This window comes from Phyllobates terribilis, unplaced genomic scaffold (assembly GCF_046119375.1).
Source record: "Phyllobates terribilis strain yellow unplaced genomic scaffold, ASM4611937v1 Scaffold_1__5_contigs__length_1240528914, whole genome shotgun sequence".
NCBI lineage: Eukaryota > Metazoa > Chordata > Amphibia > Anura > Dendrobatidae > Phyllobates > Phyllobates terribilis.
This window is the reverse complement of record NW_027362761.1, coordinates 261904622-262026517: the sequence shown is the minus strand read 5'-3', so window position 1 is coordinate 262026517 and position 121896 is coordinate 261904622. Positions and strand designations below refer to the sequence as shown.

General features: G+C 41.6%; 1 protein-coding gene across 2 annotated transcripts; it reads right to left on the bottom strand.

The window, feature by feature from the left end:
- Positions 1–6550: 6550 nt before the first annotated feature.
- On the bottom strand, positions 6551–100113 carry LOC141257227 (acyl-CoA dehydrogenase family member 11-like). Of its 2 annotated transcripts, none has more exons than XM_073671514.1 (15): positions 99987–100113; positions 48688–48964; positions 47723–47955; positions 36365–36464; positions 34549–34666; positions 34330–34472; positions 33046–33195; positions 28383–28477; positions 28207–28306; positions 18545–18685; positions 16299–16391; positions 16106–16213; positions 15778–15949; positions 13666–13732; positions 6551–9364 (listed from the first exon to the last, which is right to left on the bottom strand). In XM_073671514.1, exons 1-15 carry the CDS (start codon positions 100004–100006, stop codon positions 9250–9252), a joined length of 1932 nt encoding a protein of 643 aa, XP_073527615.1. In that variant the 5' UTR covers positions 100007–100113; the 3' UTR covers positions 6551–9249. The 2 variants fall into 2 exon arrangements, with proteins under 2 accessions (XP_073527615.1, XP_073527624.1); XM_073671523.1 differs by lacking the exon at positions 99987–100113 and adding an exon at positions 96601–96626.
- Between the last annotated feature and the right edge of the window lie 21783 nt (positions 100114–121896).

Below are 121896 nucleotides of genomic sequence, written 5' to 3'. Positions count from 1 at the left end.
CCTGCTTGTGGAGAATTCTGACAGTGTTCAATGTGCGTGCTGTGAGGATTCACAAGTCTGCAGTCACTTAAGAGTGACTACAGACTTTAACCCCAAGCCTGGGCAACCCCTTTTAAAATGACGGGATTTCTACTTTACTGGAGGATGTTATTTATTGAATCTAACAAGCAAAATTGTGTATTGATATAATCTTCAAGCTGTCATATGTAAATATCTTATATCTTGATCATAAATCAGCTTGAGTTGGAGAAAATCCCGCTCATGAATCTGAATTTGAGAGGAGCCTTAGACAAGAGAACTAGACTATTAAAGGCTAAAATATTGCTACTAGTATCACTGTGACTTTTTCTTCTGGCTTTCCTCTGTACTCCTAGAATCGTTCACAGTGATGTATAAGCGTAAGCCAGAGTCAAGTCCCATTTTTGGATAAGGTATCTCCTGCCAGAGGACAGTCTGCCCAGCTTAGAAAGATCTTTTTTGTTAACTTGCCGATTTTGTTAGAAAAAGCTTTGGCATAGGACTTTGTATAAACTCATTATCAACTGAGAAATCTGAAGACAAAACACTTTTCCTCAAAGCAGATTGTGCCTGGTTACATAGTCTTCTCGAAAATTGGCCTTTCACATCAGCCACAACCAGGGATAAAATAAGGCTTCACAAGAGAAAAAATTCTGCAACCTTTCATTTATCAGGGATGGACTTCTTGTACTCTGGTCTACTCAACTTTGCCACTGTTCCTATCTGAAACAAAATCTTACATCATAGTCTTGACTGGACTAAATTTGATGTCTTTTGCTTGAGCCAATTTGGGCGTGGTTTCTGAAAATACAGAAGCATGCTTAGGAAGATCTCTAGTTGAGAAGTGTAAGGGATGATCTAAATGTCATAAACATTTTTATACTTATAGAATTTTTATTTATTGTAGGCATTGCAGTGTTGCTGATCGGTAGGTGTCAGAGTCTGCTTCTTTCTCCTGGTTTGAGATTTCAATTCATGTGTAAAATCGGTGTTCAGTAAAGACAGATTTTGAAACTGAAAATCCAAGAAAGCGAAATGGTCTAGTAATACCAGCAATTCCAAAACAAATAAAAAAAATGGAAGCATATGCAGCTGTAGAAATAAATGATAATCTTTATTAGAAATATACTCACGTAAAAACAGTCTAAAAAAGGGGAGATGCGTGACAAAAACACCTCACCAATCCAGGAAGCAAAAAGTAGAAAAAATAAATACATAATCCCAATGGAATATGACAGACTGAAAGCTTCTTTTTTATATTGAAGCCATAGTGTGACATAGAGCAGTCACAACAAAATCCATAGTAAAAGCCCTTAGTGGGTGATAAACAGTAAATGCCAAGAATTAATATGTAGCATAGTCCACAGTAATAACAAAGAGTACATAATAGATGATATCTGTCAGATGATAAGTAAACACATATACAAAAAAACTCATCTGTTCAACCTGAAAAGGAAGTAGGAGGTACCCCAACGCGCATTTCACATTTTGGGGCCATATGTTAGGGGCGCATTGGGTTCTTTATATATACAGAGAAAATGACTCCCTAATCTCAGGTGATAGCAGCAGGATCGGCGCTCCAGATGGAAGGGCCATGTGCTGAAAACCACGGGTTTCCCTTTAAAGTGCTCAAAACCTCATTCAAGAAGTTTATTAACCCTTAAAGTGCTTCAGAGAAATTAAGAAGAAAAAAATGAAAATTTTACCTTTTCCTTCAAAAATGTTGCTTTAGCCCCAAATTTTGCATTTTCATAAGGGTAACCGGAGAAAATGGATAGTACAATTTGTTGTGCAATTCGACCTGAGTACACAGATACCCCATATGTGGTGGAAAACTACTGTTTGGGCGCACAGCAGGGCTTGAAGTGAAGCAGCACCATTTGACGTTTGGAATGCAAAATTGGCTGGGATAGCAGAAACCATGTCTTGTTTGGAGAGCCCCTGATGTGCCTAAACAATCGAAACCCCCCATAAGTGACACCATTTTGGAAACTACACCCATCAAGTAATTAATTTAGATGTGTGGAAAGCACCTTGAACCCACAGGTGCTTCACAGAATTTTATAACGCTGAGCAGTGAAAATTAAAAAATACATTTATCCCACAAAAATGTTGCATTTGCCCCAAAGTTTTCATTTTCACAAGGGTAACAGAAAAAATGGACCATACAATTTGTTGTGTAATTCCTCCTGAGTATTCCAATACCTCATATGTGGTGGAAAACTACTGTTTGGGCACATGGCAGGGCTCGGAAGGGAAGGAGCGCCATTTGAATTCCAGAGTACAATTTTGGCTGGAATAGATTGCGGATGCCATGTCACATTTGAAGAGCTCCTGACATGCCAAACCAGCACCAAGTTTTTAATGTTTAAAAGGGATAATACGAAAAAATTAATGGTACAATTTATTACGCAATTTCTCCTAAGTATGCCAATACCCCATATGTGGTCGAAAACTACTTTTGAGTCACAGTGCAAAGCGCAGAAGGGAAGAAGTGCCATATTGGAGTTCAATTTTTGCTAGAATGGTTTGAGGGTGCCATGTCAGAGCCCCTGAGGTGCCAGAACAGTAGAAACCCCCTTCATAAGTGAAGTCATTTTACAAACTACACCTCTCAATGAATTCATCTAGGGTTGCAGTCAGGGCCGCCATCAGGGCATTACTGCCCTTACTGGCGTATGGGGCCCCCCTTCCTCTGCTCACCGAGCCCCAGTGAACTGAACAGCATGAGGAGACATGGGGGCAGCATGATGAGGGGACATGGGGGTAGCATGATGAGGAGACATGGGGCAGAATGATGAGGTGACATGGGTACAGCATGATGAGGAGACATGGGGGCAGCATGATGAGGAGACATAGGGGCAGCATGATGAGGAGACGTGGGCGCAGCATGATGAGGAGACGTGGGCGCAGCATGATGAGGAGACGTGTGGCAGAATGATGAGGAGACGTGTGGCTGCATGATGAGGAGACATGGGGGCTGCATGATGAGGAGACATGGGGGCAGAATGATGAGGAGACATGGGGGCTGGATGGTGATGATGAGACACATGGGGGCAGGATGGTGATGAGACACATGGGGCAGGCTGGTGATGAGACACATGGGGCAGGCTGGTACACATGGGGCAGGCTGGTGATGATGAGACACATGGGGGTAGGATGGTGATGCGACACATGGGGGCAGGATGGTGATGATGAGACACATGGGGGCAGGATGGTGATGATGAGATACATGGGGGCAGGCTGGTGATCATGAGATACATGGGGGCAGGCTGGTGATCATGAGACATGTGGCAGGCTGGTGATCATGAGACACATGGGGGCAGGATGGTGATGAGACACATGGGGGCAGGCTGATGATAATGAGATACATGGGGGCAGGCTGTTGATCATGAGACACATGTGGCAGGCTGGTGATGATGAGACACATTGGGGCAGGATGGTGATGAGACACATGGGGGCAGGCTGATGATAATGAGATACATGGGACAGGCTGGTGATCATGAGACACATGGGGCAGGATGGTGATGATGAGACACATGGGGGCAGGATGGTGATGATTGAGACACATGGGGGCAGGATGAAAAAAAAATGAAACATTTCCGATTTTGATACGAGCGTCGGATAAAAATTGGCAATGCGAGTCTATGGGTAAGTGAAAAACATTGTATAGCACTCGGATATCCGAATGCGGTATGATTTTCACGGGCTGACAGAATGGAGAGGGTGGAGAAACTTTTTTTATTTTTTTCTCCAAGATTTAACGCTGATCAGAATAACTGGACCGCTTTTCTCAGATAGAGAGAAAATGGTCATGTGCACCTACCCTTACAATAAACCATATCACAATACATACAGTGGGTACGGAAAGTATTCAGATCCCTTTACATTTTTCACTCTTTGTTTAATTGCAGCCATTTGGTAAATTCTAAAAAGTTCACTTCTTTTTCATTCAAGTACACTCTGCACCCCATCTTGACTGAAAAAAAACAGAAATGTAGAATATTTTGCAAATTTATTAAAAAAAGAAAAAAAAAGAAAAACTGAAATATCACATGGTCATAAGTATTCAGACCCTTTGCTCAGACACTCATATTTAAGTCACATGCTGTCCATTTCCTTGTGATCCTCCTTGAGATGGTTCTACTCCTTCATTGGAGTCCAGCTGTGTTTAATTAAACTGATAGGACTTGATTTGGAAAGGCACACACCTGTCTATATAAGACCTCACAGCTCACAGTGCATGTCAGACCAAATGAGAATCATGAGCTCAAAGGAACTGCCCAAGGAGCTCAGAGACAGAATTGTGGCAAGGCACAGATCAGGCCAAGGTTACAAAAGAATTTCTGCATTACTCAAGGTTCTTAAGAGTACAGTGGCCTCCATAATCCTTAAATGGAAGAAGTTTAGGACAGAGTGGCCCGACGGAAGCCTCTCCTCAGTGCAAGACATATGAAAGCCCGCATAGAGTTTGCTCAAAAACACATGAAGCACTCCCAGACTATGAGAAATAAGATTCTCTGGTCTGATGAGACGAAGATAGAACTTTTTGGTGATAATTCTAAGCGGTATGTGTGCAGAAAACCAGGCACTGCTCATCACCTGCCCAATGCAATCCCAACAGTGAAACATGGTGGTGGCAGCATCATGTTATGGGGGTGTTTTTCAGCTGCAGGGATAGGACGACTGGTTGCAATTGAAGGAAACATGAATGAGATATCCTGGATGAAAACCTCTTCCAGAGTGCTCTGGACCTCAGACTTGGCCAAAGGTTCACCTCCCAACAAGACAATGACCCTAAGCACACAGCTAAAATAACAAAGAGTGGCTTCAGAACAACTCTGTGACCATTCTTGACTGGCCCAGCCAGAGCCCTGACCTAAACCCAATTGAGCATCTCTGGAGAGACCTGAAAATGGCTGTCCACCAACGTTCACCATCCAACCTGACGGAACTGGAGAGGATCTGCAAGGAAGAATGACAGAGAATCCCCAAATCCAGGTGTGAAAAACTTGTTGCATAATTCCCTAGAAGACTCATGGCTTCACTAGCTCAAAAGGGTGCTTCTACTCAATACTGAGCAAAGGGTCTGAATACTTATGACCATGTGATATTTCAGTTTTTCTTTTTTAATAAATTTGCAAAAATTTCTACATTTCTTTTTTTTTCAGTCAACATGGGGTGCAGAGTGTACTTTAATAAGAAAAAAAATGAACTTTTTAGAATTTACCAAATAGTTGCAATGAAACAAAGAGTGAAAAATTTAAAAGGAGTCTGAATACTTTCAGTACCCAATGCATGAGAAGTAGCTGCTAGTCAACATACTTAAAGGGAATCTGTCACCCCCTGGGAGATATCAGACCTCTACTATGGGCATACAGGGTATAGAAAAGTAAATCTATACATACCTGTATGGCCCATAGTAGAGGTTTGATTGCAGAGAAAAGTGTTTTTATAAACTCCATTTTGCACGGGCTTGGCGTCCCCCGGACGCCAAGAAATCCCCGCCTGTTTATTATTTGCCGAAATCCCAGGCTATACGCTTAGTTACCATATCCCCCCCTCCCCTACACGTCACAGGACCCTGTGACGTGCACTGTGCTCCCTGACCTCCTGGGCATGCGCAGAGCGTCGCTCACATAGAGCGTGCTTTGCTTCATCCCGGCCCAGTCTCTGTGCTCTGTGCTCTATGTGAGTGGCGCTCTGCGTATGCCCAGGAGGGTCAGGGAGCACAGTGCACGTCACAGGGTCCTGTGACGTGCAGAGGAGAAGGGAATAAGATAACTAAGCATATAGGCGGGGATTTCGGGGAATAATAAACAGATATGCGGGGATTTCTTGGCGTCCGCGGGACGCCAAGCCTGTGCAAAGTGGAGTTTATAAAAACACTTTTCTCTGCAATCAGACCTCTGCTATGGGCCATACAGGTATGTATAGATTTACTTTTCTATCACCTGTATGCCCGTAGTAGAGGTCTGATATCTCCAAGGGGGTGACAGATTCCCTTTAATTCTGTTCGATATTAAGCAGTACAAATTAATATAGAATAATAATGAGCAAGATTACGTTTAGCATGTTGGTTTGCTCCTCCGCATCATTCATGATCTCCCATGTGGCACTGTGGGAAAATTGCTGAGTCCTGGTTTAGATAAAAGGTTTAGTATAATTATAGATGACAATTCTTTCCAGTATGAGCAATGAGACTGGAATTTTCTGCCACAAGGTGTTGAAGTGGTTGATTCACTTCACAAGTTCTAGAAATGCCTGGATGTCTTTCTCGATAAATATAACAGGTTCTGGATATGGGTCATTGATCCAGAGAAATGATCTGATTACCATACTTAGAGCGGGGAAGAAATGTTTCACTTACTATAGGGCAATTAGCATCGGCCTCATGAGGTTTTTTGCCTTTTCTGGATCAATATGTTAGTTATAGGTTGATCTCAATGGACCTTTTTGTTCTTTCAACCTTAAATCTATTAAATTAAACCAGGATATAGTCGAGATAAAGAATAAAAATTCTCTGCCTCTCTAGTTTAGGAACTGCCACTTTTATTGATTGAAAAGGAATGAGAAGAACAAAGGAACGACTTATGCTTCTCCTATTTATTAATATTATTATTATTATTATTTATTATTATAGCGCCATTTATTCCATGGCGCTTTACATGTGATAGGGATATACATAACAAAAGCATTTACATAATCTTAACAAAATGAGTCAGCGACTGGTACAGGAGGAGCGAGGACCCTGCCCGCGAGGGCTCACATTCTAGAAGGGATGAGTGAGGATACAGTAGGTGAGGGTAGAGCTGGTCGTGCAGCGGTGGTTACTGCAGGTTGTAGGCTTGTCGGAAGAGGTCCTATCTGCAATTGGTGCTCATACATCGAGTTCTTTTGAAAATTTTGATTACATTTTTTTCAACATTTGCAGAATATTAACATTGTTTTTTATCCTGTGATTTCCATGATTGCGTGACTTTTCCTTTTTGGTGTTGCAATTTCAAAATGGAAGAGTGTAACCTACTAAGGGCTTTTCACAGGCATTAATCAGGATCAGGAGATTAAGTGGTTTCCCCTCATACATGACTTTTTGATGAAATATTTCTTATTTGGTCAACAAGTTATATCTGCTGGACTGCCCAACTGAACACAATAATGGAAAACAATAGAAATCTATGTTGGACTGTATAAGGGCTGGTTACTGCAGCCATAACATGGATTTTAAAATGTGTCCTCATTATTCCCATGTGAAATTAGCCTGATAATTGGAATAAACAAGGTAGAAATATATAAACACACATGTAGTAATAAAAGTAGACATTTCGATATTTATTGTTCTATGCTTACAGCAAAGATTCTGTAAAAATATTTCACCGTACAGAAATTTACCAAAGCAAAATCCATTATTCAGTAACTGTTACAATTGCACCAATTAAAAGAAATATATGTAGATTAATAACAATGTTAGAATTCTAATATTGTAAAGTCTGCATTAGATCACCTAATTGCTCACTCGAGCTCAGTCCTTATGTGGCGGAAGACTTCTTTTATTTTAATATTGTTGAATTTCTCAGCAGGAGGCCTCGTTCTCTAGAAGATGTTGATTGTCTATTATAAAGCCACAGTATTTTAACTATGTGCTTGATCATATGCATCAGATGCTTGGCAGCTGAAATGAGTAGTGTATTCGCTGTGGTTATTCAGTCGATTTAGCTTATTTAATAGTCTGATCAGAAACTCTGCATCCGGGATTAATTCTAATTTCAGAGCTAGAGTTATGTGTTGTGACAGCGCTCCAATGGCATTCTTCTTTCTTTCCGTGCAGTGATGAAATGTTGCTTCTACTACAAGCCATAATACTACAATGTCCACTGAAGTGTTTAAAAAAGACCTGTCCCTGAGTCTAAAATAACTAATTTTTGCTCTTATTTTATTTCTGCTGTGCCCCTGATTATTTCCATTTTTTATTTATTTTTTTTAAACCGCCATAAAAAATCAGAGATATGGGTCTTATTATTTAGTGCATCTAATATGATAGTTTTATTATCTTTTTTGAGGGGGTGTGCCTTACAGGATTCTATGAAACTATATGTTAAGGCTGTTCTGCATAATTGCCCGATGAACAATGTCCCCCACCCTCCCAGATAAAGACAGAGAAAAACCATAGATTAGCATATCAAGTACTCATAGTTAGAAAGCCACTGTCTTTAGAACAACACATGTGGATTTAAAAAGAAATGGCATACTCATGGGAGAAGAGCGAATAAAATAAGTAGACACAGGCCACTTTGGTGACAGATCTTCCTTGACTACTAAAAATTCTTCACTGAGGTAGAGAATTATTGATCAAAAATCAGAAATGTAAACCCAATAACTGTGTTAAGGCAACCAGAATATAGGTGTTTTTCACGGTTTGGTAAGTACATTAGCTAGAATTGTAACAGAACTTGCACCTAACAGTGGAGTACATAGTTTATGCCAAATTTATTGTGTTGTGTACACTTTTTGCACAGAGGCAGATGAAAAGTTTTGCACACATTGGAGCATATTTATCAAAGCTGTCTAATTTGTTGGAAATGCAAACCAGAGTCTTAAAATGTACCAGATTTAGCAAAGTTTTTCATGCTGCCTAATTTTACATCACATATTAAGTGGCTTACCTTGTGCCACAAATGTGCACCACAATTCTGGCACATTTTTTGGCGAGACTCCTTAGCAGTGAGACCAAGCATCCTTGTTGTGCAAGTTGTAAAAAGTGTCTAAAACACATAAGTATGGTGCAGGTCATGAAAGAGAAGTGTCTTGGTGCAAAAGACTCCAGAATTCTGGCGCATTTAGCTGGATAAATATGCTCCATTGTGCCTGACAGGTCTAGTTCTATCCTAACTTTAGGGTAGAAGTAATAAATCATTCTGCAGTATATTGCATAATCATGTAGGAATAATAAGATTTTCTTGTCATACATACAAAATATTTGACCAGAGAGCATAGATCAAACCCATACAGATCTTTCGAACAGCTGAACTTGACGGCCACATCGCCATTTCAACTAATGTGTGTACGTAAATGACAAAACATGTTATTTATGTTTAACTATATTGTCAGGTTCGATTCTCATCAAAGATGGTCACCTATTTTTATTGCTGAAAAGATTAGGTAGGAAGCACTAAATGGGTCCTTAAAAAGATAAAGGCAAATCAGGGAAAATTAATAGCTTATAGCTTTCACCTAAAATAAAGGGCTTTTTTCATACACCAGCTGTCTTTCCATGGATGCTGTATCTGAATTATAGCATCCAGAAGCTTCGGCAGTGCTGACTGGACACAAATCTTGCTCACTCCATCTAAGAAGGAACAAAAAGACAATGTGTTTTAAAATTTGTTGCAAACATTCATTCTTGTTTTCATTTCCCTAGGCCAAGGGTGGGCAATTAATTTTCTCGAGGGGTATCATGAGAGACCGTGACTGTTGTGGAGGCTGAACCAATAGGCTGAAATTAATTCTGCTCCATATTAATATATACATATTAATTAAAATTATTGTTTTATATTAATATTAATTGTATCATTTAACCCCTTTACCCCTGAGGGTGGTTTGCATGTTAATGACCAGGCCAATTTTTACAATTCTGACCACTGTCACTTTATGAGGTAATTACTCTGGAACGCTTCAACGGATCCCCCTGATTCTGAGATTGTTTTTTCGTGACATATTGTACTTCATGATACTGGTAAAATTTCTTCAATATGACTTGAGTTTATTTGTGAAAAAATGGAAATTTGGCGAAAATTTCGCAATTTTCAAACTTTGAATTTTCATGCCCTTAAATCAGAGAGATATGTCACACAAAATAGTTAATAAATAACATTTCCCATATGTCTACTTTACATCAGCACAATTTTGGAATCAAAATTTTTTTTTTTTATTATTAGGGAGCTATAAGGGTTAAAAGTTGACCAACGATTTCTCATTTTTCCAACAAAATTTACAAAATCATTTTTTAAGGGACCACATCACATTTGAAGTGACTTTGAGGGGCCTTTATGACAGAAAATACCCAAAAGTGACACCATTGTAAACACTGCACCCCTTAAGGTGCTCAAAACTACATTCAAGAAGTTTATCAACCCTTCAGGTGCTTCACAGGAATTTTTGGAATGTGGAAGAAAAAAATGAACATTTAACTTTTTTCACAAAAATGTTACTTTAGACCCCAATTTTTTGGGTAACAGGAAAAAAATGGACCAAAAAATTTGTTGTGCAATTTCTCCTGAGCACGTCGATACCCAATATTTGGGGGAAAACCACTGTTTGGGCGCACAGCAGGGTTCGGAAGGGAAGGAGCGCCATTTGACTTTTTGAATGTAAAATTTGCTTGAATTAGCGGACGCCATGTTGCGTTTGGAGAGCCCCTGATGTGCCTAAACAGTGGAAACCCACCACAAGTGACACCATTTTGGAAACTAGACCCCTCAAGAAACTTATCTAGATGTGTGGTGAGCACCTTGAACTTCCAGGTGCTTCACAGAAGTTTATAACATTGAGCCGTAAAAATTAAATTTTCACATTTTTCCCACAAAAATGTTTGTCAGCCCCCAATTTTGCATTTTCATAAGGTAACAGGAGAAATTGTACCATACCATTTGTTGTGCAATTTCTCCTGAGTAAGCCGATACCCCATATGTGGGAGAAAACCACTGTCTGGGTGCACGGCAGGTTTGGAAGGGAAGGAGCGCCATTTGACTTTTTGAATGTAAAATTTGCCTGAATAATTAGCGGACGCCATGTTGCATTTGGAGAGCCCCTGATGTGCCTAAACAGTGGAAACCCCCCACAAGTGACACCATTTTGGAAACTAGACCCCTCAGGAAACTTATCTAGATGTGTGGTGAGCACCCTGAACCCCCAGGTGCTTCACAGAAGTTTATAACATGGAGCCGTGAAAATAAAAAAGATCAAACTTTTTCCACAAAAATGATGTTTTAGCCACAAATTTTTTATTTTCAGAACGGTAAGAGGAGAAAATGGACCCCAAAAACTATTGTGCAATTTCTCCTGAGTACGCCGATACCCCATATGTGGGGAAAATACACTGTTTGGGCGCATGGCAGGGTTCAGAAGGGCAAAATTGGCTGGAATTGAGAGCGGATGCCATGTCGAGTTTGGAGAGCCCCTAATGTGTCTAAACAGTGGAAACCCCCTACAAGTGACCCCATTTTGGAAACTAGACCCCTCAAGGAATTTATCAAGGGGTATAGTGAACATTTTGAACCCAGAGGTACGACAAAGAATTTGAGAAGATTAAGTCATCATATTGAATAAGTTGTCATTAGTCTTGAGCTTGCATCGGGTACTCGGGTATGCACCATGTATCACGGGTGCTCGAGTGACATGTTTCATGGTTGTTAGACACCCAAAAAATGTTTTTTTGGCCACAAAGCATATGGGGCGGAGACTTGAGAATGTCACTCGAGCACTCGCGATACTCGGTGCATACCCGAACACCCGATGCAAACTCAAGTAGCAAGCACATGCGTTCAACACTGGTCGCCATATCGTCATTTTTTATTTTTTTTTTTTACTTTTGAAAAAATCCCAACCCTAGCACAACCCTAACACCACCCTAACCCTAGAGTTTATTTTTTACGCCTTTCCTCGTGCAGTATAAGTGATTAGACAACTTTATTCTTCGGGTCGGTGCAATTACAGCAATGCCAGATTCATATCGGGTTTTTATGACTGACAGCTGTCATACACTAAAAGACTCTTTTTTTTTGCAAAGACTAGTTTTTGCATTGCCATATTTTCGGCCGACAGAGTCATGTAAAGGCTTGTTTTTTGAGGGACAAGTTGATGTTTTTATTGGTACCATTTTTGGGCACGTGACATTTTTTGATCGCTTTCTATTCTGATTTTTGGGAGGCAGAAAAAACAAAGACCAACAATTCAGGAATTGTTTTTTGTTTTTTTTTATGCCTTTCCGCGTGTGGTAAAATTGATAAGGTAGTGTTATTCTTTGGGTCAGTATGTTTACAGTGATACTACATTTATATAGTTTTTTTTTATGTTTTGGCGCTTTTACGCAATAAAAACTATTTTATCGAAAAAATAATTTTTTTGTATCGCTTTATTCTGAGAGCTATAACTTTTTTATTTTTTGGCTGATGGAGCTGTATTGCAGCTTGGTTTTTGCGGGACAAGATGAAATTTTAGGCAGTACCATTTTTATTTACATTCGTCTTTTTGATTGCGTTTTATTCCATTTTTTGATGGGCGGTATGATGATAAAGCATTGTTTTCTACTTTTTTTTTTTTTACCGTGTTCACTAAAGGGACAGTTTTATAGGTCAGGTCATTCCGGCCGCGGCGATGCTAAATATGTGTACTTTTATTATTTTTTTTTTTTAATAATAATAATAATATTTATTTATGGGTACAGTATATTTTTTATTTTTTGGGGATTCTTTTTTTAATTTTTTTAAATTATTTTTACATTTTTTTTTTTCACTTTTTGACACTTTTTTTTACTTGTACACTATGTCCCACTATGGGACGTTCACTTTTTGCAGCTTGATCGCTTATATAGCATAGAGATTTAGAGATTTAGCAGCATCTTTATGCTATACACAGCCTGTCAGAGCTGAATGCAGACGTTACCTTGGTTGCGCACTGCGCATGACCAAAGTAACTTCTTGCCTCCTGGTGACCCGGATGTCGTCGGGTCACCATGACAACATCCAGGTCCGGGCACAGACAGCGCGGGACACCGGAGAGGAGGTAAGTATCGGCGCTTACATCCCCTTGCTCATGGAATGCTGCGATTGACTTCGATCACAGCATTTCAGGGGTTAATGTGACCTCTCCTGGCACATTGTCACAGCTGACACCCGGTGCTATCAGCTGACACCTGGGGGCGATCGCCCCGCTTGTGGGGGGGCGCGATTGTAGCATGCGTAATAATACGTAGCTGGTCCATAAGGCCCAGGGCCCAGCTACATACTATTACTGACCTCGTCATAAAGGGGTTATTATTAAGAAGACTTAAGTATGCCGGCATCCTCTTATATATGGTATGACCTCAGAAACAGCCCTCTATATACCATATGAGCCCACATACAGCTCACCATATATAATGTATGACCCCCACACAGTCCCCCCATATACATTATGAGCCCCCACATAGCCTCCTATATAGAGTTTGAGCCCGTACAGACTTTCTATATACACAATATGAGTTTGCACATAGCTCCTTATATACAGGAACACATCCCATACACACCTCACTCCCGCTCCTTCGGTGCATTGACTCTCCATACGGTAGTTGCGATGTAGTGACATCATTGCATCTGTCGTCTCAGTTGCACCCGCTAATTGGTGTAAGAAGTAGCCGGAGGCTCTGTCCCCCACCAATGTATTCACTGGTGCACCCTGAAGATGCAGATAGCAGCGTTATCGGAGCGTGGGTGGCGGCAGACAAGGGTGTGGTTTGGTGGTGTGTCCTGTGGGCCACTGTTCTAAGCCCTTCGGCTGTCTCTGTCCACGGGCCAGACTGGAACAGCCAGTGGGCCAGATAAGGCATGCAATTTGTCCATGCCTGCTCTAGACTAACACCAATAGAATTGTTCGGAACTTTATGAAGATTACCTTTGAGCACAATATACATCTGATTCTGTTGCTCCAGCCCAAGCTGCATGGTCCACGAACAGACAACCTACAATGGGATTATACCATAATTGTGAGACATGCAAAAGTTTAACTGTAAATACATAACTGCATCACATTAGCCTAGAATATTGAACCCTCCACAATTTCTAGACCTAATAATAAGTGTCTTGGTTTGGCGAGATTCTAAAATGCTTCTGCAGTTTAATTCTATTCTCTGGCCTTCCCGTTTGGCACAATCTAGCCGTTCCAACCATATTAACAGTTCCAGAACCTCACTTATGGATTCCCGGGGAGTTAGGAGTCTGGGCGATGTGTACAATAATGTACTTTGTTCATTTGCACAGTTGCAGGAGACCTTTGGTATCTCTTGCTCGTACATGTTTAGGTACTTTCAGCTACGACATGTCTTGAACTATCCACAGTTCAATAGACCCACCATCTGTATCTCATTGTACCCCCTTATTGGTATCTGTAGAGCTCAGGGCCCTAAAGGGCTGATCTGTGCTCTCTATACACATCTCTTGTCAACAAAAGTTAGTTCTTCCCTGATACCAGAGGAGGCGAGATGGAGAGACCTAATTCCCTCATTGTCGGCGAAGGACTGGCAGGATGTGATTGGTTCACATCTGTGGCCTAGCCAGCAATTAACAATAAGCTGATCCAGTTTTATATTATCTACCAAACCTATCAGACTCCTGCTCGTCTACACAAGATGGGCAGTACGCCTTCTGCAGAATGCTCTCCATGCCAATAATAATAATATTTTTTTATTTATATAGCGCCAACATATTCCAAAGCACTTTACAATTAAATCATATGCCAACTTTTGGCATATGATATGGTCTTGCCCGCCAATATCCATTTTTTGGATTAATGTTTTTAGGTTGCTGTGTTCTCTATTATCAATCCCTATATTGTGTAAACCTAAAGTGGTGCTATTTGGGTTGTTCGATAAATAACATTGGCAACATCACACTTTCTCAGGGAATCCTTATTCTTGGCTAGGAAAACAATTGCTCTCCAATGGATGTCTGACAAGCGCCCCACAACTGGCAGATGGAATGCACTGGTTAACACTACTATTACATATGAGAAAGTTATCTTTCAGAATAGGGGATGCCCAGCTAAATTTCAAAAGGTCTTGTGTCTTTGGTCTCCTAACTCTTGACCCTCAAGTAACACAGTAGTTACATTTTGTTCTTGTTATGTTCCTTTTCTGGTAGTTATGTGTTCTGTTTTTTCCTTCCCTCATCTCAGCCTGAAGTATTGGGAACCTGATACCAGCACTCCTCCTTTGCTCATGGCTCAGGTGTCCGATATCAGTCCTGATGTCTTATCTAGCCGGAGAGCCCTTCATATTTCTCTGCTCCATGTAGATGTTCTCCCAGGCTGTAATAATAGGACTTCCGATTTGTATATGTAACCACCTAATTGATCACATATCTTGTTCTACCTCATTGAGTTCTTTGTTTTGCGAAATGTTACATAAAATGAATTTAAAAAAAAATGTCTTATGGAAGTATTGATTAAAGGGGTGGTCCACTAATTTGATATTGATGAGGGTCCAATGCCTGGCAATTCTAACTGAATAGGAGCTAAGCTGTAATACCCAGGAGCGGCTATTACACAGTGAGCACAGCTACGCTGTTCTAGCTCTGGACAAGGTTTACATCTTGTCGCTGCCATAGCTGCTGGCAGCTGATCAGTGGGGATATCGGGTGTTGTAACCCCACTAATTGTTATTAATGATCTCTAGATTAGTCAATGAATATCAGAAGCAGTGTACCACCCCTTTAATCAATATTTAAGAGGCATTATGGAAATACTGAAATAAAAGTGAAAGGTGTCCTGTACATGGCAGAGCTGTTTCAGCAATAAAAACAGTTTAAGAAATGCTTATTATGATGCATACTATGAATGGTAAATTAATGGTCATTACACTTCTGAAAGTAAAGAGAAAAAAATAAATAAATAAAAAATCAATGGTCGAATTTATTAATACAAAAGGTCATTTCAAAACCCATTTCGCTGCAGGTGATTCAATATTCTAAAATGTAAAGTAAACCATACCACGCAAACAGTGAACATTACCTATGTAGATTTTAGCTAGACTGTAAGCAAAATCCCGTGCTGCTAATTCCATAAAGTTGCTTCCTCTCACTCCCGCCTTCTGTGTGAAGACTTTTAGGTTCTGCAGAGCTTGCAGCAGACGTGAGACAGGTTGAGACAGACCAGGAACATTACACGAGGCTTCTAGCATTTCCTGCAGTAAGAAATACATATAACACAAGTTCTCTGTGAAAATTAGTTGAGAGCCTGAAACTAGGATGCTCTTAGCAATATGGGGAAACACAGTAATAACAAGGCTTATGTACCATGATAATGCTGATCATAAGAAACAGAATGTGATGGGCTTTACCTGAGTAGAAGAGAAATAAGCACTTAAAACCTGTCCTTGACTCTTTATGACTGACCGTAGGACATCCAGAGATAAAATGTTGGTTGTTCCTTCCCAAATTGTTAGCACCTACCACAGATATATGACAGAGGGAGCATTAGAAATACAAGGTGATTGTGGTTCACTATTGAAAATTGAGTTACATAGTTCTTACTTGGGCATCTCTTAGCATAGTTGGTAGTCCTGTATCTTCCATATAGCCCTGTCCTCCAAAGCACTCCAGTCCTTCCGATATAACAGCAACAGCCTAGCACATACAAAGATTAATACATCTTAAAAAAGAGGAAAGGACGTACAGAAGATCAGTTGCACTTCCTAAATTTAAACAATGTAAATATTTAGTATGTAACAAACACAAAAACCTAAGCGATGCAAATAAAAACATTTAGAATTGTGCATATTGCGCCAGAACCTGTTTCCTAGGCCAAAATTTGACACAGGGATACAACCTATATGACCAGCATGATAACTGATAGAGCCATGTAAATATGTATATGTGGAAAATACCGATAAAGTGATGACAAGTAGTATTCAGTAAAGAAGAAAGGTGCAATGCAAATGTACAGACAGTAAATAATGCAGTATCAAAAGAACATATAAAAGAGTCACCCAGCTACATTGGCTAATAGAAAAAGGATCATATGGGAAAAAGGACCCCACACACATTGCCACAAGAGGTGTCTTCCTCAGGGGTCATTATCTCGGATATCCATCACATTTACATGCCTCTATTGGTTATCACGTCGATCATAGGGGTTGTTTCCCACTGCCAATTTTTGGCCTAGGAAATAAGTTCTTGGGCAATATGCACAATTTTAAATGTTTTTATTTGTCTTGTAAATATTTATATAGTGTTTAAATTTAGGAAGGGCAACCAATCTGTTGTGTGTGGGGCGTGGGGAGCACTGAATATTCATGCTCCTTAATAGCGGCACACAGAGTAGCCGCACTGCGGCTGCTGCTGCTGCCGGCTATCTCCTGTGCCCGCTGTTAAAGGGCATGAATATTCAACCTCTCTCCACGCCCATGGGAGTGGGGAGGGAGTGAATATTCATGCCCTTTAATGAGCGGGCACAGGAGATAGCCGGCAGCAACAGCAGCCGCAGCGTGGCGGCTATGAAGGAGAGTGAAGTCACTGCTCCCCGCGCACACAGTCCCGGTGTGAGGAGCAGTGACTTCCGGCAGCTGATCTCTCTCATTGTGAGCTGCGCATGGCAGTGACGTCATGCGCGGCTCACATGGAGAGATCAGTGCAGGCAGACCGGACGCAGCGCTGGAGGAGAGAAGAAAGGCGAGTAGGAGTGTTTATTTTTTTGTTAATGTGCAGCCTGATGGGGATTACGGGGACCATGCATACCAGGACAGGGATTAGGGGTGCCATGCATACCAGGACAGGGATTAGGGGTGCCAAGCATACCAGGACAGGGATGAGGGGTGCCATGCATACCAGGACAGTGATCAGGGCTGCCATGCATACCAGGACAGGGATTAGGGGTGCCATGCATACCAGGACAGGGATTAGGGGTGTCATGCATACCAGGATTGGGGATGAGGGGTGCCATGCATACCAGGACAGGGATGAGGGGTGCCATGCATACCAGGATTGGGGATGAGGGGTGCCATGCATACCAGGATAGGGATGAGGGGTGCCATGCATACCAGGACAGGGATTAGGGGTGCTAAGCATACCAGGACAGGGATGAGGGGTGCCATGCATACCAGGACAGGGATGAGGGGTGCCATGCATACCAGGACAGGGATGAGGGGTGCCATGCATACCAGGACAGGGATGATGGGTGCCATGCATATCAGGATAGGGATGATGGGTGCCATGCATATCAGGATAGGTACGAGGGGTGCCATGCATACCAGGATGGAGGGATGCCAGGCATACCAGGATGGAGGGATGCCAGGCATACCAGGATGGGAATGGGGACCACATATAAAAGGAAGGGGGGCGGCATATATACCAGGATGGGGGATATTGTCAGAATTGGAGGACATTACCCCTATATCAGTGTCAGCAGAAGACCCCCCCCCCCATTAAAAGTGCATCATGACCACATTTTTTGCTTAAATTTTTATTTTCTTCCTCTAAAACCTAGCTGCGTCTTATGGTCCGGTGCGTCTTATAGTCCGAAAAATACGGTAATGTAAAAGGTGCCAATACCAGTGTCACAGCAAGCTTTAGGTTTTTCTATTTTTCCCTCCCATTGTTTTTAGTTTTAAATTATTGTTCATCATTTACTCTTTGGTATTTAATACGAGGTCCCTATACAAAAAACCTGTTTCACTTGATTCATGTTTTTCAGGAGATATTCCACATTATGTACTTAAACTTCATGGGTGCCAATGACAATGAGCAGGACTGTACGTCACCAAAGAGTGCGACTAGTGTACCTGTTTCCCTGTGTAGAGCTTAGCGATGGGAGTTAGAAGCCGGAGAACATGTTGGTCCTGTTCAGTTGCCATGTTTGTTTCTTCTAGCCCCAGCAATCGAGCTACCTCCATTAGTAGAAGAAAAGCTCCACGGGCTTGCACCTAAGAAAATCCAACACATGCAAATTAATGAGCTCGGATCAACTACAAAGATGAAAATGTTGTCATCACTCTGATGGAGGTATAAACATTAAATCGAAGCTTTTACCACTGGGAATTCTTTCATTACAGATAAGTATAACATTAGTGCAATACAGCATTATATAGCGCTACATAAAAGCAGTATTTTTGAGCCACATCCTTTAACCCCTTAGGACCTATTCATTTTTGGTCTTAAACCAGTTTTAGCATATTAAATTGGGCATATGGAATGGTGGTGGCAGAGCTGAGTAAAACATAGTTTTAATTTCTCCTCTCTGGAGATATTAGCTTGTAACGCTTTGGTTATAACTCATGTTATAGTTCAATTGGGCGTTACCAGAGATTTATATCTGGGGTGAATACTTCTTCCCATGTAGGAGGCTGAAAAATCATGAGCATGAAGCAACATAAAAGGGGAGAAAAGAAAACATGCACCTCTCCTAACTGATGTCTGCAGCAACTGTGCATTAGGGCTGATTTATGCATCATTACAATTCCTAACAGATCTCATCTCATGACAGTCAGTGTGGGAGCAGTGTCAGAGCTGACAGCACTGTGAGATGAGAGCTGACAGCACTGTGAGATGAGAGCTGAAGGGTTTGTAATGATATACCGTACTTTTCGGACCATAAGACACATTATTTGTCCCCCAGATTTGGGAGGAAAATGGGGGGTGCTTCTTATGGTCCAAACATAACTTACCAGTGGTGCAGTGGTGGTGGAGCGGGATCACAGGGCCCTCCGTTCCCTCCCTCCATCAGGAAGGCGGCGGCAGAAGAAGAGGTGAGGCGGGCGGGTACCTGGCCGGGTATTGGGGCAGGTGTCTGGCTGTGAGGCAGAGCTGCGTGAGAGGCTTTCCGATGCCCGTGGCTATCTTCCTGAAGCTGTGATCTACAGGAAAATGGTACCGGAGCATGCGCTCTGCCACGCAAGCAGCCATTTTCCTGTAGATCACAGCTTCAGGAAGATGGCCACGGGCACCGGAAGCCGCTCACGCCGCTCTGCCACGCCGTTCACAGCAAGAGACCGGCCCCCAGCACCAGGCCCCCAGCACCAGGCCCCCAGCATCAGGACCCCAGGCATCAGGCCCCCAGCCAACAGCCAGACACTGACCCCCGGCCAGCCACCGGCCCCGCAGCATCACACCTCTTCTGCGGCAGCCGCCGGGTTCCTGAGGGAGGGAATGGAGGGCCCTGCGATCCTGCTTCACCGTCACTGCAACTCCCCGCTGCTGGAGCACCGGCTTCTCGCATCCAGGATCCGCAGCATTCCTCCACTTCCACCGGCTTCCTGAAGGACTCTGCCTCCTGTGACCCCCACTCCACCGCCCCCCCCAGGTAAGATACCTATTCAGACTATAAGACAGACCCCCATTTTATAAAAAATATTTTTTTTCCTATTTTCCACCCCAAAATTTGTGGTGCGTCTTATAGTCCGAAAAATATGGTATTACTCATCTCTGCTGTCTCTATACAGCAGCTGCAGAGATTAGTGAGGAGAGGAGGGCGTGTTCTTTTTTTCCCCTGTGTATTGCTGCCTGCTGCTTATGATTTGTGAACCTGAAAAAGGGGAAAAAGCACACGTCCCCAGAGACAAGTTTCTGATAATGCCAAATTGAACTTTACATAAATTATAACCTAAACTTTACAAGCTAAGAGCTCTGCAATGGAGAGGAGAAATTAAAAGCGAGACAAGACTTTCAGTGACATAGAATAAAAAGAGTAAAAAAAAAATAAAAACTATGTTTTGTGTCAGTTTGGTGAAAAAGCTACATTATTTTATTTCTTACGGTCTTCACTGTACGAGACGGGCAGCACGGTGGCTCAGTGGTTAGCACTGCAGCCTTGCAGCTCGGGTGTCCTGGGTTCAAATCCCATCAAAGACAACATCTGCAAGGAGTTTGTATGTTCTCCCCGTGTTTGTGTGGGTCTCCTCCGGGTTCTCCTGTTTCCTCCCACACTCCAAAGACCTACTGATAGGGAATCTAGATTGTGAGCCCTAATGGGGACAGTGAAGATGATGTCTGTAAAGAGCTGTGGAATTAATGGCGCTATATAAGTGAGTAAAATAAATAAATAACAGTTTTATACGTTTGGTAGTTCCAGACTTGGCCATGTGTGTACTTTATTTTTTTGTTTTTTACATACAACCTGCATTTGTAGTGGCAAAACTTTTTTCCTCAATTATTTTTACATTATTACAAATGTTATTATTAACTTTTTTATTTACAGGCTAGCATAGCTGGCGACCCCAAGGTCATTACTTGGCCTTGGATTGCCCTCCATTCTATTAACCATTGAGATGCCACTATTAAAAATGGCATCTAAGGAGTTAATCTCAGTAGCAGGGCGTCAGGGTGTTTGCCCTGTAGCACTCACTGCTTGACAGCAAGCTCTGTGACATGACTGAGAAGGTCAAGACCAATCATAACGATCGCCAGGCAGAAGCAAACCTGATTGGAGACGAGCAGCTAGCTGGCGGGGGATCAGCACTTTTTATTAAACGGTCACTGTGATTTTGTGTGATGCCAGTTTAAATCAATCATGTACATTTATGGCGGAATGAGTGAAAGCACCGCATTCTCCAATTCTCCTGTACGTGATTTTGTGTTTAGGGGTTAATAATGATGATGAATGTGATTGATTTTAGAGTAATAGAAAAAAGTGACTTTAAAAAAAAGTATGTCACCCCCAAAATACCGAGTGCTTTCTCATATGGGGGACTTAGCCCTTATAAAAATCTTATCTCTATTTTATAAATCTTTCCCTTCATTGTGCAAAATATGCTTTTTATTCCCATATGCTAATTATGGTGCACTGTCTTAGAAGAAAGCTGGTGCCTGATCTCACTCACTGTCAAAGTTCCTACATTGCAGGGTGTATGTGCACAGCTCTCTCCTCCATGCTGCAGCTGCTCCACTACATTGTGTAACAGAGGAGAGAGCGGTGTGTGTGTGCACGCTCAGATTTAGGAACTCCAATAGAGAGCGAGCACATGAACAAGCCTTCTCCTGAGACGGCACTGCCTCTGGGCGAGATGGCATTGTATGTCATCAGTGAAGCAGGCGTTGATTACCCAAATTCAGGGGACGAACAGTGCACCAAAGCTGCTTTGCCATAACAAGCCTACATGGAGCACCCTAATTAGCACATGAGAAAAAAACGCTTTTTTTTCATATCAGATGGATAGATTTTTTAACAGTAAAGGTATGATTTACGCATGACTTAAGTCCATATGACTATGTGCTTAGGGCTTAAAGATAGATGATATTTATGAAGGGCATTATGGAAATTGAACCACCCCTTTCAGTTGCGTTTTGAGTTTACAGGCTTCATGCTGAAAAAGAAACTTCTTTCCATTTGTCATTTCTTACATTGAAGTTCATAGGTCAAGTTTATATTAAGGTTATGTATACGGTATATGTCACATTTATTGCCACATTTTTTCCCGCGTGTTTTTGCTGCGAGAAACGCAGCATTTGACTGTCCCAGCAAAGTGAATGAGGTTTCTGAAATCTCACGCACAAGTATATTATTTTCTCCTCGCAGATTTGAAGCAGTTTCAAATCTACAGAATGTCAAGTCTTTCAACCATTCTAATGACTGGGAAAAATGCATAAAAAAGTGCGTTTTTTTATGCAGCATTTTTCCTACCAAGAGACATTTTTGATTTAGAAAGGTATGCAACAAATACTTAATGTGCACAAATATGTTAATTGTTTGGTATTCCTAAATAGTGATGAGTGCAAGTGCTCGTTACTCCAGTTTGCCGAGGGTGCTCGAGTGAGATGTTCGCATCCCCGCAGACTTATGTTTCGCGGCTGTTAGATAGTCACAAAACATGCGGGGATTGCCCGTGTTTGTCAGGCAATCTCCGCATGTTTTTTGGCTATCTAACAGCAGCGGGGATGCGAACATTGCACTCGAGCACCCGTGCTACTCTGCATACCCAAGCACCCTAGGCAAACTTGATTAGCGAGCACTTGCAATCATCACTATTCCTAAATCAAAAAGCAAAGAACAGATCAGCCATGACTAGAGCTTTACAAATACTTTGATTACGAGAAAGAGAAACACCCAGGGATGGCCTTTTTGCTTCCAAAAGATAAATAGTGGTGTGGAAAGGGGTCTCTGGAAAGAGGTTTGGGGGCTGATGGAAATCTAATACTGTGACTTTTAAATTGATAATGTTTCTTTTAAAAGTTTATGTCAACTGTAAACCCACTTAATGTCTTCTATTGAAACATTAAAGTTGAAAATAAAGTCTATGAACTACATCTGTCTGTATGCTATTATAATTCTAAAAACCCTATCCTCACTTCTGACTATACGAACACCAGCATAATGAAGTGAGTAGTCTGTCGTTCCACGCACTTCTCTAAACCTGCCTTTAATCAGCAGATGGTAATAATGATTAAAGCCCAGAAGTGACCCGGCCATGGTCTGTGGAGTAACATGCCACTACACTTGAGTGCATGCATGTACTAGAACATCTGTAATTAAAATGTTAATTTTATGGTGCACAGCAGATTTCATTGCTGTAAAAGAAAGACTTTGTTTTACTCATGTTGGCAACAAAACTGAAACGTATTCACTATGCGGGTATTCTATACTATAAACCATAAACGTAACAAGGGATAGATATGAACAATACATGTTTCATATTCATAGTAGCTAGACCCTTAGATCCGCTCCACCATGTGAGGTCATTCCCCTGGGAGTGAAACTATCCACACTGCTACGTGCAGGACATATGTTCGAACAATTAAACTTGCATTTTTAATGGATACCATAGATAACTTTGATGATGTGGGATGACTAACTGTCTAGCCATTGAAATTTGCAGACATGTATTTACAAACGGAATAATACAATTATACAATAATGTACTTGAAGTATGAGCTCTCTCCTTATCTGTCCTTCTCTCATCCTCTTTCATTACAGGAATAGTATGAAGTGGCTGTAGAAAGCGCACGCAGTAGAATACTAAAAGGTCCCGCTAAGATTAGTCCTCCTCCAAACACTCTATCAGTTCAGCTTGTAAAAAAATAACCGTAAATTAGGTGTTTTTCAATCTTGAAGTGGTAAAGGTTTCTACACCACGGGATCCAATAAGACCTGTTTATCTACGCAATTGTATCATACATTTGCTTTCATTGATGTCATAAGGTTTCCAGCTTTATCAATCAGAACTGCACAATTCGTAGCTGTTTTAGTGCCTATTATTTACTGCTGTATGTATGCTCGTCCCAATGTCCACCATTTACTGCTGTATGTATGCTCGTCCCAATGGCCACCATTTACTGCTGTATGTATGCTTGTCCCAATGTCCACCATTTACTGCTGTATGTATGCTCGTCCCAATGTCCACCATTTACTGCTGTATGTATGCTCGTCCCAATGTCCACCATTTACTGCTGTATGTATGCTCGTCCCAATGTCCACCATTTACTGCTGTATGTATGCTCGTCCCAATGGCCACCATTTACTGCTGTATGTATGCTCGTCCCAATGTCCACCATTTACTGCTGTATGTATGCTCGTCCCAATGTCCACCATTTACTGCTGTATGTATCCTTGTCCCAATGTCCACCATTTACTGCTGTATGTATGCTTGTCCCAATGTCCACCATTTACTGCTGTATGTATGCTTGTCCCAATGTCCACCATTTACTGCTGTATGTATGCTTGTCCCAATGTCCACCATTTACTGCTGTATGTATGCTTGTCCCAATGTCCACCATTTACTGCTGTATGTATGCTTGTCCCAATGTCCACCATTTACTGCTGTATGTATGCTTGTCCCAATGTCCACCATTTACTGCTGTATGTATGCTTGTCCCAATGTCCACCATTTACTGCTGTATGTATGCTTGTCCCAATGTCCACCATTTACTGCTGTATGTATGCTTGTCCCAATATCCACCATTTACTGCTGTATGTATGCTTGTCCCAATGTCCACCATTTACTGCTGTACGTATGCTTGTCCCAATGTCCACCATTTACTGCTGTATGTATGCTTGTCCCAATGTCCACCATTTGCTGCTGTATGTATGCTTGTCCCAATGTCCACCATTTACTGCTGTATGTATGCTTGTCCCAATATCCACCATTTACTGCTGTATGTATGCTTGTCCCAATGTCCACCATTTACTGCTGTACGTATGCTTGTCCCAATGTCCACCATTTACTGCTGTATGTATGCTTGTCCAAAAGTCCACCATTTACTGCTATATATCTCACATGCTTTATGTTATGTTATGGAATGGAATATGCAAGATTAAATTCAAAACTTACAATATCCTATAGGCTATGTGCATACAAAGTATTTCAAGGAGCTTTTGGAGAAGAAACTCTTCACATCCTTCTCAAAAATGCAAAACGCCTCAAACTTGGAGGTTCTGCCCAGTTTCTACTCCAGAAACTCTGGACTCCATGTGCACATAGCCACATAAAAGAGTTCTTTATATACAGGGTGGTCCAAAAGTAGGTGGACAGAAAGTGTAATAAGGTTATGAAGGGGGAGATTTATCAAACATGGTGTAAAGTGAAACTGGCTCAGTTGCCCTTAGCAACCAATCAGATTCCACTTTTCATTCATCCCAGACTCTTTGGAAAATGAAATATTACATAAGAGATGCATACATAAGTATTACATAAGAGATGCATTTCAAGAAATTAATACCCAAAGAGACTTGGGCAAAAAAGTTTGTCAAAGCGTAAGAGGCGACTTCAAAGCTGTGCAAATTGTAATGGAAAACAGTTTGAGCACCTGCATTGATAAAATTTAAGGGCTTTTGTATTATTGTTCAGAATAAAATTTAATTGTCAATGTTATGCTTGTGTTAGTCAATATAATTTTATATATAAATCAAAATAAATATTATTTTCTGTCCATCTACTTTTGGACCACCCTGTATGTTATAAAGTAGAGCAAAGAAGGAAATCAGAAAAATGAGCAGAGTTTCCAGCTTCACCAGCAATTGTCTGACTCCATTGTAGTTTTTATTGTGCTCCAAGGATGTAATTAAAAGATTTCATTATTCTGAATTTTGGACTTCATCTAGTAAAAACCTGTTGGAGCACCTTTGTTTTCTGTGTTGGGGTTTTCACATAGGATATGTCAATCAGCCAAGAGGCAAGTGCTGATAATTACAGCCCACACTACTGTCAACAGGTCATACTTGCAAGGATTCAAAAAGCAGAGATATAGACTGCCGTATGCGGGCAGTATTGATATGAAGGGAGACAAGTAGTCATCAGTGAACGTTCACTGACTAAGTGAATATTGACTCACACCAAGTCTCTGCATCTGTATGATATCCAATTTAGTTTTACTCTATCCTTATCTTTTAAAATATTAGATGTAAATGTGGGTAAATTCTGCAACAGTAGGTAAAGCCATGTATACATGTTCTGGATTCTGCACCTGCTAACATTCCCCCGGAATGGGGCATTTCATTCCCCAATTACATATTCCAAAAAACAAATCTGTTTACAATAAAGAACATGGTGTGGATTTCAAAATTATTTCCATCAACGCCACACAGAAAAGCCATCGATTAGACCCAGTTGAATTAAAATTTTCTGTGGCCAGACCATGCATTGTAACCATGCCTTAGACCAGGAGTGGGAAATTAATTTTCTTAAGGGTCCACATGGGAGACCCTGACTGTTGGGGAAAGCCGACCAAACTGGCTGAATTTAAAGGGCTATTCCAGTCTCCAAGATCCTATCCCAATATGTAGTAAGTGTAAAAATAATATTAGCAAATACCTCTAATTAGAAATGTAGTATAGTTCTTCGTTATGTCACTTACCCCATGTGCAGGGCACTGCAGTAGCTTAGGTATCCATGATTATGACCATTCATAGAGTGACAGTTAGTTGTTAGTGGTCATAACCATGGATACCTAAGCCACTGCATTGCCCTGCACATGGGGTAAGTAACAGTGAATCAGAAGAATTATACTACATTCTAATTGTAGGTATTTGTTATTAAATCTTGTTATTCAGCTTCAAGTATACTTAATAAGTAGATGTACCTTTATCAACAGCATATCCACACCCAATTTGATGTCCCCAGTGTCTTCACATAGTGTGACGCCCCCACAGACACCACACACACAGTATGATGGCCCTGCATTCCTCACATACAGTATGATGGACAAACCTGACAGTCCCCCATATAGTATGATGGCCCCCAAAGTCACCCACACAGTATGATGGCCCTCACACAAGAAATTCTGTTCCCAAAACCCCTCAAAGTAATAGGAGTCCCCACACAAGCATGATGTCCCTACCACCCTTCACACAGTGTCACTGCCCCCCACAATTATGATGACCCCCAAAGTCACTCACACAGTATTATGACCCTCCATACAAGTATGATGTCCTTACAGCACCTCACACAAGTATTATATCCTAACAGTCCCACACACAAATATCTAATGTACCCACAACCTCAGCACCTCACACATTATGCCCCCCCCCACACAAGTATGATGACTCCACAGCCCCTCACACAGTATAATGACACCCATAATTTCCCACACACAAGTACTGACTGATAATTAAAATAAATAAAACTACTCACCCCTATCCCGTCTGCTCCAATGCATTGCTCAGCTCAGTACAACGTGTGTACTGAATCTCTGCACAGCAGACGCAATCTGGTGACATCATGCCCGCTGAGCAGAGACTTTGTTGCACAGGCTGAATGATGAAACAAGGAGCTGGTATCTTCAGATTTCATCAATTTTTTCAGCATTACTAGCACCCTGAAGACGCAGTGTAGTGCGGGATGCCAATGTATCCAACTTTTTGGCTGTTCCGGGATGCAGGCCAGATAGGAACAGCTAAAGGGTTGGATGTGGCCCACGGTGCGTACTTTGCTAAAGTCTGACTTGGACAATGTTTACAGGCATTTGTATTAAAAAAAGATAATTTTTAAACTGAAACAGTTATTGCTACACAAGCTAAAAGCTATTAACACCTTTGCACTATTTTTTCTTTATTTTTCATCCACTTCCTAAATTCAAAGTAAATCAACTTTCCAAATCGTTTTCATTCAAACATTGCTATCCTTTAGTTGCTGTAGAGTCTGTGCAACTTCTTCACATAACTGGCTGTGTTGTTCTTTCTGACACAGATACAGAAGAGCTTCAGGCTGCTGTTGGCTTGGAGCTGATGACATCCATCAGCTTTACTTAGAGAATGGAGGGGAAAATAAAGAGAGAGCAGGCTCTAAGTTTAACACTAGGAGCAGATTGCAAACTGAATATCAGAAAATCTAAAAATTAAGAAAGGAATGAAGACTGCAGCCTAAAACTTCAGCGCAACTTTTTAAGTTGTTAGAGTGTTCATAGCTGTTAAACAAGTTGTCTCAATTAATTTTTTTCAATGGTATAGGACTAAAATGTTGCTAAATCTCCAGAGTTGTTACATTTCAGCAAGAAACAATATCAAAGACAAAGCACTTACCTCCATGCGAGCAATAGTCTGCATATGCAAAGGATGGTTCTTTATCAGATTGCCAAATACAAATCTCTTTGCTGCATACTCTCTGGCCAGACTAATTACCCTAGATTTAAAAAAAAAGAAAAAGCACTGTTATCTGCCTGAATACATAATACAAATATATTATAGCGAGATATTACCTTCTCATGCCAGCAGCTGCAGCAATGGTGTTGTGAATGCGAGTTATTGTCAACATATTGGAGATTGAAGCAACACCGCGACCTTCAGGTGAGATCTTAAGTTTACCAAAATAAAGAAAAATACATATCAGCCCTTACATATGATTGACAATCTGATATATTTGATATAAAACGGATCCGAAAAACGTTAGTCCTCTAGTCATAAGGTATGCAAATAGTCTCTTCAGAGAAGAGAACCTCAACTCAACTCTAGTGCCACCTCTTTAAAGTATTAATGAGAAACAACTTAGGGGAAACCTATCAGAGTACACGGAATAAGGCCACGTTCACACGTTCAGTATTTGGGTCAGTATTTTACATCAGTATTTGTAAGCCAAAACCAGGAGTGGAACAATCAGAGGAAAAGCATAATAGGAACACATCACCATGTCTGCATTTATCACCCACTCCTGGTTTTGGCTTATAAATACGGACGTGAAATACTGACCAAATACTGAACGTGTCAACGTGGCCTAAAGAAAGAAAAAGCTTTTGACACACAAAGCAAAAAGGGTTTAGAAGTATTACGGTACTACATCCCTTTTAGATGTTTTTACATTGGCCATCTGAAAGATAATGGGGAATAGCAACTTAGTAGGAAAGGATAACCAGCTCGCCCTTCCATGCTGCACAATTTGCAGGGCGTCAGTCAATACAAGAAACAGAGAAAGTTTGATCCAGCTTCAAATCCATTTCAATGACGTGTTAAAAATATATAATCTTTATTTCTAATGTTAAAAAACATAGAAAAATTACAAGGAAAAGTTGCAAGCGGGAAAAACCTCACCGTGATAGAGGTAATGGGGGGGTGGGGACATAGGCAAAATAAGATAGGCACAACCAGATGCGTTTTGAACACCGTGCGTTCTTAGACTTTGGTATGACTCCTATCTCTATCACGGTGAGCTTTTTCCCGTTTGCAACTTTTCCTTATCATTTTTCTATGTTTTTTAACGTTGGAAATAAAAAGACTATATATTTTTAACACGTCATTGAAATGGATTTGAAGCTGGATCAAACTCTCTTTTCCAAAACGCAACTTAGCCTGATTTAAGCGTCCGCTGTAAACCTGAAAAGCCTGCGATTTGTCATCAAGTCTTCAGCTAGCCACTAAACAGGTGTCAACCACTGAGAACTGGCAATTGTTATCTTTTCTAAGTTGGTTTGACCATTTTTCTAAATGTGCCCCTAATGTACTGCAGACATGGCTGAACTTAGTAACAGTCTCTATATAGTATTAAAGTACTACCACATGACTATACCCCTTAAAGAGTTAAACTCCAGCTCACAAATATCCCCTCCAGAAAGTAAATCTTTTTTTTATGATATCAGTCAAAAAAAATATCTGTAAACTATTACAGTCTGAAATAGCCACATGATCAAGCTGAAACTAAACACTGCCAGCGGCATTTATGTTTCTGATTAATACACACTACTGTTGTGCGGAAGATCTTCACACTGAGAGGAGCGCATGCTGTTGTTCTCAGGACAAGCTACAGAAAATGAGCACAATCTTACATGATTATCACTTAATGACTACATGTTTTGTCAGTGCTCAGCGGTATCACTGGGTCCTTGGGATTAGATTCTAATTAAGGTACTCTATCTCTCAGTGTTTGCCTTGTGCTTCTGTGGGAGTCTTCTTGGTTATCATTTTCTCACAGGGCGTAAATAGGAACTTCTGTAAACAGACAAAAGCTTTTAGAGTTGCGTTTTCAAAATTCCTTAAAGGGAACCGGCCAGCCATTTCATGCCGCCCGAACCGCACACGCAGCAGTGTTCCCGAACTCCAGTCCTCGAGGTCCACCAACAGATCATGTTGTCAGGATTTTCTTAGCATTGCACAGGTAATAATGCCAACACCTGGACAATACTGAGGAGATCCTGAAAACATGATCCGTTGATCGGACTCAAGGACTGGAGTTGAAGAAGGCTGACATACAGCATGAAAGACAAATATGTTCCCTCATTACAGGACACTACCTCTTACTATGAATTGATACAGTGCTTCAGAGAAAACCTAGCTTACAAACAAGCCAGGCATGGAAAAAGGAGCCTGTGCCTGGCTTGACTGACATTTATTTTCCCAATGTACAAAAAATTTGTTTGTTTTTTTTTACACTAGTGGAGACCATCATTCAATCTGAGCTAGGTGATCAGAAGAGGCAGGAAGTCGCTCAGTCAATGCTTCTCCCTGCCTCCTTCTAAAGATAGGGTCTCTCTGTGCAGTGTTTCAGCGTAAAACCTGATATTTTGTAATGAGTGAGCTTGTGTAGATTCCATGCTCCCTGTGCTTTCAGGCAGCATGAAATGGCCGCCAATTTCTGTCACGCCAGGTGTAAGTGTAACACAGAGGGAAAAGGGAGAGTGAGCCCAGACACTAGGGAAAGGGGGAAGTGGAGACCTCCTAGTCTGGTCTAGCGTCACCCTGTCTCAACTAACGTCCCTATATAGCCTCCTCAGCTATCGCCGATCGTGCGCCTCGCCCTACTTTCCCTGGCGTAAGGCTTCGGCTAGGGATGAAAGGAGATGAGCACTAGTCAACCTCCACTAACACTCTAAAGACAACAATGGTAGACAAAACAGGGGAAAATGGCTTAGCTTTAGATGAACTCCAAATGTGCACACGGCCTCAAGCTCCAGAGAGGACGAGCTCCTGCTAAGCTTCACAAGTAGAAATGAATATAGCCAGCACCTCACTCCCAGACACACCAGGTACATATACACCCAGGCAGAGAGCTAATTAGCAAGAAAGAGGCAGCCGCTCGGTCATAAAGACAGCCTCTTATCTAAGCAGCTGTCTGCAATGCCAAACGTGGAGATCTCCTGCAACCCACTGCAGGGCGACTGTCTGTCACCTCTGACACACCCGTAACAATTTCCCTTTAACTGTAATTGTACTTTGGAAAGTACATGTTCGTCAGCTGCCTACAGTCAACTTTTCAATTTAATTATGTAGTAAGTAAAAAAGGGATGAGCTGTTTTGATCACCATGGTTTAAACATCGCATACAAAAAATTAATGGAGAAATTCCACTGAAATTCAGCTTGTATTATTTCGCAAACACCGGCTCTTTTTCACAGCGTGATGTGATTTGTAATCTGATCCAGAGCATCTAGATTTTTTTCTGTAGTGATTGTAGTTCAAAAGAATATCATATGAGGGTTTTTCTGTGTGTGTCACATATACTGTAGGGAAAGCACACTTGCCAAACCTATCGGTTAGTCCAGGAGATATCTTGGTGTGTCAGCAGAGGAGAGGGGGGGGGGGGGGGTTGTCTATCAGTTACAACTTCTTTTATCAAATAAAACAATTTCATGGCGCTGACTAACACCAGGAGAGGAAGTAAAATAGAAGCTGTAGCTCAATGGCCAAACACATCAGTTTTATGGGATATAGATAATTTACTGACAAAGAATGTATAATTGGTGGAGATGGGTTGAACTTGATGGACCCGAGTCTTTTTTCAATCTATGTAACTATATTTATGGCTTTTTAGTAAAGGGAACCAAACCGTGGGCAGCATGTATCAGCCACTAGCTGTACGATCACAGCCATGTATATATATCTGAAACGCTGCGGCATTTCAGAGAATGATATTTTTAATAGCCGCCAGGTCCGGCTGTGTGGTGTTGTTTACTTAGACTGAAGGATTAATTATCTGGTGATTAACATTGCTGTTACTATCAGGCATGCAATCAATTGTCAGACTCCTCCCTCTTCTGTGATAAGCAGCTCACTGTCTATAGACAATATACATACAGAGCCTGGTGTGGGCGGGGTTAGCTTTCTCTGCTCTGCTGCATTGCGAAATCTAAAAACTCTGATTGTGTCAGAACAGCGGCAGCCACTAAAGTAAGTGATACCTCTTTGGATTCAGGATCTCTTTGCCTACATCATGCTGCTCTCAGATGGGGTAGCAAAAACCTGCTGACAGATTCCCTTTAATGAATTTGTAAAAATAAAAAAGCTGAAGGTACACTTTTATACTATTGAATGCTACAGTATGTGTTAAATGTGCATTGTTGGAAACGGTTTGCATGGCTGTATTTGTGCCTGTTATTAACAAATGATTAACAGAATTGTTACACCCTCTGTCCTATTGCTCGGTCTGTTTAGTTTCTTGGCAAAACATGTAATTTTCATCATTATGGAAAGCTGAAACTGCTTATAGCCAGACGTCTTCTGGAAAAGATCCTTAAAAAGGATCTGCCTGAAAGAAAAGCATGTGTGCATCTATAAGAAAAGACACAAATTCATTTGTTCCTGATCTGTTCCAGACCCTCGTGTATCAATCTGTTGTAAGTGGATACTGAAAAGTGACATAAAATAGGCACACATTTACATTTTACCTTTAAAAATGGCCATAGCTTTAGGTATGACATATATTTCAACACACACCCTTGATAGACTTTTGGCTTCCATTAGATTTAGCAGTAATCTACCATTTGCTGAAAATGGCTTGGCAAAACTGTACATTTTGAAGTAAAACTACCATTAGGTGTCTAGACACGCATTTTCATCTTCTAATTTATGGACTAAGTAATCATCTTTGGGTAGAATGTGTTTCTTACATAGTTAAGGATTTCCCATATTACAAAACAATGATCAGAAACATACTTACCCGCAGGGCCTTTACCCCATCTAGGAGCAATTCAGCGGTTGGCACCTGCCTAGTACCCAACTTTTCTTTAAGCCTCTGAACCTCAATTCCATTTAGCTCTCCTTCTGCATCTCTGACCTCTAAGTAAAAAAGTGATAGTCCTTTTGTGCCCTGCAAAATGTAAACAGCTAGTTAAGTTTATTATAACATTTAATTTATTTTGTGTATATCAACTTGAGCCTTTTTTCGTCATTTTGTTGCATTTTTCATAATTACAGCAATATACTTAACATGGACAAAACAGAATTCATCATCTTCCCACCATCTCATTCACCCCCCCCAACTGACCTATCTATCAACGTCAATGGCTGCCCACTCTCCCCAGTCCCTCAAGCTCGCTGCCTTGGGGTAACCCTTGACTCAACTCACCTTCAAACCACATATCCAAGCCCTTTCCACTTCCTGCCGACTCCAACTTAAAAATATCTCCCGGATCCGCACATTCCTCAACCATGAATCTGCAAAAACACTAGTGCAAGCCCTCATCATCTCCCGCCTTGACTACTGCAACCTCCTGCTCCGTGGCCTCCCTTCCAACACTCCCGCACCCCTCCAATCTATCCTAAACTCCGCTGCCCGACTAATCCACCTGTCCCCCCCGCTATTCCCCAGCTCTTCCTCTCTGTCAATCTCTTCACTGGCTCCCCATTGCTCAGAGACTCCAGTTCAAAACCCTAACCATGGCATACAAAGCCATTCACAACCTGTCTCCTCCATATATCTCTGACCTAGTCTCCCGGTACATACCTGCACGCAACCTCCGATCCTCACAAGATCTCCTTCTCTACTCCCCTCCTGCCACAATCGCATACAAGATTTCTCCCGTGCATCCCCACTACTCCGGAACTCTCTACCCCAACACATCAGACTCTCGCCGACCATGCAAACCTTTCAAAAGGAACCTGAAGACCCACCTCTTCTGACAATCCTACAACCTGCAGTAACCATCGCTCCACCATACCGCTCCACGACCAGCCCTACCCTCACCTACTGTATCCTCACCCATTTCTTGTAGACTGTGAGCCCGCGCGGGCAGGGTCCTCCTGTACCAGTCGCCGTCACGTTTTGTTCAAGATAATTTTAATTGTTTTTGCTATGTATACCCCTTTTCACATGTAAAGCACCATGGAATAAATGGCGCTATAATAATAAATAATAATAATATATGGTTCTGTTAAGATTATAAAAATTGCAGATAAAAAAGGAATCTTCTTCACCCCAAATAATGACTAAAATGGGAATTACCGACATAATGTGTCCTTGTGCATCTATCACTCTGCCTAGAGTCAAAGACATGTCAGAGTCCGTGGCTGATGTAAACCATTTGTACCCGTAAAGTTTGTAAGTGCCATCCCCCTGAGCATGAGCCACTGTTTCTGTGCCATGTGCTGAAAAAAGAAAATAGAAAACATAATAGTTTATTCTGGCGGTACATGTTTCACACGGATGGATTTAATCACCCACCAACATCTGATCCTCCTTTGCGTTCCGTCATCCACTGGCCAGATGTCCAAAATATTTTAGGATCTCTGGAGGTAAGGTGCCTGAAAGCATCCTGCAGTGCCTCAGGCATACCCAGTGACTGTCAATGGAAAGTTCAAGAGTTTAAAGGATATTTTATTAACAATAGCAGATATAATTTAGAAATGTGCATAATGAAGTTTATCATTGTTTATATTTCTGGTTGTAGTTTTACAGAAACTCTCACTATTGTTAATACCTAAAAAGTCAATGTTTTTTTTTTTTTTTATTTCCTTTGCTCTACTTCTTGGCCATTTCTGATTTTCTAGTGGTCATGCCTCGTCAAGTTTAAAGGGAATCTGTCACCACATTTGATCTATCTAAACTATTAATTTGGTCATACAGATTATAGATTGCTGAAAAGTCCTACCTGTATGTCTTATATCAGATGCCTGGTTGTTGAGAAATCATCTTTTATCACTATATGTAAATTACCTCTTCCAGGCTCTTGGGAGGATGTTGTCTGGAAGATAACTCTGCCTCCAGAGGTTCTTTACATAAAGGGGGAGTTACCAGTGTGAGACAAGTAACTAACACAGAACAGGAGAATTGAAATTTCTCTTCTTACAACACAGTTTGTGCTTCTTTCTCAGCTCTGCTGTATTGCAACAATATTGCAGCCCTGTCTGCCTGTGAGATGGAGGCTGAAGATGGGAGGAGCCTGCAGATGTGTCAGGTATAATCACACACAGCTCTGCAGTGAGATCAGGAGAGCAAAGAACGACCATTACATACCACACTGGTAACCCCCCCCTTCATGTAAAATAAGCTCAGGAGGCAGAGTTATCATCCAGGCAACATCCTCCCCAGAGCCTGGAAGAGGTCATTTATATAAAGTGATAAAAGATGATTTATCCACAACAAGGCATCTGATATGAGGCACATACATAGGACTTTTTTCAGTACTCTATATGCCCATATTAATAGTTCAGATAGGTCAAATGTGATGACAGATACCCTTTAATAATGTCCCTGGTCATCTACCTGTTCAAAAATGACATCCTGAGTGGTCTACTGGTTTAGTAAATGAGAACTTGAATGGCCTAATGGAGATTACTAAGGTTTTTCTTTTCCTGTACTTTGACTTCTAGTAAGATGGAAAGTAACATAGTAACATAGTTTGTAAAGCCGAATAAAGACTTGCGTCCATCAAGTTCGACCTGTTAGTTCTGTAATTGCTAAAGTTGATCCAGAGGAGGGCAAAAACCCCAAATGATTTGGCCAATCTTCACCTGAGGAAAAATTCCCTCCTGACTCTGAAACCAGCAGTCAGAATAAATCCCTGTATCAACCTACTATTTTATTTTTAAGTATATGCTGAAATCTGCCTGGTAAAAAAATGTTTCAGACCTTGAGGATAAAATCATCCAGTTTATTACAATAAAAATATTGCACTGTTTGGCACTTGCAGGGTCTTTGTTTTCCTGCACATACAGCTTTGATGTGGTCTCTGCTCATAAATAAGCCGAGAGGAGCTCAGAAAAATACAGATATAAGAGTTAAAAACTATGAGTCAGACCATCATAGCAGATTCTAAGTTAACTCATTCTGCAGGCAGCAATAGACAGTACAATACAGAGGCTATATAAGGCCAAAAGTGCAAAATTTCTAACAAAACCCAAATGCAAAATTTATTTTTAGCCGAAAATACATACATTTAAGTAAAAAAAAAAAAAAAAGTGCCGCATTGATGAGCAACCCCTTTTATGCTCCCAGAATACAGTGTACTCTCCACTACTACAGACAAACATCATCTTACCTCTATGACCTTTGCTGCACCATCGGTCATAGCAAGAGGACAGGAGAACAATCCAGAGGATGGTGAATAGAGATAGAGCTTTACAACCTGGATCAGGCGGCTGCAGAAATCACAACAGAAGTAATGGTATTACATTCATATACCCAATAAATTAAGAGTCTGGAGCATAGTAATGCCCTTTTAATAAAATGATGACTTACCCCCTTGACGATATCTACCTTACATATGCTGCACAAGTCGGAAGCGGGTGTACGAACAGGGCTCATGGGGTAAGGCCACCCCATACTCGGCAGATGATGGCTGTGTATTACAGCCAGTACCTGCCGCTAACAATGTTTGGTATTGCCATAATCGTATTGATTAGCAGAATCATACTGCAATTTCATTTTTACCACAAAATGTACATTAAATTTTCTCCCGTTTTCCAGTACACTATGCGGTAAAATGAATGGTGTCATTCAAGAGTACTAGTACATCATAAAAACCTTAAAATACAATTGTATTAGATATGCATTAAAAAAAAAAATTCCCTAAAAAGGTAGAGAAAAGTCGTAATAACACCAGGCGACACCAGGAGTTCTAAAGTACCCTACAGTGTTACCCAAATGCGATGTAGCTGCCTAGCCGAGGAGGTTGGCACCCTAAGGATCAACGGAAAATTGCGCCACTTAACGGTGGCAATCCCTAAATGCCCCTGTATTTCCCTATGCTAGTCAAGACCTTTGACCTTCATTCAAAAGTACAACTTGTCCCGCAAAAAACAAGCCCTCATATGTCTATGTGGATAGAAAAATAAGAGTTTTGTCTCTAGGAAGAAGAAGGGGAGGAAAAAAAGTGCAAAAATGGAAATTGGCCCTGTCTCGATGGGGTTAAAGAAAAACTAACATAGCAATTTTGTATCAGTTGTCACGTTAGTCTATGTGAATATCATATGTCATACTCATCTAGGGTATGTGTACGGTACTTGGCCAGTCACACAGTAATTGGTAGCAATTTTGCAATAAATGTTGTGTTTTTAATTTTTCTCCATTTTTTGTAGGTGTCTGCCTGTTGTAAGTAAATCATTCTTGTTTCATCCAAGGGCTGAAAACCAAATGTAATTCTATCCAACTAACAGAGGCTCACAACTAATCAATTGTATTAATCAATACTGACTCCAAGCCTCTGAATGCATTGTAAGTAATAATGTAACCCTATTAGGAACATTAATAATAATAATAATAATAATAATAATAATAATAATAAAAGCCACAATTCCTCTCCACATTATTGAACTGGATCAGTATCCTAGTGATATCATATGGCCACAAAACTCCTTGGTTATGTTTAATAATCATATAATTTTCTTACATTATCCCACATTTAATTAAATCTTCAAATTTCAAAGAAACAAATAAAAAACCTTGCAAAGATTTATTGTTATCATATAATAGGTTAGGAAAAGCCAACCTTCGGAACCCCCCAGATTCAGGGGCAAAAAAGCACTAAGATGGCTTCTATTTTTTTACCGGCCATCAGGAATATTTTTGACAATCAATTTTCCAATATGCAGGGTAGTATCAACCCCTTAATGACCAAGCCAAATTTTTCAAATCTGACACGTGTCACTTTATGTGACAATAACTCTGGAATGTTTCAACATATTCCGAGTGATTTTCTGAATGTTTTTTGTGACACATTATATATTTTATGACAGTGGTAAATTTAGGTCGATATTTTTACAAATAACTGTAAAACATATCAGATATATGAAAAACATGCAAAAAAAATTAGCAATTTTCAAACTTTGAATGATTATCCCTTTAATCCAGAGAGTCGTACCATATTCAAAACTGCTGTCAGGTAGTTTCTTAACCCTTCAGGTGCTTTTCAGGAATTAACGCAAAGTGGAATGACAGAAATGAAACATCTGAACAGGCCACTATAGCTGTCAGACCTAAGGCCATTATTTGCAGGGTGTCAGCTATTTGGTACATCTGACAGATGCTGCATTTTCACCATTCGGGGAATGCTATTCTCTTACATATCAGGTCAGTAAAAATATGTATTGGTGTCATTAAGCAGTTATCCATGAGACACTGGAGGTCTTGTGCCTAGTGCAGCGTCAGCTGAAGCCCATAGTAAATATTAATTATTTTTTTCTTAACAAGTCCTGGATTCTGAACAATGTGTAAGAGGAGGGTTTATAAATATACCTTCTAATGTATAATACCACCAGTACTTATAGGGACTTACTGCACCAGGGGGAGGAGGGGAGTGTTTGCTATATTGTGGTGGGGGGTGGTTGAGAGGTCTTGGACCAGCCAGCTGAGCTTCACAGTTTTGTTGCCCCATACGTGATGAGGAAAGGAGCCTATGAAACTGATCTGTACTGCAGAGTGGGCTTTTCCTGCTCTCCCTCCTCCTGTGCACATTAACTTCAGTGTCCTGCTTGCTAACAGGAAGCAGAGAAAGAGTTACTGCAGCTGCTACTTGACCTAAGTTATGCACTCTAGCTGATTCTGACATACAGCTCTTGTCAAAGATTACTTCTGAAGCACAATTGTAGTGCTTGGTCTCTTGCTCTCCTTCCTACTTACCTTGATTGTGCTGACACATTTTAGTTTACAGAATTGTACCTTTGCCCTAGCTAGGAACTTCTATAACCCCCTTTAGTAGGTATAGAAGAGTATGTCAATGGTGAAGGCAGTTATGAAGTTCGTAATGTACATGATCACATTGGAATACTTGGCAAAGTATATGAAGTGTTACAATACTGGCGTAGTACTGCTGGAAACCAGTGGCCGAAGGAGCACATGCAGAACAGCAAGCGGTAGAATTTCTTGTAGTTAGCAAAAAGGAGTTGTAGGAAACAATCCGTAGATAGGTGAGAACAATCTAGGTAAGAATGTTCAGGAGCTTGGAGACTGGAAACTAGGCTAACAGCTAGACACAATACTCAAGCAATGAGTCAGCGATTCATGTGGCTTTAAGTAGGCCCAAACAGGAAACAAGATGGATCCCACAGGTTCAGAATCTGCCATCTTAGTAAAGGGCAATTGCAGAACACAACAGCAGCCTCCAGTTGTAAGGAGTGGGATTACAGCACAATTATTAAGGTGAACAATAGCAGCCACTAGTGGTCAAACTGTATAAGGACAAGTGGCATTTGACATGAAATTAGAGGGGTTTTCTCTCTTCTTTAAAAGTTAGCAGTGGGGAGGGATGCTCTTAAAACAAAAGAAGAAGGCAGCATACATACCCCAAGAATCTGACCTCTAATCCAGCTCTGCAGCCAGACCAGAAGTGATGACATCACCTGACAGCTGAGGCCTCAACAGTATTTCTTCCGATCTACCAGAGATAATTAGATAGTCAGCTCTGAAGTGAAGCATCCTTTCTCACCGCTAACTTTTAAAGAAGTATTCTAGCGTTGCTTGCTCCCACATCAGAGATGAATGGTGTCGATGAAGTTGTGACCGCACATGAATTCAGGGACGTATGTACAATACATGCTAATAGTACATATAACCGCTTTATGGAGCTATGTTTAGTGCATATGAGGTCTACAGGTGCATCTCACTAAATTAGAATATCATCAAAAAGTTAATTTATTTCAGTTCTTCAATACAAAAAGTGAAACTCCTATATTATATAGAGTCATTACAAACAGAGTGATCTATTTCAAGTGTTTATTTCTGTTAATGTTGATGATTATGGCTTACAGCCAATGAAAACACAAAAGTCATTATCTCAGTAAATTAGAATACTTTATAACAACAGGTTGAAAAATGTTTTTAAAATCCGAAATGTTGGCCTACTGAAATGTATGTTCAGTAAATACACTCAATACTTGGCCAGGGCTCCTTTTGCATCTATTACTGCATCAATGCAGCGTGGCATGGAGGCGATCAGCCTGTGGCACTGCTGAGGTGTTTTTTTGAAGCCCAGGTTGCTTTGATGGCAGCCTTCAGCTCATCTGCATTGTTGTGTCTGGAATCTCTCATCTTCCTCTTGACAATAACCCCAAAGGTTATGGGGTAAGGTCAGGCGAGTTTGCTGGCCAATCAAGCACAGTGATACTGTTGTTTTTAAACCAGGTATTGGTACTTTTGGCAGTGTGGACAGGTGCCAAGTCCGGCTGGAGAATGAAATTTCCATCTCCAAAAAGCTTGTCGGCAGAGGGAAGCATGAAGTGCTCTAAAACTTCCTGGAAGACGGCTGCACTGACTTTTGTCTTGATAAAACACAGTGGACCTACACCAGCAAATGACATGGCTCCCCAAACCATCACTGATTGTGGAAACTTCACACTAGACCTCAAGCAGCTTGGATTGTGGCCTCTCCACTCTTCCTCCAGACTCTGGGACATCGATTTCCAAATGAAAATTGGAACTCTGGGACCTTGTGGAGTGTGTCAATGACTTCCTTCCGGACATCTGTCAAGTCAGCAGTCTTCCCCATGATTGTGGAGCCTACTTAAACAGTCCAAGGGACCTTTCTAAATGCTTAGGAATCCTTTGCAGGTGTTTTTTGTTAATTATTTTAATTTACTGAGATAATGACTTTTGTGTTTTCATTGGCTGTAAGCCGTAATCATCATCATTAACAGAAATAAACACTTGAAATAGATCACTCTGTTTGTAATTACTCTATATAATATGAGTTTCACTTTTTGTATTGAAGAACTGAGATAAATTAACTTTTTGATGATATTCTAATTTAGTGAGATGCACCTGTATGTTCTTGTGCCCCATTTATGTTTTTATAATGAATGGCACCGTCAGGAGTATGTCTGGATCAGGGATTCAGATGGAAGTCAGCAAAGCACTTTTGAATGCAGTGTGTCCCTAGCCTATGTGTGACTTTTTTTTCAGTGATGTGCTGAGTGCATGTATGTCAAGTGTAATTGTACGCCTATATTTTTGGAGAATGGGCCTGTGTGAGGTACGTGTGCAGATGTCTTCATGCCTGCATTTCGTAAAGGTACATGGAGTTGTGCATACGTGTAGTTAGTGTATGTCCGTCCGTGTCTCTCTAATACAATGTGCTTATAAATGTGTGCTTTTATTTTTATAGTTTTATACCAAGTTTAAAAAAAGCGATTGGAAGGGAAATTCCTTTTTTACAACACAATTGAAAAATATAGTTTCAATGGAAAATGTGAAATACGACTAACAAGCGGATAATTCAGCCTCAGTGCCTAGGGCCCTACCAATATGGCACAAAGTTGGAAAAGTAATACAACACATAAAACTTAGGTTTGGATCAATGCTTTTTCTTAAAAGCATTATATAAGACTGATACAGGACAATCCTAATTGAACATATCGCACAATTATGGGATATGAAGAAGATAAGGACTGATAAAGTGCCAGGGTGTCGTGGTCTGCGGAGCAGTCATTATTCCACATGTACATTCTCTTGTGCTGTATGCGAGTATGATACACTATACTCATTCACTTGCTCTAGATGTGGAATGTCATTGGATTTAATGAGGTGCTAGGTGCAGAATCCTTGCTCACATCCTCTTTGCAGTGTTTGTTTGGAGCCACTCCATCATCAGGAGGTGAGCGGCGCCAATGACGATCAGCACTTATCGTGCACCTATCCTATTCATCAGATTGTGCATACCTCCCAATGCAGAAGTGTGGCAAATCCTCATTCATATCTATGAGCACATTTGCTCTGGGGGATTTCAACTACCAGAAATAAATTGGGGAGCAGAAACCTGCAGCTCCAGCAAATGAAACCATTTTTTACAATGACAAAAGTAACCTTTAACAACAGGTGCTCAACCCAAAAATAGGGGAGGTACTTCTATACCTAATTTTAACCAATAGGCCAGACAAACAATCAAATGTTTGAGTTGGAAGTCGCGTAGCTAATAATCATCACAGAATAATGTTTTCACGTTTCTTTTAATGATGTTCAGTAGAAGAACAGTAGAAACACTACACTTCAAGAAGGCCAATTTCCATTGGATGAGATATGATCTTAATGCCAAATATCTTTAAAGGGGATGTCTGGCCTTGGGGTACAAGTCTGCAGTCACTGTACGTGCGCACTGTGCGGATTCTTTGGTGCGTGGTCATGTGACTGCAAGTATGCAATCTGCAGACTTCAGGGCACATTCCGACTAGACATGCCTGGCATCGCGCAATACACTGGCATTGAGTGAGGCAGCACACATCTAGTCGGCAAGTGACCGCATTTATGCAAATCGCACCCACTGTTCCCAGTACCAGAAATTCCTCACACTGCACAATGCACGCGCTGTGAGCAGTCACAAGTTTGCAGTCACTCTAAGGCCGGACAACCTCTATACAGTAAACCTGACAAAGTCAAAGATACCTGGCTGAATTAATGTAGCCAGTGCCTGATAGTGCATGGATTGGGCAGCATGTATAACTTGTCAGGTTTTTGACCAGACAAATTAACTTTTTTGCACTTTAATTTCCTCCTCCCTTCCTCCCAAGAGTTATAACTTTTTAATTTTTCTGGTGGCATAGCTGTATGATGACTTTTTTTGGGTGGGACGAGTTGTACTTTTGAGTGCGGTGAACTTGCGGAAAAAAAAAATGCAATTCTGCAATTGTATTTTGTTTCTGCGGTATTTATTGATTGGTAAACATGACTTATGACAATCATTCTCCATGTCAGTACAATTACAATGATACCAAACTTATATAGATTTTTTTTTTTTAAGTGGTAAAAAAAATAATCAGAAATTCAGAAAAAAAAAAAAAAAATGTTTTCGTTTGTGTCACCATTTTCCAAGACATATAATATTATTTTTAGGCAGCTGAAGCTATTTAAGTGCTGTTTTTTTTTTTTACTTGATCCTGCAAATCGCCCAATCACTTACACTATATGTTGCAATATCACAGGCTGGTCTTTGTAGATGCACCACCATGACAGGCACAGGAGTATTCAGCAAACCCCCGGCTGTCGTGGCAACTTATTGGCACCCCACAATCACGTCAATGGGAGGCCTCTTTGTGAGTGGAACTGTGCATCCCTGTTCCAAGCACTTCAAATGCCGCGATCAGAGATTGACAGCGACATTTAAGTTGTTAGCAGCAGCGAGCGGAGCTTAGCTCCACCCGATGCTGTTATATGCAGATCCTGGTTGTCTCTCACAGCTATTATCTGCAAGCAATGATGCCACCTAAGTTTCTGAGCTTGTATACAAGACTGGGCCTCAACATATGTTGCAACATTACAACATGTGTTGGAAAGGGTTAAAAAAAAAAAGTACACAAAGGAAATGGGAGACTTTTATAAGCATCCTGAATAGGTACTGCACACAATATATTGCTAAATAGAGCTATAACAGGCTCAATAAATGATAAAAGAAAGCAGTTGGAGAACTAATGGAAAAGAGTGGTGATTAAAAAAATTATAGTAACATAGTAACATAGTCTTCCTTCAACCTTAAAAACTAAGTCCATCTAGTTCAACCCATAGCCTAACATGTTGATTCAGAGGAAGGCAAAAAAAAACCATGTGGCAACACTAAGCTCCACATTGGGGAAAAAAATTCCTTCCTGACTCCATACGACAATCAGACTAGTTCCCTGGATCAATGCCCTATCAAGGAAACTAGTATATACAACCTGCGACAGAATAATACATTGTGTAATCAAACAAACAAATCAAGGCAGCAATGATTGAGACAGAGAGGCTCATTGCCAAAGAAAGTAAGAATAATCCAAAAATATTCTTCTACTGCATAAACAATAAGCGAATCAAAAATGATAGTGTTGGCCCCCTCTTAAATAACCTTGGTGAAATGGTAGTAGAGGATGTCGAAAAGGCCAGTCTATAATATTCCTTCTTCTCAACAGTATTTACACAAGAAAACTCCATGACAGATGTCATGATCATAAATGCTCTATTAAAATTCACCTACTTAACCAAGCAGGAAATATGTTGTTGCCTCAAAAACAATAAAATAGATAAGTCACTGGGCCTGGATTCATATGCCTCAAGTGGTAGACAGACTATTATTTTGAATACTCAAAGATTACATAATAACAGGGCTTGTTCCACAGCACTGGTACAATTAACAGTGGAGTACCACAGGGGTCAGTATTGGGCCCTCCTTCCCCTTCTTAATATATTTATTATTAATGTCCTGGTAGAGAACATACAGAGTAGCATTTCAATATATGTACTTTATATATGTAATTTCATGGTCACAGGTTCCCTTTAACACTATGAAATGATTTGTGACAGATGTCCAAGTGTCAAATCTTTGAAAAATACAAGTTGGATTGAATGTGTGGACATTTCATTATATAAATTCAACATATTATGTACCACACTCCAATTATTTAAATATATTATTTATTAGAAATATTAAAACATATTACATCATATAAAATATATGTATACCAGGGAAATATAAAACACATAAGCGGACATACAGGTGTAGGGGCATAGTAAGGTATTACATGATATACCGTATTTTTTGGACTATAAGACGCACCGGACCATAAGACGCACCCCAAATTTTGGGGTGGGAAATAGGAAAAAAAATTTATAAGATGGGGGTCAGTCTTATAGTCTGAATAGGTACGGTATCTTACCTGGGGGGAGGTGGAGCGGGGGTCACAAGAGGCAGGGTCCTTCAGGAAGCCAGTGGAAGTGGAGGAATGCTGTGGACCCTGGGTGCGGAAAGGCGGTGCTTCGGCAGCGGGGAGTTGCGGTGGTGGTGGAGCAGGATCGCAGGGCCCTCCGTTCCCTCCCTCCCTCAGAAACCCAGCAGTGGAAGAGGTGAGATGCTGTGAGGCAGAGCGGCATGCGCTGCTTTCCGGTGGCCGCGGCCATCCTCCTGAAGCCGTCATCTACAGCAAAATGGCCGCCGAGATCCCAGTCTGCGCATGCGCCGGCTCAAACAGCCATTTTCCTGTAGATCATGGCTTCAGGAGGATGGCAGCAGCCACCAGAAAGCAACGCCCGGCACTCTGCCTCACCGACGACAGCCAGACATCGGCCCCGCAGCATCTCACCTCTTCTGCTGCCGCCGGGTTCCTGAGGGAGGGAATGGAGGGCCCTGCGATCCCGCTCCACCACTGCTACATCTATCTGGTAAGCTTACGTTCGGACCATAAGACGCATCCCTCATTTTTCACCCAATTTTTTTTTTTTGGGGGGGGGGGGGAGTGCGTCTTATGGTCCGAAAAATACGGTAAAGGATATATAACAAGTCATGCAAAATATGTTACCACATTTCATGCAGTTATCTAGAGTGGGGTTCAGGTACTTATCATTGATAATGGGGGTAATGCTTTTATGTGGAATGTGCGTAATTGCATCATTTTTATTCATTCTGACTAGTCAGATTCACCACTGTGATTGTGAATTACGCTGTAGCATATTTTACATATCTTGTTATATATCTATTATTTGATTAAATACTTTACTAGGGCCATACTCCTATATGTCCGCTTATGTGTTTTGTATTTCCCTGGTATACTTATATTTTATATGATGTAATATGTTTTTAATATTTCTAATAAATAATATATTTAGTTAATTGGAGTGTGGTACATAATTTATAGGATTTATAGTTTATTTTTTACCTTCCTGCATTTTTGCATTGAGAATTGGTTCTCTAGTTTAAATTTACATCAAGTTGCAACATTTAAAGGGAATCTGTCAGCAGATTTTTGCTATGTACTCTGAGGACAGCATGAAGTAGGGGTTAACACAAAGAATTTAGTGATGTGTCACTTATCAAGCTGTGTGCAGTTGTTTACTTACAGTGAAGGTTTTATCATTGCTGTGGCTATCTGGCACGCAGGCATCCCTCCGACTACGCCCCCTCCTGTGATAAGCAGCTCACTGACTATAGACAAGGTACATACAGAGCCTGGTGTGGGCGGAGGCAACTTTCTCGGCTCTCCTTGATTCTAAATCTAAGAATTCTGATTGTATCACAACTGCTTTACCAAGTAACCTAAGTAATACATAGTTGAATTCGGGGTCTCTTTTCCTACATCATGCTGTTTTCAGATGAGGTTAGCAAAAACCTGCTGACAGATTCCCTTTAAATGTAAAATTGTAAAATATTGTCACTAGATAACTATAGCACTGATAGTACAATTAATTGCATCAACCAGATCAATGGAAAATGCTTACAGGAAAATGGCAAAGCATCGTATAAGCATTTTATTTGAGGTCAGTATATTTAGATGTTATTTTAGAACATTTACGTCCTTGTGTTATTTTTTTCCCTAAGCGGTGTTTTTTTTATCTACAGAAATTGATGTAATCAAAAATCTGTACTTTTGGTCTCTGCACAAAAAAAGCTAAAGATACAAAGATTCAATCAAACTCTTTACAGCGGTATTTCCAGGAAACTTATCTTGCCAGGTGGTTTTGTCAGAAAATTCAGAAACTTACATTAACTTCTACACATAGCAATATAGGGGCAAAAAATGTTTAATTTGCATGGTTAGTAGAAAGTTAGACCCCCATTGCTAACTAATAAAATGAGGCATCTAGCAATTTGCAAAGCTCCAAGTATGAATATTCAGCATGTTATTAATACATTGTTGAAAAAAACAGTTGTGCCTGAAAATATGTTAATGACAGCACTGCATTGCTCTGTCATTTAAAAGTTACACCTCTGCTATTCTGTGAATTCCTTCAATAGACATCTTATTTCAGAGTATGATTCGTTATCAATTTGCCAATATTGAAACATACATTGACAAAAGGCACTAATAATTTTATATTTGTCAATTTTTGTTAATGTAATATTTGTTTAAAGCAAATGAATGGGTGGGCTATAGGGTGGCGCTGGCTTGTGTGTATGGGCTAAGTGTTGGGTATAACAGTGTGTGGGAGCTAGAACTATTAGGGTATGTGTACACATTCAGTATTTGCAGTTGAATAATCTGCTGAAAATACTGATGTGTTGGAAAAACACAGAATAAAATACATGTTTTTTTTACTCGGTTTTTCCAAGTGTTTTTCCCATTCATTAGTATGGGTGAAATCTTCCAGGGAAAAAATAAGCAACATGTACATGAGACTTCGGGAATCTCATTCACTTTGCTGGTACTAGTTAATCCTTCATGTTTTGTGATTAAAAAGAAACACGACAAAACTGATAAAATACCGCAACGTGTGCATAGGCCTATAGGCAGTAGTTTTACATGTCACTACGCCAGGATCATCCCCTACATTTATAAATAGTCTTCAAGCATTTAACCAGCTATGTGAATTAAAAGTTATGTATATTCTGACATAAGGATGTTGGTGCTGAGACTTGTAAGGAGGGGAATGTAACAATATATAATGATGATATGTAACAATTTTTCCATGTATTGTAAATGTTTTAGTTTTTAAAAATGTATAGATTTACCTCCAACTAGTGTATTTTCTGTGATATCCTTCTGCCACCAAGCCTTCCTCTGCAGACACCACCTTCATCCTTTGCCAAGCTGGACAAGTGATGATACGATCAACTCTTCGGCCCCAGGCATCATAATGCTGCAAGTGTGGTTGATTGAGCTCACATTCACGTCCAAGAGAGTCAATCTCATCTACTAAACGTTGTCCGAAATGTTCCAGATCCTGGCTAGCTTCTTTCAACACCTACACAAAAAAAAATCAGCATAAAAATAAAAATAGATAAATATATTTAAGCAGCCTAGGTTTTCATTCCACCAATAGAGCCATCTTATAGAAACAAAAGGTTAGTTAACTTTCCATTGGGTGAAATTAGTGTAAGATAAAAAAAAAAGCTAGACTGTCATCATAGTCATCATGAGTATGAATAGCATTGCACACTATATCTTTGTTTTTCTTTAATGTTATGCACTCATCCATGAGCGTAACCTACAGATTTTCTGGCATCTTCGCTGCTGCAGTGGATGTAGGCTGCAGGGTAACTTTCTTAGGACAGTTTCCTCCTTGCTTTTGCTTGTCCTACATACAATACCAGGGCAATGAAGCTAGACTATACAGTCTCACAATATCACATCAACAAGTTATACATTTTGGATCTTAGCTGCTCCACCCACGGCTGTTAGAGGCAGGTCCTGGCTGTGTCAGAAACATTATTTACTGGGTATAGGGCAGGCTCACCCCGTGAGCCGGCTCCATATACCCGCTACTGACTTGTACCGTACATGTAAAGGGAATCTGTCAGATGGATTTCACCCCCAAACTATTTATATGTGCATGTAGCTCATTCAAAGTCAAGTCCTGCAATACCTTTACATGGCCGTTCAATTCCGATACTGACAAATCAGCATTTGAATCGATAGGTAAATGAGGATGACAGACTGAATAACCACAGAAGAACAGAAACAGTAGTCTGCGTACCACAGGAGGAAGATGTCTCTTGAGGTAACCCTGAAGAAGAGAATCCTCTAGAAACTGGTTCCCCAACCGAGGCTGATCTTGGAAAAAGTTTCCAATCAATGCACGAGAAAAAGGCATCTTCAATTCTTCCAAGACGGATTGAGGCTGGACGTCTTCATGACTCACAGCAGGCGATGCAATGCTTTTACTACTCAAGTAGCAAACAGGTTGGTACTGTGTGTGGCGGCAGAAGATCTTACCGGACTGTTGTGCCAACAGGAGGTTGAATAATTTCATCCTGCAATGCAAAGTAAATTAGTGAAGCAAGCAAACAGAATCTAAATCTATTAGGGTTAGGCTAGGTTCACGTCTATACAGTTCTCTCCCTCAAGCACTACATTGGTGTGTCAGCATCATCGAAAACTGATCTCCAATGGAAGCCCTAGCACAGACATTCACTTGAATGACACAGTCACTGTGGCCTCTGTCTGGACTCGTCCTGGTAGTATTCATCTTTTTCAGACATGCACAAAAACTTTGTTTTCCACATTTTTGTGCATGTGTGAAAATATGAATACTGCCAGAACAGAGGCTAAGGAGTGTCCAGTGACTCCATCAGCTTCATTCAAGTGAATGGCTCCGTCAGGGTTCCTGTCAGAATACCGCTTTTCGGGGACTCCAATAGAAACCCTGACAGGGCTCGATGGAGAGAATATTAGATTATCTATTTATTGCCAACACATATACATGTTGTATAACTACGGCAAAACCACTATAGTGAGAAACACACTGCTACTATTCTAGGAAAAAAATCTGCCAACACTAAACCTGCCATAAACATGAATTCATTATTAAATATGAAGTTATATAAAAATGTCAAAAAGATAATGAAATATCCCACAAACAAAAGGGAATGGCAGCAGGATCTTCCAAAGACAAGTATGAACACTTTCTTAATGTCTGCTTGGAAGAGTGAACTTTTTACCTTATGACACCTCCATTGAAGGCACACTCCTGATCTCCATGCAGGCACCACATTAGTACCAGTGCAACTGGATATTAGCAGCATCACACATCTCTGTGGCCTCAGGCACCATAATTTGCCCAGACGAGCCCCTTCGGTTTCCTTCACAGGCTGACCAGATTTAAGTGCTATTCTTCCCAAGTGACTTGCACAGTCTGTCCCACACCCATCTGCTTCTGTTTTTCATATTAGATGCTGAGGTCCCTTTACCCCTTAGTCAAGTCGAATGATGAGTAGATCTTCTCATAACATATTTTTACTTGTCCTACTACTGCATCAGTGGAGCATATGCTGTAGATGCCCGGTGTCAGAAATTTAGGATTACTGGATGATTAAACTCATTTGAAGGGACAGAGAACTCATAGGAGGACAGTACCAAATAAAATGTTAATGTCAATTATGTTATTATGATTTAAAGGGAATCTGACAGCGGATACATGCAGCTCAATCCGTGGGCAGCGTTTATCAGGCATTGGCTGTATGATGTCAGGCAGGTATGTGACTCTGAAACACTGCAGCGTATCAGAGAAAAACATACTTTAGAAGCCACCAAGGACTCCCCTGTCCGACTAGCTGTGTGCCCCCTCCTATCCTCCATTTGGCTTTATCTATTTACCATGTCTCAAGGCATTTATTGTATTTAATGATTGCACCTCAATCTATCCTTATATATATCTCCCAATGTGGATTGATATTATTATGGACTAGAGAGTTTGTCTTGGTGGCTTTAATTTCTCTATGACTTCATTATGACTGCATTTGCATTATGCATATCAGGCTATATTATTTACACTTTATTTTAATAACATCATAATGAATATTATTGTTTAATTTCAGGCCCTTTATTTCTTCATATCTACGTTCCATATAACTACCATTGCCAATTAGGAGTACAATTTGTATATGCCTCTCTTTATAGAAACTTATTGATCCTCACTGTGGACTTATTTCCATTTTTCTCCCTATATACAGTATGTTTTTACTTGTTCCTTTCCCTACTACATATTGTATGCATTGGTGTATTGCGATATTCATTAATAAACTTTTTCAGCTTTCCCATTGAAAGCTGTTCTTTCCATTTTTTCTCTAACGATTTATTGTCTGCACTGCAGTTATATTTTTTTTTTAATAGGGAAAAATCATTTTTGCTTTAGATATTTATAGGGGGATATTTCTACTAATTAATGGATCATTTTGTAGGTTAGTATAGTCTCCATCATAGCTGTGTTCCCGATGGCTTCTAAAGAATGTGTTTCAGAGTCAAACATACCTGGCTGAGATCATATAGCCAGTGTCTGATACATGTAGCATCTGTCAGGTTTACTTTAATTCAGAGAAATTTGTTGTTTGGTCTGCTGTTTCTGTGTTGGAAAGAAGAGTCGGATTATATAAGACTTTCATGATTATCAGGGGTCATATTAAAGGCATTTCACTGCAATATAATTACAGCTCTGCCCACCTAATCCGCTTGTCTGTATAACATTATCGGGGTCCTGTCTTTTCTCTGCAGCAGAGATGTGTCATAACCAAAACAAAGAACTTTTTCTTGTTGCCCGGAAGTCTTGCATCATCTGAATGGCAGTCAGGTTATTGCCAACTTCCCACCTCCTGATTATACAAGTATCTGGAATGTGGAAAGATATAGAAAGCATAACACGTAGTCAGCAGACACTGTCATGACTTGCTTTTATGTTTTATGGAAAAAAGTAGGATGAGCCTGGGAAAGGCTCTAGTATTAATCATCATATAGACACAGCAAACTTGAGACAAGTCATAGGATCAAGAAATAGGGAAATAATGACCTAATCTAGGCTGCAATATCAGGACATAATTGGAAAATCCCACATATTTAGAAGCCCAATAACAAGATAATATGTTCTATATTTAAAGCAGATCAGTGATGAAAATGTACTACAATATCAAAGGGGAAGCTTATTATCATGTCAGGTCAGATTGACTAGCTCTTCTTCTAAACAGCTCAAAAAATTGTGCTATTTTTATAATAGACTATTTACAAATTGTTCTATTGGATAAATAATACCTGGCGTCCAGCGACTGATGAATGCATAAAATGTAACTTTTATTATATAGTGTTGTAGAGAAAAATTGTAAAATCCATAAAAAACATTTCCGGAGAGGGGACATAATACTCTCGCATTGAACAAATGGGATTAGTAATAACTGGTGAAATGAGAAAGAGCTGACACTTCAACCTCCATTGAAGTAGGACCTCTTTCAGTGAACAGGTTATTACAACGGGGGATCTGCTGAGAACCAACCACCAAGTCTAGGATTCGTATACTCAGGGGTGGAGAAGTATAGGGGCTTCAAAGGAATTATCTCAGGTACTCTGGAGCCAGTGGTCAGTGATGAATATTGGGGTTTGCATCGGATTTATGGGAGATATATAGCAAAGGGACGAACATAATGCATTGGAGGCAGCAGAGTTATGTCCCCTGGCATATAGATTAAAACTTATGTCTCTCTATACAATTTAAAATTAGTCAAAGTGATAGAAAGTATATTGCCAAAGAGAGCCAGTATACAACCCCTGGCAAAAATTATGGAATCACCGGGTTCGGAGGATGTTCATTCAGTTGTTTAATGTTGTTGAAAAAAAGCAGATCACAGACATGGCACAAAACTAAAGTCATTTCAAATGGCAACTTTAGGGCTTTAAGAAACACTAAAAGAAATCAAGATTAAAAATGTGGTACTCAGTAAGGGTAATTTTTTTCAGACCAAGCAGAGGGAAAAAAATTATGAAATCAGTCAATTCTGAGGAAAAAATTATGGAATCATGAAAAACAAACACACAAAAGAACACTCCAATACATCACTAGTATTTTGTTGCACCACCTCTGGCTTTAATAACAGCTTGCAGTATCTGAGGCATGGACTTAATGAGTGACAAACAGTACTCTTCATCAATCTGGCTCCAACTTTCTCTGATTGCTGTTGCCAGATCAGCTATGCAGGTTGGAGCCTTGTTATGGACCATTTTCTTCAACTTCCACCAAAGATTTTCAATTGGATTGAGATCCGGACTATTTGCAGGCCATGACATTGACCTTATGTGTCTTCTTTCAAGGAATGTTTTCACAGTTTTTGCTCTATGGCAGGATGCATTATCATCTTGAAAAATGATGTCATAATCCCCAAACATCCTTTCAATTGATGGGATAAGAAAACTGTCCAAAATATCAATGTAAACTTGGGCATTTATTGAAGATGTAATGACAGCCATCTCCCCAGTGCCTTTACCTGACATGCAGCCCCATATCATCAATGACTGTGGAAATTTGCATGTTCTCTTTATGCAGTCATCTTTATAAATCTCATTGGAACGGCACCAAACAAAAGTTCCAGCATCATCACCTTGCCCAATGCAGATTCGCGATTCATCACTGAATATGACTTTCATCCAGTCATCCACAGTCCAAGATTGCTTTTCCGTAGCCCATTGTAAACTTGTTTTTTTCTGTTTAGTTGTTAATGATGGCTTATGTTTAGCTTTTCTGTATGTAACTCCCATTTCCTTTAGGTGGTTTCTTACAGTTCGGTCACAGACAGACTCCAGTTTCCTCCCATTCATTCCTCATTTCTTTTGTTGTGCATTTCCTGTTTTGGAGACATATTGCTTTAAGTTTCCGGTCTTGGCGCTTTGATATCTTCCTTGGTCTACCAGTATGTTTGCCTTTAACAACCTTCCCATGTTGTTTGTATTTGATCCAGATTTTAGACACAGCTGACTGTGAACAATCAACATCTTTTGCAACATTGCATGATGATTTACCTTCTTTTAAGAGTTTGATAATCCTCTCCTTTGTTTCAATTGACATCTCTCGTGTTGGAGCCATGATTCCTGTCAGTCCACTTGGTGCAACAGCTCTCCAAAGTGTGATCACTCCTTTTTAGACGCAGACTAACGAGCAGATCTAATTTGATGCAGGTGTTAGTTTTGGAAATGAAAATTTACAGGGTGATTCCATAATTTTTTCCCTCTGCTTGGTCTGAAAAAAATTACCCTTACTGAGTACCACATTTTTAACCTTGATTTCTTTTAGTGTTTATTAAAGCCCTAAAGTTGCCATTTGAAATTACTTTTGTTTTGTGCCATGTCTGTGATCTGCTTTTTTTCAACAACATTAAACAACTGAATGAACATCCTCCGAACCCGGTGATTCCATAATTTTTGCCAGGGGTTGTATATGCCCCTCTAAAGTGGTTATAATCATTATTAGCCTACCGGCTAATGTATAGATAAAATGTGATCTCTAAAGTAATCAGTATTAGCAGGGCCGGCTACAGGTTTTCATGGGCGCCGGGCGAAAGTGTCTCAGTGGGCCCCTTGGGCCCAGGACGATTATGAACGGGGTTACTACCTTTTGTTCGCAGACAACGGGTGAAACCTTTTCTTTTAAGGCCAAGTGCCCACGATGCAGAAATGCTGCAGATTTTTTCCGCATCTCCCTGGCAGGAAAAACGCATGCGCATTTTACATGCGTTTGTCCTGCCAGGTAGAAACGTTTGTCAAGAGTTTCTGTATGCATTTCTGCATGCGGGTTATTAAGCGCTTTTCCAAGCGATTTTAGCATCACTTGGAAAAGTGCTTGACAACTTGGTCACACTACATAAATCCATGCAACCGGCATGGATTTATATAGTGTGACCAAGTTAACAGTTAAAAAAAAGAATAAAAATGGTTAAAAATAAAAAATAAACATTATACTTACCTTCCGATGGCCCCCGGTCTCCTGTACGGCTCACGGTGGTGTAAAAGGTCCTTTCATGACGTCATTTAGTCGCGTGACCGGTCACATGACTAAATTACGTCATGGAAGGTCCTTTTAGACCATCGCGAGCCGCCAGGGAGCCAGGACGCATCGTACAGGAGACAGGGGGCCATCAGAAGGTAAGTATAATGTATATTTTTTATTTAAAATTCTTTTTTTTTTACAGGTACTATGGTACTCAAGTCTGGAGGAAAGTCTCCTCTTCTCCAGACTCGGGAACCATCCGCACATTGAATCGCTTAGTATCCGCATGTGCACATGTAGTCATGCGGATATTAAGCGATTCAATGCAAGTCAATGGCGGCAATTACGCTGCGTGTCCGCAAAAATAATGGACATGCTGCGTATTTTTCCGCAATGATAATCCGCAGCGGAAATTTCTGCAGCATGTGCGCAGCATTGGGGACCATGGGGCACGTATTACCGTTTTTTAAGCGTTTTCGCTGTGGAAATTTCATGGCAAAAACACTTGAAAAACGCATAGTGGGCACGCAGCATAACTTTCAGGTGAGTTGCCAATCCACCTATGTTGTATATCTACTACACTCCCTGACAGAAATGTCGCTTATCCATGTTACGTAAATAAAAGCTTATAACCTGACGTTAAATTCATCCATTGGTTTTAAAAATTACTCTTTTGAAAGCTGAAGCCCTCCCAAATTTGGTTTAGGTAAAGAAAATAATTTGGCATCAATGCTGAAATATTGATCATTTAACGAACACAGAATGGTCAGATTTTGGCAAGACAACAGTTTTGTTGCCCACAGAAAGTAATGTGATATTCAAACAAATAATTATCTTAAAATACAAATATATGTTGCATAACATTGGTGAATGAAGTTCTGGTGCTTTTCGAGTCATATTTAATATTTTGTGTGACTTCCATGAGCTTGAAGGACTGCATCCATGCGGTTCAACAATGATTCATACAATTTATTAATGAAGTCATCAGGAATAGCAAAGAATGCCGTCTTACATGCCTCCCGGAGTTCATCTAGATTCTTTGGTTTTGTTTTCCAAGCTTCCTCTTTCATCCTATCCCAAACATGCTCAATGATGTTCATGTCTGGTGACTGGGCTGGCCAGTCCTTGAGCACCTTGATCTTTTTTGCCTGGAGGAACTTTGTTGCAGAGATGGATGTATGAGATGGAGCACCATCCTGCTGCAGAATTTGACCCCTTTTATGATTTGGAATGTAAGAGGTAGCTAATACTTCTTGATATTTTAGGCTATTGATATCGCCTTCCGCCTTGCAAATGTTTCGCACACCCCCATACTGAATGTAACCCCAGACCATCATCTTTCCACCACCAAATTTAACTGTTTTCTGGGTGTATTTTGGATCCATAAGGGCTCCAGTAGGTCTCCAGCAGTATTTGCAGCGGCTGTGGTGTAATTCTACTGAAGATTCATCAGAGAAATCCACCTTCTGCCACTTTTCCAACGTCCATCTGTTTAGCAGGCTGTGGGACTTTGCAAATGCCACACAGGTTTTTTATTTGCCTTTTGTTTAGTGCTGGCTTCTGGACACTGATTCAACCATGGAGGCCATTTCGAGACAGACTCCTACAAACTGTTCCAGTTGACACAGGGACTTGAGGTGACCAGGCCTGTTGAAGCTCTGCTGCAGTGGAAGAGGGGTTTGCTTTGGATTTTCTAACCAACAAATGTTCCTCCTGAACAGTTGTCTTGCGGGGTCTGCCGGACCTGGGCTTGTCAAACACATCTCCAGTCTCTTCAAATCTTTTTTTCATTCTTTGTACTTGACGCTGAGACACATTAAAGGTGCCAGCCACCTCTGCAGTGGATCTGGTCTTCAGCCTCTTGACAATCAAGGCTTTGGTCGCAGGGTGGATTTTTGCCATGTTGTCAGAGTTCAAGTTGCAGTTCAAATGAAAGTCTGGGGTGCTGGGTTTCTTTTTATACACACCCACTAATTAACCGATCATTTACTGAGCACTGGTGAGGATGTAAACTAGGATTGGGTGCATTATATGACCAGGCGACAAAACTTTTGTCTTGCCAAAATCTGACCATTCTGTGTTCATTTAATGATCAATATTTCAGCATTGATGCCAATTTATTTTCTTTACCTAAACCAAATTTGGGAGGGTTTCAGCTTTCAAAACAGTAATTTATAAAACCAATGGATGACGTTAACGTCAGGTTATAAGCTTTTATTTACATAACATGGATAAGCGACATAACTTCTGTCAGGCAGTGTACAATGTACGCGCGGTCTTCAATATGTAGGCCGCACAATACAAATGATGCATACTCGGCTCAATAAGCATCGTCACAACATACATATTGGTTATCAATTGCATAGTAGCTCAAAACATTTTAGTGCTTTCCATCAGAAGGATCCACGTTTTTTGAGACTTACCATAATAGATCAGGTAGTTGACACTGTCCCGGACCGATATAGTAGCCTCATTAATAAGGAAATTTTTTGGATCTTCAAGCTTGGCACACTAACTCCTGAGGGATTAAATCTTACTATAGATAATGTGGTTAATTAGGGCATTTTTTATGGTTTTTAGTTTTTTCATTTTACAGTTTTCATAATTTTCATGTTTGATTATATATATATATATATATATATATATATATTTTTTTTTTTTTTTCTATTTATCAGAAGTTATTGTTATTTCATCTTTATTATTATACTATATATATTGTTTTTTTATGTATAGATTTTATGGTTTTATTTCACATGTTTTTTTACTATATTAATTTTATATCTTGTTTATTTTTCTGATGGCTCCCTGCCAGCATACAAGGGGTGCTGTGACCTCATTCAGTGACTTTTTTTTGGTGATTTCTATATAATATGTCATTTCCCCCTCCTATTGTTATACTGCCTGAGGAAGGTAGCAATTAGCTACCGAAACGTGTTGCAATAAAAAGGTTTGTTTTTTTACTGCCCTTGCCCCTGTGGATTCTGTGCCCTAGCGCTCTAACCAGACCGCTTTTCCATTTCTGCATCAGTGGGCCGCTTCAACATATACCATGATTCATGATGCACAGATTCGGCAGAGAAATATATATATATATAGTACAATGCCAAAGATTTGACTTACTTCTTACATTACATGAGTGATATCTATTGTAAATTCTACAATACCACACAGCAGAGGGGATTTTTGCATGTCAGTCCCTTATGTGCCAATTCTTGTCACCTACCCCCCTCCCTCAGTCCTAGTGAGCATTTTATTCTTAGCTGTACTCCTTGCACATAACATATTTTTATACACACACACACACCGTGGCATTTAAAAGTTTGTGCATCGCCTGGTAAAAATTACTGTTAGGCTGTGTGCCCACGATGCGGATTTAATGCGTTTCCGAGGCACCATTTTCGCCGCGAAAACGCATTAAATACGCATGTTAAGTTGTCTGCCATGTTTCCCAATGATACTCCGCATGTGCTGAGCACATGCTGCGGAAATTTCCGCTGCAGATTATCATTGCGGAAAAATCCACAGCACAATTTCTTGTGCGAAAACGCCGCCATTGACTTGCACTGAACCGCATAACATCCGCATGCATGTTATGCGGTTCATTGCACGTATGGTACCCAGGTCTGGAGAAGAGGAGACTCTCTTCCAGACCCGAGTACCATTAGTAAAAAAAGAATTATAACGTAAAAAAAACAAAAAACAACATTATACTTACCTCTCCGGTGGCCCCGGCCTCCTATTCGGTGGCTTCCTAGGTCATCGGCGTCCCATCGGTGTTCTGAAAGGACCTGTGGTGACGCCATTTAGTCATGTGATGGTCATGTGACTGCTGACATCGGCGATCGCGTGACCTGTCAGCTCACTAAATGACGTCAGCGCAGGTCCTTTCTGAACACCGCGGGACGCCGAGGACAGAGTACGCCACCGGAGAGGTTAGTATAATGTTATTTTTTTTAATTACGTTTTAATTCTTTTTTTTTTTTTTTTTACTATTGATGCTGCATTTAAAGCAGCATAAGTTGGTCACGCACTATAAATCCATGCCAGTTGCATGGATTTATATTGTGTGACCAACTTGTCAAGCACTTTTCCAAGTGATGCTCAAAATCGCTTGGAAAAGCACTTGAAAAAACGCATGCAAAAACGCTTATCCCTGGCAGAAAAAAATGCATGTAAACTCTGCATGCGTTTTTTCTGTCAGGGAGATGCAGAAATGCTCAGGAAATTTCTGCTTCATTTCTGATCTCTAAAAGGTGACAAATTTCCTTTGTATTTTAACCCCTTTACCCCCGAGGGTGGTTTGCACGTTAATGACCAGGCCAATTTTTACAATTCTGACCACTGTCACTTTATGAGGTAATTACTCTGGAATGTTTCAACGGATCCCCCTGATTCTGAGACTGTTTTTTCGTGACATATTGTACTTCATGATAGTGGTAACATTTATTCGATATCACTTGCATTTATTTGTGAAAAAAACGGAAATTTGGCGAAAATTTTGAAAATTTTGCAATTTTCAAAATTTGAATTTATATGCCCTTAAATCAGAGAGATATGTCACACAAAAGAGTTAATAAATAACATTTCCCACATGTCTACTTTACATCAGCACAATTTTGGAACCAAAATTTTTTTTGTTAGGGAGCTATAAGGGTTAAAAGTTGACCAGTGATTTCTCATTTTTCCAACAAAATTTACAAAACCATTTTTTTAGGGACCACATCACATTTGAAGTCACTTTGAGAGGTCTTTATGACAGAAAATACACAAAAGTGACACCATTCTAAAAACTGCACCCCTCAAGGTGCTCAAAACCACATTCAAGAACTTTATTAACCCTTCAGGTGCTTCACAGGAATTTTTGGAATGTGGAAGAAAAAAAAAATGAACATTTAACTTTTTTCACAAAAATGTTACTTTAGACCCAATTTTTTTTATTTTCGCAGGGGTAACAAGAAAAAATGGACCCCAAAATTTGTTGTGCAATTTCCCCTGAGCACGCAGATACCCCATATGTGGGGAAAAAACACTGTTTGGGCGCATGGCAGGGCTCAGAAGGGAAGGAGCGCCATTTGACTTTTTGATTGTAAAATTTGCTTTGATAATTAGCGGACGCCATGTTGCGTTTGGAGAGCCCCTGATGTGCCTAAACAGTGGAAACCCCCCACAAGTGACCCCATTTTGGAAACTAGTCCCCCCAAGGCACCTATCTAGATGCATAGTGAGAACTTGGATCCCCTAGGTGCTTCACAAATTGATTCGTAAAAATGAAAAAGTATTTTTTTTTCCACTTTTTCATTTCATTTCAATCAATTTGTGAAGCACCTGAGGGTTCCAAGTGCTCACTATGCATCTAGATAGGTGCCTTGGGGGGTCTAGTTTCCAAAATGGGGTCACTTGTGGGGGAGCTCCAATGTTTAGGCACACAGGGGCTCTCCAAACGCAACATGGTGTCCGCTAACAATTTGAGCCGATTTTCCATTCAATTTGTTAGTGGACACCATGTCGCGTTTGGAGAGCCCCTGATGTGCCTAAACAGTGGAGCTCCCCCACAAGTGACCCCATTTTGGAAACTATACCCCTCAAGGATTTTATTAAGGGGTATAGTGCACATTTTGAACCCAGAGGTACGACATAGAATTTGATAACATTAGGTCATCATATTGAATAAGTTGTCATTAGTCTGGAGCGCAAATGCTCGCCCCTTGAGTTTGCATCGGGTACTCAGGTATGCACCATGTACTGCGTGTGCTCGAGTGACATGCTCGAGTCCCTGCCCCGCATGTTTCACGGTTATTAGACACCCAAAAAAAAACATGCGGGGATCGCTCGTGCATGGCAGGCAATCCCCGCAAAGTTTTTTTGGCCGCGAAGCATATGGGAAGGAGACTCGAGCATGTCACTCAAATACCCACGATACTCATTGCATACCAGAGCACCCGATGCAAACTCAAGTAGCGAGCACTTGCGTTCAACACTAGTTGCAATATAGTCATCTATTTTTTTATTTATTTTTTTTTACTTTTGAAAAAAAAACAAAAAAACAACCCTAACATTAGCACAACCCCAACCCCAGCCCTAGCGTTTACTTTTTTACGCCGTTCCTCATGCGGTATAAGTGATGAGATTACAGCGATACCAGTATCATACCGGGTTTTTATGATTGACAGCTGTCACACACTAAAAGACACATATTTTTGTAAAATCTAGTTTTTGCATCGCCATATTTTGTCCGACAGTCATGTGACAGCTTGTTTTTTGCGGGATGAGTTGACGTTTTTATTGGTGCCATTTTCAGGCATGTGACATTTTTTGATCGCTTTCTATTCCAGCTTTTGGGAGGCAGAATAAACAAAAACCAACAATTCAGGAATTGTGTTTTTTTACATTTTTTTATTCTGCTCCGGGTGTGGTAAAATTGATAAGGTAGCTTTATTCTTCGGGTCAGTACGTTTACAGAGATACCACATTTATATCGTTTTTCTATGTTTTGGCGCTTTTACACAATAAAAGCTATTTTATAGAAAAAATTATTTTTTTGCATCGCTTTATTCTGAGAGCTGTAACTTTTTGATTTTTCGGATGATGGAGCTGTATGGCGGCTTGTTTTTTGTGGGACGAGATGACGTTTTGAGAGATACCATTTTTATTTATATTCGTCTTTTTGACCGCGTGTTATTCCATTTTTTGTTTGGCGGTATGATGATAAAGCATTGTTTTTTGCTTTGTTTTTTATTTTATTTTTTTACAGTGTTCACTGAAGGGGTTAACTAGTGGAACAGTTTTATAGGCCAGGTCGTTACGGACGCGGCGATACCAAATATTTGTACTTTTATTGTTTGTTTGTTTTTTTTTTCATAATAATATTTATTGATGGGTACATTATATTTTTATTTTTAGTGGATTATTATTATTATTTTTTTTTTTATATTTTAAAAAAAAAATAATAATTTTTTTTTCCACTTTCTGGGAGTTTTTTTACTTTTTTACTTTGTCCCACTGTGGGACTTTCACTTTTTTTATTCTGATCGCCTGCATGGCACAGGAATGCAGCACCATCCCTGTGCCATGCAGGCAGTCAGCGCTGGACAGGGAGAAGATAGTTTGGAGATGCACTGCACATGTCCAAACAATCTTACTGCTGTCTGGTGACCCGGATGTTGTCATGATGACATCGGGTCGTCATGGCAACACCCGGGAAGCCGCAGCAGACAGCGCTGGAGGCCGGAAGAGGAGGTGAGTATACCGATCACCTCCCCTTGCCACCGCAATGCTGCGATCGACTTCGATCGCAGCATTGCGGGGGTTAATGTGCTGGGAGTGGTGCGGGACCGCTCCCTGCACATAGTACCGGGTGTCAGCTGTGACAATCAGCTGATACCCGGCGGCGATCGCGTCCGCACAGCCTGTGTGCGCGCGCGATCGCGATGACGTACTAATATGGGTCAGGCTCTTAAAGCCCAGGGCACAGACGCGTATTAGTACGTCATGGGCTTTAAAGGGGTTAAGCAAAAAAATATATATATTTTCATGGGCCAATGCAAAAGTTTGGGTACCCTGCATGGTTAGTACCTAGTAGCAAGACCTTTTGAAAGTATCACAGCTTGTAAAAGTTTTTTGTAGTCAGCCAAGAGTCTTACAATTCTTGTTTGAGGGATTTTCATCCATTGTTCCTTGGAGAATTCTTCTAGCTCTTTGAGATTCCTTGGTCGTCTTGCATGCACTGCTATTTTGAGGTCTAGCCACAGATTTTCAATGATGTTCAGATCAGGGGACTGTGAGGGTCATTGTAAAACCTTCAGCTTGCGCTTTTTGATGTAGTCTATTGTGGATTTTGACGTGTGTTTAGGATCATTATCCATTTGTAGAAGCCATCCCCTTTTCAACTTCAGCTTTTTCACAGATGGTGTTATGTTTGCATCAAGAATTTGTTGAAATTTCATTGAATCCATTCTTCCCTCTACCCGTGGAATGTTCCCCGTGCTATTGGCTACAACACAACCCCGAACCATGATTGATCCATCCTCATGCTTAATGGTTGGCAAGATGTTCTTTTCCTGAAATTTTGTGCCCTTATTTCTCCACACATACCTTTGATCATTGTGGCCAAAGAGTCCTATTTTAACCTCATCGGACCACATGACTTGTTTCCAAAATGCATTAGGCTTATTTAGATGTTCTTTTGTATAATTCTGAATTTTATAGTGATGACGCAGGAGTGGTTTTCTTCTGATAGCTCTTCCATGAAGGATATATTTGTGCAGGTGTCTCTGAACAGTAGAACAATGTACCACAACTCCAGAGTCTGCTAAATCTTTCTGAAGTTCTTTTGCAGTCAAGCGGGGGTTCTGATTTGCCTCTCTAGAAATCGTACGAGCAGCTCTCACTGAAATTTTGCTTGGTCTTCCAGACATTATCTTGCCCTCCACTGTTCCTGTTAACTGCCATTTCTTAATTACACTTCAAATTGAGGAAAGGACAATTTGAAAACTATTTGCTATCTTCTTATAGCCTTATCCTGCTTTGTGGGCCTCCATTATTTTTAATTTCAGAGTGCTAGGCAGCTGCTTAGAAGAAGCCATGACTGCTGTTTTTTTGCCACAATGATAGAGGAGGTTGGGTTTAAATAAAACTGGGAAATTTGTATCACCTGGCCTTTACTAAAGATGATAGTGAACAAGCCACAACTAATAGACTAATAAAGTTCTGAAACCTTGGTCAAAGTTAAAACAAGTCAAAATGAGGCTCCGTATTGTGTGTGGCCTCCACGTGCCTGTATGACCTCCCTACAATGCCTGGGCATGCTCCTGATGAGGTTGCGGATGGTCTCCTTTGGGATCTCCTCCCAGACCTGGACTAAAGCATCCGCCAACTCCTGGACAGTCTGTGGTGCAACGTGACGTTGGTGGATGCAGCGAGACATGATGTTTCAGATGTGCTCAATCGGATTCAGGTCTGGGGAATGGACGGGCCAGGCCATAGCTTCAATGCCTTCATCTTGCAGGAACTGCTGACACACTCCAGCCACATGAGGTCTGGCATTGTCCTGCATTAGGAGGAACCCATGGCCAACCGCACCAGCATATGGTCTCACAAGGGGTCTGAGGAACTCATCTCGGTACTTAATGGCAGTGAGGCCACCTCTGGCGAGCACATGGAGTGCTGTGAGGCCCTCCAAAGAAATGCCACCCCATACCATTACTGACCCACTGCCAAACCGGTCATGCTGAAGGATGTTGCAGGCAGCAGATCGCCCTCCACAGAGTCTCTAGACTCTGTCACGTCTGTCACATGTGCTCAGTGTGAACCCGCTTTCATCTGTGAAGAGCACAGGGCGCCAGTGGCAACTTTGCCAATCCTGGTGTTCTGTGGCAAATGCCAAGTGTCCTGCACGGTGTTGGGCTGTGAGCACAACCCCCATCTGTGGACGTCAGGCTCTCATACCACCCTCATGGAGTCAGTTTCTAACCGTTTGTGCAGACACATGCACATTTGTGGCCTGCTGGAGGTCATTTTGCAGGGCTCTGGCAGTGCTCCTCCTGTTCCTCCTTGCACAAAAGGCGGAGGTAGCGGTTCTGCTGCTGGGTTTTTGCCCTCCTACGGCCCCCTCCATGTCTCCTGGTGTACTGGCCTGTCTCCTGGCAGCGCCTCCAGCCTCTGGACACTACGCTGACAGACACAGCAAACCTTCTTGCCACAGCTCGCATTGATGTGCCATCCTGGATGAGCTGCGCTACCTGAGCAACTTCTGTGGGTTGTAGAGTCCGTCTCATGCTACCACGAGTGTGAAAGCACAACCAACATTCAAAAGTGACCAAAACATCAGCCAGAAAGCATTGGTACTGAGGAGATGTGGTCTGTGGTCCCCACCTGCAGAACCACTCCTTTATTGAACGTGTCTTGATAATTGCCAATAATTTCCATCTATTGTCTATTCCATTTGCACAACAGCATGTGAAATTGATTGTCAATCAGTGTTGCTTCCTAAGTGGACAGTCTGATTTCACAGAAGTTTGATTTACTTGGAGTTATATTCTGTTTAAGTGTTCCCTTTACTATTTTCAGCAGTGATATATATATATATATATATATATATATATATATATATATATATATATATATATATATATATATATATATAGAGAGAGATAGATAGATAGATATAGAGAGATAGATAGATATATATATATAGATATATATATACATATACATACATACACACACACACGCACACACACGGGAGAACCACTGGTACCAGTCCAGCACACATACCTTGCAGGAGCTGGATCCATCTCTTTATACATAAATAAATACGAGGAGCCATACTGGCCATAACATATCTCCCCAACCTGCTCCTTCATCCTTCACATATATCACCCAAGCCCCCAGCCTGCCTCCTGAACCTTCACATAAATCACCCCGCACAGGGCACAGCCTGCCCCCTCTTCCTTCACATATATTACACGCCCACCGGGCCCAGCTTGCCCCCTCATCCTAGTTCACATATATCACCCCCCCGCTTCATCCTTTTACTTACAGCTAGAAAAGGTGAGAGCACTGGGAGAGGAATTTATAGCCACTATGAGCCCAGGATGCCACAGAGCTACTGGCTTAGGTGAGGCGTGAGGGTGTCCGCTCTGCTACTGCCTTGTTGGAATCGCATGGCACGGCCGCACATCCTTAAGGAGGAAGTGAAGGGCAGCAGCAGGATGGGTTTGCCTACAAGAGCAGAACCAGACTCAGCACAAAATGGATGGCGCCATGCAGCGACCGTAAAGTGGAGCGGACGCTGAGTGGGCCCCCCGTTTGTCCAGGGCCCCAGCACTTGCACACCCTGAGTATTAGATAGTGAGTGGTAGATAGTCAGCGTGTCTGAGGTGAAGCTGACATATAATGTCCATTTGGCTGGAAATAAAACCAAAAATCAATCCCGGCCCAATATGTTTCACCCAAACAGCAGCATTATCAATGGCCTATAGAGAAATGGCGTGGCCCGCCAGTTAGCAGAGACTTTTTGAATCTATGAAGGTCCTTACATATTGATGAGTATCAATAGCACCAGCTGTAGGTGTTGATCCAACTCCCAGGAGAAATTGGCACATAACACAGCCAATCATCATTTAGCTACAGCAGAGGCTTGTTTAATGACTTCACAGGTCCGCCCACCACATCATGAGATGCCTCCTCTAATTACATCACAATTACATTACTGACAAGGAGCATGTCTATGGACACAGCAATTTGTACTTGGCATGTCTTTAGACTTAGTGCCAGTGAGGTGAACATAACATTTAGATGATGTTGACAATAAAGTCTTCTATTGTGTGTATGTAATTGGACTTAGTCTCTATTCTGTTTATTCATACTGCACGTCTTTAGACTTACCTTATTGATACTAAGTATAACACTTAGTGGGTTTACTATCGAGAATCCTACAATTGGAAAATATTTTCGTCTGTACACACTAAACTAACTTTCCCTTTCTAGACTCATAATAAACAGTATAAATGGACACTTGCTGGACGGCAAATAACTTTTGTTTACACGTTGAATCAGAGGAATTACTCTTGGTCTTATTTGCATATAGGGAAATGTCAATATGGTATACAGAAGATATTCGTTTAATCTCCCTATATAAAAACAGTTCCAGGTCATGTGTTTCAGAAGGGTTATTATCTTTTCTGTTTTTGAATGTGATTTATTCGGGGAGATGTTCCCCGTGGTTGTAATTATTGAAAAATGTTTAATAAAAAAAAAGTATAACACTTAGATGATGTTGACAAAGTCTGCTATTATGTGCATGTCTTTGAAAGTAATTTTCATCCCAGTTATTTATAAAGTCCAAGTATGAATTTATAAAATCTAAAGTCCAAAGTCTTTAGACTCAGTGTTAGTAAAGTGAGTATACCACATACCGTATTTTTTTTATTATAAGACACACTTTTTTCCTCCTAATTTGGGAGGAAAATGGGGGTCCGTCTTTTAATCCAAAGCAAGCTTACCAGGGGGAGACGGCGGTGGAGCAGGGTCACAGGAGGTAGAGTCGCTGCTTCAGTCGGCGCCGGAGAGTAGCTCCCGAGATCTCAGTCTGCGAATGAGCCGTCTCCAGCGGCCATTTTCCTGAATCCCACCTTAGGGTTATCATTGGGAAAATGGACTCCGCTCACCAGCGCTGACACCTTCTGAGATCCCAGGCAACGCAGCATCACCCCGCTCCTGCCGCCGTCGGCCTCCTGAAGCAGCGACCCTGCCTCCTGTGACCCAGTTCCACCGCATCCGCCCCCCAGTTAAGCTACCGTTACAACGGAATATAAGACGCACCACCATTTTATTTTACTTTTTTTCCCCCTATTTTCCACCCCTAAATTTGGGGTGCATCTTATGCACCGGTGTGTCTTCTAATCCGTAAAATATGGTAGATGGCATTGGCAATAAATTCTGCAGCTGTGTGTATGTATTTTGTTTCCATCATATTAATTAATACTGCACATGTATTCTAGACTTAACCCCTTTACCCCCGAGGGTGGTTTGCATGTTAATGACAGGCCAATTTTTACAATTCTGACCACTGTCACTTTATGAAGTAATTACTCTGGAACACTTCAACGGATCCCACTGATTCTGAGATTTTTTTTTGTGACGTATTGTACTTCATGATGATGGTAAAATTTATTTGATATGACTTGCGTTTATGTGTGAAAAAATTGGAAATTTGGTGACAATTTTTAAAATTTCGCAATTTTCAAACTCTCACACAAAATAGTTAATAAATAACAATTACCACATGTCTACTTTACATCAGCACAATATGGGAACCAAAATATTTTTTTTGTTAGGAAGTTATAAGGGTTAAAAGTTGACCAGCGATTTCTCATTTTTACAACAAAATTTACAAAACCATTTTTTTTGAGGACCACATCACATTTGAAGTGCCTTTGAGGGGCCTATATGGCAGAAAATACCCAAAAGTGACACCATTCTAAAAACTGCACCCCTCAAGGTGCTCAAAACTGCATTCAAGAAATGTATTAACACTTCATGACGTGCTTCACATGAATTTTTGGAATGTGGAAGAAAACAATGAAAAAATTAGAAGTAGGACTACTAACCATAGGCAAGTATCTAGCACGGTAGAGGGTATGATAAAATGTAACTTTTATTAGGTATATTTAAAATAAACCCATAAGGATCAAAAAAGGATACCACAGGAGAACAAGAAAACAAAAACGACACACATCAATAATAGTCACGTACACAACGGGGGAGGGGATGCATGCCCTAATACTGTAGCCCCCTTTCAGTGTAATAATGACATAGCAAAAGCATATAAATGAGAAAGGAATAGTCTCACCATTCGTTTGAGTAAAGGCTTACTCATAACAGATAGGATCCCTTCTCAGCTGGTATTCCATCCAGAAGGGCACAGTTCTCAGAGGAGATAATAACAATGGGGGGGGGGGGGAACAAACACACAATACCCAGAAAGAATATCTCATGTATAAAAAGGACCTGGGATCTATTGCACATGTCCCAAGAATATTCCCCCCATTCCCTACGCGTTTCATTGATTAACTCATCAGGGGGGGGGGGGGGGTGGGCAGCCGTATTGGCTCTTAACAGATAAGGGTTCCCAAAAGAATTTATAGTAAGGAACTACATGTGCTGCGTTTAACCATGAGCGAGTGGCGTTTAAATATACTAGCTTCTGGCACCACTTTGCAACAAAAACATCACTTCCGATGCCTGATATATCGCACAAGCACCCATGCTAGACAGCAAAGGGCGCAGGGATTAGTGTGCTGTGCGCTCCAAGCTGGAACGCCCCAAGTGGAACGCTCGCGTCATACAAAAAAACGGAAGGGGCAGGTAAATGCGTCACTACCGGTCCGATGTGCTCCAGCCTGGAACGCATCAGCGATTCTTGCGTAGCAGAGCCGCATAGCTAAAAGTAAGAGGAGACACATATTGCACACCTTGCGCTCCAACCCGGGACACAAGAAGGGTTATCAAGCGCCACAAATAGAGCACCAACTAGCACAAATAGGGGTGTATATGGGAAATGGAAGCATAGTATACATACAGGAAAAAGTATGATTCATGTCCACATGTATAACAACATAACAATATCCCAAATGAGCCATAACACTTAGGCCAAAAGGAGAAGACAAATGTGTTAAGCGCAAATACTGGGTATAAAATAGATAAATGGGAGCATCATGACAAACCCAATAAATAAATCCCAGTTTTAATGATACCAAGTTAAGGGGCTAAGGACAGCAATCTAACAAAGTAGTTGCATAGCCCCCAAAAAACTTTAAGAATAAAAGATCCTACAACCTGGTGTATGAAAACCTGAGGGAGGATAAGAGTTTTAACGTAGTAGTTTTGGCAGGGTAAGCGGCCAAGTCATGAGCAGAGGAGTTTAAATGTCAGAGACACTTGCAGACTGGCAGGCATACAGATGGATGGACCAACAAGAGGGAAGAAGGGAAGAGATAGAGGAAGGGGGAGCCCTAGTATGCCCTAGTTTAGCTGTTCTTGGCACCCTACCTACCATCGGAGGTTGGCACCCTAGGGGGAAACGAGATGGCGCCCCCGCTCCATGGCGGCTCTCCCTAAATAGCCCTAATAGGTCCTAAAATTAAAGGAAACAGCCAAAAGTTAGAATTTCGTTGAGGCCAAGTGGAGACTGAGCGTTAAGACAAAAAATCCACCTGGTTTCACATTGTAGAATTTGTTTGTCCCAGTTCCCTCCCCGTAAAGGGACGTCAACTTTGTCAATACCCATGAAAGAAAATGAGTAAGCATCTCCCCCGTGTGCTATATTCATATGCCTTGCCAGGGGGGGGGGGTCTCTTTTATTGGCGATGTCCCTCAAATGTTCCCCGATTCTTCTTCGGCGCTCCCGGGTGGTCTTGCCTATATACTCTAATCCACATCCGCATGTAGTTTGTAAATGACCCCCTTCGTGTGGCAACTAATAAAAGAACGAATGGTATATTCTTTTCTTGTTACATTACTGGAGAATTTTTTCCCCTGTTGTCAGAAACCGCAGGCAATACAGCCGCTGCATTTGTAACAGCGCTTGATGTTACATGTAAGCCAGGTAGTATTACGGGGGGGTGAACAAAATGGCGTGCACCAGCCTGTCACCGATTGAACAGCTTCTATTAAAGGTGATGAGAGGACAGGAGCCAATTAATTCACCGATGTCAGTATCCATCTCCAATACCTGCCAATGTTTCCGCAAGATAGAGCGGACCTCTTGCGAACGGTTATCATAGGTAGTGATGTAACGAATAGACGTCTGCTCTGTTTCTCTAGGTTTGGGAACCAATAGTGATGATCTATCCCCGGACTTGGAGTCATTCTATGCTTTCTAAAGTATACCATCAGGGTACCCCCTATCACGAAAGCGCCGTCTAAGATCCCTTGCCTGTCTTTCAAAGGACTCAGACAAGGAACAGTTCCGCCGGGCTAGTAAGTACTGTCCCTTGGGGATACCCTTTTTCAGGGAAGTGGGATGGTTGCTATCCCATCGCAATAAAGCATTGGAAGAGGTGGGTTTCCTATATGTTTCTGTTGATAGGTGCCCTTCTGGTGTTTTTTTGATGAGTATGTCCAAAAATGCTAGTTCCCTCTCATGACATTCATGTGTAAAGAATAGTCCCAGAGAGTTGTTATTCAGGAGAGCCAAAAAATGAGAGAAACTATCCTGGTCCCCTTTCCAGATGACAAGGATGTCATCGATATATCTTGTCCATAGGACAATGTGATGGGTCCCCTCCATTTCCGTTTCACCAAAAGATCTCAGTCTGCGAATGAGCCGCTTCCAGCGGCCATTTTCCTGAATCCCATCGCAGGGTTATCATTGGGAAAATGTACTCCGCTCACCAGCGCTAACACCTTCTGAGATCCCAGGCACCGCAGCATCACCCCGATCCTGCCGCCGTTGGCCTCCTGAAGCAGCAACCCTGCCTCCTGTGACCCCGTTCTACAGCATCCGCCCCCCCAGTTAAGCTACCATTACAAGGGAATATAAGAGCGCCACCATTTTATTTTACTTTACTTTTTTTCCCCTATTTTCCACCCCTAAATTTGGGGTGCGTCTTATGCACCGGTGTGTCTTCTAATCCGCAAAATACGATAGATGGCATTGGCAATAAATTCTGCAGCTGTGTGCACGTATTTTTTTTCCAACATATTAATTAATACTGCACATGTCTTCTAGACTTAACCCCTTTACCCCCGAAGGTTGTTTGCAGCTTAATGACCAGGCCAATTTAAACAATTCTGACCACTGTCACTTTATGAGGTAATAACGCTGGAACGCTTCAACGGATCCCACTGATTGAGATTTTTTTTGTGACGTATTGTACTTCATGATGATGGTAAAATTTATTTGATATGACTTGCGTTTATGTGTGAAAAAATTAGAAATTTGGTGACAATTTTAAAAATTTCGCAATTTTCAAACGGTCACACAAAATACGAGGGTCAGTCAATAAGTAATGCCTCCTAATTTTTTTTCTCCTTAAATAAGGTAGTTATGTTAAATATTCGAATTTGGCACAATTCCTCAAACCTTCTTCTCCAATCCACAGCAATTGCAACTTCCTGCACCAACAGGTGGCAGGACTGTATCTGTTTGCAAAATGGCTGACATCGATGTTCGTATTAGACAACGTTCTGTGATTGAATTCTTGCATGCAGAAGGTGAAACGCCCATTCGAATTCATGAGAGACTAAAAAACGTGTACGGTGATGCAACAGTGGATGTCAGTACTGTTAGACGATGGGTTCGTCGCTGTAACACAGCTGAAGGGCCATCACCGTTGGCTGACAAAATGCGGAGTGGCAGGCCAGTAACCGCAGTGACTCCAAGCAACATTCAGCGAGTCGATGACATCATTCGTGGTGACCGCCGGGTGACTGCAGATGAATTGTGTGGCATTATCTGCCTCAGTAAAGGCAGTGTGATGAAAATTATTGGACAACTGGGATACAGAAAAGTTTGTGCACGGTGGGTCCCAAGAATGCTTTTTACCATGCTGGAATACATGCCCTTGTTAAACGGTGGACCAAGACTGTGGAAATGGATGGAGATTATATTGAAAAGTGAAAAATTAATCGTTAATGTTGTGGTTTTCAACCTGTGTAATTGCATTTGAATTTCTTGCCAATTAAAAGGAGAAAAAAAAATAGGAGGCATTACTTATTGACTGACCCTCGTAGTTAATAAATAACAATTCCCACATGTCTACTTTACATCAGCACAATATTGGAACCAAAATATTTTTTTTGTTAGGAAGTTATAAGGGTTAAAAGTTGACCAGCGATTTCTCATTTTTACAACAAAATTTACAAAACCATTTCTTTGCGGACCACATCACATTTGAAGTGACTTTGAGGGGCCTTTATGACAGAAAATATCCAAAAGTGACACCATTCTAAAAACTGCACCCCTCAAGGTGGTCAAAACCAGATTCAAGAAGTTTATTAACACTTCAGGTGCTTCACAGGAATTTTTGGAATGTGGAAGAAAACAATGAACATTTAACTTTTTTCACAAAAATTTTACTTTAGACCCAAAGTTTTTTACTTTTGCAATGGTAACAGGAAAAATGGACCCCAAAATTTGTTGTGCAATTTCTCCAGAGTACGCCAATACCCCATATATGTGGGAAAACTACTGTTTGGGCGCACGGCAGGGCTCGGAAGGGAAGGAGAGCCATTTGACTTTTTGACTGTAAAATTTGTTTGAATAATTAGCGGACGCCATGTCACATTTGCGGAGCCCCTGATGTGCCTAAACAGTGGAAACCCCCCACAAGTGACACCATTTTGGAAACTAAAGGCCTCAAGGATTTTATAAAGCGGTATAGTGAACATATTTAACCCAGAATTTGATAACATTAGGTCATCATATTGAATATGTTTTTCATTAGTATTGAGCACAAGTGCTCACTACTTGAGTTTGCATCGGTTACTCGGGTATGCATCCAGTATCGCGGTTGCTCGAGTGACATGCTCGAGTCCCCGTCTTTCATGTTTCACGTTTGTTAGACACCCCCAAAAAAAATGCAGGGATTGCTCGTGTATGGCAGGCAATCCCAGTGTGTTTTTTTCGCCTGTATAACAGCCATGAAACATGGAGCGGGGGCTCGAGCATGTCACTCGAGGACCCGCGATACTCGGTGCATAGCCAAGCACCCGATGCAAACTCAAGTAGCGTGCACTTGCGCTCCACACTAGTCGCCATATCGTCATCATTTTTTTCTTTACTATTGAAAAAATCCCAACCCCAGCCCTAACACAACCCTAATCCTAACCCTAACACAACCCCAACCCTAACCATAGTCCTAACCCTAACAGAACCCTAATCCTAACACAACCCTAACCCTAATACAACCCTAAGGCTGAGTGCCCACGATGCGTTAAGCATTTCCGCAGCGGCAAAAACGTTGCAGAAACGCTTAAAAAACGCATGGTAGAAGGCCTGCCATGTTCCCCAATGATAATCCGCATGTGCTGTGCACATGCTGCGGAAATTTCCGCTGTGGGTTATCATTGCGGAAAAAAAAGCAGCACTACCAATTATTTTGTGGAAGTGCTGCGTTTTCGTCGCCATTGACTTGCATTGAAACGCATGGATTACGCATCACTGCATCTGTAGATGCGGAATCCAAGCGTTTCAATGTGCGGGAGGTACCAGGGTGTGGAGGAAAGGAGACTCTCCTCTGGACCCGGGTACCATAAAACCTGTAAAAAAAAAAGAATAAAATAAAAAATAAATATATTATACTTTCCTTCTGATGGCCTCCGCTGCGCTTGTTTTCCCTTGCCGGCAGCTCTCGGTGGACTGAAGGACCTGCGCTGACGTCATATTCATGTGACGGCAGGTCCTTCAGTGTAGAGTACCGCGAGCTGCCGGCAAGCCAGGACGGAGCGAAGCATGACTGCGGGGGCCATCGGAAGGTAAGTATATATTTATTTTTTACCATTCTTTACGGTCACACTATATAAATCCATGCCATTTGCATGGATTTATATAGTGTGACCAAGTTGAAAAGCACTTTCCAAGTGATGCTAAAATCGCTTGGAAAGCACTTGTCAACCCGCATGCGGTAATGCAAGTGAAGAACACTTCACATAAGCATATCCCTGGCAGGAAAAACGCATGTACAATCCGTATGCGTTTTTTCTGCCAGGTTGATGCAGAAACGCTCAGGAAAAAATCCGGAGCCTTTCTGCATTGTGGGCACATAGCCTAAGGGTATGTGCCCATGAGGCAGAAATGAAGCAGAAAATTTCTGCAGCGTTTCTGCATGTTCTTGGCAGGAAAAACGCTTGCGGATTTTACACACGTTTTTGCAGCGTTTTTACATACGGATTTCACTTGCGTTTTTCAAATGCATTGGGACCTCAAATCCGAATGCAGAAATGCACAAATAATGGACATGCTGCGGATTTTTCCGCAAGGAAAATCCGCTGCGGAAAATTCCGCAGCATGGACACAGCACGTGCAGATTTTCATTGGGGATCATGGGGCATGGATTACCAAGCGTTTTGCAAGCATTTACGCTGCGGAAATTCCGCATCAAAAACGCATAGTGGGCACACAGCCTAAGCCTATCCTGAGGGATCCATTCACTATAATGAGGCAGCAGATTTACTCTAGACGCCATCTGGCCTCTGTTCAGCAATGTTCTTTTTTTCAGAGGTTCACAAAACTGTGGCTGAAGGCACTTTTATGCATGCCTAATAAAGACGGACACTGTGGGATTCACAGACCAGACGGCGGCCACGATGCCTCCATCTGCCTCATTACAGGGAATCTTCCGCCGGGGGTTGCGTCTGAATCACGTATTTCAGAGATCTACACTGAACCCCCAGTGTAAGCGCTCAATGCAGAATAGATGTGAACCGAGCCATACTGTGATCATTGGGAGGCAGAATGAACAAATCAGCAGCAGGTGAAGAATTGGTTTTATTTATTTTTATCGCTGTTCTAAGTGATTAGACGACTTTATTCTTCGGGTCGGTGCGATTACAGCGATACCAGATTTATAATCGGGTTTTTATGTTTGGCAGCTGTCACACACCAAAATCCTTTTTTTTTTGTTGCTAAGACTAGTTTTTGCATTGCCATATTTTGAGAGCTATAATTTTTCCATATTTCGGGCGACAGTCATGTTAGGGCTTGTTTTTTGCGGGACAAGTTGATGTTTTTTATTGGTACCATTTTTGGCCATGTGACCTATTTTGATCGCTTTCTGTTCCGGGTTTTTTGGAGCCAAAATAAACAAAAACTAACAATTCAGAAACTGTTTTTTTGTTTGTTTTTTTATGCCGTTCCGCATGTGGTAAAATTGATAAGGCAGTTTTATTCTTCAGGTCAGTACATTTACAGCGATACTACATTTATGTTTTTTTTATGTTTTGGCGCTTTTACAAAATAAAAACTATTTTACAGAAAAAATACTTTTTTTGCATCGCTTTATTATGAGAGCTATAACTTTTTTATTTTCGGCTGATGGAGGTGTTTGATCGCGTTTTATTCCAATTTTTGTTGATAAAGCATTGATTTTGCTTCATTTTTTTTTTTTTTTACCGTGTTCACTAAAGGGGTTAACTAGTGGGACAGTTTTATAGGTCAGGTCGTTCCAGACAAGGCGATACCAAATATGGTATATTTTATTGTTTATTTTTTTCATAATAATATTTATTTATGGGTACAATATATATACGGTATATATTTTTTATTATTAATTTTTAAAAAAATATTTTTACAACTTTTTTTTTTTTTTCACTTTTTTACTATGGGACTTTCACTTTCTGCAGTCTGATCGCAGTTATAATGTATAGAAGTGCAGGATCACTGATATGCATGAAGGAAAAACTGGTTCCAGCTCCAGTTTAAAATGTAGAAAAAAAATCTTTATTTGGTCACTTTCAAAAAAAATATATAACATGATGATACATCCAAATGTATGTTCCAGTGTTCGAAACACGTTTATTTTTCTATGTCTTGGTTTTCCTCTTGTCCAACAATTTCCATTTGGATGCATCATCACGTTATATATATATATATATATATATATTATATTTTTTTTTTTTTAAAGTGACCAAATAAAGATTTTTCCTACATTTTAAACTGGATCCACTTTTTCCTTTGTGCAAGTTCACTCCACGTTCAACAGGAATGGGACTTTGTGCCCCATCACTGGAATATTATCAGAGTTTCTCATAAGGGTGAGCTGAAAAAATATTTTTTGTCTACTACAGGATCACTGCTATACATTATAACCTGTCAGTGCTGTAGACACAAGATTACTTTGATCATGCACTGCGCATGATCAAAGTAACTTGCTGGTGCCTGGTGACCCGGATGTCATCATGACGTCATCGGGCCACCATGGCAACAATCAGGACCCTGTGGCTCAGAATCAGCTGACACCCGGCAGCGATTGCACCCGCACAGCCTGTGTGCGGGCGCGATCGCTTGTGTGTAATAATACATACCTGGTCCACAAGGCCCAGGTCAGAGGGACGTATTATTACGCACAATGTCAGAAAGGGGTTAAAGAGTAACAGTCATTTTAATTTTTATTTCATAAATCAATAATACACATGAAAATAAGGAACTTTGCAATATATCTTATCGGAGAAGTCTGCTTTTCTCCTCCTCCTGGACTGATCATTCATTTTCAAAATTATCAATTTACTGGTAAAATCTGTATTCGGTGAAGACAGATTTCTACATTACTTAAATAGGAGATGACAGCTGCTACTGAAAAGTTTCTATGTAGATGAAAGGAGAAGAAGGGAGGAATTAGACGCAGAGCTCCTCTTTCCTCCTACACCTCCGTTAAGATATAATCTTAGGAGGTAGCAATTGGTACCTCCTATCTGAACAATTTAAAAATCTGTCAGATTTTACCCATGAATTAAGAATTTTGAGAATGAATGATGAGTCCTGGAGAAAAAAAAAGCATTTTTCTCTGATAAAATATATTACAAAGTTTCTTATTTTCACGTGTATTATTGATTTATTAAATAAAAATTATAACAATAGTTAAGCTTTAGCACCAATGGGGTGAACATAACACTCATAGGATATTAAAAATAGCATCTGTTGCTGAGTGTCAATCATCATTACACAATTTAAGGGACTTGGTCACGGTCATAATAATTTAAATTACGCATCCCTTTGGATTTGGTGTCAATAAAAGTAACAATCAAATAATATTGGCAGTAAAATCTATTACCTGGTGACAAGTAATAAACACACAATTCATAAACCTTAATCGCCATCATATTTTAGATTGCGCATTCCTTTGGACTTGGTTTCAATAAAGTTAAGTATAAAAATGTAATAATGGCGCTAGTATTCGCCACTAAATGGTATCTGCTAATAAATAGTGAAATATAAGTTCGGCATATGTTTATACATTTGATCCCCATTTATTGAAGATATATGTAAATGATCACTATATAGAGCTGTTAGCTTATATTGGCACCTCAATGAATTAAAGGTGGAGATATTTTGATTCTATAGAGGATATAAGCAGGTATTAACTGCATACAACGAATGTTCACCATTATATAAGAAGGCAAAAAGGGAAAGGGAAGGTGGAGACAAAAAAATTTAGATATTGTTTCTATATGTATAGATGTTAATATTAGTAACTCCAAAATTATCTATTGAAGAAAATGTACCTTCTACCAATTAAAACTAATGATGTCAATGCATGGAATAATTGAAAAAATATTAAAGAAAACAATGTTTTACCAGGTAATCTACTATATTCCTTCAAGAGAGTATACTTTCTTGAGAAATAATGTATTGTGATGTATTAATAATGTGAGTATTATATTGTCTGGACATTTATAAAAATGCCATGAATGAGAAGCCCTCATTCAAACCATTTAGATCTAGCGTATTTAATTGGTAAATCCACTTGGCTTCAGACCGGAGTAATATTTTATCCAAATCACCACCTCGAGGTTCAAGAATGGCCTGTCAAATACCCCAAAATTTAATAACCTTGAAGTTGTCACCCCTATGTAAATCAATCAAATATGACATGACAAAGGTGTATCTTCACACAGGGGCACTTTTATAGATGTCTCTTTTACGTCGGCAATTTATGGAGCACTTTTTTTCCACTTGAATATGAACTAACAGTACCAGGTAATAACCACATTAATTTAGATTTTATTTCTTTACTGAGATACGGTAACTGTGTACAAGGTAATCACGTACATTTTTTCCCATGTCAAAACGAGATAGTTGGGTAAGGTTTCAAAGCTTTTCTCAGATCTTGAGCAAAACCTCCTAAATATTTTATTAAACATATACTGCATAGGCATCAAAGGCGCATATGCATCTGATTGTATCAGAGAAATTATTGTTACTTTGGTTATTTAAAAATATCAATCTATAACTCCTTTTTGCTCTTGTGTATGCCCATCTTAATAAACGTTTGGGATAGTCTCAGGCTAAAAAGTTTCTTGCTTTCAATTTTCGAAGGAAAATTTGTCCAAACAATTCTTTTGTGTTCTCAAATATTGGCTTACAGAAATATACGTTTTTAAAGTTGGTGGATGCCAACTCTGCCAGTATAATAGACTATTTGTTGAAAAAGGTTTTTGTTAGATAACGACATGGACACAGTCATCAAGATCCAATTAATTAGTTAAATCCACTTTCAGTAGGGTGGTTTTAATGAGTAAATTTCATACCTAGTGAGTTGTGATTGAGAAGGTACATAAAATCCTGAAATAGTTTACTATCACCTTCCCAGAAAAAAATATATCATCAATGAATCATCCCCAAAAGAAAATGTGGCTAGTGTAAAAACATATTGGTCTTCCCACTACCCTAAAAATACATTTTCAAAATTTGGTGTTCAAACTGTGCCCATAGTGGTCCTTTTTATTTAATGATGAAAGGTACCCTCAAAAAGAAAATAATTATCAATAAAAAAAATGTAGTGTAGTAATATGACAAAATTATTATGTGATCTTTAGTGAGTATGTTTAGTGTTAAAAAAAAAGAAAAAAAACAGCTTTAAGACCCAAATCGTGCTTGATATATACTGATTCTAGGTTAATACTAGTCAAAAGGGTGTGCTCAGTGACAGTAATGTCATGGATCTTGACGACAGTATATTTTGTAGCTCTTAAGTAACATGGTAGACTTACAACAAAGAGAGCCGGAATTCCTTCCACATAGTTGCCAATGCCATAGGATAAATTGGCATTACCAGATACTATTGGACAACCTGGAACTGGCTGGATTTTTTGTGCAGTTTTGGTAAGGATTAAAAAGTAGCAATTGTCGGATTTGCATTAAAGATAAATTTGAATTCATCCTCAGAAATAGGGCGATTCTCTTTATCTTCCATAAGAAGAATTTTAAGAACTAACTTAAAGGGGTTTTCCCACAAACAAAAGTTAATTTTAATCAATAGATCTTGGAATAATAAGAATTTCCACAATTGGATGTGTTTAAATAAAATGTTCCTGTGGTGAGATAATCTTATATATGTGCCCCTGCTGTGTACTGTGTAATGGCTGTGTCTGACCGTACAGGGACATGGTCTGATCATACCACATCTCCTGGGAAGGGGAGGACACAAAAGAGAGTATACAGATATTACAGCAGGGGATCGCAACCAATTCTTTCTATGAGGTAAAACATTTCCCTGCCTGATTTTAAACAATGTTTTACTTGAAAGAAAGAATAATTTGTGATCCCATGCTGTAATATCTGTATACTCTCCCCCCCTCCCCACCCCTGGCCAGTGGATGTGGTACGTTCATTCAGACCATATCAGACACAGCCATTACACAGTACACAGTAGGGGCACATTTATAAGATTATCTCAGCACAGGAACATTTCATTTAAACCCATGCAATTGTGGAAGTTATTATTATTCCAAGATCTATTGATTAAAATGAACTTTTGTTCGCGTGAATACCCCTTTAAGTGGGAATATTTTCCAAGATTCCATAGGTTTCTTTATCAGTCAATATTACTTTCTGTCCCCTATGACAATATTGCCACATTTATCACTAAGTTTGATGCTTATTTGATCATTATAACCTAATTCATCAAGTGCCTGTTGTTCTTCCTTGGAGAAATTAGAAAAAAAATCTATTTTGTTTGGTTATGATCCAAGTCCCTATGTAACAAGATTAACAAATGTATAGATATTTTTAAATTGAGAAATGGGGAGGATTAGATAGGTCTGGTCAGACTGACTACCTCATTCTAAACAGCCCCAAAATATTGTGCTATTTATATAATAGTGAATAAGAAAGCAGATTAGCCATAGTTCTAATTCCACCTTATCCATAATCCCAAGTCTTCTGCCTCCATCTCAATGACTGACGAAAGAGATATACATCACTAGCCATTCCATTAATTCTTGGCATGTCGGGAAACACTCTTCTCATGTAAAGAATGGAATGAGAACTACACATTGAAATAGCAGGACCAAAAAGGAAAAGTTGTGGAACTATGGAATTCACAGGATCAATAGACATGTTAGTGACATGCAAATATGAAAAATGGAAACAAAATTTTCAATACATCATGATTTATTCAGTATAGAGTATGAGCGTCACGGGCAAAACTACAAGCACTTAGGCCATGTGCCCACGATGCAGAAATGCTCTGGATTTTCTCCTGAGCGTTTCTGTATCTCCCTGGCAGAAAAAACGCATGCGGATTGTACATGCGGATTGTACATGCGGATTGTACATGCGGATTGTACATGCAGATTTTCCTGCCAGGGACATGCGGATGTGAAGCGTTCTTCACTTGCATTTCCACATGCGGGTTGACAAGCGATTTTAGCATCACTTGGAAAGTGCTTGACAACTTGGTCACACTATATAAATCCATGCAACCGGCATGGATTTATACAGTGTGACCAAAAGAATGGTAAAAAATAAAAAAATAAATATTATACTTACCTTCTGATGGCCCCCTGTGTCTTTATCCGATCCGTCCTGGCTTGCCGGCGGCTCGCGGTAGATTTAAGGACCTGCCAACGTCAGCGTCGCGTGACCCGTCACATAACTAAATTACGTCAGCGCAGGTCCTTTAGTCTACCGCGAGTTGCCGGCAAGCAGAGACAAGGACACCAGGGGCCATCAGATGGAAAGTATAATATTTATTTTTTAATTTATTCTTTTTTTTTTACAGGTTCTATGGTACCTGGTGTTAGAACCTTGCTCTTAGGTTTTTTTTTTCCTTTGCTGGTCACATGACCTTGTTGGCCTATTTAATCCTGCTCCGCCCTTCTGGCTTTGCTGGACTTCATTGTATATCTACTTTCTAGCTAGCCTGTGCTCTGTGTCTTGCTCTGTTAGTTTGCTTGGTCTACTGACCTCTATGTTCTATATATTTTGTTTGTTCGTCTGTCTGCTACTATTTCTGTTAGGAGGTGTCCCATATTCCTCCCAGTCCTTAGTACTTGTAGGGATTCCTTCCCCACATCTATAGGTCTCCGTACAGACTAGCTTAGGACTTTAGCAGGTCTGATCGCAGGATCAGGTCCCCTGTTACATCGTAGGGATTAAGCTGAGTTCTATCGTAGGGACAGATCTCCTCTCTTTCCTTAGCTCTGGTAGCAGAACATAACAGTAAGTCCAGCCAGCAAATTCTCTAAGGAAAGATTTTTCTGTTCCATCATGGTGTCGGTTCAGGATTTGGTTCATCGCCTGCAGGGACTCTCTCTGGAGGTGGCCGAGCTCCGTCAGCACGTGAGTAACTGTCCTGGAGCACATTTCTTGGAGCCTAAGGTATGTTTGCCGGATTTATTTTTTGGTGAACACCGAGAATTTTTTTCATTCAAAAATGCTTGCTTATTGTATTTTCGTTTGAGACCTAAGTCCTCTGGGGATGAATCCCAGCGCGTAGGGTTCATAATGTCACTTTTGGAGTGGGCCTTTTCTTTGCAACCTAGTGATACATGCTTCAGATCAGTGGATAGTTTTTTTTTCTGCTTTGGGACTATTATATGATGATCCTGACCGTGTCGCATCAGCTGAGACTGAGTTGAGACGTTTAAAACAGGGATCAGGTAATGTGGAAAAATATTGTACTCATTTCCGTCGTTGGTCTACTCAAACAGGGTGGAACGATTCTGCTCTGAAAAGTCTATTTCTTGCTGGGCTCAGTGAAAGGGTTAAAGACCTGCTAATTGCTTATCCTACACCTGAAGATTTGCAACAGGCTATGCAATTAGCTATACGGGTGGATAGGAGACTGCGTGCTAGGGTTAATGAGAGCAAATCCTCTGCTATGTCAGTTTCTGGTTATGAGAATGTGTGTACTAACAGTGGTGAACCGATGGAGATTGGATCGGTGGCACCTCGCTCTCAAGAAAAAGACCGTCGATTTTCTGAAGGCTTGTGTTTCTATTGCGGAAAATCTGGTCATTTGATTAAAGGCTGTGAGCTTCGTATGAAGAAAGAAAAAAAAATGGTCAGTCACGCCCGTATTGCCTGTTTAAATTCCAAGGGTATATTTTTAGCTGCTTCCACGATTGCTCAGAAAAAATTAATGGAATTTCGGGTGTTTGTTGATTGCGGGTCTACTCTGAATGTAATTGATGGGGGATTCGTGGAAAGACTCAATTTAGAACCTGAACCTTTATCATCCCCCATTGCTGTGGTTTCTGTGGATGGTTCCCCTTTGAAGAATATTACTCTCAAGGTCTGTGAATTTCCTCTCACTATTAATGGTGTTCACCATGAGAAATTGGATTTGGTAGTGTTGAATAACTTGCCTTCTCCAGTAATATTGGGATTGCCCTGGTTAAAATTTCACAATCCTCTACTGGATTGGTCTACCAGTGAAATTAAATCCTGGAGCCATAAATGTTATGACAAGTGTTGTAACGGGCGTATTGCAGCTTTGGATAGGGGAGAATTGCCTGTTCCTATTCAGGATTTTTGGAGAGTTTTTTCTGAGAAGGAATCGCAGGTTTTGCCTCCCCATAGAGACTATGATTGTTCTATTGAATTTGTCCCTGGAGCGACTCTTCCTAAAAGTCGTTTATTTAACCTTACTATTCCTGAGAGGAAGGCTTTGGAGGAATACATACAGACAAGTTTGGCCGCCGGTCACATTAGGCCCTCTAAGTCTCCTGTGGCGGTTGGATTTTTTTTTGTAAAAAAAAAGGACGGCGGTTTACGTCCTTGTCTGGATTTTCGTGAGATTAACAAAATTACTGTACGCAATCCTTACCCACTGCCATTGATTCCTGATCTGTTTAACCAGTTAATGGGGGCCAAGTGGTTCTCTAAAATTGACCTTAAGGGGGCATACAATCTGTTGCGCATGAAGGAGGGTGACGAATGGAAGACTGCTTTTAACACTCCTGTGGGTCATTTTGAGAATCTGGTTATGCCTTTTGGTCTTACTAATGCTCCTGCATTTTTTCAGAATCTGATTAATGACATCCTTAGACCTTTGATCGGCAAAAATGTGGTTGTGTATTTGGATGACATTTTGATTTATTCGCCGGATCTGGAGTCTCATTGGCGGAGCGTGCGTGAGGTATTACAGTTATTAATGGACAATTCGCTTTTTGCTAAGCTGGAGAAATGTGAGTTCGCTGTACAGAGAATTAGTTTTTTGGGCTACATTATCTCCAGCAAAGGTTTTGAGATGGATCCGGTTAAGGTTCAGGCTGTGCAGGAATGGCCTAGGCCTATTGGTTTGAAATCGATACAGAGGTTTTTGGGTTTCGCCAATTACTACAGAAAATTCATAAAAAAATTTTCTAGTATTGTCAAACCTCTGACTGATCTCACCAGGAAAGGTGCTGATGCGGTTCAGTGGTCTTCTGAGGCCATTGAAGCTTTTGTGTATCTCAAGGAGAGGTTCACCTCTGCTCCCATCCTTATGCAGCCTGATGTGACTAGGCCGTTTTTGGTTGAGGTTGATGCTTCCTCTGTGGGGGTTGGCGCAGTATTGTCTCAGGATAACGGGGATGGATTACATCCCTGTGCCTTTTTTTCAAAAAAATTTTCGGAGACTGAACTGAATTACGATATTGGTAATCGGGAATTATTGGCTATTAAACTCGCATTTGAACACTGGCGCCACTTCTTGGAAGGTGCGGAATTTCCCGTTCAGGTTCTTACGGATCATAAAAATCTGATATATCTTGATGCTGCCAAGCGCCTGAATGCCCGTCAGGCTAGGTGGGCACTGTTTTTCTCGCGGTTTAATTTCTCCGTTACTTACATCCCTGGTACTAAGAATGTTAAGGCGGATGCCTTGTCTCGCAGTTTTTCTCCCATAGTCGGTGCTGAGAAAGAGGAGAACATTTTACAAGAAGGTGTTGTGATAGCTGCTTTGGACTCCGTTTTGGAAAATGAGATTCTTAAAGCACAGGAGAATGCCCCTTCTAACACTCCTCATGGGAGGTTGTTTGTGCCTGGGACCTTTAGGAGAGATTTGTTTGTTGAGTGTCACGAATCTCGGTTGGCAGGTCATCCCGGAATCTCTGAGACCAAGAGACTGGTGGGTCGCAGTTTTTGGTGGCCTGGATGGCAGAAGGAAGTCATTAAGTGGGTGCGTCAATGTACTATATGTGCTAGATCTAAGTCCTCACATACTCCTGCTGCGGGGTTGCTTTGTCCTTTGGAGGTTCCCAGTGCTCCTTGGACACATTTGGCTATGGACTTTATAACTGACCTTCCCCCCTCTGAGGGTTTTACTGTCATCTGGGTGGTCGTGGACCGTTTTAGCAAGATGTGTCACTTGGTTCCTTTCGTCAAACTGCCCTGCGCTAAAACTCTCGCTAAGGCCTTTGTCAAGGAAATTGTCAGACTTCATGGCGTTCCTACTGACATTGTTTCTGATAGGGGTCCTCAGTTCGTGGCTCGTTTTTGGCGTGCCTTTTGTGATAGGTTGGGAGTTCATTTGTCGTTCTCGTCCGGATATCATCCTGAATCTAATGGCCAGACAGAAAGGAAAAACCAGGATGTTGAGCAGTTCTTGCGTTGTTTTGTGGCAGACAATCAAGAGGGGTGGTCTGAGTTTCTGCCACTTGCTGAATTTGCTCTGAACAATCATACATCTTCTTCTGCTGGTTGTTCGCCTTTTTTTTGTTGTTCTGGGAGACATCCGTCGTTTGGGTCGTTCTCCAAGTTGGGATCTGCCGTGCCTGAGGAGGAGAATTTTTCCGGTGATTTGGAGAGAGTTTGGACGGATGTGCATGGTAATCTTCAGGAGGCCAACAGAAAATCTAAAGACTACTTTGATAGGAAACGACAGGAGGTTTTGTTCGCTGTTGGTGACATGGTTTGGTTGTCCTCTAGGAATCTGCGGTTGAGGATTCCTTCTAAGAAATTGGGTCCCAAGTTTGTAGGGCCCTTTAAGGTGCTTCAGGTTGTCAACCAATCTGCTGTTAGGTTGGAGGTTCCTACCTCCTGGAAAATTAATCCGGTATTTCATGTCTCTCTGTTGAAAAAAGATGTTGTATCTGATTGTGTCGCCTCTGCCTCTGTTCCTCCGGTGGTGGAGGACGGGGAATATGAAATTTCTCGCATCCTTAACTCTAGACGGTATAGAGGTAGTTTGCAGTATCTTGTGGCCTGGAAAGGTTTCGGTCCCGAGGATAACTCTTGGGTGAGGTCGGATGATGTTTCCGCGTCCAGACTTATCAGAGCGTTTCACAGGAGATTTCCTGATAAGCCTGGTCCTAGGGGATCCGGAGGATCCTCTTAGAAGGGGGGGTACTGTTAGAACCTTGCTCTTAGGTTTTTTTTCCTTTGCTGGTCACATGACCTTGTTGGCCTATTTAATCCTGCTCCGCCCTTCTGGCTTTGCTGGACTTCATTGTATATCTACTTTCTAGCTAGCCTGTGCTCTGTGTCTTGCTCTGTTAGTTTGCTTGGTCTACTGACCTCTATGTTCTATATATTTTGTTTGTTCGTCTGTCTGCTACTATTTCTGTTAGGAGGTGTCCCATATTCCTCCCAGTCCTTAGTACTTGTAGGGATTCCTTCCCCACATCTATAGGTCTCCATACAGACTAGCTTAGGACTTTAGCAGGTCTGATCGCAGGATCAGGTCCCCTGTTACATCGTAGGGATTAAGCTGAGTTCTATCGTAGGGACAGATCTCCTCTCTTTCCTTAGCTCTGGTAGCAGAACATAACACCTGGGTCCGGAGGAGAGTTTCCTCCTCTTCAGACCCGGGTACCATCCGCACATTGAAACGCATGGATTCCGCATGTACAGATCCAGTGATGCGGAATCCATGCGTTCAAATGCAAGTCAATGGCGGCGAAAATGCCACGTTTATGCAAAATTAATGGTAGTGCTGCGGATTTTTCCCCAATGATAATCCACAGCAGAAATTTCTGCACAGCACATGTGGATTATCGTTGGGGAACATTGCAGACCTTCTCGCAAGCGTTTTCTAAGCGTTTCTGCAGCGGCACTGCCGCTGCGGAAATGCTTAAAAAACGCATAGTGGGCACACAGCCTTACAAACCTTGGCATGCTATCAACGAGGTATTTAATAGTTGTCTGAGGAATGTTCTGCCATGCGGAATGCAGTTGCGCACGCAAATCATCAAGATCCACTGCCCGCGGCTACCTTTGCAACTGCTGACAAATGATGTCCCAAATGTAGATAATGGGAGAAATGCTGCAGCCCATGGTAGTACATTTAGACCACGCAGGCTACTCACAAGAGCATGAGCAAAATGTGGTTTGACATTGTTTTGAAAAGGGCTCCTGGTATACTTTGAAGAAATGGTTGTATCACTGTTACCATGACCAAATCAATATAACGCTGAGCTGTTAGTATACCCGGAATGAAGACTAAAGGTGTACAGCTACCATATGCTATGCCACACCATAATCCTGCATTGTGTTGACCATGTGGCCTCCAAAACAATCACCAGCTTTCATTGCATAAAAAACAAAAGTGTGACTCATGCAAGGTTACAGCTCGACAGGTTGTGGACAGGAGGTATGTGTCCCCGAGGTGCCAAGCTTCAGTGATGTAAAGGCCCTGTCACACATAACGAGATCGCTAGCGAGATCGTTATTGCGTCACGGTTTTGGGATCGCTGGGGAGATGTCAAACATGCAGAACTTTCCAACGATCTTGGCCACCCCAGCGATCTAACCAACGATCTCGGTGGTCGTTGGGACGCTTTCACACAGCAGCTATTTCAACGATCCACACCTTGATAGGGACTGTACTGTGTCAGAAAGGCGTGCATAAAATTGCTTTTCCGCGCCCCCCTCATCTCCAGTTGGTGGACGCTACTGCATTCAGATTGGGTGGCCTTGGTTTAACACTGCGTCTCCGGTCAGATGGGATCTCTACTGCGTCTCCATTAAAAATGAAAACTCATTTGAGACCCCAAACAATACCTACCCCGCTAAAGATGCCTGATTTCTTCAAAGTGGAGTCACAGCCGGAGAACGCTGGTGGGATCTGAAAAAACAAGGACGCAGTAGTGACCACCAATCGGGGACGAGGAGCGCAGAAAAGTCCAATTTATGCACGCCTACATGTCTCAGTTCTGAATCGCTAACGCGGTCGTTGATAAGGTGTCAAATACAGCGATGCACACTGCCCAGCGGGAGCGCAACGACCCAGGAATGGTCCAGGAAGCTTTGTAACGATCAGCGATCTCACAGCAGGGGCCTGATCGTTGCTACCTGTCAGACATAACGAGATCGCTAGCGAGATCGCTATTGCGTCACCAAAAATCGTGACTCATTAGCGATCTCGCTAGCGATCTCGTTATGTGTGACGGGGCCTTTACACCCGGAGAAGCAGGCTCTAGCACAGCAGGTAGTTAATGGGCCCGTATTAAAGAGCCGGGTTTTACGAGCATCTGAAAGAGCTGGGGGTGGGGAGGAGGAAATCAGCTGCTCACTTACCTTCAGTCCAGATCCTTGGAAAGCTTGATTTAAGACAGCTGCGCCTGTCTCAGTGTGGCTGTGTGTTGTGCAAGGTGAGCAGACCTTGCATGTACTGCTCAGACTCTGCTGCAGGCAGAGAAAAGCACTTCATGTAAACAGCTGAGGCCGTGCTTTATGGACTGGTTATTTTGAGTTTTGTTCTGTTATACCTTTTTGTGCCAGAAAGAGGCAGTTATGTTTTGTTTTCCTGGCTGGTTTATGGACATTTAATAAACCAAAAGTTAGTTTTGGAATCTGCGGACTGCATCCTTGTGTGAACCTGCGTCTACTCGAGAGCTGATCCTTAACACTCATCACTGAAAAGGATAGACCTACATTCCAGCCTCCGGTCTCCATCTGGAGACGATGTGGGCAACACAATTAAGAGGTCAGGAAGGGGAAATGTCACACTGGTCCTACTGCAGGGATTATGGTTTGGGGAGTAAATAATGTATGGTAGCTTGACCCTAATAGTCGTAATTCCAGGTACAATAACAACTAATTGTTCCATTAATTTTGTTGTGGCACCAGTTGTAATGACTATTTTCCCCATATTTCAACATGACAATGCCAGGAAGCATCTTGCTTGTGCTACTGTGAGCAGCTTGCATGGTCTGAACATGCTACCATTGCCTGTAGCGTCTCCAGACTTGTATCCCATTAAAGCGCACCTGTCAGCAGGATTGTGCTTAGTAAACCACATACACTGTCATGTGGGCACCATTACACTGAGTAAAATGATACCTTTGTTGATGAAATCCATCCAGTGGTTCTTTTACAATCTTTACTTTCATTTCTGCCATAATGAGATGCCCGTGCTCTGGAGCTCTCATTATGTATTCATGTATGTCTATCTCTGGCCTCTGACAGGTCACTGTGCTTTCAGTGACCTACCTACAATTTTACATACTGACTGTGTAATTTGTATGTCATATTGAAATTTACATTCCCCCAACCAAAACGGCTGTGGCAGCCTGCGCATGCGCAGCAGCATCTCTCGTTTGCCGAGAGATGCTACTGGACACGTGCGGGTGCCATTTTGCTTTTGGAAAAAGAATTTGGGTGTAGCAATATGGCACCGCGCATGCACAGTAGAATCTCTGGGTAAACGAGAGATGTTACTGCGCATGCGCTGGCCTCCACGGTCATTTTGGGGGAATGTAAATGTCAATATGACACACAAATTACACAGACAGTATTGAAAACAGTAGGCAGGTCACTGAAACCACAGTGATCTGTCACAAGGCAGAGATAAGCATACATGAATATATGGGTGTAGGCATACATGCTTGGGTGTTTACCGAGTATCTTCGGCGTGCTCTTATATTATGTTCGAGTCCCTGCGTTTGCATGCTCGCTCATCACTAATAAACATACATTTTTAGAAGATATTAAATTGCATAATGGAAATACATGCGGTTAAGTTTGGTTAAAAGAACTGCTGTGCTGTTTTCCTGACAAACTAACTATTTCTACAATCATTAATAACAATCAGATAGATGAAGTTTTTTCCAAAAAGAAGCTGACATAGTCTACAAAATGGCACTAGTGAACACTTTCCCCTAGCAAAGCCTAACTTCAAATACCAGCTTTTAGCCAATGTTGTCCCAAGGTTTTCTCAACTGTCTCCATAGCTGAAGCTCGTGTTGGTTAGGACAATGATACCATGCAATCATAAGTCGCATGGAAGACATCATAGAAAAATGTATTTTAACTTTAGGTTGTATAGATCGGGCTCAGGAGCCGACTCTGCTCTATACCGGGCAGACACTGGCTGAGATACACAGCCAGCATCTGCATCTAACAGCAGCGACCGGGGAAACCTTCGATTGCTGCTGTTTAACCATTTTAATGCCACTGTCAATAAACCATCAGCATTTAAATGGTTTGTTTGCAGTGTGCGCACACCAACTCCCATCGGCTGCCCCGCGACACGATCACGGTAAGCCGATAGGTAACCAACGCAATTGGAGGCATGCATCCATGGCTGCCACCAAAGTCCTCCTGTGAAGAGCAGTCTTGGACTAGGCTTTATAGGAGAAACGTAATTTTTACTATGGTATTGCAGTATCTAGTATGAGAGATCAAATGATCGCACGTCCCTAAAAGGAAAGTAAAAGGTAAAGCAAAAAATGAAAAAAAAAATATATTTTTTATACAGCTACACACACACACATATATATACATACATATATATAGATAGATATATATATAATTTATTTAAAATGGGTTGTCCAGTACTGAATAACCCCTGTTTAATCAATTCAGTTCCCTATAGAACATATAAACAATCTATACTGCATAACTCCCACAGCATTGCCGAATAAGCGACAGCTGAGCTAATCGACTGCAGCCCATCAATATTCCGTTATCCTCGCTGATGAAATAGTAAAGACTGCAGCCAGTCAGTGACAATGTCATGTCACCCACCGGGAACAGTAGCGCCAACATTGTTGAAACAGTTGGAGGTATACTTTGTTTATTTTCTATGAATCATTGAATTGATTAAGCAGAGGTTGTCAAGTAATGTACAAACCCTTTTAATCACCGCTTTTCACCATTGAAAAATAAAAAATATTATAAACATTTTTGGTTTCATCATGTCAGAAGAAGTCTTACTGATCAAAATATATATAATTACTGTATATAAATATATAATGAAACTGTAAATTAAATGCCGGGAATAAAAATGAGAAGCCAGAATTGCCGATTTCAATTGCCGCACTTACCCCCCAAAATAAATAAAAAAATCAAACTAAATAAAAAGCGATCAAAATGTCGTATGTTACCCCAAAAGGGTATCAATGAATGGACCACAAGAAAAAACAAGAACACAAGCCTATACATCAATGTCCAAAGAAAAAAAAAAAAAAAAAGAAGGATGGCTCCTGACAGAACAATAAGAAAAAACAAAAGCGCAAAAATGAAAACTGGTCATGTATTGAAACTGTTTAGTAATAAAAGCTGAGATCTGATTGGCTGCTATATGCCACAATACAAAGCAAGTATTTCAGTTCCGCATGGCAGATTTAAAGGGGTATTCCCATCTCCAAGGTCCTATCCCAATATGTAGTAGGTGTAATAATAATAATATTAGCAAATACCTCAAATTAGAAATGTAGTATAGTTTTTCTGATTTACTATGTCTCTGTCACGGGTGTGTCAGAAGTGACAGACAGTTGCATAGCAGTTGGTTGCAGGAGATCTCTACATTTGGCATTACAGACACCTTCTTAGAGGCTGTCTCTAGGACCCAGCGACTACCTTCCTCTGGCTAATTAACACCCTGGCCTGGGTATATAAATGCCGGCTGTGTGTCAGATGGAGATGCTGGAGATATTCATTACTCCTTGTGAAGGCTTGAGCGAGAGAAGCACTTCTTCCTCTCTGGTGCATGAGGACGTGTGCGCATTTGTCTGGAGTCGTTTAAAGCTAAGCAATTTTCCCTTGTTTGTCCTCCCTTCTTGTCTTTAGTGTGCAGTGGGGATCGACTAGTGCTCATCCCCTTCCTTCCCTAGCCAAATGTCAGGGAAAGACAGGGCGAGGAACGCGTGCGGCGATTGGTGAAGAACCACTATAGGGACGTTAGGAGAGGCAGGGTGATATTCTATCAGCCAGGACGTCGCCACTCACCCCTTTCCTTAGAGTCTGGGCTCCCTTTCCCTCATCCCTTTGTGTTGCACTAAGTCTTTCCCACACCTTGCGTGACAGTCTCTTTCCTCATGTGCAGGCATTGCAGAACCTTAGGTATCCATGGTCCAGACCATTGATATAGTGACAGCTAGTTCTCGAAACCATGGATACCTAAGCAACTGCAAAGCCTGCACAAGAAGAAAGAGACATAGTGAATCAGAAAAACTATATTACATTTCTAATTGGAAGTATTTGCTATTTTTATTATTATTACACCTACTACATATTGAAATAGGATCTTGGAGATGGGAATACCCCTTTAAAGAAAAAAAAATGCAAAAAAACAAAAACAAAGCACTGAATACTAATAGGGGAGCAGCGGGAATGAAACAAAAGCTAAAACTGGCCACTTTTGATCCGATAATAGATCCTCTTTTAAAGGAGTTGTCCAGGCTTGGGATTCAAGTATGCAGTCACAGTGTGTGCTGTCAGGATACTTGGGACGGGGCAATCATGTGGCTGGCCTTGCTCAATTCACTTGCATTGAGCGAGGACGGGGATGTCTAGATAGCTCATGACCACATGTATGCAAATCAATACTTGTGGTCACAGCCCCGCAATTGCCCAGCGCCGGCGAATCCTTACAGTGTGCAGTGTGTGCGCTGTTAAGATTCACAAGTCTGCAGTCACATAGCGTAAGTGGAGACTTAAAGCCCAAGGCTGGACAACCCCTGTAAGCCTCATGCACATGGTCATACTGCAGCTCCTCTTCAAACACAACCATGACATCACACCCATAGTTAGGGCTTGTGACTTTACTGTACTGATTTCAAATGAAGGCCATAGGCTTTATGTTTAAAGATGTTATCCACTACGCTTACATTGCTGACCTATTCTTAGAATAGGGCTTCAACGTCTGATCGGCCGGGGTCCAACACCCGGCACCCCTGCTGATCATCTGTTATTGGTGGCGCCGGCCGCAAGTACATACTTGCGGAGCTTGGCCGTCTACTTGTAGTGGCTGGAGCTTGTTACTGCACATCCACCTCCTAATGAGATGAATAGGAGGCGGGTGCAGTACCAAGCAGGGCTGTGAAGTTGGAGTCGGAGTCGGTGTCCATTTTGATGGAGTCGGTATAAAATGGATCGACTCCTAAAATATATAATAAATTGGGTGCAGTAGTTCAATGCAGTTTGTGAGGAATATTTTTTCATAAGAATTTGGGAAAGTTATGAAATGTCCTATAAATGTCTGTCCTATTCCTGATCTAAGGGTCTAGACCTTCAGCTGAGATGAATCTGTGCTGCAGTTTATGTACACGCTCAGTAGTGAAGCTCCTCCTCTACAGATAAAGGAAGAAAAAAAAACACAGGGAAGGAATGTCTGTACTCATCTAAGAACTGCTGGAGTGAACAGGAAAGCAGGATTAAGAACAAAAAAGAACAGTGTGCTGAGCCCACACTGAACCGGGCACATGTCAGCTGATTTATACAGCTGACATGTGCCCGCAACAGCCGCAGGTGGAATCGCGATCCACCCGCGGCTGTTAACATGTTAAATGCCGCTGTCAATTTCTGACAGCGACATTTAACATCGCCGCGCCAGAAGCGCGTCACTTACCCCGCCCATAGGTGACCCCGTCACGTGATCGCGGGTCACTGATGGGTGGGCATGACAACCCTGGGTCTGCAGCAGACCCCAGTGGTTGCAATGTAATTATCGCTATGAGCACCACCTAGTGGTCGGCGCTCATAGCACAGGAGCATTTCTGCTACATAGAGGTGATGTGCTCATAGCCTCTATGTAGCAGAGGCGATCAGACAGTTGCTGCTTCTAGTCTCCTATGGAGACTATAGAAGCAAGCAAAAAGTGAAAAAAAATGTTTTAAAAATATTAATTCAAAATAAAATAATAAAAAAAACAAACCACATACACATATTTGGTATCGACGCGTTCAAAATCGCCTGATCTATCAATATAAAAAAAGAATTAATCCGATCGGTAAACGGCGTAACGAGAAAAAAATTCTAAACGCCAGAACTACGTTTTTGGTTGCCGCAACATTGCAATCAAATGCAATAACAGGAGATCAAAACATTGGATCTACCCCATAATAGCATCAATAAAAACTTCAGCTCGGCGCGCAAAAAATAAGCCCTCAACCGGCCCCAGATCCCAAAAAATGGAGACGCTACGGGTCTAGGAAAATGGCGCCATTTTTTTTTTTTTTTTTTTTTAGCAAACTTTGGATTTTTGTTTCACCACTTAAATAAAAAAGAACCTATACATGTTTGGTGTCTACGAACTCTTAATAACCTGGAGAATAAGAATGGCAGGTCAGTTTTAGCATTCAGTGAACGTGGTAAAAAAAAAAAAAAAAAAAAAACACACATCTGTGGTATTGCACTTTTTTTGCAATTTCACCGCACTTGGAATTTTTTCCCCGTTTTCCCGTACACGATATGGTAAAACCAGTAATGTCGTTCAAAAGTACAACTCGTCCCGCAAAAAATAAGCACACGGCAATATTGACCAAAAAATAAAAACGCTATGGCTCTGGGAACAAGGGGAGCAAAAAACGAAAATGCAAAAACGGAAAATCCCAGGATCCTTATGGGGTTAACATGAGAAATTCATATACAGTACAGACCAAAAGTTTGGGCACACCTTCTCATTTAAAGATTTTTCTGTATTTTCATCACTATGAAAATTGTACATTCACACTGAAGGCATCAAAACTATGAATTAACACATGTGGAATTATATAGTTAACAAAAAAGTGTGAAACAACTGAAAATATGTCTTATATTCTAGGTTCTTCAAAGTAGCCACCTTTTGCTTTGATGACTGCTTTGCACACACTTGGCATTCTCTTGATGAGCTTCAAGAGGTAGTCACCGGAAATGGTTTTCACTTCACAGGTGTGCCCTGTCAGGTTTAATAAGTGGGATTTCTTGCCTTATAAATGGGGTTGGGACCATCAGTTGTGTTGTGCAGAAGTCAGGTGGATACACAACTGATAGTCCTACTGAATAGACTGTTAGCTGCTTTTTTGTTGCCATAATACAAATTCTAAGTAAAGAAAAACGAGTGGCCATCATTACTTTAAGAAATGAAGGTCAGTCAGTCCGAAAAATTGGGAAAACTTTGAAAGTGTCCCCAAGTGCAGTTGCAAAAACCATCAAGCGCTACAAAGAAACTGGCTCACATGAGGACCGCCCCAGGAAAGGAAGACCAAGAGTCACCTCTGCTTCTGAGGATAAGTTTATCCGAGTCACCAGCCTCAGAAATCGCAGGTTAACAGCAGCTCAGATTAGAGATCAGGTCAATGCCACACAGAGTTCTAGCAGCAGACACATCTCTACAACAACTGTTAAGAGGAGACTTGTGCAGCAGGCCTTCATGGTAAAATAGCTGCTAGGAAACCACTGCTAAGGACAGGCAACAAGCAGAAGAGACTTGTTTGGGCTTAAGAACACAAGGAATGGACATTAGACCAGTGGAAATCTGTGCTTTGGTCTGATGAGCCCAAATTTGAGATCTTTGGTTCCAACCACCGTGTCTTTGTGCGACGCAGAAAAGGTGAACGGATGGACTCTACATGCCTGGTTCCCACCGTGAAGCATGGAGGAGGAGGTGTGATGGTGTGAGGTTGCTTTGCTGGTGACACTGTTAGGGATTTATTCAAAATTGAAAGCATACTAAACCAGCATGGCTACCACAGCATCTTGCAGCGGCATGCTATTCCATCCGGTTTGCGTTTAGTTGGACCATCATTTACTTTTCAACAGGACAATGACCCCAAACACACCTCCAGGCTGTGTAAGGGCTATTTGACCAAGAGGGAGAGTGATGGGGTGCTACGCCAGATGACCTGGCCTCCACAGTCACCAGACCTGAACCCAATCGAGATGGTTTGGGGTGAGCTGGACCGCAGAGTAAAGGCAAAAGGGCCAACAAGTGCTAAGCAGCTCTGGGAACTCCTTCAAGATTGTTGTAAGACCATTTCCGGTGACTACCTCTTGAAGCTCATCAAGAGAATGCCAAGAGTGTGCAAAGCAGTCATCAAAGCAAAAGGTGGCTACTTTGAAGAACTTAGAATATAAGACATATTTTCAGTTGTTTCACACTTTTTTGTTAAGTATATAATTCCACATGTGTTAATTCATAGTTTTGATGCCTTCAGTGTGAATGTACAATTTTCATAGTCATGAAAATACAGAAAAATCTTTAAATGAGAAGGTGTGTCCAAACTTTTGGTCTGTACTGTATCAATAACATCATTGAATATGAAGCTCCTCTGTAGCTGCTAGCGTCTCGCTTTCCACATAATTAATAGAGGTTTGATTGATACAGTACGTGTACATTTGCATTTAGATGTTTCAGTTTGCAGTACTATTCTTTCCCATTAAAATGGCCATGCCCCAACAGACCCCATAAAAGTGAATGATCTGTCAGAGCTCCACAAAAATGTCATAACACTATCATAGGCCTCATTCGGATGTCCGTATTTTCAGGATAGCACACGTACCCATTATGGTTTATGGGGCTGTTCACCTTTTTTTACGGCTCGTGTATACTGTATATGCAAAAATTGTCCATTCTTTACAGTTTCACCAATACATGTCTGACCTATGACATGGGTCTGTGAAAATCACGGACAGTACTCGGATGGCACCATTGTGTAATACGTGTACTGACCGCGATTAACGTTGCAAAAGGACAGAAGAAACTTTGTCATTTATTTTTTTCATATGTGAAAAACAATGATGGTAAAAACTGATAAGGGGCAAACATTGATGACACTCGAAGCAAAAACACTGATTACTCAAATCATTATGTTTGCGTACGTGAACAAACACGGATGTTTGAATGAGACCATAAGCAGAGACTAGGGGTAAAGTAAAGGCCCCGTCACACTTAGCGACGCTGCAGCGATCCGGACAACGATACGACCTGTCAGGGATCGTTGCTGCGTCGCTATGTGATCGCTGGTGAGCTGTCAAACAGGCAGGCTCACCAACGATCAGGGGAGCAGCGACATCGTGGAAACAATCTTTCCACGATGTCCTGCTCCTGGTTACCAGCCTGCTGAAGCAGGAGCAGGCTGGTAACCATGGTAAACATCGGGTTACTAGGGGCACACGCGCACCTAGTAACCCACTGTTTATCATGGTTACCACTCTGCTACGGTGAGCGGGAGGTTACCGCTCACTTTAGAAGGCTTGTAACCATGATAAACAGCGGGTTACTAAGTGCGCGTGTGCCCCTAGTAACCCGATATTTACCATGGTTACCAGCCTGATCGCTGCTCCCGCTGGTCACACACAGCGATGTGTGCTGACCAGCGGGAGGGCAACGACCAAAAAAAGGTCCAGGACATTCTGCAGCGATCAGCGACCTCACAGCAGGGGCCTGATCGCTGCAAAGTGTCATACATAGCGACATCGCTGGTGAGGTCGCTGTAGCATTACCAAAACCGTGACACAGCAGCGATCTCGCTATGTGAGACGGGGGCTTAAGTCTACCTTAGACAACCCCCTGAAGTTACCTAATCAGCATGAATCCAGCTTCTATAACGCAACCCTCAGTGATCAGATGTTATTTCTCCCACAGTAGCTTTAGTAGGAAAAATGAAGAATTACACACAGCTGGTTCTTCCCTTTGCAGCTCTAAACTCTGTGACAGTCAAGTACCTAAAAGACGTGAAACAAACTTTGATTACTTGAACATTCTAAAGGGAACCTGTCAGCAAATTTTTGCTGTGTAATCTGAGGAAAGCATGAGGTAGGGGTTAAAACACTAAACTCAAAGCGTCACATGTCAAGATGAGTGCTGTTGTTTAATTACACTGAAGGTTTAACCCCTTAACGACCGATACGCATTAAAACAGCAGCCGTTAAGGGGCCTTATTCCCTTAAGGGGGCTCTAAGGTAATAGCGCTCCCCAGAGTCGGAAAATCTCCGGAGTTTCAGCTACCAGTTTGAGACCCTGGAGAACACGATCAGGGACTGTTTCTTTGGTCCCCGATCACATGATTGTTGTTATTCACGTAAAAACGGCTATCATGATCTAACATGTCAGAGGAGAGAGAAATGATGTCCCCAGGGCCCCCACGGTACCTTAGTATCAGATCCGCAATCCCCCGGCCCCCCTCCTTCTCCTGAAGCAAAATGGCGGACGCAAGCGCAGTGTGCCCGCTGTGATCTACCGGCCAGCACCCGCAGGGATTATTCCTATTTGTTGCTGACTTTTGATTACTGTGATAGACAATATCACAATGATCAAAAGCCCAATAGTAAGTAATTAGGACAACACTTGGGCTGTGCCTCCCTGTGCACCCCCTTGATCATCCCCCACCTGTGTCATCCCCCTAGAAATGGATGATATACAGCACTCTTATATAAAGTGAGCCTGGTGCACAAGGAGGGTGTCCAACCCATACATCATGTAGAATACAAAACTTGGCACTCAAGATATGGAAAAAGTTCTGTTTTATTGCATTCACTTAAGGTTAAACGTTTTCGGTCTTAACTCAGATCTTCATCAGAAAAACTAATATGTTCAGAGAGGGGAAAAGGATACAGGAACTTCCATATGGGAGGTGGAGAAGGATCCAGGTGTTTTTTTGTCTCCAAGAAAGGATATATTTCAATTATAGGTTTCAATTATGGAAAAATCCAGAGGACCTCCAGAAATGATGCAGGATAAGGTGGGGGAGGGGTACCTGAATGCGTATGCCTAACCCTAACCCTTTTACTTCCAGTTTGGAAGGTCCTTAAACACTGCTGGCACACTCTGCATACAGCACTTCCCTCAGCGACACAGGTCGCATGTACAGGCGTGTTTTTTCCGGGAGTTCCATGCCATACGCATTCAGGTACCCCTCCCCCACCTTACCCTGGATCATTTCTGGAGGTCCTCTGGATTTTTCCATAATTGAAACCTAGGATATTACACTGCATCTATCCTTTCTTGGAGACTAAAACACCTGGATCCTTCTCCACCTCCCATATGGAAGTTCCCATATCCTTTTCCCCTCTCTGAACATATTAGCTTTTCTGATGAAGGTCTGAGTTAAGACCGAAAAAGTTTAACCTCAAGTGAATGTGTCATCTTCCTAGTCAGATTAAAAAAAAATATTTCTTTCATTCTTTGTTGTTAGGGTTAGGTTTAGGGTTTTTTCAAAAGTTACAAAAAAAAAAAATGACGATATGACAACATATTCAACATGACGACCTACTGTTATCAAATTCTGTGTCGTACTTGTGGGTTCAAAATGCTCACCATACCCTTGAATAAAATTCTTGAGGGGTGTGCTTTCCAAAATGGGGTCACTTGTGGAGAGGTTTCTGCTGTTTGGGCGCCTTAGGGCCCTGAAAATGGGACATGGTGCCCACAATCTATTTCAGCCAAATCTGAGTTCCAAAATTCAAATATTGCTCCTTCTGTTCTGAGCCCTGCCGTTTGTCCAAACAGAACTTTTTGACTACATGAGGGGTATCGCTGTGCTCGTACTTAAGTGGGTAAGAAACTGTGGGATCCACTTTTTGGTGTTACCTCTTGCAAAAGTGAAAAAATTGGGGCTAAAGCAACATTTTAGAGGTAAAATTTAAATGTATTTTTTTAAATTCCACTTTGCATTAATTCCTGTGTAGCACCTGAAGGGTTAAAACATTTCCTGATAACAGTTTTAAAGTATTTTAGAGGTGCGTTTTTTAAGATGATATCACTTTTGGGGAGTTTCCAAAATAAAGGCCCCTCAAAGTCCATTTAAATCTGAATTGGTCCCTAAATGTTTTGTAAATTTTCCTGAAAAAATTAAAAATTGCAGCTAATTTTTAACCCGTCTAATATCCTAACAAAATAAAATGATGTTTCAAAAATGATGCAGATGTAAAGTAGACATACGGGAAATGTTATTTATTACTTATTTCATACAGCATGACTGAATGGTTTACGGATATAAAGATTAAAAGTTTGAAAATTGCAAAATTCCCAACATTGTCTCTTGCTCGTACTGATCACAGCGCAAGCAAGGAACAATGGTGAGGGCAGTGTTCAGCACCCGACGCTTGGGAACAGCGCTAACTATACTGCTGATTCCCAGGCGCTGGTATGTGCGCTCCTGATGCGGCACATGGTTGCCACACCGACACGGATATCTCCGGTACCGGAAAAATCAGGACGTGTGAAACCGGCCTTAGAAACAGTGGAATCCATCGAAGCAATCCAGAATCATAAAGTGTCAGATTTAAAAAATTCACCCTGGTCATTAAGGTCAAAATTGGTCACTAAGTGGTTAAAGGGGTATTCCATTCTTGATATTCATCAAGATACGTGATACATGATTTGGATTGATCTCTGGGGCCCCTACCAGTCATAATGATGTATTCTAGAAATATGACAACCACGGCTGCCAACTTGATCATTTTTTTTCTTTCTATGCATTTACAGAAAAATCACAGACAGCCAACATTATTTACAAACACATTGGAAAACCATAATAATCTGGAGGATTACGAGCGACACATCCACAGCCCATAATACTGACATGATCGTACTATCTGCAATCACTGTACAATGAGGAAAGCTCCAGGCACAACCTGCACAAGTGTCTCCAGTCATTAAAACCATGAATACATCAAGCTTGTGGGAGGTTTATGGACATGGGAGAAAAGTGTCCTGTTAGCCCGGAATACCTGGTTACCACAGGATGGAGAAAGCCCTTTAAGAGATATTATTATAATGTCTTTTACTCAGGGAGAACAGAACCAGGACCACAGTGTGAACTGGACCAACTACACATTACTAAGCCCTTCTCTATTCCTCCTCTGCAGTCACACAACGAGCAGTCACTGGTCACACAGGGACCCTCAGGCTGTCACTACCAGCAGCGCCCCCTATGTATTGTGCCCCCGCACCCCGCACAGTTACCCTTTATTTGTACGAGACATTGAAGGTCTTCACTCGAACTCTGGCACAGACAAGGAAACAGGTCAGGTGATCGACGGAGGGGTGGAGCCTCAAGCTGTTCTGCCCGGGGAGGGGGTGTATCGCTTTCGGAGCATGACGTAATAGTCAGAGTGACGGAGTGGGAGCACTGCGCCTTCTGATTGGTTTAGAGCAGTTTAGGTGGGAAGCGAGCGCTGAGGAGATCCGTGCCCGCCTCCAACATCAGTGCTTCATGGTCAGGTCGAGTGCCTCAGCCACTGAGGCATGGTTTCTGGCTGTCCTTAGCCATGTTTGTGGCTTACTATACACAAACAAACTGCAGGCGGTTTCCTCCACATTAGGTGTGTTTGTGAGGGCTGATATAAGGGGGGACATTCTTTGAGCTAATGGTAGCTGGACAGTTATTGGCCCAGTGGCGTAACTAGAGTCTGATGGGCCCTGGTGCAAGATTTGGACCGGCCATCCCCCCTAGCCTGAATAAATGATATATCTATATGTATGCCCTCCATCCTGATATACAGGTCCCTCATCCCGGCCACATTCTGGCATATGTATCATCCATTCTATCCTGGACCCCATCCTGCTGTATATCCCCCATCCTGCTGCTGTTCTTTAGTATGTAGAAGAAAATAAACCATTATGCTTACCAGGGGCGTACATAGAAGTCATGGGCTCCATGCAAGTATAATGCACCCCCCATTAGTCCTCCATATACTATACTGAACAGCTCATAGTTATCTATAGTAGAATAATGCACCCCAAAGTCATCCGTAAAGTATAATGCACAGCCCATAGTCCTCCATATAATATACTGCACAGCTCATAGTCATCTATAGTAGAATAATGCACCCCAAAGTCATCCATAAAGTATAATGCACAGCCCATAGTCCTCCATATAATATACTGCACAGCTCATAGTCATCTATAGTAGAACAATGCACCCCATAATCATCCATAGTATTATAATGCACAGCCCATAGTCATCCATAAAGTATAATGCACCCCCCATAGTCCTCCATATAAAATACTGCACAGCTCATAGTCATCCATAGTAGAATAATGCACCCCAAAGTCATCCTTCAAGTATAATGCACAGCCCATAGTCCTCCATATAATATACTGCACAGCTCATAGTCATCTATAGTAGAACAATGCACCTCATAATCATCCATAGTATTATAATGCACAGCCCATAGTCATCCATAAAGTATAATGCACCCCCCATAGTCCTCCATATAATATACTGCACAGCTCATAGTCATCCATAGTAGAATAATGCACCCTATAATCATCCATAGTATTATAATGCACAGAGCATAGTCATCCATAAAGTATAATGCACAGCCCATAGTCATCCATAAAGTATAATGCACTCCCCATAGTCCTCCATATAATATACTGCACAGCTCATAGTCATCCATAGTAGAATAATGAACCCCATAGTCATCCATAGTAGAATAATGAACCCCATAGTCATCCATAGTAGTATAATGAACCCCATAGTCATCCATAGTAGTATAATGCACAGCCCATAGTTATCCATAAAGTATAATGCACAGCCCATAGTCATCCAAAAGTATAATGCACAGCCCATAGACATCCATAAAGTATAATGCACCCCCTTAGTCCTCCATATAATATACTGCACAGCTCATAGTCATCCATAGTTGAATAATGAACTCCATAGTCATCTATAGTAGTATAATGAACCCCATAGCCATCCATAGTAGTATAATGCCCAGCCCATAGTCATCCATAAAGTACAATGCACCCCCATAGTCATCCTATAAAGTATAATGCACCCCCATAGTCCTCCATATAATATACTGCACAGCTCATAGTCATCCATAGTAGAATAATGCACCCCAAAGTCATCCATAAAGTATAATACACAGCCCATAGTCATCCATAACGTATAATGCACCACCATAATCATTCTATAAAGTATAATGCACCCCCATAGTCATCTATAGCAGTATAATGCACCCCATAGTCATCTTATAAAGTATAATGCACCCCCCATAGTCCTCCATATAATACACTGCACAGCTCATAGTCATCCATAGTAGAATAATGCACCCCAAAGTCATCCATAAAGTATAATGCACCACCATAGGCATCCTATAAAGTATAATGCACCCCCATAGTCATCCATAGCAGTATAATGCACCCCATAGTCATCTTATAAATTATAATGCACCCCATAGTCATCCATCAAGTATAATGCACCCCATAGTCATCAATAAAGTGTAATGCAGTGTATATTGCCACATACAGACCAAATGGGTCTGTGCGGTGCAATACATTTCAGCTATATTGGACTCACATCCAGTTGAAGTTTCTGCTGGCGTCGGCGGGCACTTGACCTGCCGGGCCTGGTTGTAGCAGTCGCTATGCAACTTGTTACTGCTCCTGTATCCCAGGGGTAAAGCAAGAGATTTGTAACCATCTTATTTGTCTAGCTGTTTAGGACTCATTCAGACAGCTATAATTTTTCACGCTCACCAAAAAAAAAACAAAATCTCATAGTTTCATCAGCTCTGACTATGGGCGCAGTAGTATTTCTGTTTGCTGTAGCCAAATTTTGCGCAGTAGTATCTATCTGCAAGTGATAGATTCTACTGTGCATCTGCTGGCGTCATTTTGCTGTAGTTACAATAAAGACCACAATATGAACTACTCAAGCACAGTATTTAAGACAGGAGGTAGGTCACTGAAGGATCAGAGACCTGTCATTTAAGCTCATAAGGATGAATATGAGCCTGAGCACCAAAAAACGCCCTGCCCACAGGCCACCCCGAAGCATGAGAATCTCATTAACCGAAAACTGCAAACATAGATTAAACAACAACCACAGGACTAATTTCACCAACCCAGGTATCATATATATCAGTATAGCAGCAGCCACCTGACGCTGCCTGTAGTTTACTTATCACAATCCTGCTGATAGGTGCGCTTTAACAAATGCCTTTCATTTATGATGATTTTCTGTTTTTACTTCAAAAACTGCACAAACGTGAACATGGAAACCCAGTCTTAGGGTATATGCATATGTACAGTATTTGCAGCAGAAAAATCTGCAAATACTGGAGTTCTGGCAGGAAAAAAACTGCTTAAAATATGCATTTTTGTGTGTTTTCCCCCCATTCGTTTGAATGAGTGAAAAGGGCTAAATGAATTGACATACTCCGCTTCAAATCTGCAAGGAAAAAACAAGTAGCATGAGATTTCAGAAATCTCATTCACTTTGCTGGTACAATAAAACGCTGTGCATTTTCGTGGGAAAAACGTAGCAAAACGGCAAAGTGTGAACATGCCCTTAGTGTACATGCATATGGCATCTTTTAGACACTGGCGATTCCACCAAGTTTTCCCAGATGAAGCCGGCAATTATTTTCCTGAAGTGGAATCACTGGCAATTTTGCTGTGGTTTTTGCAGCTTCTTTTACTTTATACTAAGAACCTGCCCAGAGAAGGAACATGTCACTTCTTTTAATCGCTTCAGGGTTTCCGAACCCTTAAGCAGTTAAAAGAAGTGAGATACCACGAAACGAGTGCACAACAATATCGTTTTGAAATCGTTGTGCACTGTTCATTTTATGGGGAGCTTTTGCGGCAATTTTTCAAGCTGGATCTGCCTGAAAAAGACACCAGGTCATCAAGACCGCCGTCGTTCACGCCGGTGTTCATGAGGAAGCGTGCTGGATTCAGTCGCTCCTGATTCATGAAGAGGTGCACGCCTTTTTAGGAATTTGCAGCATATGACGAATGGCGTGTGCTACACCTAAAATCTCACTCCAGTCATGAATTAGATGAGCTGTGGCATTCTTTCCATTTTGTTGGAGCTGGGAGAAACTGGGGTGAAGATGGCAAAAGTCACAAAATTCAGTTGTAACTCTGAGTTGTACCTACATTTTGTGACTTTTGAAAGCTTTTACTCCAGATCTTGCATGAAAGCTTTCATGAATTGGGCCCACCATGTGCACATATTCTTAAAGTGAACCTTACAGCTGACAACTACATGCAAGTATAGGCAGAGGCCTTTCAATCCAGGACAGTGGGCAGGGAGAAGCCACCCGGAACCCGCCAATCTGACTAATCTTCAGTGCGACTCAATTCCCCGCTGGTATGTAGAAGAATTCTTTCTCAGGTACTGAAGTGAGATTTCTGGTGTAGCAAATGTCAAAGCTCGTGAAGAATGAGATATCTGGCATAGCGCATGCCACTCGTTAGACGCTCCAGATTCATCAAGATGCATCCCACTAGTCTACCGCGCAGCTCGGTCCCCAGCGACAATTTAACTATGTTTTTCTCTGAATCACCGCAGCGTTTCAAAGTCAAACATACCTGGCTGAGTTCATAAAGCCAGTGCCTGCTATATGCTGCCCACGGTTTGGGCAGCATGTATCAGCTGTCAGGTTCACTTTAAAGGGCACTTGATACATTCTCCATGTCCCACAAACTGGCCCCAAGTCTTTATCCCACACTTTATACTGCCTCCAGCAAGCCCCTTTCTTTTCTGTTTAATTTCCATGTAATCATTAATTTAATTTGGCCAGAGATATGCAAAATCAGTGGGTGACTAGTCTAGTGGGATTACTCTTTCCCTGGATAACTATCCCAGTAATCATGTTATCATGCCCCTATGGGCATAAGTATCATGATTTACAGGAACAGTGTCTCTATTGTCTCTTTGAAAATTCTGCTTCCCTGATAATGCGCAATGGAACAGGGTTGATTATTTTTATATTTTGATTAATATTCAGGTTAATTATTTTAATATTTTGATAGATCAGACTTTTCTGAACTCTGTGATACCACATATGTGTGTTGTTTTTAATTTTTTTTATTATTATTTTAAATGGAGAAAAAGAGGGGTAATTTGAACTTGTTAGTCCCCTTAGGGGACTTAAACCTGCTATCGTCTGAATGCTTGTGCTGTATACAGCAATAACACAGTATTGCTACATATAGTAAAAATCACAGACTCGTTTGAAGCCTGGCCACAGATTGTTAGAGGCAGGTCCTGGCTGTAACACACAGCCATTATCTGCTGAGTATGGGACGAGCTCACCCCGTGAGCCCACTCCATACATCCGCTACTGACTTGTACTGTACATGTATGGCGGATGTCAGTTACCTTTTTTTGTCTTGTGGCAATCATTGATGTTTTTTTCTGCCAAATTCATCAAAATGGTGAATGCAGTTCATGAATTTTTGTGCAAAATAAAAAATGCCTTTTTTTGTCTTTGACCAGTATTGCAAACAATTTTTGACCAAAACGTATCATTTTTTGCTAAATGGTCTCAGAATTTGTACTGCCGTAGATTAATTCATTCGAAAAATCACAATAATGAATTGGGTAAAAACATCTGGAATCCCAAAACCCTGCCCATCATGGCGCACATAAAAAAAATATACAGAACCTAAGATAAAAGCAAAATGAGCAAATACCCTGCAGAAATTATATGAATAAATATTAATTTAATTAACATAGGATTCTTACTTAACACTGTTTTAATAAAAAAAAGCTTAAAAACTATCCCACAGCGAAAAAGTGTGCCCAATTGGGATGGTACCTACCTCATGTAGTTCACCTCACTTCGTCAGCAGACGTCAAAATAGATAAGGGCAGAGCAGAATCAGGTCCCAACTGTTCAGACACCTGCCCATGGAAAGCTATATAAACAAAATGAACAGCCCAATAAGGGGGAGTCATGCCCCTGGACCGAAAGATGGCCAAGGGGCCACCTAGGGATGGTGGCCTGTAAGCTCCTCCCTGTATGCGAGACACTGATCTAGTGATCATGGCAGGGAAAGTTGATGTCCCATCCTGGGACAAGGTAAAAAAGTAAAAGAAAAAGTTTTACAAAATTGTAAAAATATAAAAAAAAATAAAAAAAAAAAATAACAAGATAACAAGATAAAGAAATAAAAATTAAAAAATATTAATCCAATATATACATATTTATGTAATAAATAGTATATAGAAAAAAAAGCAGTATGCACTGATGGGGATCACCAAATTGAATCAGAAAATATTTTATCAAACAAATCAAACCAACACGTTAAAAAAACTATTAAAAAAGCAAAAGGTGCTATACAAATATACAGTACCACAACATTATAATGTTCCGGTCAACCCTCAAATCTTTAGTATATGAGATTATGTAACCAAAACAATGACTTGTTCCCCTACATAGTATGCATCATAATATTTCCATAAGCATAATAACAGTAGAAGATGTACAAATAACCATGTGACAGTGCATAAACAGCATTAATTTTCTAGTTCAAACATGCAAAAAATAAATAAAGTGCATGTGCTAAAGGTAATTATCCAAGTATTTCATAACCATTGGTACCAAATATCCAACACACAGTTAATACATGCTGCTGGCACAATTAGATAGGATCAAAAGCAAAGAAATGCAAATGTTAAACGCTGCTAGCTGTGGCTAGAAGCAATGCTTAGGAACCATATACTCAGACCATAGGTGACCTGTAAAGGTTGTGACAAAGTCACTGGCAGAGTGTTAGAGGGGAGATATGTTTCACTGAGGCTATTAGCTTCAGTGATGTGATACTGGAAGTCTTCTCCTGCATGGTATGTGCTGAGAGGGTTAATCAGCCATATTTAAATGTGCCAGTTTGAGTGAACGACTATAGAGTGGGTGGGAGGTCATTCACCATATCTCCTCCCAAGGGTGTGGTCTGGGGTTTAAATACTCGGCCTGCTGAGGCATTCAGTGTTCAGTGGGTCTGGAGAGAGGAACTCCAGACATGTTTGTGTTGAGCTGACCTGAACCATGTGGAGTTGCTGAACTCTGAGCAAGCGGATCCCTGCTACCACAAGGACTGTGCTTTGTGTTACCATTTTGTTTTGTTCTCCTGTTTTGCCCAGAGGGCTGTGTTTTCTTTTATGGACTCAATGTTGGTTTATGCTGCATTTTTAATAAACCAACAAGAAATTTAAAGAGACAGTGTACCTGTGTCTACCTCTGTGTGCAGCTTTGTGAGCGATCTGCCACAAGGTATACAGAGAGGATCGGGTTGGGGTTGCTTGATCGTTTACCTTTACAGGTCACCTATGGTCAAATTTTGGTGCCATTTTTACCAATTTCCCTGTGTGACAATGTGAAATCTTGGGATAAAAATTTTATTTGTGGTAAAAATGTAATTTATTTTTTCTTCACTGCTTAATGATGTAAGGTTCTGTGACACACCCATGGTCATAGGCGGATTATAATGAGGGCAATCTGGGCTACCGCCCCGGGCCCGAGGCTCCGGGGGGCCTATGGCCAGATTGCCCTCATTATAATGTGTGCGCCGCATTGGTGCTTCCCACTGGAGAGGAGCTGGAAGGGAAACAAGCCGGGGAATGGTGAGTGACGTGTGCATTTGTGTATGTTTATGCATATATGATTGTATTTATCTATGTATGTGTGATATGTCTGTTTATATGTATTTTTGTGTATGTCTTCAAATGTGTTTATGCCTGTATGTGTCTTTGTAGATGTCTGTATATGCTTCTGTATGTGCACATTTCTGCGACCCGTATATGTGTAAGTCTGCATGTGTATACATGAATGTGTGCGTATGTGTGTGACTGCATGTGCATGACTGTGTGTGTGTGCATGCCTGCTGGTGTCTGACTGTGTGTGACTGCATTTGTGTTTGTGTGTACAGTACAGACCAAAAGTTTGGACACACCTTCTCATTTAAAGATTTTTCTGTATTTTCATGACTATGAAAATTGTACATTCACACTGAAGACATCAAAACTATGAATTAACACATGTGGAATTATATACTTAACAAAAAAGTGTGAAACAACTGAAAATATGTCTTATATTCTAGGTTCTTCAAAGTAGCCACCTTTTGCTTTGATGACTGCTTTGCACACTCTTGGCATTCTCTTGATGAGCTTCAAGAGGTAGTCACCGGAAATGGTCTTCCAACAATCTTGAAGGAGTTCCCAGAGATGCTTAGCACTTGTTGGCCCTTTTGCCTTCACTCTGCGGTCCCGCTCACCCCAAACCATCTCGATTGGGTTCAGGTCTGGTGACTGTGGAGGCCAGGTCATCTGGCGTAGCACCCCATCACTCTCCTTCTTGGTTGAAGACTGGAGGTGTGTTTGGGGTCATTGTCCTGTTGAAAAATAAATGATGGTCAAACTAAACGCAAACCGGATGGAATAGCATGCCGCTGCAAGATGCTGTGGTAGCCATGCTGGTTCAGTATGCCTTCAATTTTGAATAAATCCCCAACAGTGTCACCAGCAAAGCACCCCCACACCATCACACCTCCTCCTCCATGCTTCACGGTGGGAAGCAGACATGTAGAGTCTATCCGTTCACCTTTTCTGTGTCGCATAAAGACAGTGATTGGAACCAAAGATCTCAAATTTGGACTCATCAGACCAAAGCACAGATTTCCACTGGTCTAATGTCCATTCCTTGTGTTCTTTAGCCCAAACAAGTCTCTTCTGCTTGTTGCCTGTCCTTAGCAGTGGTTTCCTAGCAGCTATTTTACCATGAAGGCCTGCTGCACAAAGTCTCCTTTTAACAGTTGTTGAAGAGATGTGTCTGCTGCTAGAACTCTGTGTGGCATTGATCTGGTCTCTAATCTGAGCTGCTATTAACTTGTGATTTCTGAGGCTGGTGACTCGGATAAACTTATCCTCAGAAGCAGAGGTGACTCTTGGTCTTCCTTTTCTGGGGCGGTCCTCATGTGAGCCAGTTTCTTTGTAGCGCTTGATGGTTTTTGCAACTGCACTTGGGGACACTTTCAAAGTTTGCCCAATTTTTCGGACTGGCTGACCTTCATTTCTTAAAGTAATGATGGCCACTCGTTTTTCTTAGCTGCTTTTTTCTTGCCATAATACAAATTCTAACAGTCTATTCAGTAGGACTATCAGCTCTGTTACCACCAGACTTCTGCACAACACAACTGATGGTCCCAACCCCATTTATAAGGCAAGAAATCCCACTTATTAAACCTGACAGAGCACACCTGTGAAGTGAAAATCATTTCCGGTGACTACCTCTTGAAGCTCATCAAGAGAATGCCAAGAGTGTGCAAAGCAGCCATCAAAGCAAAAGGTGGCTACTTTGAAGAACCTAGAATATAAGACATATTTTCAGTTGTTTCACACTTTTTTGTTAAGTATATAATTCCACATGTGTTAATTCATAGTTTTGATGCCTTCAGTGTGAATGTACAATTTTCATAGTCATGAAAATGCAGAAAAATCTTTAAATGAGAAGGTGTGTCCAAACTTTTGGTCTGTACTGTATGTGCATGTGTGAGTACAAGATTGCGTGTACATGTGTGACTGCACATGCATGACTGTGTGTGTGCCTGCTGGTGCCTGACTGCATGTGCGTGTGACCTCATGTGTGTGTACAATACCGCATGTGCATGTCACTGCATGTGTGTGTACAACACTGCAAGTGTGTACTATATATAAGGAGCTATGTGCGGGCTCATACTATATCTAGGGAGCTATGTGGGGCCTCATACTGTATCTAGGGAGCTACATGCGATGTCATACTAGATATAGGGAGCTACGCGCGGCCTCATACTTGATATAGGGAGCTACGTGCGGCCTCATACATGTGTGTGTGCAAGACTGCGTGTGCATGTGTTACTGCACGTGCCTGACTACATGTGTGTGTACAAGACTGCATGTGTGTGTGACTGCATGTGTGTGTACTATATCTAGGGAGCTACGTGCGGCCTCATACATGTGTGTGTACAAGACTGCGTGTGCATGTGTTACTGCACGTGCATGACTACGTGTGTGCCTGCTGGTGCCTGACTGCATGTGCGTGTGACTGCATGTGTGTGTACAAGACTGCATGTGCGTGTGACTGCATGTGTGTGTACAAGACTGCGTGTGTACTATATCTAGGGAGCTACGCGCGGCCTCATATTGGATATAGGGAGCTACACGTGGCCTCATACTGGTTATAGATGGCTACGTGCGGCCTTATACTGTATCTAGGGGGTATATGGGGGCTCATACTGTATCTAGGAGGCTATATGGGGGCACATACTGTATCTAGGGAGCTATGTTGGGCTTATACTGTATATAAGGAGCTATATGGGGCTTATACTGTGTAGAGGGAACTATATGGGGACTCACTGTATATAGGGGATTATGTGGGGGCTCATTGTATGTTGGGAGCCATGTGGGGGCTCATACTGTATATAGGGGGGTGTCAGCATACTTATTTGTGCTCAATATTAAGTCATATAATTAATGTAAAAAAATAATTATAACTAATATATTAATATTGAGCAGAATTAATTTCAGCCTATTAGTTCGGCCTCCATAACAGTCATGGTCTCTCATGTGGCCCTTTGGGAAAATTAATCTCCCACCCTGCGCTATTTTACATAGCGCTATGTTATGCATAGTGCTGTACACAAGGGAAAAAATAGCGCGGTGCGCAATGCAGTCTGCTATCTCTGTCTTTTTCCATCTACAGATGTGCACCAGAGCACCTGTATGTTACTCGCATGACCTATCAGATGATTTATTAAAGGAGATCATGTGACGTGTCACGTGATACATTGGGTGCCTGGGGGGGCCCACGCATTCTAAATTGCCCGGGGCCCTGGCTACTCTCAATCCACCCCTAATTAGACTTATACCTATTCGTCAGCTGTAGTCTTTAATCCTAACATTTTGGCCTCCACAGAGCCCTGATCTACACATCTTTGAGACTGTCTATGACTACATAATGATTTCATCCAAAGAAGATCTATGGTAGTTCTCCAAGATGTTTAGATTTTAGCTAATAGGAATATGAACCAGTATCTCTGATATCTTGCCCATAGCTGATATATGCTTTAGTGACAGTTTTTAGAAGGTGAAGTACATGTCACTACTGATCACTCTGACAATTATTTTTAGCTTCGGATAAAGGGCTACCTCAAGCCTGAAATTGTGCATTTTTGTCATTCAGACCCATGACATATTCTGATGTGTTCTCAAATCTCACTACCATAATGTAACACCAAACATTGAAGTGATATTCCCAGCTTGGATGCTTTATGCCATAAGTCTCCTAGTTTGGAATACCCCTTTATAATGAATTCTATAGCTGATCGGTAAAAGTTTTACAGCAATCTACTAGCTTTACAAGTAACTTTGAACTTGGAAATATTGTCTTATCAAATTTTTTTTCCCAGTTTTCTCATTTTTCAGAAACAATAAAGTAGCATTACACAGCTATAATGCAAACCCATGGCATGGAGAAGCATGAGGACAACAGACTGCACCCTTTTCCTTACACCTGGAGTTCTCTCCACATCTGAAATTTCCCACTCCTTTTCTGAGAAGGAATATAAGGGGATGAGTGTTTTTGTAGTATATGCCTTGTGGGAAAGCTATCTTTAACACATTTGTCAAATTGTTCTGTGGTAAAGAGGTTGTCTACTTCCCTAACTTAGGTACTGATTTTACCTTAAATACTTAAAGGAATTGTCCAGTACTTTTGACAAATGCCCCAATGTATTTACCTTGGGCCCATAAGTGTTTTTGTAATTACCTTGCTGTGTCTTTATGGGCTGTGAGTGGCGCTATCGAGGGCTGCTCACTGGCATCACGTGACTCCTGGCTGCAGCCGACTCTGACATCCGCTGGCTCTGACATCCGCTGATGTCACGTCAAGTTCCAGCTGCAGCCGGGCGTGACTCAGTGCTGCGTTCCCCAGTGAGTGATGGGCTGTGGGCGAGGTTACCCCCAGTGTCACCCAGCATCCTCAGCGCACTCTCCCTCTCCTCATTCACTGGGAAAACACGTGGTGGATGCTGGGTGTGACGCGTTACCTTTTCTACCAAGTTTCATGTTGTTTTATTATTTTCTGCTTTGCTTCTTGTGCCCTTGCATCAGCTTTGTTGTCGCAGTCATCACTTCCTCTACTCTCTTCTGACTACATTTGCCATCATTCCTTTTGCTGGGCTGCAAGCCAGCAGTGAGCTCAGACCTGTAACTCTGCCTAAACCCCTTCTACTCCTCACACAACATCAGCACAATTTCCTGTACAGGACACTGTTACTGTGAATATAAGTACTGCACAAAGCACTAGCCCTGCCAATAAATATTATCCCCTATGCTCCCTCACTGACGGACAGATAAATCGATTAAATGGTAAAAGAGAAATTAATATATTCATATAATAGAGTATACAGCAGGTTGTATGTACATTACACAGGGTAAACAGCAGTGTACATGTAAATACACCCTGTTGTATACACACAGATACAAGGGGTGCTCGGTTTGCAACAGCCTGCACAGGAACAGCAAAGTAGAGCAACACCCACCCATCAGTTTCAAGAGCTGGGAATTGAGGGATATATTGATATGCCATCACAGAAAGAAGGAGATTCTCAGCCAGAGAGCATGTGTACAGTGTCCATTTTAGGACATGATCAGATATCAAAATCAAACATCAGAGTCAGTTTGAGGCTAAATACCCTGTCTGAGAACTGATTTTGACAAGTGACTTTGACAAGTGAGTTTGATAAGGGACTTTTACAACTATAATAATAATAATAATAATAATAATAATAATGAAAAAAAAGTCCCATCAGCGAACAGTGACTTTTTTTTATTATTATTATTACAGTTGTAAAAGTCCCTTATCAAAGTCACGTACCAAAGTCACTTACAAAAGTAAAAGACAGCGTCCATGTGAGGGTGTTCAATTGCAAAAGAGGTGTTTATTCCGCCATCCCAAAACACACAACGTTTTGACCCTGTGTGGGTCTTTGTCAAGTATGGGTGAAAAAACACGGGTCATGTGGGCTCAGCTATTCACCAAGACTCCCATTCAGCACTAAGGTAACTACCACAAGGAATAGGGGTGGGAAAACACAACCTAATGGCTCTAGCATCATTATAATAATGGCAATAATACATATGCCTATGTACAAAAATGCATAAAAGCCAAGCAAAGAAAATAACTCCAAAATGAGACAATAATAGGAGGATCAAAGTTCGTTAGTTAATGATGCTAGAGCCATTAGGTTGTGTTTCCCACCCCTATTCCTTGTGGTAGTTACCCTAGCGCTGAATGGGAGTCTTGGTGAATAGCTGAGCCCACATGACCGCTGATCATGTGGTCTTGGTCATGTGACTGCCCTTTAGTGATGTGGCAGGTCCTGCAGATGCAGCTGACAGGTAGTGTGCGCTTACAATTTATGCCATTACAATGTTTATATTAAATGGGGTTAGGAGAGGTATATATACATAATGTGGGGTTATTCTAGCAATAAAATGTGCATTTAGACCAATAATGTACGCTGTTTGCGCAAACATGATGGGATCACAGGTCTCATGGGTACAGTCATGTGATCGTTTTCCTGTGATGTGGCCGGTCCTTCTGGTGTAATCCGATTGGAGTTCATGCATATGCTTGTGGACATCCTCCTTTAGTGCCTATCCATACACCTATGGTGATTGGTCTGGAGAACCTCCATACTTATGACCCCATATGAAGTGATTGTTGGGTGGTTGCTTAGGTATCGTAATGCCAAGCCTGATAGGTGAACTGAGGTACAATACATTTGTAAATAATGGTCTGATATATTTGTTTTTTAGTAAGATTGTATTTTATGGATGTCGTATTTAAAATAACCTTTGTGTTAATGTATAGATCTATGTTTTATGTACTATATTCTAATTATCTAATCATTATTGATGTGGGGGTTGAACCTTTGCAGTGATTGGTGATCTATTGTGAACCACACTACATAAGGACGGCCCTGTGTTTTTTCACCTATACTTGACAAAAACCCACATAGGGTCGAAATGTTGTGTGTTTTGGGATGGCGGAATAAACACCTCTTTATCGGTCGACCATGACAGCACCACGAGAGAGAGGGGATCCGCCCACCAAGGACAGGAAACCTACAGGCTTAAAAGGGGGCGGCCCTCCCTCTCGCCTCAGTTTGGTTTCCTGTCCTTGATGGAGGGAACCTATTGCAGGCTCGTGGAAGATCTGGATGGCGATGGCTGTCGAGCAGCGCCCCTATCTGGTATCTGCAGCTCCAGTGCTCTGCCTATGCGGGTGCACCCCTATCTGGGAAAGGCACAGCAGTTTTTTGCACCGGATATGCAGGGGAACTGCGCCCCTATCTGGGGTGGCAGCCCTTTTATTTGCTTCAGCCAGGTTTGCACTTTCTGTGGAGGAGTCTGCCCCTGGTTGGGATCCGGATTGCAGTGGGACTGTGCCCCTATCTGGGGTGGCAAGCCCACCATCGCCCTGAAGAGATGCGGGTTGCGTGAGGTATTGTCCCCATCGACACCCGGCGGAGGATCAGAGGCTATCTGCGACCCTCCACCCTGACCCGGAGCGGGCCGTGGGAGAGCTGCGCCCCATTCCGGGGTAGCAGGCCATCACTATGAGCAGGAGCGCCGGCGGTGTATGATGCTTCCCGGCGCAAGGCTCGTGCGGGCACGCACTTCCGTCCTCCTGTAAGTCGCGGCCCGATGACGTCACCGCGCCTCGAGGAGACCACGTGACCGGAACCCGGAAGTCGGGTCACCGGCATCTGTATGTAAGTGCGGTATTAACCGCGGTGAGGGGCGCCAAGCGTCCCTGCAACAATAGTAAAAAAAAAAAAGAGAGGAAATTGATTAGAATTTGGTGGCGGAGGGGTGGATCAAGGCCTATTTAACTGGCCAGGCACCACTGTTCAGGGCTTCCCAGCTTCATTCTCCCTATCATGGAGTCTGATAGCGAACACCAACAGCAGCAGCAGCTACTGCAGCAGCAAGTTGAGCAGCCGCCATCTCCACCATCTCAGCGGCTGTTTGGGGAGCCCCAAAAAGTGCATCGCCCTCATGTTTCTGGTAATGCCCGGTCCTCAGGAAAACGAGGTTCGGCGTCTAAGTCCAGTCATCACGGCTACAGCAGGATGGACGAATCTGCAGCCTCCAGGGATGATCCCCCGGCTGAGAAGGGTCCTTCCTCCAAATCGGTACCAGCCTTTTTGAGCCACCTGGGTAAGTGATCTTCGAGAAAGTTCACTTAGTAATGGAGTATCCCTTCTCCTCTTCTAATTTTAATAGAGGAAGAAGTGTACCTCCAAGACCAAGCATATTCAGTGTGCATTGTGTAACTCCGTCCTTCCCGACTCATATCCCAAAAAATTGTGTCAGTCCTGTATAAATCAAATGCTGGCAGAGGAGACCCCTAGCCTGACCTCGGGATTAAAAACCTTGGTCAAGTCTGAAATCAATAAAATCCTCGCCAAAAAAACTAAGGGAAAGGTGGATACAGACTGTGAGATCTCCCCAGCCCCTGATGACTCCCTATCGTTGGCTTATGAGTTGGACTCGGACGACGCAGCCTCTTCATCATCTACTTCCTCAGATAGTGGTGTGGGTCAGAATTGTTTTCCCCTTAATGGTGTCGATGGTTTAATTAAAGCAATTCGGTCAACCATGGGTATTACAGATGCCAGACCGGAAAAATCAGTCCAGGATGTTATGTTCAGGGGGCTGGGGCAGAGGAAAAGAAGAAGTTTTCCCTTTAACGATAAAATTCAGGACTTGATACGTAGAGAATGGAAAAGGCCAGAGAGAAAGGGTATTCTTCCTCCGTTCTTTAAAAGAAAATATCCCTTTGAAGACTCAGATTCTTCCTCCTGGGAGAAAGCCCCCAGAATTGATGTGGCTATAACTAAGGCATCTAAACGATCCTCTCTCCCCTTTGACGATATGGGGGCTCTTAAGGACCCTTTGGATAGGAAAGCTGACACTTTTCTCAAAGGGACCTGGGAAACATCTGCGGGGGCCTTAAAACCAGCGGTTGCCGCTACCGCCAGGTCCCTAATGATATGGCTGGGCCAACTTGAATCCCATCTGAGAAATAACACCCCCAGGAAGGAGATTTTATCAGATATGTCACTCCTACAGGGGGCAGCAGCCTTCCTGGCAGATGCCTCTGCGGATTCAGTCAGATTGGCAGCGAGGTCAGCCGCCATGTCCAACTTAGCCCGTAGAGCCTTGTGGCTGAAATGTTGGCCAGGTGATATTCAAGCAAGAGCGAGGTCTGTTCTGAACTAACTTTTGGTTAAAGCTAGTGACAAAAAGAAAGGGTTCCCTAGCTTGTCTATCCCCATTTATAAACGTCCTTTTCATAGGAGAAGATTTCTACAAAAAAGACCACAGAAGGGTCAGGAGAAATGGGAAGACCGCAGACCTAAAGGTAGAGGGCTCCTATTCGGCTCTTCTTCTTCTAACCAAGGCCCCCGGAAACCGAGTCAATGACTCGCAGCCCAGGTAGAGGGGAGGCTGTTGGGCTTCTTACCTGCCTGGACAAAAATTTCTTTTAGTAACTGGATCCTTGATCTGGTAGGTTCCGGTCTGAGGTTCGAGTTTCGGCAGATTCCTCGTGGGAGATTCATCTTGACCCCAAACCGTTCCTCAGCATTAGAGCAAAGGGCCCTACAAGTGGAAGTCCTGAACTTGGTCCATAAAGCGGTCCTAGTAGAAGTCCCGACAGCAGAAAGGGGACTAGGATTCTACTGGCCCCTCTTTTTGGTTTCTAAGCCTGACTGGTCTTTTAGGTGCATCATTAACCTTAAAGCCCTTAATAAATGTTTGTTAGTTCCCACCTTTAAGATGGAATCCATCAAATCTACAATAAAGTTACTTTTTTCAGGCTGTTACATGATAGTGTTAGACCTAAAAGACGCCTATTACCATGTACCTATACATATGGACTTCCAGAAATACCTTAGGGTGGCTTTGATCATAGATGACGAAATTAAACATTTCCAGTTTAGAGCCTTACCATTCGGTCTGGCCATAGCCCCCAGGGTATTTACTAAGGTTATAGCGGAAGTCATGGCTCATGTTAGGGAACATAATATTTTGATTATCCCTTACCTGGATGATTTCTTGATAGTTGGAGAATCAGCCTCCCAATGTGATAATCATCTTAAATTAGTATCCTCCATCTTGAAAAGTCTGGGCTGGATCCTAAATCTAGAGAAGTCCAGGGTAGTGCCTTCAAAAATACAACAGTTCTTGGGTATCATGCTGGATTCAGGCCTTCAAATATGTTTCCTCCTGGAAGCCAAAAAACAAAAGGTTAAAATTCTGGTAGAGAAAGCATTATGAAACCCGGTCATGTCCCTTAGAGCTGCGATGTCCTTGTTGGGTACCCTGTCATCTTGCCTTCCTGGGGTTATGTGGGCACAATACCACTCCAGGGTTCTACAATGGGACGTTCTACATAATGAGGTTTTGTTAAATGGGCACTTAGAAGGGCGAATATCCTTGTCTCCCCGATCTGTTGAGTTCTTGCAGTGGTGGGTGAACATGGCGAACCTGTCACGAGGTGTTCCCTGGGTGTTTAGAGTCACTAAAATAATTACAACCGATGCAAGCTTCCATGGATGGGGGGCTCATCTGGGGGATATGGTTGCCCAGGGGTCCTGGTCAGACGTTGAGAAAAGTCTTTCCTCCAACACTAAGGAACTGCTAGCAGTGGATAAGGCGATTAATCATTTCTTGCCTTTCCTTCATGATAAGAACGTTAAAATCCTTTCAGATAATAGGATAGCTGTAGCTTACGTGAACCATCAGGGGGGTACACGTGCTGGATCACTGATGAAAGTGACGGATCATCTTTTTCAGATTTCGGAATGTCATCTCCTTTCCTTAACGGCCCTCTACATCAAAGGAAAAGAAAACGTAAAAGCAGACTACTTAAGCTGTTTTTCTCTGAGGCAGGGCGAATGGGAACTAAAGCAGGATATTTTTTCCCAAATAGTCCGAAAATGGGGTCTTCCGGTGGTAGATCTCTTTGCCACAAGGCTAAATCGAAAGACAAAGCTCTTTTGCTCCCTAAATCCCAGAGAAAACCCCCTGGCAGTAGACGCTCTCCAAATAACTTGGAATTTCAGTCTGGCCTATGCCTTCCCACCATTGAATCTCCTTCCCATGGTTCTAAGAAAGATCAGAGAGGACAAGGTAAGGGTCCTCCTGATTGCCCCCTTTTGGCCCAGGAGACCCTGGTTCTCATGCCTGAGGAACATGTCCATCTCCGATCCTTGGGTCCTACCCGAAATTCCGGATCTCCTCAGCCAGGGTCCAATAGTCCATCCTCAAGCTCCCAGCCTCCACTTGACGGTGTGGAACTTGAGAGGTCCCTGTCAGAACGCAAAGGATTCTCCCGAGATCTAGTGACTACACTAATGCGTAGTAGAAAACCTGTCAATACCAGGATTTACGCTAGAACTTGGAATTTTTTTTTATCTTTCTCTGGTTCTACAGTTGGTGAGGGTGCGCCAATTCGTAAAATTTTAGAATTGTTACAGAAAGGCCTCGAGTTGGGGTTGGCAACAACACCCTTAAAGTCCAAGTCTCTGCATTAGGTGCCCTATATAACTGTAACTTGGCAGGAAATTACTGGATTTCTCGCTTCATCAAAGCTGTGTTTAGATCCAGGCCTGTTATGAAAAGCAATTTAGTACCCTGGGATCTAAATTTAGTTCTAAAAGCATTAACTGGTTCACCCTTTGAACAAATAGATTCAGCATCCCTTAAGTCCATCTCCCTTAAAACAGCGCTTCTAATAGCCCTAACATCAGCTAGAAGGGTTAGTGATATTCAGGCTCTGTCTTCAGCCCCACCTTTCACTCAGATCCTGGACGATAGAATAATTCTTAGAACTGACCCGGCATATCTCCCTAAAGTAGTTTCCCGTTTCCATAGACTCCAAGAAATAAAACTACCCTCGTTCTGTCCTAATCCAAGTAACCAAAAAGAGGCAGAGTTCCATACCTTAGATGTAAGGAGATGTGTTATTAGGTACCTTTCGGTCACCCAGGCTTTCAGAAAAGATAGTTCCTTGTTTATCTCCTACCAAGGGATTAGAAAGGGGCTTAAGGTTGCTAAATCCACCATAGCTAGATGGATCAGGGAGGCTATTACTCTAGCCTATGTCTCCAGCGGTGAGGAAGCGCCACAGGGGTTGAAGGCTCACTCTACCCGGGCGGTGACAACCTCATGGGTGGAGAAGACTGGTGTCTCGATGGAAGACATATGTAAAGCCCCCGTCTCACATAGCGATATCGCTAGCGATATCGCTGCTGAGTCACGGTTTTGGTGACTCACCAGCGACCTCACCAGCGATGTCGCTGTGTGTGACACTTTGCAACGATCAGGCCCCTGCTGTGAGGTCGCTGATCGTTGCAAAGTGTCCTGGACCATTTTTTGGTCGTTGGCCTCCCGCTGGCCAACACACATCGCTGTGTGTGACCAGCGGGACCAACGATCTGGCTGGTAACTATGGTAAACATCGGGTTACTAGGGGCACGCGCGCACTTAGTAACCCGCTGTTTACCATGGATACCACTCTGCTACGGTGCACGGAGGCTCCCGCGCACCGTAGCAGAGTGGTATCCATGGTAAACAGCGGGTTACTAGGGGCACACGCGCACTTAGTAACCCGATGTTTACCATAGTTACCAGCCTACTCCTGCTTGCAGCAGGCTGGTAACGGGAGCAGGACATCGTGGAACGATTCTTTCCACGATATCGCTGCTCCCCTGATCGCTGGTGAGCCTGCCTGTTTGACAGCTCACCAGCGATGTATTAGCGATGCAGCAACGATCCCTGACAGGTCGTATCGTTGTCGGGATCGCTGCTGCATCTCTTAGTGTGACGGGGCCCTAAGGCTGCTACCTGGTCTTCTCCATCTACCTTCTATAGGCACTATAGACTGGATTTGGGTGTTTCATCTGACCTCACATTTGGGACAAGGGTGCTCCAGGCTGTGGTCCCTCCCTAGACTTTTTCATCTCTGCAATTCTCTCGTGGTGCTCTCATGGTCGACCGATAAAGTCATAAGTTACTTACCGGTAATGGGATTTTTTGGAGACCATGACAGCACCCTTATATTCCATCCCTTCACCTTTATGGAAGCACTTCTCATCTATTAATTACAATCTTTTCTCACTTAGTGGTGTTGTATAAAAATGTTATTTTTATGATTGTTTTGCTATGTCTACTAACCTGGCGGTCCTCTCAATGCTCTGTAATCCAAACTGAGGTGAAAGGGAGGGCCGCCCCCTTTTAAGCCTGTAGGTTTCCTGTCCTTGGTGGGCGGATCCCCTCTCTCTCGTGGTGCTGTCATGGTCTCCAAAAAATCCCGTTACCGGTAAGTAACTTGTGACTTTTGCAATTGAACACCCCGACATGGATGCTGTCTTTTACTTTTGTATGCTGATATTTCCTCCAGTGGGTTCCTTGAGGATTATGGACTTGCGTCCCTTGCAGTAAGTGCTGCTGACCACCATCTTTCGAGGACGTTATCAAAGTCATTTATCAAAGTCACTTGTCAAAATCAGTTCTCAGATAGGGTATTTAGCCTCAAACTGACATCATTCTGATGTTTGATTTTGATATCTGATCATGTCCTAAAATGGACACTGTACATGTGACCAGAAGAGCAGATTAGGTTACAGAAGGATTTGCCAAAGCAAGGTATTTAGTAAAGTGCTTGTATGTGGCAGTTCACGTGAAGGGGACTTTTAAAGTAGTGACCAACTCCTCTAATGTTTTGTGTTTTTCCAGCATAAAGTACATTCCCTGAAGAGCAATTAGCTATGTATTCAAACTGTATGCAATGTACCTCTGTTGCAACTTTATCTTATTTCTTGGCGAAGTCTGTGTCTCTAACAAGTTTTGTGTCTGTCTGAAGCTCACTGGATGTAGACATAATTGTATTTTAATGCCATCTGTCACCAATGTGACTCTCCACATTTTAGCGGCTGCTTTTTACAAAAAATAAATACAAACCAATCAGCTCCATTCTCCTCCAGCAGCCTAGTTTGTAAGTATCCTACCTCCAATTCCGCTACCTCCAACACTAGAACATGTCTGTTGCTTTTGTGGCTTGTTAATACAAAAGAAAATTGCTCTAAACCAAGGGTACACAACTCCGGTCCTCAAGGCCCACCAACAGTGCATGTTTTCAGGATTTCCTTAGTATTGCACAGGTGATAATTTAATCACCAGCATAGGTCATGATTCCAACACCTTGTGCAATACTAAGAAATTCCTGAAAACATGCACTGTTGGTGGCCCTTGAGTACTGGAGTTGTGCTTCCCTGCTGTAAACCATTAGACTATGTTCACACTAGGTGTTTTTTCAGTGTTTTTTTCTGCAGCAAAACCTGATCACTTGGCAGGAAAGAAGCTACATAAAAAACGCAGGTTTTGGTGCTTTTTTGCTGCGTTTTTCAGGATCACAAAGTTCATATTTGCTTCCATCACAGAAGCATGAACACAGGTCACCAATGCAAGACATATGTGAAACCGTATTAACCAGAATTTCAAATGTAACAGTGGGGAGAGGTGAATTGTTCAATCGTTTACCTAAGATACTGGCAGAGCATTGAGTTTGTAGGACACTATTTATTTGCACACTATGGTCTGACATTGAATTGCTCAGAGATTGTTCAATTTCACACCTCCGTGAGCCACAGGTATTGTTCAATCTCACGCCTAGCTTAACCAAGGTTACAGTGTACACATTACTAATTTAATTAAAACTGTTCTAATCCAGATTTGTGGTCCAATGAAAATACCTTCTTTTATCTTGGCATCACAGATAACACTGTGCTACAGTCAAATTGGTTCAGAGATTAAAACAGTTGAAATTATCTAATTTTGTGGTGCTAAAAACTAATATGATGCTTACATTTGCTGATTGCCTCTAATTTTCTAGATGCAGAGGAGGTTGTAATTACTTATGACACCTTTCATACAGGCTTATAGAAAAATTGTGTCATTATTATTTCATCATCATTATTTCATTCTTGGTATCTAGTCTATTACATTATTTAGTTTATTGAG

Coding starts and splice junctions, on each gene's coding strand:
- LOC141257227 (XM_073671514.1), bottom strand. CDS start 100,006: ATGTCTCGTACAAATAAAGG. Junction 47,956..48,687: donor AGAGACATCTTCCTCCTGTG/GTACGCAGACTA, acceptor TTTTTTGTGTAG/GTGTTGAAAGAAGCTAGCCA. Junction 15,950..16,105: donor CTTATTTCTCTTCTACTCAG/GTAAAGCCCATC, acceptor TTCTTACTGCAG/GAAATGCTAGAAGCCTCGTG.